General features: G+C 46.6%; 5 protein-coding genes across 6 annotated transcripts; 4 read left to right on the top strand and 1 right to left on the bottom strand.

Annotated features, from left to right (window-relative positions):
- Window positions 1-2,085: 2,085 nt before the first annotated feature.
- On the bottom strand, window positions 2,086-8,867 carry FNDC8 (fibronectin type III domain containing 8). Its single transcript, XM_081869697.1, has 4 exons — window positions 8,784-8,867; window positions 7,109-7,456; window positions 4,342-4,554; window positions 2,086-2,234 (listed from the first exon to the last, which is right to left on the bottom strand). The coding sequence occupies exons 1-4, from the start codon at window positions 8,784-8,786 to the stop codon at window positions 2,121-2,123; spliced, it is 678 nt and encodes a 225-aa protein (XP_081725823.1). The 5' UTR covers window positions 8,787-8,867; the 3' UTR covers window positions 2,086-2,120.
- Window positions 8,868-26,002: 17,135 nt separating this feature from the next.
- Window positions 26,003-50,081, top strand: HPN (hepsin). The gene is made up of 12 exons (XM_081871861.1): window positions 26,003-26,124; window positions 28,588-28,689; window positions 30,589-30,630; window positions 32,448-32,577; window positions 34,418-34,540; window positions 36,801-36,841; window positions 39,262-39,427; window positions 41,443-41,633; window positions 42,474-42,569; window positions 43,589-43,731; window positions 45,446-45,610; window positions 46,928-50,081. The coding sequence occupies exons 1-12, from the start codon at window positions 26,109-26,111 to the stop codon at window positions 46,964-46,966; spliced, it is 1,254 nt and encodes a 417-aa protein (XP_081727987.1). The 5' UTR covers window positions 26,003-26,108; the 3' UTR covers window positions 46,967-50,081.
- A 4,430-nt stretch (window positions 50,082-54,511) lies between these two features.
- On the top strand, window positions 54,512-63,759 carry LOC309345960 (sulfotransferase 2B1-like). The gene is made up of 7 exons (XM_081869483.1): window positions 54,512-54,757; window positions 55,113-55,452; window positions 57,180-57,388; window positions 58,997-59,123; window positions 60,287-60,381; window positions 62,654-62,834; window positions 63,546-63,759. Exons 2-7 carry the CDS (start codon window positions 55,272-55,274, stop codon window positions 63,653-63,655), a joined length of 903 nt encoding a protein of 300 aa, XP_081725609.1. The 5' UTR covers window positions 54,512-54,757; window positions 55,113-55,271; the 3' UTR covers window positions 63,656-63,759.
- A 2,344-nt stretch (window positions 63,760-66,103) lies between these two features.
- Window positions 66,104-71,790, top strand: LOC309345979 (sulfotransferase 2B1-like). Its single transcript, XM_081869521.1, has 6 exons — window positions 66,104-66,267; window positions 67,730-67,938; window positions 68,294-68,420; window positions 69,029-69,123; window positions 70,078-70,258; window positions 71,586-71,790. Exons 1-6 carry the CDS (start codon window positions 66,138-66,140, stop codon window positions 71,693-71,695), a joined length of 852 nt encoding a protein of 283 aa, XP_081725647.1. The 5' UTR covers window positions 66,104-66,137; the 3' UTR covers window positions 71,696-71,790.
- Window positions 71,791-80,712: 8,922 nt separating this feature from the next.
- LOC309345978 (sulfotransferase 2B1-like) lies at window positions 80,713-111,836 on the top strand. 2 transcript variants are annotated; one of them, XM_081869519.1, is made up of 7 exons: window positions 80,713-80,862; window positions 86,936-87,082; window positions 108,789-108,997; window positions 109,349-109,475; window positions 110,101-110,195; window positions 110,657-110,837; window positions 111,618-111,836. In XM_081869519.1, exons 2-7 carry the CDS (start codon window positions 86,953-86,955, stop codon window positions 111,725-111,727), a joined length of 852 nt encoding a protein of 283 aa, XP_081725645.1. In that variant the 5' UTR covers window positions 80,713-80,862; window positions 86,936-86,952; the 3' UTR covers window positions 111,728-111,836. The 2 variants fall into 2 exon arrangements, with proteins under 2 accessions (XP_081725645.1, XP_081725646.1); XM_081869520.1 differs by lacking the exon at window positions 86,936-87,082 and having other exon boundaries at window positions 80,714-80,862.
- Window positions 111,837-113,979: the final 2,143 nt, after the last annotated feature.

The following is a 113,979-nucleotide window of genomic DNA, read 5'->3' as shown; positions in this document are numbered from 1 at the left end:
AATGTAAACAGAAGCCCACAAATACTGCACTTTTCATTATTAAAACTTTAAACAGGATTAGGACAAAATTAAAACAAGTACATCTTATCAATGTAAAAGCTGTAATAAATATACAACCTCTGCCTGAGAGCCAGGAGACTTATTGCTTGACAACATTGGCCAATGGTCTGAGTTGGTATAAGTCTTCTTCACTGACTTGCCAAAAGGTAGTCTTAGTTTATTATTTTTATTATATGTATATATTTAAACCGTCCATTTCTCCCTCATATTTTAACTATAGTCAGTAAATGGTCTAGTTCTCCCTCATATCTAACTATAGTGTATACTTTAGTCTATCTCTTCCTCATATTGGTAACAGAACCTTCATCCAAGTAGCTTAACATGGCTGTGTCTTCCTTCACCCCATTATGAGGTACCTTATTTCATCACATGAGGTAGTTTAGGCTGGAAGATAGTAAATTGCCCCACATCTCTCATGTTGGCTCTCTTGGGCCAACAGGTACTCAAAAGTGGTGCTGAGACCCTTGTACCTTATGTGCAGTTGCAGAATAGTTTTCTGGCACCATCCTGTGGCAACTTCTCAAATTACACTTTAAAGTCATATATGGCAAACTAACGCTGAAGCGCAAGCAGCTGCTGCGTTCCACTACGTACCACTTCATATGCAGGCTAGAATGGTATCAGTACCTTCCTGATGGGATGCGGGTGGTGCTGTAGGTTAAACCACAGAGCCTAGGACTTGCCGATCAGAAGGTCGGCGGTTCAAATCCCCGTGATGGGGTGAGCTCCCGTTGCTCGGTCTCTGCTGCTGCCAGCCTAGCTGTTCGAAAGCACGTCAAAGTGCAAGTAGATAAATAGGTACCACTCTGGTGGGAAGGTAAATGGCGTTTCCGTGCGCTGCTCTGGTTTGCCAGAAGCGGCTTAGTCCTGCTGGCAACATTACCTGGAAGCTGTACACCAGCTCCCTCGGCGAATAAAGCGAGATGAGCGCCACAACCCCAGAGTCGTCTGCGACAGGACCTAATGGTCGGGGTCCCTTTACCTTTACCTTTTTACCTTTCTGATGCTGCTGGATGACAATTCCCACCAGTCCCAGCCTGTGTGGCCAATGGCCAAGGGTGATGGGATTTGTAGTCAAGCAGCATCTGGCGGGCACACAAATGCTGCCCACCCTGCGCTGCCAAGTCCAGCCAACCTCATCATGAATGAATGTCGCAAGCAAATCGCAAGGCACTCGGACCACTTCAAAGGGCAACACAAAGGGCAATGGTATTTCACTGGAAAAAACAACCGACACACCAGTTGTTAACAAACTTATGCACTGCCATGTGGAATTAAATCTCATGGAGCTCAGTGGAAGCAAAGTAAATGTGTAGGATACAGCTGCATGAAACTCACCCCACACAACCCAAAATCTTAAAGCTCAGAGGTTGCGCTTTTCATCAAGGACTTGGGACAGGAATGGTGTGCTCTCTGCTGCCTCCCTTTGGCCAGGTCCTGCAACTGCAGCCTCTTTCCCTGCTATTTGCTGGTCACTGCTGGCCAGGTTGTGTTACTGCAGCCTCTTTCCTTGCTCTCTGCTGCCCCCTCTTGGGCAGGTACTGCAACTGTAACCTGTCCCTTGTTCTCTGCTGTGCTCCCTGTTCGCCAAGTTGTGCAACTGCTGCCTCTTTTCTCTGCTCTCTGCTGCCTACTATTGTCCAGGCTGTGTAACAGCAGGGTTTAATCCCTGTTTCCTTCTGCTGCCTCTTGGCAACCTGGTCAAGAGGGGCAGCAGAGAGCAGGCAAAGAGGCTGCCATTACAGAAACTGGGTAAAAGGGGGCAGTAAAGAGCAGGGTAGGAGGCTGCAGTCACATGATTTCAGCCTCTTCTCTTGCTCTTATGTATCAGATTCCCACCATATGCAGCAAAATAGTTGCAAATGCACCTGTGAACTGTGACATCCGTATATGCCCGGTTCCCGCCACCCCAGCCCCTGACCTTCTTCGCCTGGCTAGAAGTTACTTTTGTGAGCAGAAAATTTGCCAAGGTACCAAACAGCACTTATGAGGAGATGTGGAATAACTGATGCAAGGGCAAGAGGAAGGTGCCATCCTTTACTTCCATGTTGTCAGTCCTCTTAGGGGGCAGGGATAAAGATCGTCTTCTTCTGGGGCTTCCTGCACCGCCGCACGGTGACAGTGACAGGAGCCGGGTCCAGAGGCATTCCTGCCACAGAAGGCATTGTGCCAAACTGGAAGAAGCAAAGGGGAAGAGCTTGTTACAGGGAGGCAGCGAAATGCAAAACAACACGCTAGAAATCTGCTAAAGATTGAGGTTCAATCCTGACAAGACAGAAGTACTGTTTTTGGGGGACAGGAGGCGGGCAGGTGTGGAGGATTCCCTGGCCCTGAATGGGGTAACGGTGCCCCTGAAGGACAAGGTGCGCAGCCTGGGAGTCATTCTGGACTCACAGCTGTCCATGGAGGCACAGGTCAATTCTGTGTCCAGGGCAGCTGTTTATCAGCTCCATCTGGTACGCAGGCTGAGAACCTACCTGCCTGCGGACTGTCTCGCCAAAGTGGTGCATGCTCTGGTTATCTCTTGCTTGGACTACTGCAATGTGCTCTATGTGGGGCTACCTTTGAAGGTGACCCGGAAACTACAACTAATCCAGAATGCAGCAGCTAGACTGGTGACTGGGAGCAGCCGCTAAGACCATATAACACCAGTCTTGAAAGACCTACATTGGCTCCCAATATGTTTCCGGCACAATTTAATGTTGGTGCTGACCTTCAAAGGCCTAAACAGCCTTGGTCCAGTATACATGAAGGAGCATCTCCACCTCCATCGTTCTGCCCAGACACTGATGTAAGTCCCGAGGGCCTTCTGGTGGTTCTCTCACTGCAAGAAGCCAAGTTACAGGGAACCAGGCAGAGGGCCTTCTCGGTAGTGGCGCCCACCCTGTGGAACGCCCTCCCACCAGATGTCAAAGAGAAAAATAACTACCAAACTTTTAGAAGACATCTAAAGGCAGCCCTGTTTAGGGAAGCTTTTAATGTTTAATAGGTTATTGTATTTTAGTGTTTTGTTGGAAGCCACCCAGGGTGGCTGGGGGGACCCAGCCAGATGGGTGGGGTATAAATAAATAAATAAATAAATAAATAAATAAATAAATAAATAATAAAGTTGCAACTGTTAGCATCCCATCTTGCAAGGGTGTTTTCTACGTCAAAAGTGGATTTGCTTGCATCTTGAAACGTGACCATGCACATTATGTCTGGCAAAGCCAATTTCCCTCAGAGGCAGTGAGGTGTACTGGTTAGAGTGTTAGATTAGGACTGGGGATACCCCAGGTCCAGCTGTGGAACTCATGAGAAGACTTAGAGCCATTACCTCTCAGCTTAACCAAACTGGTTGTGAGGGTAAAATATGGAGATGGCGAAGTGGGGAAGAGGACTATGATTTGGGGTCCAGGCTAAGTTACTTAGTTGCACTTAGTTCCAATTGAAACCAATGTGAAAAACTAGCTGCGACTTTAGTTTCAAAAGCAGCAAAGTTCAGCTAAGTTCTCCATGCATTCCACCTTGAACTCCTGGGAAGATAGGCAGGATAAAAACGCAATATTAAAAAAAATCTCCTAGAGATGCATGAATGTTGGTGCTTCATTAGTCTGGGGTTAGAGTAAAAGGGTTGCTGGGGTAGTTAGCGTCAATCCTGCCATTTTATAGGTGACTGCTGAAATAGTCACAACAATAGTCAGCCCACAACTTCTGCAGCGGTTACATTTTGGGGATTGCATCTACTGTAAATACGTTGGAGCAGGGCTGAAGGGCTTCTTGTGCAAATCACTGTAGTTCAGATTTGACTGCAAAGAAGTGAATCCATGTACTTCTAATATTTATGTATTTCTAATATGTACTTCTAATATTTATGTATTTACAGGATTCCCCTAACTACAGTTAAAAACGTGGATTGGCTTAGGGCTTTGCAAAACAGAGTGCCAAAAGTTAAAACTGGCATATAATTCGTTGACAGTGCTTTATTCACCAAAAGCCTGCAGGTTTCTCTGTCTGTCTGTTTGTGTCTTAAAAAGCACTTGTTACCGTACCTCCTGCATATTTAATTTTTTTTAAAATCAAAATGCTACAAATATGAACAATTCTTCAATTTATTCTCTATTTCATTTTAGCTCTGATGTGCCTTTTTGCAGTTATCAATGGTTCTGACATTTCTACTAGGGTCAGCATCCCTGAATTGGGCTTTGGGTGAAAGTGCAATGGGTGTGCCTTCCTACATTCTTTGGATGTCCAACTCTATGGTACGTGCACCCGCATCCCCACCAGGAGGACTGTGCTCACCTTATAGGGTGCACTCCACTTCCCAGCACCTGCCACGTTGAGAGACCTCACGCGCAGCAAGTACGTAGTGCCAGGAGTCAGATTCTCCAGGTGCTCTTCTGTCTGCGAGCAAAACCAATGGATGTTCTTGCCTTGACCATCCAGCCTGGCCTCCTGCAGTTGCAGCTCGTAGAAGGAAATCAACTCCCCATTGCGTGGGCCTGACCAAGAAACCTATGGAGGAGAGAAAATGGGCGTCATGCAGAAAGCTAGGAGACAAGCTCTTTCACTTGATCCTGACATCTTCAGGGAAGTGGGTGCTAAAGGGGTCCTTTCACTGGTGCACGGAGGGACCGTGGTGGGTGGTGCCCATTGGGATTTATGGGACAGAAAACATGGAGACCAGTAGTAAGTGGAGCCAGAGCAAATCCAACTGATTCTAGTTTTGTCCCCCATCCTCTACCCTGTTGAGTTCTGCAGGAAGTAAGGAGGAGGAAGCTGGCATTCAGGGCCACCCCTGGGGCTGGTTGTAAGGAAGATGGTGGACAGGTGGTGGCTGGTTGAAGACAGATGGAGGTTGGCTCGGCAGTGATCTCTTTACCCTAATGTACCAGCCTCCTAACCATATCAAACCTCTCCATTCTTAAGGAAATCAGCCCTGAGTGCTCACTGGAAGGACAGATCGTGAAGCTGAGGCTCCAATACTTTGGCCACCTCATGAGAAGAGAAGACTCCCTGGAAAAAACCCTGATGTTGGGAAAGATTGAGGGCACAAGGAGAAGGGGACGACAGAGGACGAGATGGTTGGACAGTGTTCTCGAAGCTACCAGCATGAGTTTGACTAAACTGCGGGAGGCAGTGGAAGACAGGAGTGCCTGGCGTGCTCTGGTCCATGGGGTCATGAAGAGTCGGACACGACTAACCGACTGAACAACAACAACAACCAGCCTCCACTGCCCTTAAGGGACATATACCAAGAGGTAGCCTTAGTCTTCTCTGAAATAGAAGGAAACACTGGGGGTGCTTCCAGGCAGCCTGTCTATTGAACATTCACCCTGACTTGTTTGTAGGGAGGTTAGTGAGTGCTTCTCCACACTTTCCAGTGCATTTTCCCAACATTTCTCTTAGCACAAGATGTCCAGTCTCTCCGGGAAGCGAGTTGGTTGCACAACACCTCCCAATCAACTATAACTGCGCAACCTGAATTTGGCAGTGTGTGGCTGAATGCTGGACCCTGCAGCCAAGTGTTAGTTCTTAGCTTTTAAAAAAAGGTAAAGGTAAAGGACCCCAGGACAGTTAAGTCCAGTCAAAGGAGATTATGGGGTTGTGGTGCTCATCTCGCTTTCAGGCCAAGGGAGCCAGTGTTTGTCCACAGACAGCTTTCCGGGTCATGTGGCCAGCATGACTAAACCACTTTTGGTAAAACGGAACACAGTGATGGAAATCAGAGTGCCCGGAAACGCCATTTACCTTCCTGCTGCAGTGGTACCTATTTATCTACTTGCACTGGTGTGCTTTCGAACTGCTAGGTTGGCAGAAGTTGGGACAGAGCAACGGGAACTCACCCCATTGCAGGGATTTGAACCACTGACCCGATCAGCAAGCCCAAGAGGCTCGGTGGTTTAGACTACAGCGCCACCCACATGGTAAGTTCTTGGCTTACCACTCATGGTTTGTCTTGGGGGCAGACAAACTACAAGCCTGTTTTTGGATGCCATGTTAGGCCAAAACATAGTTTAGCTCCTGGTAGTGAAGCAGCAACAACAATATCGGGAGAGGAATGAAGCGGCTGTGATTTTTGCTGTGAGTACCAATGGCACACTCATTCCTTCTTGTGCAGTCATGGTTTAGCTCAGCTTAATGTGCAAACCATGCCACTATGTCCAATACAAGCTATATTCCAAACACAATAATTTCCAGGCACTTGAAACTGAAGACTATTGCTGGGTATTTGGAGGGCAGTTGGCCTGGATGACCCACTGGGATTCCTTGTGTGATGTTTTCGCTCTTAAGGTTTCTGTGAGCAGAGCTGTCAAGGGTGGCTTATCCTGAGGCAACACGTCTTAAGGCCTGAAAGAAGACTATTTATAGCCAGTGACAGTCAGGTGATGTGTTTCGATGGGAGTTAAGATGGCTCAGGAAAAGGATGAAGAGCGATGACTAAGCCTTATTGTCCCCAACCCCATTAAGCAGGGAGAGGGTTTAAAAGAGAAGGAAGCGATCAACCTGCAGATGTTTTGTGACTGATGGAGAATCAATGGACAAAAGGATACAGAGGGCTGAATTGCTCTCTGTAAAAGGCACTGTAAAAGGCTCTGGCAGTTCCATTAGAAATCTGATGGGGAGCATTGCACCTGGGACCTCTGTATTTTCCACCTATGCTCAACCTGTGTACGTGCGTAAATCAGGGATGGGGAGTCTTTATCCTTTGATAAAGGGCAGTATATTAATCGAAATAGCAGCAGCAGCAGCAGCAGCAGCAACAACAACAACCACCCATATGATACAAGGCTCCAGTCACTCTCCTCAAACCTTATTCCACAGACACTTAGACAAGTACTGGAGCCCCCCAAACCTCTCACGTCTCATAGGGTTGGGGTGCATGTAACAATATGGGTTCCTCAGAGGTGCACTAAATGTAATCTATCTATGCTCAAATGTTGCACCCCCATTTACCCGGTGGGGTAGTTGAAGAGGAGTTCAGCTTTTGGCTCAAAGAGAGACCCGGCTCTCCAGTCACAGTAACCTAGCAATGCAGAGGAGGCCATTTTGTGTCAGGAGGCCCCACCTGAGCGCTGGTGCTGCTGACGGTGTGCTCGCGGATGAAGGGCTGTGGCGGCAGCTCCACACACACAGGAGACTCCGAGCCGCTGTCGGAGAGGCTGGTCTCCCCGTCGCTCATGTCCAGGTCGACGGGGACGCTGGGGCTGCTGCTGCGTCGAGGGCGGCTTGGCGGGGGCTTGCGAGCGGCTTTCTTCGGAACCGACAGCCCGGCCAGCAAGTCGTCCAAGGTGTGAGGTAAACTGCAGGCTGAGTAGAGGATGTGTTTGGGGGTCTCGATGATGCTGCCCAGGCCAGAGCTGGAGGTGTCGCTGCTTTCACTGGGAAGGCTTGAGTGATTTCTGTAGAGCTGAAACTAAATTAAAAGAGGAACAGCCCACCCAAACAACCCCTGAGTGAAACCTGCTTGCAGAACTTGTTGTTCATGTTCTCCTAAGCCAGAGGTGGGGAACTTGATGCCCTCCAGATGTTCATGCACTACAATTTCTACCATTGGGCATGCTGGCTGTAGATGATAGAACCTGGAATCCATCAACATCTGGAGGGCTGCAGGTTCCCCATTCGTCTCCTCACATTCCAACATTTTTCCATTTATTGAAAGGATGTATATATTCCAGAAGACTGACAATACTTTAAGAAGCATCAATTGAACTAGGAAGGTCTTCATTTTCACTACTACTTGTAGCATCTAAAAGAAGAAAACATGGTCCTAATGTTGGTGGACTCCAGTTCTCACCAGGGGGAACTTTTTTCATTTTCTATTGGCAGTCTCATGCCAGTGTAAGTTGGAGCCAAGGCAATGGGTGTGACTCCTGCCTTTGTACAATAGCCCACAGCCACAGAAAATCCAGATGTTTCCGCATACACTCCCCCTACCCCACACATCCTCTGAGGCATCACCACAGATCAAAGACACACCCCAGCAGTTAAAAGCACTCGAGGGGGGGCATGGGGCAGGTCCAGTTATGGGTGTGACCTGGGGACAGTTCTATGAGCCAAACAGAGGTGCCGGGGTGTGTGTGTCATATTTGCTCCCTGGGCCTAAGGTTCCCTACTCCTCGTTTATATGATCCAAGTATCTCCTTAGGCTGCACCCTTCCCTCTTGAATTAGCTTTTTTGGTGTTCCTTATGAATTAGCTTTGATTATAGGAACGTGGATGGCGCTGTGAGTTAAACCGCAGAGCCTAGGGCTTGCTGATCAGAAGGTCGGCAGTTCGAATCCCTGTGACGGGGTGAGCTCCCGTTGCTTGGTCTCAGCTCCTGCCAACCTAGCAGTTCGAAAGCACATCAAAGTGCAAGTAGATAAACAGGTAGCACTCCAGCGGGAAGGTAAACGGCGTTTCCGTGCGCTGCTCTGGTTCACCAGAAGCGGCTTAGTCATGCTGGCCACATGACCCGGAAGCTGTATGCCGGCTTCCTTGGCCAATAGAGCAAGCGCCGCAACCCCAGAGTCATCCACGACTGGACCTAATGGTCAGGGGTCCCTTTACCTTTACCTTTATAGGAGCTGTAGATTGATTATCCAGGGACGGGGGGGGGGGGTAGGTGGGCCTCAGTCTCCCAGTCTCAGAGGGGGCCTTAGCACCCTCTACTCCCTTTTTCTGGGATGCCTGGTTCCCTGTTGATGGTCCACATTAGCGTTTTTTTTAAAAAAAGCATTTTATTGAAATACCTCACCTACCATTTTCAAGCAGGGGAGAGGTCATGCCCTTGGGAAGGAGAGACTTGACGAGGCTTCTCTGTGGCAGATATGATGAGTGGTGATTTTAAGGCTGCATCTGTTCACAGGAATGGGAGGGGAGGATTTGAGTGCATCAGGATTAAATAGGCCCACACATCTGTTGAGCTGCAAGGTTCGGAAAGCTTCCGGCTGCAAGGAGCAGAACCCTTTCCATATTGAAACACATCTGCCCAGGAACCAACTCGTGCATGCAGCAAAGGGAGGCTTAGCCAGGGGCACACTTTGGGCTTTTGGATTTCAGTGGTGCCCTGCGCAATGCCAAAATTTGGCGCCCTCTGCCCCAGCCTCTTGCCATTGTTGCGGTGCCCTCTGAACTCAATCCCCAGGGTGGGCGAACTACAGTAGTTGTGCTCCCCCAAAATCCATCTCTGTGATGGCTAGCCCTTTACACTTCCTTAGCATGATTTCCAAGCAGTCTCCCTTGTTGTTACTTAGGCAGAGAACTCCCTTTGCTAACTTTCCAGGAAAACAAAACTAAACAAAAAAACAAAACAAAACAAAACAAAACAAAACAAAACAAAACAAAACACAAAACAAAACAAACAAAAAAAAAAACAAAAAAAAAAACAAAAAACAAAACAAAACATAGCTTGGTTGGATAGGGTTTTGTTTTGTTTCTTTGCTTTCAGAAAAACGCAGGAAGAGAAGCCATTTCCCCAGCTTCAGAAGAGGAAGAACAGAGCTGTTTACCTTCACGGAATAGACAGGTTATGCAATTGGCTTCACTCCTGAGCTGGGGGTTCTGCTCCCAGATCCAGCCAAAAACCCCAACCAGGAGCAGGGAAGCCTTTTCAATCCATGGACTTCGTTCCTTTTTAGGTAACTTTCCAGCGACCACATGCTAGAGGTAAAACTGAGCAGAGCAACTAATGTGAATTTCACCTCTGTACACACACTCACATGTACTCCTTTCTAGCCTCTATCCCAGGGATTGTCAACCTGGTCCCTACCACCCACTAGTGGGCATTTCAGGCTTCTAGGTGGGTGGTAGGCGGTTCTACGGCACAAGCTGAATCCTCCTTCCATTGAGCATTGGTGGGCGGTGAGGAAATTTTACCATCAAGAAAGATGCATTAGTGGGCGGTAGGTATAAAAAGGTTGACTACCCCTGCTGTATCCAGACAAGCAAGAGGCATTGTCAGAGGTCAAAGACACATTCCAGCCAGACAAAAACATTCAAGGAGGGTGCGAAGCAGCAGGGTCAGAAAGTGGTGTGGGCTGGGGAGAGTTATGAAGGCCAGAAAGAGAAGTCTGGAGAGACACATCTGCTCCAAGACCCTGAGGCTTCCCATCCCTGCGCTCGACTTTCCCCAAATTGGTGAAGTTTCCTCCCTAGCTCCACACACACTCAGTTTCTGTTTTGCATCCTAAATCCCTTCCCTGAACATGTCTGTGGTGCCGCCGCCACCCCTTCCATCACTTTGCTCCCTAAAAGGACACCTTTCCATGAGGACTCTGGCTCAGTACTCATTCCCAGATGTAATCAAGCTTAAAACACACACACACAAAAATCTAAACTTTTGTGGCTTTGCAGATGTTGCAGGACTCTGATTCTCATCAGCCATAGGCAGAGTGGCCTATGGTCAGGGATGATGGGAATTATAGTCCAACAACTTCCCTCGTCTATAGGATTGGAGTAAATGTGTTTGCTAACATTTCATTTTTATCCTATCTCCCTTGCGCTGTCATTTTCCTCATCGCTGATTTTTCATTGTAAGCTTCTGTCTGTGTTTTGTTTTCGAAAGTCTGTAAAGTGGTACGTACGTGAATGGTATAACTACTACTACTATTACTATTACTATTACTATTACTATTACTATTACTATTACTATTACTACAAGGATGCCTGTATAGAAATTACTGACACTGTCCTGGTCCTTCAAAACAAAGATGGGGGCCGCCCTACATGGAATCATTACAGAGGTTTCTAATTTTTTGGAGCAGATCATGGTTCCTTATGTCATGCCCTGTACTTGGGCATTATATAAAACTCCAAGGTCCAGAGAAAGCCACTGCCAGGCAAACAAGCTAGAATGTTGGGTACCCAGCCTATTGCCACTTTCCCTCGCTCCCCTCACAGCCACCCCTTGTGTTTCAGCCCTGTTGCTGTCCAGACTAGCTCTGCCTCTGCCTCCAGACCCATGGAGCTGACTTACCGCCCACAGGGTGCCCCAGCACTAGCATATTGGAGGCTATGAGTCTGAAGGCCTGTCCCAGAAAGGCCACTGTTTGCCTAGTCCTCATTATGCCACAGTGCTACCCCTTCCATTGTGACCAGCCACAGTCAATGTGGGGCAGGCCTAGGACTAGGCCCCAGGGCACTTTTACATGAACGTAGCTGCTGACTGGCTCTGTGCAGTAATTGTATTAATGAAAAAATGAACAAACATGAACACACATGCATACCAGCTGATATGTTTCTATTGTGATAGGAATTTTGAGGTCTTAGATATATGGTAATGTTCATAACCGCACGTACATAGATCAGCACAGGAAGACTGACCTGAAGCCATTTTGATTCCGAAACTGAGCAAATGTTTTCTCTGCAAGGTCAAAGTGGAAAAGCCTCTCCATTGTCTTTTCCTTCACAAATCCTGTCTTAAGTGTATGTCTGTGTATGAATAGGTTGTGAGCCTGTGACCTGGCTCAGGAACTAAGTATTTATCATTACAAAAGATTGGCCAGGCTCCCCAGGCAATCCAGTCAAGTAACCTGCCAGACAGGAAATAAACAAGGACAGGAGAAAAACAACATTCAAATTTCTGTTTAGACCGCCTTTTATGTAATGTAGGTATGATGTATCTGAGGGGTGGTCTTAGGTTACATCCCTTCTGTGATATATGTATGATGTTTCTGGGGGTGGTCTTGATCTACAGGGTGGCAATTTCAAAAGTCTTTATAAGGCCTTAGATGCCATTTTTCTGGTTTCTCCTCTCTCCTGTGGGTGAGGGGAGCACCCTGTTGCAACAGATCAATAAAGATCAAGCTTACTAGCTGCTTTGCTTCTCAATATTCTCTGGTTGGCCTCTGTTACTCTCTCCTACCAATAGGGAACCTGTGTAAGGACTCTATATGGGCTCTTGGATACCCCATAAGGGAAAAGGGCAATTTTTGTTTACAACACTATCATTACAGACATAGGACCGGAGCTGTTTTTTGTGGCAATGCTCACCACTGGTACAGATTACCAGCATCTTTTTTGTACCAACAGTACTTTTATCAATATATGAGTACTAGCACCTCTTTTATTTTATTTTTAACCAAAAATACCAGTGCTTAGGACAATTGTGTGCTTTGGTGTTGCTTAACACAATTGGAAGCCAATGCCTGTGCAAAATCCCGCTCTTGCCAGAGCCCGGAATAAAACCAATTATATACAAGTTTAGGAAGGCCGAAAGGAAGCAGTACTAACAGCATAAGAGAGAACATTTCCTATTGGCTCTGCTTTATGGAAGGGGTTCTTCTTGTTGGCTGTGAAATAAATAATTAATTTCTCACCCCCCCCCCGGGAGTCTTTGCCTCAGAAGGAGGACTGGGACCTCGGAAGGAGTGCGGTTGTAGAAGGCTTCGTACCGGTCGGGAATTGACACAGACCACACCAGGATTTGAGAAAAAGCAAAGTCTGATCTTTATTGAAAGAACAGAGAAAAAAATGAAACTGTTGCAACAGGGTCCCCGCTCGCGTAATAAAACGAAGTGAGAGCCTGAACAAAAGAGCTGTCTTGACTCTTATACCTTTTGGTTTCCATACAGATCAATAACAGCGGAGATGGCAAGGAGATGGCAGGAAGTGACATGAATGGCATGAAGAGGGGATTAACATAAGGTAAGAAGGATGTTGTAAGACCTTTGGGAGGTGTCAAATATTGCTGGTGGGCTGGGATAATATGTGTTGAGCTTCCTCTCATTTATTCTGGATTTGCTTAATGGCTTTTCCTTTATCTACAGGAAAAATCTCCATAGTTGCTGATAATCAGCATGCAGATCACAGAGGCTGGATGTTCGGGAAATGGCTTCAGTTTTAATGTGAGATCTTGCTCTGCTGTTGCTATCAACTTGGGTGTGATAGTCTTATGTTTGCATACTTATTGGAAAATAAAACTACAGTGGTACCTCGGGTTACAGACGCTTCAGGTTACATATGCTTCAGGTTACAGACTCCGCTAACCCAGAAATAGTGCTTCAGGTTAAGAACTTTGCTTCAGGATGAGATCAGAAATCGTGCAGCGGCAGTGCGGCAGCAGCAGGAGGCCCCATTAGCTAAAGTGGTGCTTCAGGTTAAGAACAGTTTCAGGTTAAGTACAGACCTCTGGAACGAATTAAGTACTTAACCTGAGGTACCACTGTACTTTATTTTGAGGCGGTATTTGTGTGTATTCATGGAATTATTTTTTGGGATGCGGGTGGCGCTGTGGGTAAAACCTCGGCGCCTAGGACTTGCCGATCGTATGGTCGGCGGTTCGAATCCGCGCGGTGGGGTGTGCTCCCGTCGTTCGGTCCCAGCTCCTGCCCAGCTAGCAGTTTGAAAGCACCCCTGGGTGCAACTAGATAAATAGGGACCGCTTACCAGCGGGAAGGTAAACGGCGTTCCGTGTGCTGCGCTGGCTCGCCAGATGCAGCTTGTCACGCTGGCCACGTGACCCAGAAGTGTCTGCAGACAGCGCTGGCTCCCGGCCTATAGAGTGAGATGAGCGCACAACCCTAGAGTCTGGCAAGACTGGCCCGTATGGGCAGGGGTACCTTTACCTTTATGGAATTATTTGCAGACCCAGCAGATGGCAGTGTGGTGGAGAGTGCTTTGGCAGCTACAGTTTGGATACATTCAGAAAAATACAGCTTAGTGCAGCATTACATTTCTGTAAAGGTACATTCATGGAAAAAGAGATACATTTCAGTAAGGATACATTCAGATACATTTCAGCGATAGCAAAAGAAGGTAAAAAGGCACAGCAAAATGATTTATTCTCAAACGATGCATTCTGCAAGGCACAGTTCATTTTCTTGTGGGGTTTTTAAGGTAGAACACTATAATTCTGATATTGGTAGGGTCATTTTCCTTTATTCCCCTCTCTGTCCCTGACTCTCTTATGACAGCTGACACCTGCCTCTTTCTTATTGGCTTCTCCTTGCTATATAAGGCCTACCGTTGAGATGGTTTTGAGGCATTGTTTTATCTAGATGTGTGCTAAGGGTGGCCAGGAGGCCCTCCTTTATCTGACACAAAGTGAAGCTTTGCTGTGGGGTGTGTGTGTGTGTGTAAAAGCAGTGTTTAATTCTTTATCTGCCAGATTCCCCCTTGAACCTGTGCCCCCAACACCGCCCTGCTTTTACCCCTGCCAGTGCTTCAGGTGCATGTTAACATCACCTTCCCAGGTTATAATAAATAGTTAGACTTCATAACGCTAATAATAATAATAATAATAATAATAATAATAATAATAATAATATCCTCCGTGGGTCATACCAGGAGAGGTGGTCCCATAGGTATGAGGGTCCTAGGCTGTATAGTAATAATAATAATAATTCATTTATACCCCGCCCATCTGGCTGAGTTTCCCCAGCCACTCTGGGCGGCTCCCAATCAAGTATTAAAAACAATACAGTGTTAAATATTAAAAACTTCCCTGAACAGGGCTGCCTTCAGATGTCTTTTAAAGATAGGGTAGCTACTTATTTCCTTCACATCTGAAGGGAGGGTGTTCCACAGGGTGGGCGCCACTACCAAGAAGGCCCTCTGTCTGGTTCCCTGTAACCTTAGTTCTCGCAATGAGGGAACCGCCAGAAGGCCCTCGGCACTGGATCTCAGTGTCCAGGCTGAACGATGGGGGTGGAGATGCTCCTTCAGGTATACAGAACCCAGGCCATTTAGGGCTTTAAAGGTCAGCACCAACACTACAACATATAGTTCAGGAGCTTACTTCATTTTTCATTTCCATCTCCAAAGAATGGATTCTCTAAAAATCCCCTCTCTTTTCCTCTTTTGTTTTGTTGATGGCCCATAGTTTCCCCCATAGGGGGAAGGATGGGAGAAATTTCTTCTGCAGCTTTAAGGGCAAGAGGGAATTTTTTTAATCTGCACGGGTGTGTGTTTGTGTGTAACACAATAGGAGGCATACGGAGCTGGAAGAAAATGCCTGTAGAGAGAACACCATTGGCTGCCAAGGGAACAAGGCAAGAAATGAGCTTTGTTTGGAGGATAAAAAAACAGAAACATGATCCAAGGAGGGCAGCGTCAGACAAGAACCATCCTGTATGAGGCATCTGAAAATCCTGACAGGTTCCAAAATGTGTTCCTTCCATCCTAGGCAAAGCTGGAGTTACCTGATGTGTGTTACAAGGAGGGTCATGACAAGGATCAGCAGCTACTACTGGCAGCCCAGGATGCCAATTTGACTTCTGGGGGCTTCCTATCCAGCGCTTGAATGATAAGGTTCAGCATCAGCAGTCGGCTCAGAAGGGCTCCTAGCCAGTCCAGTCTGGCTGTGATGCCGCTCCTCACCAGTTCCCCAGAGGCTACTGCAGTGGTGGGTGGAAGGTTCTCAGTTCAGCTAACATCCTTAGGGGCCACCCGCCATCTTTATTTATCCAAAATGGACAGGCCTCAACCCAAACTTCAAAAATGGCACTGAGGTGAGGGCTCAGTTGCCCCTCTCCTATCTACTCCTTTGAGCCTTGGACTTGCCGATCAGAAGGTTGGCGGTTCGAATCCCTGCGATGGGGTGAGCTCCTGTTGCTCGGTCCCTGCTCCTGTCAACCTAGCAGTTCAAAAGCACGTCAAAATGCAAGTAGATAAATAGGTACCGCTCTGGCGGGAAGGTAAATGGCGTTTCTGTGCGCTGTTCTAGTTCGCCAGAAGTGGCTTAGTCATGCTGGCCACATGACCCGGAAGCTGTATGCCGGCTCCCTCGGGCAATAAAGCGAGATGAGCGCCGCAATCCCAGAGTCGGTCAGGATCCCTTTACCTTTACGATCCTGCAACTCACCACATTTTTGATGTGAACATGATGGACATATGGATGAGGGCCTCATCGAGGGCTGTCCCGAGACATCTTCCTGCTTAGGGTTACTGGAAATTGGAAGGGGGGTGGACCCCACCACAAGCCTTACCTCTCCACACTACGAGGCAAAGACAAAGAGCTTCCACTGAACATTACCAAATGTAGCAAACTGATAAATGCATCTATGTACTGGCTCAATGGGAAAACTTTAGGAAGTCATGTAAAATCACTCCAGTGATGGATTTACACCATTCCAACGTTCTAATCAGAAGGAAAATGGCTACCAGAAGAGGAGCTTGGGAGAGAGCTAGGGGCAGCCATAATCCCTGAAGCGTGAGACCATGTACACAGCAGCCCCACTGCCTGGGTGATAATCCCTGGCATGCCAGACAGTTAGTCATCCCAATCACAATAGCAAACCCAGCCTCAATGGATTGGGGTCTCGGTCAAGAGGAAAGGGTGTGCTTAACTTGTCTGGGAAACAGGAACATGTAAATACTTACCTTTCTTTTACCTAGTGGGTATGAGGTGGAGGTGAAGGAAGGGAGAGGGGGCAAACCTTATACTCAGGTTTCTGCCAGAAGACCCTTCCCAGTTTATGACATAGTTATGACAAAATGTATGATGTTTTTGCTAAGGGTGTTATGGGTAAAATGGGAAACTTATAAAAAGGGGAGTCATTCTTCTTTCTGCTTCTTCCATGTGGTAGTTTGAAGTCCTGTTGCAACAGTTCCTTGAATAAAGTTCAGGCCTACAGGCTGCTGTTTTGCTCCTATATTCTTGGCTGGTGTCTTTGTTTGGTAATCCAAGTGAGCCGGGGGAATTTTTCTTTAACATTTAGTCATCATAGCTCTGTGGTAGAACATCTGCTTTGCATGCAGAAGGGCTCAAATTCAACCCCAAGCATCTCCAGATTGGACTGCCTGGGACAGAACTCTGTCTCCAGCCAGCCACTGTCAGCCAGTGTAGTCAGCACTGAGTTAGATGGCTCAACGGCCTGAGTATAAGGCAGCATCTTATGGTGCCTGAGGACAAGATGGTGCTCTTCCCATTGATTTGAAGGTCATTGTGAAAAGGTTTGAAGAAACGAATAACAAATTATAAGGTAAAAGGTAAAGGTAAACTTACCTTACTTTCTTGTTGTTGTTAGCTACCTTACTTGCATCAAGAGATGGTCTTAAAATATATTGGAATAAATAGAGTTAAACTTTTATTAACTCTATTTATTCCAATATATTTTAAGACCATCTCTTGATTAAAAAATCTACCAGCTACCAGCCAGTAGTTTATGCTGCAAATGTGCAGTATTTTATGCAGCCAGCTGCCTCCCAGCATACTGTGTTCAGCTAGCAAAATGTGGCCTCCCCTGCTGCAGCAAAGAATGGCAGGTCGAGATTTCAAGCAGGGACATAGCTGTCAGCTTTTCCCTTTTATTGCGAGGAATCCTATTCAGAATAAGGGAATTTATTCTGCCTCTGAGAGAGAAGAGCTGCAATGTGTCTTTGAGGATGAACTCGGTTGCCTTTGTGCATTTTCTTATTGGGCGGGGATGGAAAAGGGGCGATGGTGGGAGCGGCTGCTCTCTTGCCCATTCCTGGCCTGATCTCCCCCCGCCTTCCGCCCTGCTGTCCCAATGCAGTTCAGGGTGGTGGTGCAGAGAACCAGGTAATCAGTAATGGGTGTGTGCAAGTGTGTGTGTGTGTGTGTGTGTGTGGCCAAAGACTTCCCCCACCTGCACTTGAACCCCCTCTGAAAAGCAGGCAGCTGGGTGATCCGCTGCCTTCCCCCCTTCCCTTTCCCCCACTCCTGCGCTGGCTGCGTGCAAGAGCTAAGTCACCCATTTGTTTTGGCAGTCTCTCCCTCTGCTCTGTACCCAGCCCCTGATGAAAGTCCTACTTGGTTATTACACACCACAGAATGTCGCATAGACAGTGGGAAAACAAAAAACGCAGGACAGCTAAGAGATTAAGACAGATATATAGTTAAATTTATACGTGACACAGATGATTAATTCCAGAGGAGGAAAGGGAGTTGTATAATTTGCATCTGATTTTATGGTTATGTTCTTTAGATGAGTCAGTGATTTAAAATCTTTGAATCTATAGCTATATCAGCACAGTTAATTGTGCGGAGGTAAGAAACTGAGTTAACCTGGATGAGTGATGTCCGCTACCCTCGGTGAGTTAGGGATTTCTGCTGCAGGCGAAGACAGGCACCAGCAGATTGAGCAGAAAATATCAATAGTGGGTCCAACGGCCACAAAGGTGGTTTCTGGATGAGCTGTACAGTGAAGTGAGGGGTAGATGGGGCTCATCAACCTGGGAAGGTAGCCCATCTAGGAGAAAGAAATCTCTGGTCCTAAACCTCCACTGCCTTGAGGGATATCTACAGAAGAAGGAAAGGCTAGGGAGTAAACTCAACACAAATCTGGAGTGGAGTCCCTGAGACAGTTGGATAGTGTCTTGCACACTTCCTTCCAGCAACTCCTGCAGCCCAGCTGGTGCCAAATGTATTGCTCGTCTTTCCTTTGGACCACATCAGCGAGGCTGCATGGTGGTGTCTTATAATTTGGGCAGCCCAGGACCTCCATACACACAAAGTGACCCCCTCCATTTCCTCTTGAGGCACACTCCATTTCCTCTTGAGACAGATAGATGCCAACAACCATTAATTATAATACTGCATTTTATTGTATTACACTTTGAATACTATGGAAGTAAAAGAAGCAAAGAAAAATACAATTAGGGAATCCTACAGCATATCACAATTGCTACAACTGCAATAAAATTTATTAAGTGGTCCGCCAAGACCCTCAGCGATATTAAGGTGGTCCATTGGCACATCGCCCCAAGGAATCCTGGGAATTGTAATTTGTTAAGGATGCTGGGAAATTGTAGCTCTGCGATGGGTAAACTAGAGCTCCCATGACTTTTTGAGGGGTGGGGTGGGGAGCGTGTTTTGAATCTGATGTAACATCATGTTTCACAATGGGCAAAATGAATGCTTGCTTTTGCGGGGTGTAACATCCATTTCCATTTGGTTTTTTAAAAATGTTTTTAATACTGAAATATTGCACACAGTGATATTTCTGTAACAAAGGTTGCCAAGACCTTTTTCTATAAAAAAAGAATTGGGGTCCGTATTAATTAGCATGACGGGCGTTCCTTTTCCGATTGGATATTTTACATCAGGCTCCGACATGTCTTGGGCCTGACCTGATCTCACTCAGATCAAAGCTCCATCCCATTGACCCACACAGCCTCTTTGCTCTCACTTTCCTCGCTGGGCGACGTTTGCTGGAACTGGGGGAGCGTGGAGGCACGAGGGAAGCGGCTGGAGGAAGAGGAGGTCCTGATGAATCTGCGCCTGGGGGCCGGGATTGTTCCTGCGTCTTTGTGTGTGTGGAGAGAGAGAGAGAGAGAGAGAGAGAGAGTCTCTTCTCCTTTGGAGAGGCTCCTGAGTCGCAGGTGCGACGTGAGCCGCAGACAATGGGCGCTTTGAGAAAGGAGGCCGCGCTATGGGGGCGGGGAAGCGGGCCTGGCGATCTCCAAAAGCTAGAGCGCAGGGCCGAGTTAGAAAAGAGCAGCCTTTCCCCTTTACAAACACCTTTACATCCATTCAAACACCACCGCATTCCGTTGATTCAAACCCTTTGGAGAGATCTTCTTCGCCATCGGATTTTGTTTCAGGCTGAAGCTCGCGCCTCCCTGCAGGATAATAGCAGGCGAGCGTGCTCTCGGGAGGAAAAAGAATGAAAAGGGAGGGTGGCCCGCAGTAAAGCACAAACGCACCGTCCCAATATCGACATTTGGTCACCGAACAAGCCCATTTCTCCCGCCAGGGCTTAATGCTCCAAATGTAGGACGGATACCTGGACTAAAGGGACTCATGAGCGCGTGCAGAGTGCATTCCCCTGACTGCTCCCTAACTCCAGAAAATCCCCAGCGGTTAGGGAGGAAGGACTTACAGCCTTTTTCAACCTGTGGGTCCCCAGATGTTGTTGAACTACAACTCCCATCACCCCTAGCTAGCAAGGCCAGAGCTCAGGGATGATGGGAGTTGTAGTCCAACCACATCTGGGGACCCACAGGTTGAGAACTGCTGGAAGGTGATACAAAGAAGAAGAAGAAGAAGAAATGTTGCTTCCAGGCCGACTTTAGCCTCAGCATATTTTTTTCTACAAAGGAATTAACCTCTGATCACAAACGTTGCATTCAGACGCCAGGAACATCGTTGGTTGGTCGCCGTTGGAGACACAAACTGTGCCGGACTAGGTCAGAGATGGGAAACCTTTGGCCTTCCAGATGTTGTTGGACTACAGTTCCCATCATCCCTGGCCGCTGGCCACCTTTGCTTGAAGCTGAGTTGGACTCCAGCAACATCTGGAGGGCCACAGGTTCCTCATCCTTTGGCCAGTGTTCCCCAAACTTGGGTCTCCAGTTGTTTTTGGACTACAGTTCCCATCATCCCTTATCACTGGTTCTGCTGGCTAGGGACGATGGGAGTTGTAGTCCAAAAGCAGCTGGAGGCCAAAATTTGGGAAACCCTGGACTTAAACGGACCCATGGTTTGATCCAACAGTTCTTTATTTCCGTCAACCCTCACTATCTCGGGCCACTTTTGAAAGGGACCCAGGTGTCCGGTCATGGCTTTTTTTAAAGAACTCACTTTCAAGGCTGGGAATGGATCCCAGGAATCCGGGTCTCCCCCTTCCCCTGAAAACCCCAAACACCGTCTCCCTCTCTGTGTCTGTCAGGCTGTTTCCCTCCCCTCCAGCCCTAAAAAAACCCTCACGCTTTCTTTAGCTGGGGATGGGATCCGGACGCGTCAAGCCCCTCCCACCTGTTAGCCACACCCACCGCGTGTTCTCTTCCCCTCTCCACCCCCCCGGCTCCTTCCCTCCCACCGCCCCTCCGTCTGGCAGGTGTCTGCACAGCTGCAAAGGGGCCGTCTTGCCCGGGTCCCCCCTCCCGGCTCCTCCCGGGTTGCCAGCCCTTCCCCTCCTCCTCCCGCCGCCCCAGGTGGGGAAGCTGCCTTGCGCAAGGAAGCACTTCTGAGCCCGGGAGACCTGCCCTGTCTCTGGCTCTTCAGCCATGAAGATCGCGCCCCCCTTAGCGGGAAGGCAAGTACCCCGGTGAGGGCAGCGAGGTAAGAGGGGCTTCTTTGCCTTCCGCGGTTGCTACTTCGCGAACCCCATTCCACAGGGAAGTGGGGAGCAGAATTTGAACGCTGCCCTGCTTTGTCAACCCGTGTGTTCCTCCACCTCCTTCTGGACACCCCATAATTCCATCCCCACCCCGGGGCTTGTTGGCATATGATCACTTTGATATTCTTTTTTTAAAAAATATTTCCATGGGCTACTTGCCGTTTCACAGTGGGTTCCAGTTTGGGCCAGAATGCAGCACATTTCGATTTGCATACTTTGCTTTCCCGCTATACCCTCCAGTTAAACTTTTTTTGGGTTATCGCATTCGATCTGAACAGTTTCTCTGGCCTGTTCTGAATTTCTGAACGTGACGCTATTTGTTTGGGGTTGACTTGGTCCGACAGGTTTGAAAATGTGTGGTTATCTAGATGTTAAAATCTCTGGCTTGCCTCCAGCTGAAGGAACTTAATCATGCCCGTTAACTTCAATAGGTCTACCCTGAGTAGGGCTAGTATTGAATGCAACCCAAAGTGTGCTCCTCCCCTTTTAAATGAAGGATTGGGGATTAAGGAATGTTCTATCTCCATGGGTGTAGCCAGGATTTTTGTGGGGGGTGGCAGGCCTTTGGGGGGGGCAGAACCTCCGTTAGCTATGTATTTTTATGTGTTCTTACTGATTTAGGGAGAGGGACGCGGGTAGTGCTGTGGGTTAAACCACAGAGCCTAAGACTTGCCGATCAGAAGGTCGGCGGTTCGAATCCCCGCGACGGGGTGAGCTCCCATTGCTCGGTCCCAGCTCCTGCCAACCTAGCAGTTCAAAAGCATGCCAAAGTGCAAGTAGATAAATAGGTACCGCTCTGGCGGGAAGGTAAACGGCGTTTCCGTGAGCTGTTCTGGTCTGGTTCACCAGAAGCGGCTTAGTCATGCTGGCCACATGACCCGGAAGCTGTACGCCGGTTCCCTCGGCCAATAAAGCAAGATGAGCAGCGCAACCCCAGAGTCGGTCACGACTGGACCTAATGGTCAGGGGTCCCTTTACCTTTACCTATTGATTAGGGAAGCAGCTGCCCCCCACCCCCATGTATATCTGATTGTTAATATCCTTTAATTCTTTAGTAGAAAGATTGCTCCAGAATGTTTCTCGATAGCCTCCTATAATAAATTACTCCCTTGCCACATCCCATGTCTTTTGAATTAATAAATTACAATTTTTCTGAATTAATTAATTCACTGCCTTCTCCTTCTCCTAAGATAATACAGGGCAGTTTGGGCAATACCCTTGGGTGAGCTTCCTTCTTTGGTGGTGGGGTCGTGGTGAACTGAGAGCAGGTGGGGGACACAGTTGTCTGAGACGGTTTACCATTTTAATCCCCCACAATGCCCTGGAGCAATGCTACCTTGAGGGCATTGTGGGAAATTAAAATGGTGGCTCGACCCAGACCCCACCGGCATGGTTTGAAACAGTCTCATACCACTTTCAACAGTCACTGCTTCTTCCAAAGCACCCTGGCAAATATAGCTTTTGTTAAGGGTGCTGAGAGTTGTTAGAGACCCATATTCTCTTCACAGATCTGCAACTTTCATAGTGATTTAACTATCAATCCCTCTTTATGGGAAACTCTAGAAATTGTATCTCTCTGAGGGGGAATAGGGGTCTCCTAGCAACCCTCAGCACCTTTAACACACTACAACTCCCAGGGTGTTTGGGCGGAAGAGTTGACTGTTAAAAGTTTGTGTGTGTGTGTGTGTGTGTGTGTGTGTGTGTGAATTTGAGCCTTTTGCTCCTCTGGAACCAACTCTGGTCACACGGCCAGCAACGCTGAGTAGGGAACCTGAATAATAACTACAGTCATACCTCGGAGTCTGTTCCGGAAGTCCATTCGACTTCCGAAACATTCAGAAACCAAAGCATGGCATCTGATTGGCCGCAGGAAGCTCCTGCAGCCAATCAGAAGCTGCAGAAGCCCCGTCGGACATCCGGCTTCCAAAAGAATGTTCGAAAACAGGAATACTCACTTCTGGTTTTCAATCGTTTGGGAGCTGGAACGTTTGGCTCGCAAGGCATTTGGGAGCCGAGGTACGACTGTATTTTTGTTTGGAAAACTGATAGATATACACAGAGAGATCTCATCGTTGCCTATTCAGGGTATTAGGCCAGGGACCTCTGGATCAGGGAAGACAAGCTGACACAGTCACCTCCCTGACTCCCATCAGCCTGGAACACCCCAAACCAAAGGAGGTACTGGGCACTTCTGCATTGATGGGAGGAGGACTTATATGGGATGGTGAACTCATGGTCCTCAGTTAGTTATTGGGACTAAGAACAAAAAGATCTTTGTCTTTCAACCAGTCTTGGACAGGACAGTCCTTCGAACAGGATGCCTTCAGAAGAGAACAGGGATGTGAAACTCAAGCCTGGGGGCTGCATGTCTCCCTCTAGGTCTCTTTGCCTGGTCTTTGGGACTCTCTCCTTGCCACTTCTCCACCGGCTGTGCTTCACACCCTAAAGGGGTTTTGCCTGGCTGGAATGTGTCTTTGAGCTCTGTTATGCTTCTTTGCTAGCCTGGATTGAGGATAGAGAGGGGTGTGTAGAAATTAGCCTGCTGTGCAAAGGTAAAATGAACTTTGGTTGCTCTGGCCCCCAGAAGGTCATACAGATGGGCATGTGGTCCTCATCCAGAAAAAAAGGTTCCTTACACCTGAAACAGAGGACTGTCATCTTGAAAGCCCTTCAAATAGAAGACAGTGTCTTCTGTAAAGTAGGACACATGCCCCCCACACCTGCCTAGCACCTTCTTCTGGGTGTTCCCATGGGTGAACATTGTCTATAGGAACGTGCCTGCAGAAAGTTACTTTGATAACATTGTTCCTGGTAATTCAGATTCCCTTGGGGCATTATAATTCCTGAACTGTATGATGCTCCTTCTTGGGTTCTAGACTGAACTCTCATTTCTAACAAGGGACATTTCTGGAGGGGTTAGAAAGCAGTCTTCTGTGCTCGCGGCTGGGACATCGGTGCGCTGCTGGGAAATTGAACTTATCTTTGATGTCCTTGTTTGGAAAGTGACTCATCAGAGTGAAGTAAAGGTGAACCAAAAAATTGGAACACATTTCTGCAAGGCTGCCAGAAAATGAAATAAAAGTGCAGCACATTACTGCCCAGTCCTTTTAAACCCCACCCCCTGCTCTATAATACGCAACAATCACATGTAATTTTACAGTTAGCTCATACTTCATATAGCCATAATTACAGGTTCATTTGTTTCATATTGATTGCTGTGCAATGAAGATGGTAACCATTTCCCCCCCGCTGATTGGATCTTTCCTTCTCATAGCTGCTAATATCTGTTTATTATATTTTGTATATCTTATTCTTCTTCACAATCCTTAAGTGTGAAACTTCCCTCTTTTTCCACAGCTTTGCTATTAAAATGCAAGCAGTTAGTAGCATTTGAGAGACCAGGGCAAATGAACCTTGGCTAATACCTGGTGTTCTGTATTGCCAATACCATCGTTAAAGGATCTAAAAGTAGATGGGTGTCTGCTAGTTCTCTAATTTCTTGCTTAATTTCCATCCAGAATTCACAGTACTTTTGGCAGCTTTGCATCTCCAACAGCTGTCAGACGTTGTTGTCATGCAAACCAGGTCTATATGTCTTAAGTCAAGAGAGCTTACTGTTGACATCTCTCTTACAAGAGGCTGCGTCCTCCTGTAGGACCAAATCTTCTCTATGTAGCATCAGTCCACAATTATTTCCTCACACCGGCTGAGAGATCCACATGGGTACATGCTCCCCTGCCCCCAAGCAGCTGGGAATGCTGCCTAAGTGTTTAGCATTTTTAGTGTTCAGTGGGTGAAGGCTGGAGAGACCAGGATTCAGATTCTGATTCGGTCCTGATGCTACCTGCGTGACCTTGGGCTAGTCACACTTTCTCAGCTCAACCTACCTGTGGAAATAATATGGGGGAACAATGTGTGCCACCCATTGTTCCTCGGAGGAGAAGTAGTTTTTCTTTTTCAAATTGATATTTTATTGAATTTTTTTTTGTTATAAAGCAACAAAGTGATACAAAATGAAAAAAGAACAAAACACAAAACTGTGTTAAGGGGAAAAAACCATTATACGAATACAGTCTTACCTTGGTTCGCCAATGCCTTGCGACTTGAACGTTTTGGCTCCTGAACGTCACAAACCTGGAAGTAAGTGTTCCGGTTTGTGAACGTTTTTTGGAAGGTGAACATCCAGCGCAGATTCCGACTGAGTGCAGGAAGCTCCTGCAGCCAATCGGAAGCTGGGTATTGGTTTTCGAACATTTTTGGAAGTTGAATGGACTTCCGGAATGGATTCTGTTCGAGAACCAAGGTACGACTGTATATACCAAAATACCCTAACCCATACATTCTTTTATAAACTTGGTATTATTATCCTAATACTCATGTAAATATTAAAAGCATACTACATTTTGCATGAATTCGTTCCAAAAATTGTTGTATTTATCCAAGTGGAGTCTACGTCTGTAAGCAGCCCGTTCGTAGGTTGCAAGTGTTATCATATTATCAAACCACTGATTAAGGGAGATCATGTCTTTATTCTTCCAGTTCACCAACATCATTTTCTTGGCTACCATTAGAGCACGTAAAATCCATTTTTGTTGTCCTGTTGTTAACTTCCATGTAGTGGGTATATGGCTCTGAACTACCACTACTTTCTTTGCATGCTCAATGGAAAGGTGGGCAGTGCTGTGGCTCCAGGATTTCGGGGGCCCTTGGTCTTGGCACCCACAGCACAGCCTTGCAACCTGTAAGAGCTGGAACATGCAAACTTGAGAATCTGCTTAGGGTATATCTGATGTTCTTGACTACTCTGTGCAAACTATAAATGGCAGCCCTGTTAGGTCAGCAGGCTCTCTGTTGATCTCAGGGTCCTGGCAGGTGCCCAGCTTTGCCTTCTTGACTCAGCCCTGGCAGATGGGTTCAAGGTTTCTTGAGGCTTATATTCATCTTTTGTTGCCTGCAGGGCTTCCAGACTCCCCCCAGCCCCCTAAAAAAGGCCTCCTCTCCTGGAGGACCTGGATTTCGGAAAGGAGGATCCGGCAGGTTTGATGATTAACCAGTTCTGAAATGGCTGAAAAAGATGGTGAGTTGCAATTTTTTTTTGAAGGCCCTAGAACCTCCCATGCCTTTTTCCATTTAACTCCAGGCTTTCCTCCCCAGCACCCCCACCCCTCACCCAGCCAGAGCAGGACTTAAACATTAACATTTCAGGCTGATTCCTGCTGCCCTGGGAAAGGCAGTGAGGTCATGTGCCCATTAAGTGACCTCTTGGCACCCTCTCTCTAGGTTTTTGTTCCATTCAGAGGTGGGCAAATTCCACAGGGTGAGTTGTGTTAGGTTTGCTGCAGGTGGCTCTATGCTGCAGCAGAGTGTTTGTTGTTCTTGTTTGTAAGTGACGCCTGTGAGCTTCTATAGAGTCCTTAGAGCAGAGATTAATCCAGCTCTGATTTACTCGCCCCTATCCTTGTCTTGGGTTCCACCAATGACAGTATATGAGACTCATACCTCACTGCTGAACAGTAGCAACCTTTCTCATCCATACTGAAGGCTGCTTGGATTCCCAGAGCCTGATTTTCTGACAAAGGTCTTTTTAGTGGTGACACCTGTTTCAAGAGGGTTGAGCTACCTCAGGTGTGTTTTTACACACTGGCCAGTGAAAATGTCTCTATCAAGGCTTTAGAAAACCAACTCCATATCTGTGTTGTTGCTGTTAGTTTTATGGCTTTGCCACCTTTGCTGTAAATTTTAATTGGTGTTGTGAGTGATCATCATGGTGGGTAGCTGAGTGAAAATGTATTATTATTATTATTATTTAAATTTGTATACTGCCCTATGTAGTCCAGCAATGTCTGGAGAGTCACCTGTTTGCCAGACCCACTGGAAAGAAGCCACTACAGCAGTGGTGAAGAACCTTCAGCCCTTGAGCCTAATAAGGCTGCCCAGGCCACCCCATTTGGCCTGCAAGGACTTTTGGACAATGCTCCACCCAGGGCCGTCTTAAGCATATCTGGCGCCATGGTGCAAAGATCCCTCCGCACGCCCCGTCCCCCATTTCCCAGAGTTGTCAACCTTTTCCCAAGCCTCTGTGGGGATCACTGTCCTCCCACGGAGGCTTGGGAAGGAAGCTGCATGCCCGCCAGCCATATGGTTGATGGGGCACAGCTGGTGGGCGTACAGGGAAAGGGGAGGCTGCCGGCAAAGTTGTGCAGTTCCCCACTCGCTGGAGCACCCCTGAGAGGCTGGCACCCTGGCACAATGCGCCACTAAGCCCAATGGGAACAACGGCTCTGGCTCCACCTACCTCCACTACACCTGACACTACTTACGATGTCAGATGTGATGAAGGTAAAGACATGGCTCAGCCAAAAGGGGATTTGTGGGCACCGCCAATCAGCTCTGAAGAGCATTTTGCAAGGGGCTTCGCAAGAACTGACAATCAGATCATAGTCTGCAATGACTGCCCAGTGGTGTCTGGTGGAGAACTTTGCGATGGCAAGCAATTATCCAGAGCCCTTTGCAAAGCCTCTACAAGACCCAACAACCAGCTGATTGTAAGGTCTTGCAGAGTGCATTTGAAAGCTTTTGCCCCCCTCGTTTGATTTCAAACCAGATGGGCAGAAAAGGATCTCCCGACATCATTGCGATGTCAGGTGATTGATAAATTTGGCCACCCTGCATGTGAGGAGATGCGTCCCGCAAAAACAGATCCAATTCCCAACTCCTAAAACCCCACTACTTTTCTTCTTAGTCTGGGGGCAAAGCAGAGAGACACATGAGTAGTGGTCTCCCATTGAGCCAGGAGATAATGAAAACCTGATTTCTATTTCATTTGAAGCTGAAATGATTACCTGCATGTGAAGCTCATTGATTTCAGTTCTAACAGCTTGCCTAAGCTGAAGTCAAAGTGATTTTGACCACATCCTGCTGCTGCTGTTTTGCAATCCTCCCTAAATTACAGGCAGGTGCCAGTTTGCATAACTTCAGGAGAGGTGTTGAGGTTATAGCTAACTAGCTAGCAGGAATGCATGCACAATAAGGACCTAAGAATGTTTCCCTGGTTGTCCAGCCAATTCCTGCTTCTAGAGCAATTAATAGCAGCTCCAGGGTATGGTACTTGAAAATACCAAAGGGTGTGCCTCCTCTTTCCCTATTTGCTGCTCTGACGCAGCAGGAAACAGAAAAAATATAGCTGCAAGCCATCTCGTACCTTGGCATTGATCATCTAGCTCTTTCCAAGTGGTATGTGGGTCCTGGGCAGTGGTACTGCCAGATAATGGGAGAGGCTCCTGGCTCTGTTTCCTAACCAGTGAAAAAGAGTTGGGGGCAAGGGCCTCCAGTTATTACAGTGCCCCATGTGCTTGTTGAGAATTGCTACTGCAGGTGTGCCTTTAAGGTGCAATCTGTTGCAAAACACATCCGGCCGGGAACAAAACTTCTTTCAAGCACATGGAGTTTCCCCCTTGTTAAGTTTGCCTGCCAGCGAGTGATGCATCTGTGGTTTTGTGGTTGCCTTTCTGCTGTCTAACCATCTCTCTCTGCCTTCCAGGGGGCCTGAAACGACGCAACTGGACTTCGCCTAAGGTGGTGGCTGTAGTAGCCAGCGGCTTCCTTCTCTTGGCTGCGATCGGAGTTGGGAGCTGGGCTATAGGTGAGAGTTTCTGCAGGGCTAGAAGAGGCTGTTCACAAGACACGGTGCAAATTAAAAACCAGTGATCCTAGTTGCAGGGTGTGTGTGCCTTTTATATGTATGTTTCCGTGTGCAAGGAAAGGGCACTCTATCCAACTCTATCCAGCCCAGGAGGCCTTTCAGTAGTTGCCCCAAAACTCTTCCCATAAAAGATTCCATCTCTTTTCAAGCACGGTGTAGGAAACAGCTGTAATTTTAACACCAAATGCAACACCAAACAGGGTAAGAACAAATCCCGGAGTAGGAATCACATACAGCTGAAAACCACTGGTAAAAAAACAGGGCAAATGTATCAGATTCAATGCCAGGCTATTTCTGGAGAAATGGCAAACCCTATAGTGTAAGGGTGGTGCTGGAGGAGACGCTTGAGAGTCCCATGGACGAAGATCAAACATGTCCATTCTTAAGGAAATCAGCCTTGAGTGCTCACTGGAAGGACAGATCCTGAAGCTGAGGCTCCAATACTTTTGGCCATCTCATGACTCCCTGGAAAAGACCCTGATGTTGGGAAAGATGGAGGGCACAAGGAGAAGGGGACGACAGATGACGAGATGGTTGGATAGTGTTCTCAAAGCTACCAGCATGAGTTTGACTAAACTGCGGGAGGCAGTGGAAGACAGGAGTGCCTGGCGTGCTCTGGTCCATGGGGTCATGAAGAGTTGGACATGACTAAACGACTAAACGACAACAACATAGTGTAAGGGAGTTTCTGAGCGGGCAACAGTATCCCAGTGGTATGAATTCCTGTAGAGATGGCTCTGCTGGAGCCCTCCCAAAGCCATTGAGGAGCCAAAGTCAGCTTTGAGTTTGGAATCTGATAGTACTACACCTAAGGAACCCACAGCAGGACCTGCAAGCATGGTGAAGACTATGGCAAACCATATCTGAGCTTCATACAGAAAGCTGATACTTGTTGACTTCTCCACCACATGGTAATGGACTATGTAAAAAGACCAAGCCATTCTTCCACAGTCTTACTGGAAAGTATCCAGATGAACTGAATTTGTTGTGGATGATGTTCAAGACATTGCTGCCTACTGCCATGTGAAATGCAGGCCAACGTCCCAGTGCTACAAGAAAAACCAAAAGGTGCATGGATTCTCTGAAGCAAACAAGCAGAAGCTGGAAGGAGCCCTACAGTAACCACAGATTTCTACGTCATAAAGTGCTGATGGTTAAATGATAGCCTTTTCTGCATAATGAACTGATCAAGTTAGAATAAGTGCCCCGATGAGCTTTCGTCGCTCTGTCCTGTAAATGAGAAGAATAAAAATGTATAAAATGGCAAAAGGGGGTGGGGGGGAGGAAGGAAGAAAGAAGATGAACCTACCGAGTCTAGCATTGCCTCCTATCTAGGGTTGCCATATTTCAAAAAGTGAAAATCTGGACAGAAAATTTGTTTATGGAACATTTATATTTTTAAGGGAAATTACCACAACCAACATTCCTAACATGGGTTGCCATATGTCTGGATTTTCCCGGACATTGAAACAGCTTTTGTCTGGACACTATTTCTGACAACCGATTTCCGGCTATGTCTGGGAAATTTCGGACAAATGTGGCAACCCTACTCCTATCTTAAGATGAATCACCCCTTCAATCTCAGGGGTGGGCAACCTACGACCTTAGGGCCACTTATGGCCCACAGCCTAACTTCATGCGGATACAAGGAGGGGGGTGGGAAAGGGAGTGGCTAAGAGAGAGAAAATGGGGTACCCTTTGCACTTTTGACTCTAGCCCCACCCACTACTGCCACGGGGACCCCAACTGATTACCCCCAAGAGAATGAGACCCTTCACAAAAAAATAAAAATGTTTCCCACCTCTACTCTAACTTCACCCTCCTGTTTCTCCTTTGCAGTGGTTTCTGTGCTCAGAAGTGAAGGTGAAAGCCTGTATGTTGGTGAGTGTTTGCAAGAGAGCTGTGGCCTCTCTTTTTACATACGGCATCATCTCATAGGGCCCAGTTTACCGGTCTTCTCTAAATTCCTGATCATATTAATTACTCACACAATGCTTTCCCCGTGTTCGGTTTGCCTTTTCTCAGCCACCCCCAACAGCAACCCTGTAGGGCAGGCTAGTATTACCGTATTTTTTGCTCTATAAGACTCACTTTTTCCCTCCTAAAAAGTATGGGGAAATGTGTGTGCGTCTTATGGAGCGAATGCAGGCTGCACAGCTATCCCAGAAGCCAGAACAGCAAGAGGGATTGCTGCTTTCACTGCACAGCGATCCCTCTTGCTGTTCTGGCTTCTGGGATTCAGAATATTTTTTTCTTGTTTTCCTCCTCCAAAAACTAGGTGCGTCTTATGGTCTGGTGTGTCTTATAGAGCGAAAAATACGGTATATTTCTTTCCTGCACCTTGAAGGCCTAATTTTTCAGCAGAGGTTTGATGGGAACAGTGCACAGGCCACATTCACATCATGACTTTAAAGCGTTACACTATCTCTTTAAACAGTCATGGCTTCCCCCCAAATTCCCCAAAGAATTCTGGGAACCTAAACATTAGGAAGAACTTCCTGACAGTAAGAGCTGTTCGACAGTGGAATTTGCTGCCAAGGAGTGTGGTGGAGTCTCCTTCTTTGGAGGTCTTTAAGCAAAGGCTTGACAACCATATGTCAGGAGTGCTCTGATGGTGTTTCCTGCTTGGCAGGGGGTTGGACTCGATGGCCCTTGTGGTCTCTTCCAACTCTATAATTCTATGAACTTTAGTTTGTTAAAGGTGCTGCGCATTGTTGGGAGAGACCCCTGTTCCTTTCACAGGGCTGCAGTTTCCAGAGTGGTTTAGCAATAAATTTCTCTTCACGGGAAACTCTGGTATGGAAATAGGGGTCTACTAACAGCTTGCAGCACCCCTAGCAAACTTCCTCCTCCCATAATCCTCTGGGAGAAGCCATGATGGTTTAAAATGGTATCATAGCCCTTTAGGCACGAATGGGGCCAAAGTTAAAATCAGGCAATTCACTCCCACAAGTGATGCCTACCAATTTGGGTGGTTTTGAAAGGGGTTTAGACAAACTCATTGAGGATATGCTATCAATGGCAGCAGGCCTCTGAAAACAGCAGTGGGAGAGAGATGTTGTCTTTCCGCCTGGCTTGCGGACTTCTGGAAGGCACCTGATTGGCCTCAATAGGGAAAAGGATACTGGGCTAGCTAAGACCTTTGGTCTGATCCAACAGGGTTCCTCCTATGTTCAGTCCTGAGGTAAATGTGGGGAATTTTGTGAGAATCCATTCGACTGAATCATCCCCAAATCCTGGTGCCATGGCGCACCAAATTAAACATTCATTCAAGATGGATAATTTAGGCCATCTGCTGTCAGCTGAAGCATGAAATCTAGGCCTGAACTTACTGTAAACATGCCTATATAGTTGCTCATCATGCCAGGTAGACTTCATTGCACAACAGGAGTATTTGGGGGAGCTCTCAGAAGCCGAGCTAGGAAATTTAGGCGTGAAGTCAATACTAGTCCTTGCCCATTGAAACTGATGTGCACAACTAACTTGGAGTCATTTATCTCTGTGGGTCTGCTGTGAGGAGAAACTTGCTGTTAATTAACGTGTCATATTTCTAATTTGGCTGCGCCATAGTGCCTCATGCAAGAGGGAGATGTCACCATGAATTAGGAAAGGATCGGTCAGTGTTGGGCTGTGGCAAAGGTGGGGTGAAGTGTGGGCATATCCTGCTAAGATCTCACACCTTTGTTTGGTCAACACAGTCCAGGTGAGCTCCGGCGACCTGCGCCTCACTGTGTACGATGAGAATGAAGGGAGGTGGAGGCTGCTCTGTTCGTCGTCCTCCGATGCCCAAGTGGCCACCCTCAGTTGTGAGGAGATGGGATTTGTCAGGTACTTCAAGAGAACGGTAATGGCTGAGGTGACTAAGGGTGAGAGAAGCATTGCCAGAGGAGGCCTTTTGGAGCAGAAGTTTAGAAGAGGGAGCCTCATGAGCCTAGCTTGTCACATAAGAGGGAGAAAACCTGCACCAGTTGAGATGCTCTCTTCTACGTAGTACACAGGACCACCCACCACCTCTGCTTTTTAACTTGGCCATCATAATTTTATTCATTTCACAAAAATTTTACACTGCTTTATTGTAATGAAGCCTCACAGCAGCTTGCAAAAAAGAATAAAACCACCAGTAAAAAACAATTATTTTAAACCTTAAAAAAATAAGTACAGCCTTCCCCTCTCTCCCCGGAGCCCTTTTGAACCAAGGGGCGGCAACGGGGAGAAGCGATTCTCCCCGCTGCCCCTTCCCTTGCTTTAAAACAGGTCCGGGGACAGAGGGGCAGGTGCGCGGCGCTTCCCCTCTGTCCCCGGACGGTCTCCATAGGAACGCATTGATTGATTTTCAATGCATTCCTATGGGAAACCGTGCTTTGCAAGATGAAAAACTCGCAAGAAGAAAAAACTTGCGGAACGAATTAATTTCGTCTTGTGAGGCACCACTGTAAATGATAAGTTAAAAACCTGATTAAGATGCATGCCAGCATTCAACATAACCGATGCTTGCATGGGTCTGTAGCCCTTTCCAGGCATTAACTGCATGTAGGGCTTTTCACCTGTGGAAAGGGAAGTAGGGCTGTACCATCGACTACGTCCCAGCATTGCAACCCCTGCTGGCTCTGCGTTTAGCTCAGGAGCCTGAGAGCTTCTCTTTGCGGATGGACACACTGATCACATAGACACTGAGGACAGATCCCCCTGTTTCTGCACATGAGAACTGTAGCTGCATTCAGTGTGTGAGAAGGGCTTTGGAGACATTGGCCACTGGTAGAACTTGTGTGAGAGGTGAGACCAGTTGAGAGATGTAGGTAGGGGTGGTCCGGTCTAAGGAGCCTTGGAAAACGGATGGGATTGGACATGCTTCCTCCCCAAACTGTTGGGCTGAACCAAATGGTCATGTTTGGGTATTGTTTTGTTCACCCCAAAGAGTGGATGGTGTTCAGGGCATGATCAAAGCAGCATGCCCTTCCCCTGAGCACCCTGCTTTTGGTGCAGAAGGTGGCAGGATAAATCCCTGGCATATTTAGCTCGAAAGCAGCCAATATTGAGTAGCTGTATTCTGCTCCAAAGCTTTATCATTGGAGGGGGTTGGACTAGATGACTCCTTAGTCATCTTCCAACTCTACGATTCTATGGAAGCTGGAGGGGGGGGGGAGAGGGTGGTAAGCTGGTGCTTTCTAGATATTGTTGGACACCAGTTCCCATCAGCCCCAGCTAGCATGGCCAGGAGTCAAGGATGATGGGAATTCAACAATACGTGGAGAACCTCAAGAGGTATTGGAGAACAGGGCTGAGAGAGTCTTCTGCCCAGGTGGGTGACTCAATCTAGAGTCAGGGCAATGCTTCCTGTAGTGGTCACATGGTCGATCCTGGCCACTCAGGGGCCCTTCTAAGGCAAGCATAGTCAAACTTGGCCCTCCAGCTGTTTTGGGACTACAACTCCCATCATCCCTCACTAACAGGACCAGTGGTCAGGGATGATGGGAGTTGTAGACACAAAGCATCTGAAGGGCTGAGTTTGCCTTTTCCTGTTGTAAGGCAACCTCTTTCATTGCCCTTTAAGAATGACCCTTGAAAATGAACCAAGAGGGCGGGGGAGATCTCTCTCGGTCCTGGTGCTGGGATGTAGGCATGGCTGTTGCACTGATACCGACCCCCTCTGTGTTTGCCTGTGCTTTAGGTCTCTCTCCCATTCAGTTCTGGCTGCTGACAGAGCAGGGGCCAATGGGACGTCGGGCTATTTCTGCGTGGACGAGTCCCGCCTACCTTTTGCGCGAAGGCTGAGCGAGGCCATTGTGGTGTGGTAAAGTACAAGATGGACTAGGGTGGGAGGTGAAATCCAGAAACGTCTGGAAGGCCACAGAATCAAAGCCGAAAACCCTGATGGTGGCTGAGAAGCACTAGGCTAGGTTTCCACAGTATCCCTGACATTTTGTCAAGCTGGGGGTGGGGGGTGGGGAACTTAAACACGTTGCAGAGTTCCCAAAAAATAGGCAAATGAGCATAATGGTCACAAATCCAATACATTCAGGATTGGCACAGTCCATAAGAAATCCAGTTGCAGCACTTACAACTTATAAACTTATAACAAAACTTAACACTAAGCGTAGTATGTACAGAACATCACACCAGAAGGAAGAGAGATAGAAAGAAAGAGAAAGTAAGTCAGTCCCAGGCTCCTTCTGGCCTATATTTATAGTCAGCATGACTTTAACAGAAAGAGATAAGAGAACCAGTTTAAGCCAGCTGTACTCAGCTTCTCTGAAGGAATAACCCAAAGACCATGAACCTTCATCTTGTTTCTTTCACAAAGAGAAGGTTCTGGAACCCTCTTAAATGAATTAGAACAGGAAAGATCTCTACACATCAGATCAATGCTTTGTGCACTAAGAAATGCAAACTGACACCTTTGACCCTTCTGGGTGGGGCTGATGGGAGTTCAGCAAAATCTGGAGGCCAACAGTTCCCTCTGCCCTGACCTAGGCCTTGTAGGACGACCTAGACTTGGACCTGTTAGGGCAGGCATGGGGACCCTCCCCAGGGCCATTCTTGACTCACCAAGGGTTCCATATTTGCCTGCAAGACCGTTTTTGTGGAGCCATGCCCTGCTGTCAACCAGGTGACATCATCTTGATGGGCGGGTTTGATGGACGCAGGGGATTGCAGCGAAAAGCAGGGTTGAAACCCTCCTGCTCCACCCATCAGCGGATGAGGAGTTGAAGCCTGCTTGGTCACTGTCTCCCCTCGCTCACCAACTTTGACAGGTGAGCGGAACAACCCACATGCCAATCACCTGATGTTAGACAGATGGAGGTCCCCGCCCACCTGTCAAAACTGACCCATGTTGGTGGGGCCAATAAATGTTCCCCATCTGCTGTTCTAAGGCGTTTGGCAGTCCCATATGGTGGATCTCACAGACTTAATCCCAACACTTGGTGACTGGATTATATTCTGTCCCCTTATGCTGCTCTCAGCTGCTAAATACTTGCCCTATTCCCCTAACAATTGGTACTGGGACAGACCCAGGTGTGGGTGACATTGTTGGCAGATCACATGGCACATGGTTAAACTACAGTTCCCAGGATTCTTTAGGGGGAAGTTGTGCTTTAGATGTGTCTTGGATGAGCTGTAACTGTACTCAAGAGTGAGCACAGACATACTAGGAAAAGCACATCCATCACCAGAATGCTCACTCTTTCTCTGAAGCTTCATCACCATATGCGTATAGCAACAAACTGAATGTTGGCTCAGCCTTACCCCATCCTCTGCTGTTTGGGCAGCCTGCCTGTCTCTTTGTTCATTTTTAAAAGCATCTCATGAATGCTCATGGGTGCATGCATTCATCTGTTGCCTACAGCTGGCTTCTGGTGCAAACTTGCAGAAGCGTGAGTTATTGGGGTTTTGCTTAGAGTTTGACCCTGGAGAGAAAGAGGTACCCTTGCAATAAACCCAATAAGGGCTTAAAGCAGGCTTCCTCAACCTCAGCCCTCCAGATGTTTTGAGACTACAATTCCCATCATCCCTGACCACTGGTCCTGCTAGCTAGGGATCATGGGAGTTGTAGGCCAAAAACATCCGCCTGGCTTAAAGTCACTGTAAGTGTGTGACATTGACATGGCCAAGGTCATTTATTTCATAATGATACTGGGGGCTGTGTGTAAGCTAGGCTTTGGGAAAGAACACCTTCCCCACCCCAGCTCTGCACCAGGAAAAGGCGCACCCTGTGTGAATTAAAACAAGTGAAAATATCCTTAATCTGCCTATTTTACATCATTCCCCTGCTAGCCACAGGGAACACAAGGGACTTTTAGGGCCACTATAAATCCTACTCAATGTGAATTCCAGCTTTCGAGTTAGCGAGAAACTGCACCGTTGCCTCCAGACTTGTCATAAGGCCTAGAATCTTGGAAATCAAATGCAGGTGGAGATGTTCAGGAACATGAACTCTGCACCTGGCAGAAAGCTCAACTTGCAAGGAACCTGGAACACACACGTTCCTGATGAAGGTTCGCTCTCCTTCCTTTCTGCAGCTGAGCCCTCTCCTCTTTCTCTTTCTCTCACAGCGAATGCCCGACAGGCCGATTCCTGGCAACGCTATGCCAAGGTATGGAAACCCCGAACCCTCCCAAGGGCACTGTCTTGATCCACCTGCCTGCGTATGGGTCTCTCTCTCTCTCTCTCTCTCTCTCTCTCCCTTCTATCTTGAAGTTCCTCTAACTCTTTCCCAAGTCTCATTCTGTTGTTCAAATGCCATTAACAGCTTTTCGTTTTCTTCTTCTGACCTGTTTACACCTAAACACCCCTTGGGACAGTGGAAGCTGGTTTGTTAGGCCAAATGCCCCACCAACCTCAGTCAGCCAGCCCACACATGCCTGCCTTCTTATTTCCAACCAAACCGGGAAGTCCAGAAGGTGGCCCTGACTGCCAGCTGCCAGCTTCCTCCTCCTTAGTCTCAGTGATGCCCTTGTCGAAATCATCAGGGAGGACAGGGGCAAAACCACAACTGACATTGGCTCTCTGGCTCCACCTACTGTTGGACTCCCTGCCTTCCACCCTACCAGCCCCAACGAGCACCAGCCACCACTGCTTTTTTAGTTTACTGGTCTTGGTGCTAATGCGAATGTGATCTCATGAAAGCAGACAGAAACTTGCATCAGAACGAGGAAAGAAAGGCAAGGTCAGCTCTAGCTTTGAGGAAACCATCCGCAGGGTGCCCTCTGGTGGGTTCCTCTGTTGCCAGCAGGTTTACCCATTAGGAGTGGGTCAATGCCTGGCAGCCGCCATTTAAATTTCCCACTATGCCCCTGACGGCTCTGATGACCTTGTGGGAAATGGAAATTGTGAGTGCTAGTCTGTCTGTGTGTGCATGAAATTAAAGGGTGCTCAAGGCAGGGGGTGACACTCAGCCCAGCCAGGAACCCCAGTAACTGCCCCCCAAAAGCTGTGTGGAGAAGCTGGGACTGGATAAAAGTTATAGAAATCTATGGACTCATTAGTTGTCAGTAAATGTTAGAAACCTACATTGCCTCTTATCAAGGAATGGCTAAGGAAATACTGTGTGAAGCTTAGGGATGGCAGTCAACACCCTGAGATGGCGGAGAAAACATGGCCTCTGTTTATTGGTCCACCCAGTTAACTTGGCCATTTGGCATTTCGTTTTTAAGTTTGCTTGCCTTTTGTGTGGTAACTTTGCCGAGCAGTGCTACAGTTCCCAATGTTCCCTGAGAAGAGGGCTTGATGGTTAAACTATTCTGGGAGCTGTAGTTCTCTGAAGGGGAATACAGATCTCCTAATTACTCTTCGGCACCCTCAACAAACGACAGGGCCTAGAATTCTCTGTGGGAAACCATGACTTAGGACAGCATATGCCGTGGGGCCTCAGCCACCCTACAACTGGGGGGGGGGGAGGCAGCGGGCGGACAGTGCAGAGCCTGCGGGTGCCTGAGATGTGTGGCTTGGGCATGCTGCAGGCCCCGCGGTGAGTGCTGCCCGCCATTTTGCCACCTCCCTCAGGGTGACACCCAGGGTGGCCCGCACCCCCACACTCCCCTTCCTATGCCCCTGTGTGGCCCATGGCACGCTCTTCATGCAGCAGAATGAGGTGGCAGGATTCTGAGGCAGGGGTTTGCATCGTACTATTTCAGGCAGGAGGAGGTGGATACCACTTAAGAATGCTCCCTGAAATAAAAACTTGAGATGGCAAGTTGAAAACAAAAACACAGGCCTATCCCATCAGGGAGAAAACTTCTAACCCAGCTGCTCCCTGTTGCACTAGTTTTCTACTTGTGGGGATGTTGTGGTTTTTTATGTGCTTAGCATTAGAAAAAAAGCCCCCCCCCCAAAAAAAACCCCAACAACACCTGATGTGGTACAGGCCATATCCAGATAACTCTGGTCTCTGTCACTAATATGTTGGCGTGTACTGAGGTAAGGGCAAGGAGGAGCCTGGTCCAAACAGGGTCTACTCCCTTCACATTGGCACATGTGGAGATGGCTGAAACAGTTGAATAATACCAAACCACTGAACATCCACACAACTGCAACACTTGGATAATAAGGAAACGTCTCATTTGTGGGCAGCAGAGGCTGTGACTGGGGCAGGTCTGTGAATTATTTTGATGGCATGCAAGGGTTGTGTGAACCTCCCCTCTGCATTATGTAGTGTACAGGAGGTAGCGATGACCACCAACTAGGATTACTTTAAGAGAGGATTAGACGAACTTGGGGATGTTTACAAGGCTTTCATTAGCTACTAGGCCATTGGAACCAAAGTTGGTGTGCATGTTCATGACAGTATTCTTCAGGTCAGGTGTGAAACTCATCTCAAACCCATAGATCTGATTTTGTTCTTTACTCTGTAGCAATTGTGGGAATGGGATAGACTCTTAAAAAAAAATGTATCTCAAATCCTAGAGGGTAGCCAGGAAATGGCCCCCAGTTTTAAGTGACGTTACCTGATCACCTGAGGTGTTTTTAGACAGATCCTGCCCCTTGAAGAACTCATGCCTGTTGTGTTCTTTGCAGACTGTGGACGTAGAAAGTTGTCCATGGACCGCATTGTGGGAGGACAGGACGCCAGCTTGGGCAAATGGCCATGGCAAGTCAGCCTGCGCTATGATGGGACGCACCTTTGCGGTGGCTCCATCATCTCCAATGAGTGGGTTATCACGGCTGCACACTGCTTCCCAGAGTAAGTCCCTGCCATATCTGTGTTTGCTATTGTGATGGCTCCCAACTTGGTAAGGTTGCTCCTCTCAGGGCTTGCCCTGATGTTTTAGAGTGTTTACTAGGATGTGTGAACCCATCTGAAGGTAGCCCTGTTCAGGGAAGTTTCCAATGGTTGATGTCTTACTGTGTTTTTAATATTTTGTTGGGAGCTGCCCAGAGTGCTTGGGGCAACCCAGTCAGATGGGTGATATATTATTAATATTAATAACAGCAGCAACATGAAAAATTGAACTGAATGGCCTCAGTTGGCTTCAGTTTTAATTTGTTCCAAAACAGATGTGATTAGAAATGAACGAATCATGGAATTGAAGAGTAGGAAGGGACTCCAAGAGTCAATGAGTCCAACCCTCTGCAATGCAGGAATCTCAACTAGATCATACATTACAGATGGCCACCCAACATCTGCATAAAAACCTCCAATGCCCAAGAGGCCACCACCTTCAGAGGGAGTCTATTCCATGGCTGAACAGCTCTTATTGTCAGAACGTTCTTCCCAGTGTTTAGTCAGAATCTTCTTTCTTGTACAGTGGATGCTCGGGTTGCGAACATGATCCGTGCAGGAGGCAAGTTCGCAACCCGCAGTGCCGCGTCTGCGCATGCGCGGGTTGCGATTCAGTGCTTCTGCGCATGTGCAAAGCATGATTTTACACTTCTGTGCATGTGAGACTGCTGAAACCCGGAAGTAACCTGTTCCGGTACTTCCGGGTTTTGGCACGTCCGTAACCCAAAAAAATGCAACTTGAAGTGTCTGTAACCTGAGGTATGACAGTAACTTGAATCCATTGGTCCAGGTCCTAGCCTTCAGAGCAGGACAAAACAAGTTTCCTGCATCTACCATGTGGCAGCACTTGAGATATTTAGCTCTTTACCAGGCTAAACATACCCAACTCCCTCAACCGTTCCTCATAAGGCTTGTGTAATGAGATATGGGGCTGCTTGTGCATGAGCGCTAAGACTCTCAGAGTTTTGTAGTTAGTTTTAAAACTCTCCCTCTCCGCGGAGCCATCGGTGCATGGCTGCCTTAATCGCTGGCAGAATCCGTCAGTGGGCGTTTCCAGAATTTCTTCCAGCATAAAAGTTCTTTGACAGAAAGTCTCCGCCTCGATTCTCTGCGTGACAGCTTTCTGCGCAGAGTAGGCGTCCCAAGGGGAGGTCCTGAGCTCTCCCCGCTGGTCTCACTCTGAGCCGCACCTCCGACTCTGTTTCCACTGAAACTCTCCCTCTCCCCCTGCTTGTTCCCTCCTCAGCATCCGAGGGTCTCCTAGCATCCTGGAGCCTCTCCACCACCTTAAGCTCCGATGGCAGTTCCCTGACAGCTTGGTTGCCAGACCCTTGATCATGTTGGTTGCCCTCCTCTGCACCTGTTCCAGCTTGCCATTATCCTTAAATTGTGGCACCCAGAACTGGATACAGTCTTCCAGATGTGGTCTGAGCAAGGTGGAAGAGAGTGGGACTATTATTTCCCCTGATTGGGATACCAGAATAGCATTGGCTTTTTCTTTTGTTGCTGCTGCTGCTGCTGCACCACGCTGTTGACTCACGTTAAGCTTGTGATCCACTAAGACCCCTAGATCCTTTTCACATGTACTACTGTCAATCCAGGTGTACAAATGTGTTCGTTCTGTTGGAGGTTTTCCCATCGGCATCTGGTAGGCCTCTGTGAGAACAGGATGCTGGACTAGATGGGCCACTGGCCTGATCCAGCAACCTCTTCTCATTCACACCCACCCACAAGCCACTAACAAGCCTGGCAATGTTGTATAGCTGTCCTCCTCCAATCTCTTTCTGTGTCTTAGGCTGATAGCTCAGTTGGTAGAGCATGAGACTCTTAATCTCAGGGCCATGGGTTCGAGGCCCCATGTTGGGCAAAATATTCCAGCATTGCAGGGGATTGGCCTAGATGGCCCTTGCATTCCCTTCCACCTCTATGATTAATTTTGATTTTGATTTCAACAAGTCTCCCCCATCTCTCTGCAGGAGGAATCGAGCACCAAGCAGGTGGCGGGTGTTTGTGGGAGCAGTTTCCCAGCGCTCTGCTAAGGGGCTGCAGGTGGGTGTGACAAGCGTCGTGTACCACGGTGGCTACCAGCCCTTCCTGGATCCCAACAGCGAGGAGAACAGCAACGACATCGCCCTGATGCACTTGGCAACGCCCCTTTCCTTTAACGGTGAGAATGTGGTGTCAGGAAGGTGGTTTGGGGAAAGAGTTATTAAGAGCCTGTGGGGCAGGGGTGGGGAATCTGTGAGCCCTGGTTGTTGGACTCCTCCTCCCCCTGGGCCTCCCCAAAATCCACCCAGGGAGGAGGGGAGAGGGAAGTTGGGCAGGAAGAAATGTGCTGATGGAGCGATCATAATAGCGCAGTGTTGAGATCCATCCATACGATTCCCAAGCCACGCCAGTTATGAGGTTGCTAGCATGATTATATAGCATGTCACCTGCCTTGCAACCTTATGATGAAGGGTAAGGGAGAAATCGGAGGAAGGAAGGAATGGACGCTTGCATGTCCTATGGGGCTGCGATGCACCGCAATGCAGAACTTGCCTTTCAAAGTAAGGTGAAGGTTGCGCCCAAGCTTCAACTTGGGGCAACCACAGCAGAAAAAAGTTAACTCTGCATTCAAAGCCAATGTTGGGGTTCAACATCTAATGGGTGATGGGCCTGGGCACCTGCACACTGGCAGTGCCAAGCAGCCAGCTGAGTTTTTTGGCTTTCAGGAGAGTGGATGGGTGACAGTATGAACAACCACAGCTGTCAGAAGAGGCAACAGCCACCATCACCTACTCTCTCTTCTGCAGTATGTCTGTTTGTGGGAGACTGATTGTGCCTTCCCCAAACTCCCTTTCCCCCTCTGGAAAAAAAGAGGAGTCAGCCCAGTGCATAATATTCATGTTTCTGAGTGTGTATGTGAGAGACAGAAAAGAAAAACCCATGGATGTGAGTGACCCAGAAGCTAGGAGGCAGGATGAAAAAATTCATTTGCCTTTCGACAATACTTTTCTCCCCACAGAATATATCCAGCCCATCTGCCTGCCGGCTTTGGGCCAGCCTTTGGTGGACGGCAAGATCTGTATCGTTACTGGCTGGGGCAACACCCAGTACTATGGTAAGTACCTCTTGCCATTGCTAAGATGGCAGCAGCTCTTGCAAGCTGTGTTGTGTATCCTTCCCGCTTCTTATGCAAGTACAGAAATGGCTGTGGGCTGCATCATTCACCTGATAACCTCAGAATTCTGTCGGTTCATTTTTTTTTTAAAGCTGCGAGGCTTCAAGGCAGGTTTAATTGATGTGGGCCATTCCTTAAAAAAAACAACAACAACAACCCAGAAGCCAAAGGGAGAACTGATGTAAGGGCCAATAAAAGCAGAATACAAAGCAAGTAGATGTGGGCTTGCTTGCTCCCCCCCCCCCAGTGTCTTTTAGGTTGCGGAACATAGCCTGCCATGATACAGAATCCCTGTAATTTTGACTATTTCTCCTGCTTATATGCAGACGACATACAGCTCTGGTTTCAGGCAGGTGAGATGAAAAGTGGTGTTCCCGTTGCAGCCCCTTGCATCACTCTGAGCTGCCCATTTTGGCAGCCGTTGCTGCTTCTACTGGGAGTTAATCCCATAGTGCTAACAATGCCCTGTATTCCAGTACAGAAACTGTCCTTAACCTGAGGTACCACTTTAGCTAATGGGGCCTCCTGCTGCCGCCACGCCGCCACCACGTGATTTCTGTTCTCATCCTGAAGCAAAGTTCTTAACCTGAGGTACTATTTCTGGGTTAGCAGAGTCTGTAACCTGAAGTGTCTGTAACCTGAGGCACCACTGTATTGTGAGGAAGAGAGATAAACTTCTCTCTGCCTACGTTCTCCACATTGACCCCTTTGCTCGTTGCACTTCCTTGTGGAAGCAAGCATCGCTCTGTGGTGGAGCACACTTTCCGTGTGCAGAAGGCCTCGGCTTCAAACCCTGGCATCTCCAAGGATCAAGGGAGCAGGCAATAGGAAAGACCTCTGCCAGAAGTACCGGAGACCTGCTGCCAGCCAGAGCTGACTGCACTGGGTCAATGGACAGATAAGTCCAACCTGTTTACTAAGCCTGCTTTCCTATGGCACTCGGTTCTTCCACTTTGTAGGGCAACAGTCTGACGTGCTGCAAGAAGCCAGCGTGCCCATCATCAGCACCAGTGTCTGCAACAGCCCCGACTACTATGGCAGCCAGATCAGGCCCAGGATGTTCTGCGCTGGCTTTGCTGCCGGCGGAACAGATGCCTGCCAGGTAAGTTGTGCTGGGCAGTGGGCAAGGGCAGGGCCGGGGAGGCAAGGGAATATAAGTTATTGAAGGTGGGCGAGGTGTGGTGGACTGCATTTAGAAAGAGAGAGTAAGGTGTGGGTGTTTGGCAGAGGTGGAGAACATTTGGTCATCTAGATTTGGCTGGTCTGCATCATTCATCATCCTTGACCATAAGCCATTCTGGCTGGAGCTGACGGGAATCCTGGGGGGTTGGGGTGGTACAAATTCCCTCATCTTTAGTGTTTAGTAGACTATTTGCTGAACAGCAAAGCAGAGCAGGATGCATGGTGAATTTGTTCAGACACAAAGTGACCCAGGCAAAAAATATCATGGGGCTTAGGCCAACAACTCACATTTCTTCCCTACAAGGTTTATCCCTTAAATTATCTTAGATGCTTTTTCTAATGTGTGTGTGTGTTTTATGAGCAAGAGGTAAAGGACAACCAGCGTTGGTTCTGCCAGTTGGCTTCTCTGCCCGCTAGAATGGAGGGCAAAGGGCTTTTAAACCCATTCTTCTCCCTGTGAAGAGCGACAGAGGCTCAGTCAGAATTTCTCCCCTTGTGTGCTCTAGCTGTTGAACTTTGGCCTGCACGGGATAACATGTTTGCTATGGGAATGTTTTTCTTCTGTTTGAAAAAAACCCCAAAAACCATAATAGTGGCCATGAGGGTTTCAGATTAGGATCATGGGGTTGTGACAGCGCATTAAAATTAGAGATTAGGTTTAAAAAATGTAGCACATGTACAAGTTGATCAGACCTGCACACATAGGTAGTAGGAGATTATTAAATAGCTTTATTGGTTACAAATTCCTGATTGGAGCTGGAATGAGGCATATAACACCCCTGGGGAACATGAATGATGGGGGGGAAAGGGGCTTACTCTTTCCCTGTGCCATATCCCTGCTGAAAATTGTCCCTCCAGAACTTAATTCTTGCCCTCAAAGGCACCACTGCAGTTCCAACCCACAGCTGTGGGCTTTGATTGGCCTGTGTTTCTGCTTCAGCACCCTGGCCTTACCTGGTCCACATTTCTAGTTAGAGTGCTATACTATAATTATAATAAGAATAAGATTAAGAATAAAAAATTATTTATATCCCACCCATCTGGCTGGGTTTCCCCAGCCACTCTGGGCGGCTCACAACAGAATATTAAGAATACGACAAAACATCAAACATTAATAACTTCCCAATACAAGGCTGCCTTCAGATGTCTTCTAAAAGTCAGATAGTTGTTTATTTCCTTGACATCTGATGGGAGGGTGTTCCACAGGGAGGGCACCACTACCGAGAAGGCCCTCTGCCTGGTTCCCTATAACCTCACTTCTCGCAGTGAGGGAACCACCAGAAGGCCCTTGGAGCCGGATGTTAGTGTCTGGGCTGGATGATGGAGGTGGAGATGCTCCTTCAGGTGTACTGAGCCGAGGCCATTTTGGGCTTTAAAGGTCAACACCAACTCTTTGGACTTGTGCTTGGAAACGTACTGGGAGTCAATGTAGGTCTTTCAGGACCGGTGTTACATGGTCTTGGCAGCCACTCCCAGTCACCAGTCTTGCCGCTGCATTCTGGATTAGTTGCAGTTTCCGGGTCACCTTCAAAGGTAGCCCCACGGAGAGCACGTTGCAGTAGTCTAAGCGGGAGATAACCAGAGCCTGGTGGAATGAGCAAGGGTTGTAACTCCTGCTTTCTTCTGCCTGGCAGGGCGACAGTGGCGGCCCCTTTGTGTGTGAGGATGGCATCTCTCGGACTTCCCGCTGGAGGCTCTGTGGCATTGTGAGCTGGGGCACCGGCTGTGCCCTGGCCAATAAACCAGGGGTCTACACAAAGGTCAACGACTTTCAAGGGTGGATCTATCGTGCCATGAAGGTAAAGGGCACCCGGGGCAGTTGGGTGAATCAGTTGCAGGAAAAGCAACCGGGAGAGGCTTACGGCACCCTAAAAGTTAATGCAGCAGTTGGCAGCCTTTTGGGGCTGGTGCTTGTGCAATGGGAATGGAGGCAATCGGCTGACAGGCAGTGACTCCAAGCCTCCTTTCTGCAGGGATCAGTTGCACTAGTGAGTGGGAAGTCAGGTCATGCAGCCAATTCAACAAGATTGAAGGTGATGACTTTCGCTGTGCCCTGCCTTAGGCAGGTGTCAGCTGTGATATCGAGTTTCTGATAGGTATCTCGGCAGCTTAGCTGATCCCAGAAGGCTGATCTCAATCAGCTGACTGCCTCCCTTGCCATTGCACAATTGGGGATGCGCATTAAGGCTCCTGGTTGTGCCTGGGAAGCCCTGTCTACTTGCCAAACAACCAACATCATCACCATCGTATATTTAAATGCCATCTGTTTGACTGGGTTGCCCGCGCCACTCTGAGCAGGATTGAACAAATTATGAAACCATGGTAAAACATCAAACTCTGAAAACTTCCCTATAGCCTTCAGATATTTTCTAAAAGTCAGACAATTGTTTATCTCCTTGACATCTAATGGGAAGGTGTTCCACAAGGTGCCTGGTTCCCTGTAACTTCAGGGAAGAGCCAGCGTGGTGTAGTGGTTAAGAGTGGTAAACTCATAATCTGGTGAACCGGGTTCACATCTCTGCTTCTCCACATGCAGCTGCTGGGTGACCTGGTCTAGTCACACTTCTCTGAGGAAGGGAAAGGAGAATGTTAGCTGCTTTGAGACTCCTTCGGGTAGTGATAAAGCGGGATATCAAATCCAAACTCTTCTTCTTGCAATGAGGGAACTGTTAGAAGTCCCTTGGAGGTGGCCATCTGTGTCTGGGCTGAACAATGGGGGTGGAGATGCTCCTTCAGGCATACAGGGCTGAAGCCGTTTAGGGCTTTAAAGGTCAGCACCAACACTTTGAACTGTGCTTGGAAACATACTGGGATGTCACATAAAATGTCAAGCGTAGGGCAGGTTGGTGTGGTTTGAGGGGAAATGGCCTTGTGGGCCAAACCGAGACCCGTGCTGGGCCTGATTAGGCCAGTCAGAGGTTCCAAATCCCTGTGTTACAACATCCACTGGTTAACTGGTGTCCAATGTAAAAGATCTCAAGTGAGCACATAACCAGTGCATTGCTGTGGAAGGGCAAGGGAACACCTCTCCTGTCCTCCCAGCACATCTGTCTGTTTGAAGGCCCCAGAAAGATGCACAGCCTGCCCTGCCTCTCCTTTTGTTTCCCCTCCTGCAGACTCACTCCCATGCCAGTGGAATGGTGATCCAGGACTGAAGCCATGGAAGAGCGATGCTGAGCTGCCTCCGCCTCGCCAACCTCCCCCCCTTCCAGTGTGAGACTGCTGCTTTAAAGGAAATGGGGTGGGGCAGAAATGACATTTTACAGAGAACAAACATTGTCCCATCCGACTGTGTGCTCTGGCATAGCCTCGTGGAATAGGGCAGGGGAGCCCTTCTACACTGTGCAGTCACCGCTCCTCGCTGGCCCTTTAAACATCTGCCAATATGATGCCTTTGCTTTGCCAGCCTATGAAAGGGGTGCTTCTGGTTCTTCAATGGCCCATCTAGGAATGAGGGTTGGCCTTGCTTCCCAGGACACCTGCGACTGGCTAATCTGTGGTTGCTTTGGTGTGGCTCTTTACCCAGATCACACATACGTGAGGCCCTTAAAGTATTGAATTCTGGCAGGTCAATAATTTCAAAAGCAAAGGCCCAATCCTTGGAAGTTTTCCCCAGCTGTAAACAAGGGCAGAAGCTGAATTTAAAGGGAAACCCCCACAGCAACTTCTCACACTACTCCAGTATACACTCAGGATGGATGAAACCATCATGATTTCTGACTTGAAACTGGGGTGTCCTGATTGTTCTGATTTCAAGGCTTGGTCTACCCCTCCCAGTTCTGCCCCAGCAGCGAATCCTGCCTCCCTGCCCTTTGCAACATGGCGGCCAGCTACGAGCTTGGCAGCGCGGCTTGATGATGTCATTTCCCAGGATGCTGCTGGAAGCTGAGACACACACAGAGACAGAGAGGCGGAGCATGGTCTTAAAAGGGCTGTGGTGCAGATTGGAGCCAGCAGCAGTGAGGGAGAGTCTTGAGCTGCTAGCAGGGTGGGGAAGAGGTCGGTGGGAAAAGGAAGGAGGGCTTGGTGCCCAGGGCTAGGGTCCCGCCCAGTAACTTGCAAGGTGGCAGCAGTGCCTCTGAGCATGTACAGAATACACACATGCATATTTCTACCCCTCCTCCCACTCCCCCCCAGCCAGAAACACCTTGCATTCCTCAGATGAAAATGCCCTGATTTCCATCTGAGGAATATCGGAGGGTATGCCCCAAGCCTTGTTCTGTGGACCTTTGGCTCTCAGGTGATTTTGTCAGGTGATTTCTCTAGGTCATTGGTCTCCAAATGGTAGGTTGCACCCTAAGATGAGATTGGTTGTGCAAGTGATACCACCACCATTTTCGTATATTTTTTTTAAAAATTGTTCAGGGGTTTTAAAGAGCAAATGTCGTAAGACAGACTTGGAGAGCATATGTGTTGTGTTATACCATGAATAACAGAACTTACCACAGGGGGCTCAGAAATAGAAGGGGAAACAGTTGAATCGACGACAGGAAGTCTTGAGGAGGAGATACTCCCTTACTGCAGTTTGCTAAGGACAAATTTGGAACACAATAGAAGCAGACCCATGCAGAGGGGGTCAGGCGTTGGGTTCCCTTGTCCTGGGTCTCAGAGGGCTAAGCCAGCCAGTGCCACCCCCCTCCCCCTGCCAGGGACCGGCTCCTGTTTTGTTTGAGTTTATGACTCAAGACTTCCACCCCAGGCCTCAGACATGGGCCTGAGTAAAAGAGTTTACTTCCACTTACCTGAAGGTTGCAAGCATTTTTAGGGAAACTTACAGGACCAATAGAAAGTGGGCCCACATTTTATATGAGGACAAAATATCAATATCTGACCCAAAGAGCCTCATTTGGAGTCCAGGGAGGATATTACTGAGGGTTGGATACCCTCTGCCAGTCTCCCGTTTCCCTTCTGGATGGGAAGATGTCAGGAAGGATTGACCAGCTGTTCTGTGCATTTTCCATCTGTCCTTTTAACAAGATTGATTAAATTTTGGGGGAGGGCTTTATTAGGGTACTTTTAGCCCTCCAGTACAGACTTAAGAGTTATGTTTGTATATTCCATTGAGGATCTGTTGCTGCCCCCATTCTAGCATTGTCCACAGGTGAAAATAGCCGTCAATAATGTTGAATCTGATGGTTTTCCTCCATCACACGCACATTGTAGACTTGGAAAAAAAGCCTAGCACAGATATTAATCTTCTGGCATTAACAATCTGTTATTGTCTACATACAGAATGGGTGTACTCTATCTCTGCATCCCCACGATAAAAAAATCCATTGTATCCACTGGGAAATTAAGAACCAGAAACTGCTTCAGTTTCGTATTAGAAGTTCCATTAAGGATTATTTTGGGTCTGCACACAAGTGATACACTGGCCTTCCCAAACGTGATAACCTCCATAAGCTTTGGACTACATTTCCCACCATGCCTGAGCCAATGGCCCTGGTGGCTGATGGGAGTTGTAGTCTAGTCCAATGCATCAGCAGAGCACCAGCTTGAGGAAGACTGTTGGAATCAAAGGGTAACTTCTCACTTTCTTGACATTCTGATAAATGTACAAGCACCCAGCTGTCCGAAAGCAACTGTACAACTTTAGCATAGCCATGCTCACACTTATTGATTTGGTGGTAATTTGTAAGTTACTGGCTGGGCTGATCAGATACATTTGATGCCATGACCAAAAAAGAAGCTGAAATAAAAATATGTGGTTCGCCTATCATAGCAATGCAAAGTTGGAAGGGACCCCAAGTGTCACTTAATTCAACTCCTTGCAATGCAGGAATCCTGCTCACTGCCATCTCTGGGTGGGCTTAAACCACCAACCTTCTGGTTGACAGCCAGATGCACTATGCAGAGCATATGAATAAGCCCTGCTGGCTCAGGTCAAGGGCCAGTCTTATCCAGCCTTTTTCTCTCTCACGGTGGGCACACAGCTGCCTGTGGGAAGCCCATGTGCAAGGCCTGAGGGCAATGGTGCTCTCCACACTTGTGATTCTCAGTAGCTGTTATTCGGAGACATGCTGCTGTCTTCAGCACTGGAGGAGCACAGCCATTGTGGCCTTATCCTCCACAGAGTTGCCTACATACAGTAATAACCCATCTGGGGCCCAGAAGTATCCCAGAACAGTCCTCTATTATGTCTTCTGATACTGTAAATAGATAACTATGTTGGGTCTCCTCTGTCCTTTGGGACCATGGATCAGTTCACTTAGCTTGTATATATTTATGTAACTATGACAATTACAGTAAATAAAACCTGTTTTGATTATAGATGGCTCTTGGATTATCTCGCATACTTTTTAGGATCCCCCTCCAAGGCCCAAACAAGGAGCCTCCTGACTTGCACATAAGTATTGTGCCCCTTGTTGTTGGGAGTGCAGCATGAGGGCCACAGTCCCCTCCCCCAAGAAAATACCTGCAAAATTCAGTGTTGCTCTAGTATCCTGCAAGGAAGGATGGGCAGCAAGGATGGGCTTTTACAGCAGTACCTCAGGTTAAAAACTTAATTCATTCTGGAGGTCTGTTCTTAACCTGAAACTACTCTTAACCTGAGGTACCACTTTACCTAATGGGCCTCCCGCTGCTGCCGTGGCGCAATTTCTGTTTTTATCCCGAAGCAAAGTTCTTAACCTGAGGTACTATTTCTTCGTTACTGGAGTCTGTAACCTGAAGCGTCTGTAACAGGAAGCATCTGTAACCCAAGGTTCCACTGTATAGAGGGAGAGAAGTCCCCATTCCGCACCAGAAAACAAATCACAACTGAACACCATTGCATGGGATCAGGGCCGTAGCTAGGGGGTGGGCGCAAAATCGGCTTAAAAATATGTCCATAAATATGTCTATAAATAAAAATATTGGTTATTGCCTCATAAGAAAAGGTTTTAAATAGAGGGTGAATTGAATGAGTGGGGGGGGGGGTTTGGAGGAGAGATGGAAAGAAGAGCTAATTTTTCCATGGATAAGGGGCGCAATCTGGACGGTTCTGTCAGGGTTGCAAGATCACCTAAAGATAAAGGTAAAGGGTCCAGTCGTGACCGACTCTGGGGTTGCTCGCTCATCTCACTCTATAGGCTGAGGGAGCTGGCGTTTGTCCGCAGACAGCTCCTGAGTCATGTGGCCAGCATGACTAAGCCGCTTCTGGCGAACCAGAGCAGCACACGGAAACGCCGTTTACCTTCCTGCCTATTTATCTACTTGCACTCTGACGTGCTTTCGAACTGCTAGGTGGGCAGGAGCTGGGACCGAGCAACGGGAGCTCACCCCGTCGTGGGGATTCGAACCGCCGACCTTCTGATCAGCAAGTTCTAGGCTCTGTGGTTTAACCCACAGCGCCACCCGCGTCCCTGCAAGATCACCTAGGGATGCCAATAATCTGTTTGCCGATGGCAGGAGCTAGACGGATAGATGATGGAGAAAGGTTTTGTGAGGCCCACAGCTAGCTGAGAAGATGTACAGGCTAACACCAGGCCCCTGCCCTCTTGTAGAAGCAGCTGTCTTTTAATGACTGCTTTGGGAGGTACTTTCCTTAAGGACTAGGCCCCACCAGGGCTATAGATCACCTGCTTTTCACTGGTGCTGGAGAAGGGAGGGTTAAAAGGCCACTCTGCCTGCCTGGGATGGCACAAAAGGGATGGACTGGGTAGCTCTGTGCCAGCACAGCTGTGCCCACCAGAGGACTTGGTGAAGCACCATTCCAGGTCAGAGACTGTTTGTGTTTGTGAGTGTTAAGCCAGAGAGACAGAACAGAGATGTAGCTAGCAGGGCCTGTTCACCCATGAGGTGATGTCATGTGCCCCCCGGATCCATGGGGGACAGCAAATGTGGTCCCCACGGCTGCTGTGGTTGTTGCAGCTGCAGCCACTGCATCTCCAGCTGTTGCCACTTTCCCACACTGGTGAGTATTGAAGTGTATCTCGAATGAGAGAGGCACTACATACATCAGCAGGACAGTTTATGCAGTGGCCTTTGCAAACTACGATTGTCGGCGGCACAATTTTCTAATTCGTTTCAGGCGCCAAAATGTCTTGGGCAAGCCCTGGTTGCTAGTACTCTATCCATCATGCTGTTCCCCAGAGGCTCTTGAAAGCATCAGTGTAGAGATCCCACCAGAACAAAACAAAACAAACCAAACACCAGAAAAACACCTCTTCAAGTGGGTGGAGAAGAACATTCAATAAAATCCGAACACGTCGCCGAGGTGGAAAACGAGGAGGCAGATTAGCTCAACTGGCAAACCATCTCAGAGGTGGAATGCAAACTCTGAAGAATTTATTGCTCAGATAAGCCTTGGCGTCCAGCCCGCTTCGGCTGCGCAGCTACCAGCCAGGCCTCCGGACTTCAAAGGCCACATTCCAAAGGCTCTGAGCAACACGCAGAGTTCAGCAGTGGTAAGAGAAAGCTGCGAACATCAGTGCTTTCTTCAGTGTGCTTAAATAAAGTCCACTCAGGATTTTAGCAGCTAAAAGGAGTTTTATTTAAGCAGAAACTATCCATTATCTATCACAGCGAACAGCATCGTGAAAACACGTCCTCTCTCCTCAAAAGCGAAAGTAGAGAGAAAGAACAAAGGCTGGAGACTCTCGGATATGACGCAATCTCCCCCCTCCCAAATGTAGGCAGGGCGTACATCCTGAGCTGTTTAACCCTGTAAGCTCAGGTTGTCCTCACACCCCCTGACTTCCACCAGATAGTGGAAGACTTCAGAGAACCAGTTGTGGTTCTGTTTGCCACCCCACTGAACACTCAGATAAACAGATTCGTGTCTCGCTTCCACTCACAAGAAGTGCAGGGAATGAACATGGGAACAACCGATTGGCTACCGGGGATGCTATATGGTCCCTGCCTCACATTCAGCCTTCTGGCAAGGACAAAAAATATATAAAATAAATTAAGATAAAATAAATTAAGATAAAATAAAACAAGCCAGAGATGACTTTTCTCTCTCACTGGTCTGCAATGTCACATGACAAAAAAGTCCTTGCTGGGCTTACCTGCAAAGCACAGGGCTGCAGTGGAGCAATTTCAGTAAAAAGGTGACTTTTTTTAGTTAAGGAAGATGTGACAAATCTCTTACTGCTGATGTGCTACCATGCTGTTTTGTTTTGGAGGTTGTAAAAGGTTAAAGTTCCCCAAGAGCCCAGTCCTTTAGGGTAGTGGCCTGATGAAATGGAGGGAGAAAGAAGAAAGGGACACCTAGGGTGGGAGTCTGGGAAACTGCCATCAAGAGGCACTCCAAGATAAAGAAAACATAGAAAAATAAGTTGCAGCCAAATCCAATTCAATCCAAAGTAAAAACAAGGAAACCCAGAAAGGAAAAAAGTAAGAGAGCTTCAGCACACGTGGACCTTTCTTTCCAGCTGGTAGGCAGGCAGTCTTGGATGTGGTGAATCCTTTCATGGGGTAATGTTGTGGGACTTCAATATCAATGCCAAGGCTTCCTCAAATGGACCAGCTGGGGACTTCATGGCCTCCATGACAACCATGGTGTTGTCTCAGTACATCTGTGGTGTAATCAGAACTCCTCCTCATGCAAAAAGCTGGTTCTGGGTCATGATCAGGACCACAGCAGGTGTCTGGGAGGGATGAAACTCCTCTACCCACCCTCTCGGCCTGAAATTTGCAAAAGCAAAATATTGCGTAAAGCAGGTTATTAAAGTAGCATGCTGTTCGGTCCCAACAGATTTATCCAAAGTCTCCTTGATCAGCTACACCATGCATTGATAGCTCCCATTAGCAGCAGGGAGGGGTAAGAAATCAAATCCTTTTCTGATTTAAAGGTGAGCCTACAAAATTCACACTTTTCGCAAACGGGCACTTTCCTGAATTTTGCAACACAGTTCTGAATCCAAGTAATGTAGACAAAAATGCCTTCACTAGGGTAAAGAGTGCATCTTGTGAGTCTTGTAGAACCTGCCTAGCAGTCAGGCCTCTTCCCCCTCACCTAGGAGGGTGGGGCCCTGACTGACCAAAGCTAGAAAAGACGGAGGCTGTTCAGACCTTGAATACCATCTTGTCTGTGGGTCCTGACTGACTGACTGTAGCTTTGGAAGCTGAGCTGGCTGAAAAGACCTTTGGGTTGGGGTATGCTGGTTTCGGTGGTGTTATCATGGCCCCAGCTATCTAAAGTTTTTAACTGCTTTAATTAATTTTAATTGTTTTAACTGGGTTTTAACTTGCATGCATTTAAGTACAGGTAGAATTCTTTGGCACGTGGTGGCGGTGGATCTTTGGGGTCCATAAGGGTGGGAGATTGTGGATGCCCCAAAGAACCAAACGTGTGCCCTCTAGTGTACAAAAGCCCCATTTTTTGAACTTCTTATTTGGAGGTCCTGATGCAGATTCTAAGCCTGCCGTGTTGTATGTAGACAAAAAGTTAATGTATGTTTTTGCTGTCTTCTAAATTCTAATTCCAAAGCCACAGTGTATGAGTAGGTTCACAAGCAGTTATGCATGTGTGTGGATGGGGTGTGTGTGTGTGCCTTGCTTTAGGCAGGTGTGACTATGGTGCTGCATTCTCTTCTTTGTTTAAAGTGATTGCCTTGAGTTGATGCATAGTAATCTAAGTCAGGCACGTCCAATTTCCAAGAGACTGCAATCTACTTCCACTATAAAAAAAACCTGGCAGTGATCTACCTATTAAATTTACGAAAGTTGGAGGAAGACCCAAAGCTGTTGATGAGCTTTTTTGGGGGAGCACAAGTTGTTGAGCTTTTCTGGGGAGCTAATGTTGAACTTTTTGGGGGGAGCCGAACTTGCTGAGCTTCTTTGGGGGAGCCAAAAATTGATTGACCAGTAGATCGCAATTGACTAGTTGGGCATGCCTGATCTAGAGGATGTGAATGGGGCCTATTTCCTAATGGAGGTGATGGAGATTTGAGTTAATTGTGCATCTAATTTGTGCCCATGATCTTATTGAGATTTGAAAGGCTAATATGATATGTACAGTGGTCCCTCGCAAGACGAATGCCTCGGAAGACGAAAACTCGCAAAACGAAAGGGTTTTTCGTTTTTTGAGTTGCTTCGCAAGACGGATTTCCCTATGGGCTTGCTTCGCAAGATGAAAACGTCTTGCAAGTTTGTTTCGTTTGTCTTGCAAGTTTGTTTCCTTTTTCTTAAAACCGTGCATTCACTTCAAGGAGCGACTCATAGCACGCGGTGTGGTAGCCTTTTTTGAGGTTTTTGAAGACTTTGGTGATTTTTGAAGCTTTTCCAAAGTCCGTGCTTCGCAATACGAAAAAATCGCAGGACGAAATAACTCGCGGAACTAATTAATTTCGTCTTGCGAGGCACCACTGTATTCAGAACTGAGTTCCTTGGATTCCCCCCCCCCCCAGCCTGGTGGCACCACTTGAACATCCATTCTTGGCCCATTTCCACCTCCTGAACTCTTCCCTTCCTCCTGCTTCCCAGTTTTCCCCAGAGTTGGGCTCTAAAACGGTCGCTACCTGAAAATTACTAAGGATGTGGCATTATAACTTTCTTTCTCTCATCTTCAGTTTTTCAGTGTCATCGATGGCTTTTTTCAAATACAAGGAAATCCTTTTTACTCCACTGGTCCACTCAGTGGAAACACTCAGCTATGTAGAAAACGAATTCCAACTGCTGGATGATGATACTGTGGTCGTAGCTTACCCCAAGTCAGGTCAGTTGTGCGATTAAGTAAATAGATAGACTCTGGATTTAGTTGGCTTAGTGAGGTACCACTTTAGATGATAATATTTATTACGTCACTAACTTTAAATATGAAGCTCACAAAGAATATCCCCTCCCCACACTCTTTCGATACTTTACAACTATGATGCTCCATGAATGTCAGGACAAAGAAAAGTTATCTCAGATTAAGAAAAGAACAGGGGTGGGGGTGGGGGTGGGGAATAATAAAAATACAGAACTATACATGACACATTTGTGCCTGGAAATTTCACTGCAAAACATAATTGAACTTGAGCTTCAAAGAGAGAAATTTTCTAGCCAGATTTATCACTGCAGTGAGATTCATCCACACATTAAACTCAGAGAGATATGTCGGTAGATCCCTCTCCACTCTAGATTAAAGTTACCAGATTTGAATCCGGGGACACTTTTAAAATTCAGTGGATTTTCTATGGGGACTGATTTGTAAATCCGGGGACTGTCCCCGGGAAACGGGGACATCTGGTAACCTTACTCTAGATGTCAAACTTTCAGTTCTGAGGGTTCCCCCCCACTCTGTGTAGGCATCTACACGCCATGGAATGCAACTCTAAGCAACTAAACAAAACATGAAGGAGTATCTCCACCCCCATCATTCAGCCTGGACATTGAGGTCCAGCTCCAAGGGCCTTCTGATGGTTCCCGCACTGCAAGAAGTGAAGTTACAGGGAACTAGGCAGAGGGCCTTCTTGGCAGTGGCACCCACTCTGTGGAACACCCATCAGATGTCAAGGAGATAAATAACTACACAACTTTTAGAAGACATCTCAAGGTAGCCCTGTATCAGAAGGTTTTTAATGCTTGTTTTCATTATATTTTTAGATAAAGCTGCCCAGAGTGGTTAGGGAAACTCAGCCAGATGGGTGGAGTATAAATAATAAAATGATGATGATGATGTGTGCCCACTTGTGCAAAAAGGACAGGTGTGTTGTAGCAGCTCATGCTTTGTACTCAAAAATCGCAGACAGTTTTCCTTAAAACAGCCCTGATTCCTAGGTAGCTGCCTACGAAAATGGAGGTCACCATGACAAACTTGCATTCTTGGGATACCTTAACAATGAAGGCAGAAGAGATCTATGTCAAAGGGAACTGTTCAAACTTATTTAATAGAAATATACTTGTTTAAATTGTCCAAAATTATTTGTGGGTTTTTCAGAAAACATCACATAGTCCCATTGACAATGGCCAATAGTCTGGAAACGGACCACAGCCTACCTTGTGCCCACCCCTCTTTCTCACAGTTATCTGGGCAACTTAAGTCAGCACCCGCCTTCCAGAACATCACACACCTTCTCTTTGCACAGTCGTTCTTAGGACAAAATTGTTTGGACTCCTGGCTGGAAACCAAAGGAGGGGAGAAGGCTCTTGTGCTCATGTTTTGCTCCCTGGTTTCCCACTTGCATCTGGGAGAAACAGGACGCCAGACTCAATGGGCCACTGGTCTGATCCAGCAGGCTACTCTTCTGTTCTCATTTGCACCACACTCAGCAAAATAATACCATCAACTTCAGCATGTTATACCATTCCTGAATTTTGGGAATCTTGTCGCACAGGAAGGTGCTAAGTAGCTAGTTGTGGACAAAGATCCATTCCATTTCTTGTGATCATCTAATTTATTTCACAAGGGCCAGACATTAATGCACAGAAGAAGATTGTGACTGGTGGACTTCCTCCTAGGTACCCATTGGATGTCGGAGATCTTGAGCTTAATCCAGAGTCATGGGGACCCTTCATGGGTTCAGAATGTACCACTGTGGGAAAGGGCACCCTGGATTGAGATGGATGATCATTTGCAGATTGCCTTGAAAAATCCTTCCCCCAGGATCCTGGCTACTCACCTGCCATTCCAGCTTTTTCCCAAGTCCTTCCTCCACTCCAAAGCCAAGGTAAGAGAGGAACAATGGACACATCAAGCTTGTCTTTGGCTCCTGTCTTTCTGACACATAGATGTGAGGGATTCTGGAACACTTGACACAGCCTGTTTACAGGAGGGTGCCATATTTTGTACTAGAGCACAGAGAGAGCTATTGGAAAGCTCCTTAGCAGTTGCCCGATTGCGGGAGAACTTGAATTGGTCATGGTCCACATGCATGGTCAGCCCAGGTCCTCACTGCAGGCTTCTCCTGTTTCCATGTCAGGCTTTATTATGTGATGCTTTATGGATTATATATTTCACAAATTAAAAGTATTTAAAGGGCAAATCTTGAATGACAATTTTTTTCAAAATGGCATGATTTTATTTATTTCTTTTAAAAAATATTTTTATTAAAGATTTTCTTGGTTTACAAAAGTACATGCATTGTTTCTTTTTTCAGGTTCTATAGTCTTTCTTACAAATCAGTTACAGATATTAGTGTTGAGTACTGTATAAGGTTGGGGAAGAAGAGGGGGAGAGGAGGGGTGGGGTGGTGAGGCTTATATTTTTTGTATAGTGTACGTGTAAGGTTTTGTGTCAGCGTCAACTGGGAAGGTTCTCTTTCTATTCATTTATTGCATTTCCTTGGTAGTGAGAGGTATGGGGGGTCAGGGTGGGGTTGGTTGTCTGTGGGTGGCTGCAGTGCGGTTTGTTTGCATTTGTGAGGGGAGGGGGAGTGCTTGTTGGGTCAGGTAAACCAGAGTGATTCTTATGCTGTTGGTGGATTCTTGTTGTTATTTTTTTGGGCTGTGTATGTGATAAATGGGAGCCACACTGGGGTGAAGGTGTCCTTTTCTATTGGTTCCTGTGTCAGTTTCAGTTTATTGGTTAGCTCTTCTAGTAAGGCAGTTACAGTTTTTAGTGACACAGTGTATTCTAGTTTTGAGGGATTTTGTTCCTGCATCTGTTTGCTAATACTCTGGAGTCCTTCCCTCCATATTCGTAAAATGGTTGTTTTATGATTGATTTCTAGACAGTCAATTCCCCTTCTTTTTTGTTCCATGAATTTAAGATGGGTTGTTGTTTTTTTGGCTCCTGTTTGTTTGTAGTGTGATGAGAGAGTCTTGTTCTAATTTACCAATTTATGCAAGCTCCTCTGGTGACCGCTTTCATTGTGTCCCAAAGGAGGGGGGTTGTTATTTTGCCCACATCATTGTCCTTAAAGAAGTTTTGGAGAGTTTTCAAGAGACTAATCCCCCTTTTTGGAGGAGAAAAGCACTGTTTTTTGGGCTAAAATGTTAAAATGTTGAGCTTTTTTTAGGGGAGCCAAAGTTGTTGAGCTTCTTTGGGGGGGGTGTGCCAGTGATCTAACAGTGATCTACCTACCACAGATGTCCAGTGATCTACCTGTTGGACGTGCCTGGAGCAGACCATTTGAAATTAATGGTCCTATGTTAGTTATGCCCATTATTTTCAGTGGCTCCACTCTGAGTAGATGTCACACTGGATACATTCAGTAACAGTAAATTAAATAACAATTTGTTACCCTTTCATGGGACAGTAGTTAGCTGCCACACTCTGCCTAATGTTAGGGCCGAGATGGCTGCTCTCCCTAAATGTGGTCCTGTATCTGTTACAGATAGTCTGTACACTGCGTAACCCCAGAGATGTGATGGTTTCAACCTACTACTTCAGGAAAGGCCATAAAGATTGCAATGATCTAGAAACTGTGGAAGAGTTGATGGAGAGTTTCCTGAGTGGGGAAGGTATGGAAGGAGGCAAATCAGCCAGTCTCCTTTGTTGTGGTCCAGCACAATGTCCACTACCAGAAAGGCTCTCTTCTTAGCTAATGGAACAGCCTTGACAGAGAAGTATAATTTGCAGTTGGATACATGGAGAAGGCAAGAAATGGGTGAAAGTCCTATTTTAGTCATTTTCTTTTTAAGCAAATTAATAAACGTCCTTAACAAATGGGTAAGACTGGCACCAACATGAGATTAGAGTGAAACCTCACATTCAGTGTTGTGGATGATAACAGACATTCACTGGTGGCAGAGACAAAAACAAACAAACCTTAACAGAGAAAGCTTCATTCAAACCTATTCTTCTCCCTTGTGTGGATAATGTCACTACACAGATCAGTCACTAGGTGGCGCTGGACATACGCCAGAGTCAATGTTTTCTGTTATTTGTTTTGTTTTTGAGGGGCAATGCAGTCGTTCTAAGTCCCTGACAGGCCAACTTGAATAAACCCCACCTAGCTATTCTACGCTGCATCAACAGAAGTATAGTGCCCAGAGCAAGAGGAGTCAAAGTCCCACTCTCTTCCGCCTTGGTCAGACCACACCTGGAATACTGTGTCCAGTTCTAGGCACCACAATTTAAGAAGGATATTGACAAGATGGGATGTGTGTAAAGGAGCTTGACCAACATGATCAAGGGTCTGGAAACTAAACCTTATGAGGAGCAGTTGAGGGAGTTGGGTATGTTTAGCCTTGGAAATGGCCCTCAGCCCCCAGGAGCTCGCACCTATGCTGACTGGTGTTTCTTCTACATCTACAATGGCATTCTCTCCCTTCCCAGTGATGGGAAGGCATTCCACAGGGTGCCTGGTTCCCTGTAACTTCAGGGAAGAGCCAGTGTGGTGTAGTGGTTAAGAGTGGTAGTCTCATAATCTGCTGAACTGGGTTCGCGTCTCCGCTCCTCCACATGCAGCTGCTGGGTGACCTTGGGCCAGTCACACTTCTCTGAAGTCTCTCAGCCCCACTCACCTCACAGAGTGTTTGTTGTGGGGAAGGAAGGGAAAGGAGACTGTTAGCCGCTTTGAGACTCCTTCGAGTAGTGATAAAGTGGGATATCAAATCCAAACTCTTCTTCTTCCCCACACAACTATTTACATTTCACCCTTGCTTCCTCTATGCTCTTCCAGTGGCTTATGGTTCCTGGTTTGACCATGTGAAAGGCTGGGTGGAGATGAAGGAGAGAGCCAACATCTTCTTCATCACCTATGAAGAACTGCAGCAGGTACAGGTCCAAGCTTGCCTGTGTTCATGCACTACCAGGTTACGGGCACAACTCTGACATTATTCATGCATGAAGTTGCCAATTTTTTGTTTGGAAAGATTCTGGTACTATTGGCCAGACGACTCTGAGGAAGTGCAAAATTCCTTGTTAACCCTACAAGAATTATGAAGAAAATAAGAATAGGAATAAGAATAATATTGTACCCATTCAAATGGGTGGCTTACTTCAGCCACTCTGGCCAGCACATATAAAGACATAATAAAACATTAAGCATTAAAAAGCTTCCCTATACAGGGTTGCCTTCAGATGTCTTCTAAAGTTTACATAGTTACTCATCTCCTCAATATCTGATGGGAGGGTGTTCCACAGGGTGAGGCCACTACCAAGAATGTCCTCTGCCTGGTTCCCTGTAGTTTCACTTGCGTGCCAAGGCCCCGTGACTTGCAGTTCCCTAGTGGGTAATAAACACACGGACAAAAGTATTTAGGCTTATGGGTTCAACTAGGTCACAACTTTATTGGTTAGAGATGTGAGCGGTTTGGCTTAGGCACTGGGTGACACTCAACTCTCACCCATCTGCAGGGAGTCCAGCTAAGGGCAAACCACCAATAGGGGGAGACCTACGACTTACATCAAATAGGGGCACCCCAACAGTTCCCTGTTGGGGTCGTGGCATGGCCCTAGCCCATGTCCGGGCATCGGATAGGATCCACACCCCCGGATCCCTTTAACAGGATACCCTTAATGAGGAGGAGCAGCCGGAGGCTACAACTTCCCCTCCATCCAAACAAAGGCTTACCCAATGCCTAACCTCACAAAGTTGTGATGATTGCTACAAGGTAGGCAAAAACCAAATGGCTGGTGCCAATTTGCCAAGTGAAAAAAAAACCCGACCCGACCCCAACAATATGGTAGCTGACATTTGTCCATAGCAAGGTCATGTCATAGCAAAGCATAAAAAAGAAGGCAGGTGGGTTGGGAGATCTGGCAAAGGTGAGGGAGGAGGGCCACCTGGCTGTGCCACAGATTAAATTACCCATGGCCACACCCCCAACTGGCACTGATTAGACAGCGGGGCAACCCTGGGCATGGCCCCACCCAATGCCGGTGACGCAGCCAGGATGACACTAGGGGGTTGTCAATCTCTGCCCCCGCCAGATCACTTCAGTGGTCAGGATGCCTGGTTGCAAATCCGCCCACCGGAAAAGGTGAGTGGACTTCTCACAGTGAGGGAACCTCCAGAAGGCCCTTGGTGTTAGATCTCAGTGTCTGGGCTGAACAATTGGGGTGAAGGTGCTCCTTCAGGATTTAAAAGGATTTAAAGGCAAAGAGCCTCATATCATGCACAGAGTGCCCTTCCTTTCTTCTGCATTGGAGCAGGTATGTCAATAGGTTGTGTCATTTCAGGGATGTGAAAACTAAATTTTTGCAAATTTATTCAGTGAGGTGCCTTAAAAACAGGTTTTTGGGTGTGAAGATTTCAAATCTACTATTTTCGTGATTGGACAACATTTAGTTTGGTAAGACCACATAGGAATGAGGAAACACATAAATTGCTTTCAGAAAACCAAAGAATTTTATCTTCTGAAAATTTTAGGTAATACAGTGATACCTCTGGTTGCAAACGGGATCCGTTCCGGAGGTCTGGCCATATCCTGAAGTTTTTGCAACCGGAGGACTGCTTCTGCACACTCGCGCGGCATGGTTTACAGCTTCTGCGCATGCGCATGAGGCGAAAACCTAGAAATATACTTCCGGGTTTGCTGCTTACATATCCCAATGTTTACGTAACCAGAGGTACAACTGTACTTTATCATAATCATAATAAAAAAATATAATAGCAAGTAATTGGCAATCATTTTTAATGACTCATATGCAATTCTACACACATTTTGTTTACCAAGCAAAACAAAACTATATTAATTTAACCAATATATGTTTGCATTTTCAAGTCATCTTACAACTTTTTAGCAGCCCTCTTTTTTTGGGAAATGGAATGCTGAAAAATTCAACACCCCCTAGTATGACAATAAGCTGCTTTTCTGCCCTGAATGCAATCAATGTCTCTTGCTGACTCGGCTGCCTCCTGGCTGCTGTGATGGCTGAGGAGCAGCTGGAGGCAGGATGGGTTCTGCACAGTGATAGCAGTGAATTCCACACCTTGTGGCATCCATCTTGCCCAAATCACATACACCTCTGTGTGCCTCTTGATCAAGGGCAAGCTCTCTACATCACATGAGGATTCACAGCCATTTGCTTTTGCTTTCTGCAGGACCTTCGAGGCAGCGTGCAGAAGATCTGTCATTTTCTTGGCAAGGAGCTGAACAGCCAGCAAATTGAGTCTGTGGTGGAAAATGCCTCCTTCCACAAGATGAAGGACAACAAGATGTCCAACTTTTCTTTAATACCAGAGAGCTTTTTTGACCACACAAAAGCAAAGTTCATGAGGAAAGGTAAAAACATTGGAAGCCAAGAAATAAGGCCATAATGCTGCACGCCAGGGGTGAAAAACCTTTTTCTTTTTCTGTGAATGTCTATTGCCTCACAGAAAAAGCCAATCCCCAACTAGGCCAGAAAGTGGGGACAGTTTGCCTGATATCATACGGTTCTCTCTGTGCAACATCTCACCTATATCTAGCTTTGTTGCATGGATGCCCCAATCAAAACAAGAGATGTTCTGAGAACAAGGGTATGCATGTAAGATTTTGAGGCTTGGATAATTCTGGGGACTGCCTGAAAATAGGTTGCAGATTCTCCAGGCCATCAAGACACAGTAGTTGCCTCAGGGTTGTTTATTCCAGAGTTGACAGGTTCTGTGCCTTTCACATCGATTGGGAGAGCAAGCAGAAATTCAGCAGGCAGAGCAACAGACACACAGTTCTTGGAGATCTCTATGGTGCGATAAGAAAGTATGGCTGGATCCAGCTGGTCCAGGTACCCAACATGCATGCATTAGTGCTGCTGGAAAGCCAAATCAGGAGGGTGGGAATGGTTGGGGAGGGGCTCAGGGCAAACAGCTAGGGGACATGTGTTTAATTCCATAACATCAGCCATCTGAGCGAGCTGCCACATGTCTGAGCATGAGAAATAATAGTTATAATTTGAGCTGAAGTAATTTCATGCAAACTTCTTTGTGGTTGACATTTGCTCTTGTGTTGTTCTAGGGATCTCTGGGGACTGGAAGAACCACCTGACAGTGGCGCAGAGTGAACGCTTTGATGATGCCTATCAGGAGAACATGCGTGGTGTGAATATGACCTTCCCTTGGGAATGAAGAATCCCTGATTGTTGCTCCTGATTTTCTCCACATTCTTATGTGTCATATGGTTTGGCTATTTTCTGCTACCACTTTGCTAAATAAACATACCTGATCAGGAACAGTTGTTCTTTATTTTTTGACCAAATCACAAAGTGTCTTTAGAGCTTGGAGGTCTCACTGCAGCAGCTCCAGGAGAAATGCTGAGACTGAGATACCCCTTAAAAATCACCTTCATAGACCTGACGAAGGCCTTCAACCTCATCAGCGAAAAAGGACTCTTCACACTGCTCAAAATAGGATGTCCACAGAAGCTTCACGAGATGATTGTGTTCTTCCATGATAACATGCCTGGCACCTTCCAATATGACGGCACATCCTCAGATGCCTTCCCTGTTTGTGTTCTTTTCTTAAATTCACGAACTGCTCTTATAAAAGTTCCTCTTTGAATGATAAAGAGCAGGGTAAAATGAATAAATTTACCCTTAATGGCCTGCACTGGCCTGGAACAAAAGAGAAGTTTTCAACAAGTGTTTAAAAGGTGGCAGAGATATCTCCCACTGAATCCCTATTGTCAGGGTGTTCCACAGGGCAAGGCCAATGATACTGAAAGCTTGGTTTCTTGTTGTCAAATGAGACACACCAACTTGGGGGACATCTGAAGATGTTCCTGCAGATGATTTCACTGATCGTGGTGGACCATAAGGGTTCAGGTGATACCTGGCAAATCTTGGACCAGGTTGTTCAGGGCTTTGTAAATCAATGCAAGAACCTTGAACCTGGCTCAGTAGCAGATGAGCAGCCAGTGCAGCTGTTTTAACAGTGGTGTCATATGTTCTTGACCAGAAGCTCCCGTTAGCAATATGGCTGCAGCATTCTGCAGCAGCTGGAGTTGCCTTTATCCTGCAGTGTGAGAAGGATGGTAAGCTTCCTTCATGTATGAACTGACAGAAACAACGGCTACATGTCATTAGACACATATATGTTATCCACTCCATAGTCCGGTACCCATTTCCTGAACTTCTAAGTTTCTTCAGTGAAAGTGCTGGGGAAGCAGATCTGAGCAGAGTTGAATCTTTGCATAACAGCTGGTGAGCAGCAGATTTGGTCTGGAGGGCTGCAAAATGCTCCTTCGCAAGTGACTCTCCTAGCAGGATCGAACCCCCTCCCCATCTATGAATGTGGGAGGTGTGTGTGTGTGGGGGGGAGGAGAACACGCCTTCCCCCTTGACTGAATGTTTAAGTCTTGCTCTGTGAGCCAGGAAAAGAAGGAAGCTCCAGATTCGAACGGAAGTGAGCATGGCCTGTGTCTTTCAGAGGCATGTCTGGTCTGGAATACAAACTCCCCTCTCTGGTTGGCAGTGGTTTCATCCAAAGTTCATTGGCACTTTCATCCTATCTATGTAGGAAGTGCATGCTATGCTGAGTTGTTGATCTTCTGTTGCCAGACAAATATACCTGCTGACGTTTCCCTCATTCCTCCTGCTTCCTGATATTACTGCAGACTCCTTGCAAGGTTTCCTCACACAGTAAGTATCTTCCTGTATTCAAGGTTTGATTACGTTCTTTCAGATCATCTCAACCTCCTTCTTCTCCCTTTGATGAATTCTTCCTCAGTTGCCTTCTCCCTTTTCCAGATTCCCTCTTTCCTTTTCCAGATTGGAACATGCATGGGTTTTAAACTAATTGCTATATTCTATAAATGTAGCAGTGCAAGAAAGACAGGACAACAGGTCCATCCACTGGCTCTTCTGAGAGACCTGCTCCCCCTGTTCTTCTCCTCCCTGAACTGTCTGCTCTTGGCAGTCCTCCACCTGTTGACAGCTGTGAGAGAGAAGGGAGAGCAATGCCTCTGCTGAGAAACCCACTTCATTTCACTTCTCTTCTTCCCAAAGAGATTCCATGCAATTTAGTAATCAGTTTCAGATCTTTGAAGCTTTACATATGGGTTTTCTTCCCCCTTCCCCTTTGGATTGTCTTTTGAGATTTTAAGGCTCTGAGTGGGGAGTGTTTGCTCTGCTCTTGGTTTACAGCTGTTACGTAAAGCTGTTCTGGACATTTTTGCAGCTACTGAACAAGTCAAATGCTGTAAATAAATAAATGAGCCTCTAGGCTATTTTGCACTTCAGGTAAACAGTGTGGGAGTAGCACCAGAAACAGTTTCGAATGTTTGTGTACGGTGGGGTGTGTGTCCTTTTTTAGGCAGGTGTGGTTGTGATGTAGCACTCCTTTCTTGCGTAAACTGATTTTCCTCCAGTTGATGCATAGTGGCAGTGATCCAGAGGAGGTGAATGGGGCCTATTTCCTCATGGAAGTGAAGGTGATTGGAGTTTATTGTGTGACTATTTTGTTTCCAAGATCTTACTGAGATTTGGAAGTCTGATATGATGTGCACTCAAAACCCAGTTCATTGGATGTGACATAATCTCTCTCTCTCTCTCTCTCTCTCTCTCTCTCTCTCTCTCTCTCTCTCTCTCATCTTCAGTTTTCAGTGTCTTCAATGGCATATTTCAAATACAAGGGGTTCCAATTTGCTCACCTTTTGATGTCCGTGGAAACACTCAGCTACGTGGAAAATGAACTCCAACTGTTGGATGATGATATAGTGAATGCCACTTACCCCAAGTCAGGTCAGTGGTGCAATTAGGTAAACAGACTTTTGCTTTAGACTTAAAGTATCCACTAAGCCTGCCAGGTATGTTTGTTTTTGACATAAGTCATGAACAACCACCATGTAGCTGCATAATAATAATAATAATAATAATAATAATAATAATAATAATAATAATAAAATTATTATTTATACCCCGCCCATCTGGCTGGGCTTCCCCAGCCACTCTGGGTGGCTTCCAACCACATATTAAAATACATCAAACATTTAAAGCTTCCCTAAACAAGTCTGCCTTCAGATGTCTTGTAAAAGTTTGGTAGTTGTTGTTCTCTTTGACGTCTGGTGGGAGGGCGTTCCACAGGGCAGGCACCACTACTGATAAGGCCCTCTGCCTGGTTCCCTGTAATTTGGCTTCTCACAGTGAGGGAACCGCCAGAAGGCCCTTAGCGCTGAACCTCAGTGTCCGGGTAGAACGATGGGGGTGGAGATGCTCCTTCAGACATACTGGACCGAGGCCATTTAGGGCTTTAAAGGTCAGCACCAACACTTTGAATTGTGCTCAGAAATGCACTGGAAGCAATGTAGGTCTTTCAAGACCAATATTATGTGGTCTTGGCGGCCGCTCCCAGTCACCAGTCTAGCTGCCACATTCTGGATTAGTTGTAGTTTCCGGGTCATCTTCAAAGGTAGCCCCACGTAGAGCGCATTGCAGTAGTCCAAGTGGGAGATAACCAGAGCATTCACTACTCCGACGAAGCAGTCCGTACCAGATGGAGCTGGTAAACAGCTGCCCTGGACACAGAATTCACCTGTGCCTCCATGGACAGCTGTGAGTACAAAATGACTCTCAGGCTGCGCACCTGGTCCTTCAGGGGCACAGTTACCCCATTCAGGACCAGGGAGTCCTCCACACCCACCCGCCTCCTGTCCCCCCAAAACAGTACTTTTGTCTTCTAAGGATTCAACTTCAATCTGTTAGCCGCCATCCATCCTCCAACCGCCTCCAGACATTCACACAGGACCTTCACCGCCTTCACTGGTTTTGATTTAAAAGAGAGGTAGAGCTGGGTATCATCTGCATATTGATGGACACCCAGCCCAAACCCCCTAATGATCTCTCCCAGCAGCTGCATATAGATGTTGAAGAGCATGGGGGAGAGGACAGAACCCCGAGGCATGCCTAACAGCACGCTGCTCTCTACTTTCCCGTAGGCTTCTGGGAGAAACAGGATGCCAGACTCAATGGGTCATTGGCGTCATCCAGAAGGCTATTCTTCTGTTCTCATTTGTACCACACTCAACGGCAAAATATAGTGAATTTCATCACGGTAAACCGTTCCAAAATTTGGGGGATCTTGCCCCATATGATGCTGGATAGCAAGCATATGATGAAGATCCATTCAAATTCTTATGTTCCTCTAATTGCTTTTGCAAGGGCCAAAGATTAACGCACAATGACTGACTGGTGGACTTCCTCCTAGGTACTCATTGGATGTCGGAGATCTTGAGCTTAATCCAGAGTCAAGGGGACCCTTCATGGGTTCAGAATGTACCACTGTGGGAAAGGGCACCCTGGATTGAGATTGATGAACATTTGAAGATTGCCTTGAAAAATCCTTCCCCCAGGATCCTGAATACTCACCTGCCATTCCAGCTTTTCCCCAAGTCATTCCTCCACTCCAAGGCCAAGGTAAGGGAGGAACAATGGACACATCAAGACTGCCTTTGACTCCTGTCTTTTTGAGACACAGATGTGGGGGATTCGGGAACACTTGACACAGCCTCTTTACAGGAGGATGTCATTTTCTGTACTAGAGAATGGGGGGGGGGGGGAGATTGGGAATCTCCTTAGAAGTTTCCTGATTGTGGAAGAACTTGAATTAGACATGGTCCACATGCATAGTCAGTCCAGGTCCTCACTGGAGGCTTCCCTTGTTTCCACGTCAGGTTTTATTTATCATGCCTTCAGTTGCTCCCACACTCTGCCTAATGTTAGTGTTGGGCTGCCTGGGCCCTCCCTAAATGTGGCCCTGCCTTTGTTACAGGTCATCTATACTCTGCGTAACCCTAGAGATGTGATGGTTTCAAGCTACCACTTCATCAAAGGCTTTAAAGAATGGAAGGATACTGGGACTTTGGAAGAGTTCATGGAGAGATTCCTGAGTGGGGAAAGTATGGAAGGAGGCAAATCAGCCACTCCTGTTTGGTGTGACCCAGCACCAGTGATACGCAATATCAGAATGTATATATTTTTAGCTAACGCAACAGTCCAATCAGAGAACTATAACTCCCAGCTGGATACTTGGAGAAGGGGAGAAATGGGGGGGGTGTTTCCTAAATTTGTTATTTGCTTTCAAAGAAAATCAATAAATGTCCGTTCAAATGGGCAAGAAAAGCACTAAAATGAGAATAGGGTGAAACTTAATGAAAGTCCTTAACACCAACAAGACAATAGATCAAAATCGATGATAGCAGACATTCTCACTGGTGGCAGAAACAAAAAGAAACCTTAATGGAGAAAGCCCATTAAAGTAAGATTGTTGACTCATTCAAACCTCTACCTCTTCTGTACGTGGATTATGTCAGTAGATAGATCAGTCAGCAGGTGGTATTGGACTCAGGGTAGCGTTGAAGTCTCCTGTTACTGATTTTGTTCTAAAGGGATAATGCAGTTATTTTCCAAGTTCCTGACTGGTGTTTCCTCTACGTCTACAATAGCATTCTCTACTCCCTCCCACAACTCCTTACATTTCATCCTTGCTTCCTCTTTGCTCTTCCAGTAGGTTATGGTTCCTGGTTTGACCATGTGAAAGGCTGGATGGAGATGAAGGACAGAGCCAACGTCTTCTTCATCACCTATGAAGAACTACAGCAGGTAAAGGTCCAGTTTTAACTGTGTTGACCTGCAGCCCCAATTCTGATATTATTCACATATGAAGCTGCCTTCTTTTTAGAAAGATTCTAGTAATATTGGCCAGAACGGGATTCTGAGCATGTGCAAAATTCGGTGCTACCTCTACATACACTGCATATCATGTGCAGAGTACATTTCCTTATTTCTACATTGGAGCAGATGTGCTAATAACTTGCTTTTCTAACTCAGGTGCCCCCTGTGTTTGGTACTTGCTGAGGGGAGGTGGAGACAGAGTGGCTTCTGCAAGGTGATAACAGCAAATTCCACATCCTCAAGACATTCATTTTGCCCAAAGCCAATGCCAACATAAGGAGGAGGTGGAGTTGCAGGCTCACGCCCCCAACAACTGCGCGGGGCTGGCTTTAGCCCCACACGACCTGGGGAATCCTTGGGCCGCATCAGCCCCAGGGCCAGCGATTCGGCTAGCCCTGGGGGGTGTGTGTGTGTGGCCTGGGTCATTTAAGGCCGGTGCGGCCCTGGGATCTCCCCTTTTTGTCCTCGCAGTCCGGTAAAGATTTCTGGGGGGCGTTGCCTAGTCCGAAACCTATGGAGGCCAGGGCCTAAAGCACGCCCCCGAGCGGTGACCCCTCGGGGAGTTCCTAGTGATGTACATCTCAGGGCTCCCCCTGCTGGTGTTAACCCTTTCCAGTTTTCATGCTAACAGGCTGAAGCAGGATAGTCTGATAGGACCAATGCCTAAAGCCAATACCGCTCTTACCTGTAACCAATAAAGTTGCCCATTAACCTAAACTAACGGTGTCCTGTGTCTTCATTTATTACAACTGGTGGGAGGCGGGAATTGCCACACAATGCACATTGCATACTGGTCCTCATGCTCTCTGTGTGCCTCCTGATGAAAGGAAAGCTCTCTACATCACATGAGGATTCACAGCCATTTCTTTTTGCTTTCTGCAGGACCTTCGAGGCAGCGTGCAGAAGATCTGTCATTTTCTTGGCAACGAGCTGAACAGCCAACAAATTGAGTCTGTGGTGGAAAACGCCTCCTTCCACAAGATGAAGGACAACAAGATGTCCAACTTTTCCACAACACCAGACAACATTTTTGACCATACAAAAGCAACGTTCATGAGGAAAGGTAATAACATTGGAGTGCCAAGGAATAAGGCCACAATGCTGCATGCTAGGGGTGAAGAACCTCTTCTTTTTCTGTGGATGTTTGAATGACTCACAGAAAAAGTCTATCAACAACCAGTCAATAGATCATAGAGTCAGAGCTGACTGTGAACACAGTTTGCAGGTCCAGAAGGGGGTACAGTTCACAGGATTGTATACCTTCCTCTCTGTGCAACATCCCATCTACGTCTATCTATTTCATGGGTGTCCAGATCTAAATAAGCAATTATTCTGAAAGAGGCAGTCTGGAGAACAAGGGTGTTTCTGCACGATTTTGAGTCCTGGATAATGCTGGGGACTCCCTGAATATAGGTTGCAGATTCTCCAGGCCATCAAGAAACCGTAGTTGCCTCAGAGTTGTTTATGCTAGATTTGGCAGGTTCTGTGTCTTTCACATTGATTTGGAAAGCAAGCAGAAATTCAGCAGACAGAGCAACAGACACACAGGTCATGGAGATCTCTGTGGTGCAATAAGAAAACATGTCTGGATGAGACACCCGGCTGGTCCTGGTACCCAACATGCATGCATTAGTGCTGCTGGAAAGCCAGATCAGGAGGGTGGGAACGGTTGGGGAGGGGCTCAGGGCAAACAGGCAGGGGCATGTTCTCCCCCCCCCTAATGTCAGCATATTCTGTGCCCTTCACATTTATTTGGAAAGCAAGCAGAAATTCAGCAGTTAAACCATTCCAAATCGCTGCACGTATACTTCCCTGAGTCCAACACTTATAGGGCCACAGAGTCTGAGTTCTCCATCTCTAAAGCTGCAAAGGGAACCTAACTGAATGGCTTTGCACCTCAAAGGGGTTAAAATGGATGTGAGAACAATGCCGCACTGTGCCCCCATTGACTGGTGAGTGTTCATGAGAGAAAGCTTGCTATGGAGTTCCTTGGGGCAAGATTTTTTATCATGTGCAGTCTGAGGTGGTACCGTCCTCTAACAAGAATGGATCATGCCAGAGACGGCATGTTTGCTCATCATCAGAAGTGGTAAATGTGTAGTGAGCAAGCAGGACCCATTGGATTTTCCTGCCAGATGTGCTGAAGAAGGCTACAGTTCTTCATTCCACATACAGATGCTGATGGGATTTGCTGCTGCATCTAAACAGTGAAAGAACAGTGTCCTCCATTTTACCTGAGGGCAATAGGCTTTTAAGGGACAGACATTGTAGCTCTACAGCTCAGCACTGCTTACTAATGCCTGAGCATGAGGAAGAAAAGATCTAATTTGAGCTGAAGTAATTTCAGGTGAACTTGTTTGTGGTTGGCATTTGCTCTTGTGTTGTTCCAGGGATCTCTGGAGACTGGAAGAACCACCTGACAGTGGCGCAGAGTGAACGCTTTGACCATGCTTATCGGGAGAACATGCGTGGTGTGAATATGACCTTCCCATGGGACTGAAGAATGCCAGATTGGTGCTCCTGTTGTTCTCCACATTCTTATGTGTCAGATGGATTGGGTATTTTCTGCTGAATAAACAGATACCTGATCAGTAATGGTACAGTTGCTGTTATTTGTTTTTTGTTTACTAAATCACAATGTGGCTTTAGAGCTCAGAGGTCTCACTGCATCAGCTGAGACTGAGACACCCCTTGTAGATTGCCTTCATAGACCAGATAATGGCCTTCAAACTCTTTACACTGCTCAAGATAGGATGTCCACCTAAGCTTCACAAGATGATTTTCTTTTTTTCCCTTTTCTTTTTTTAAGAAAATTTTTCTTTTACAAATTATATAAACACACTCATATTCAATATGTTACAAATTTTTGACTTCCCCCCGCTCCCCCCGCAATCCTCATACTTTTATATTTATTCCGCATTTCCTTTATAATTATATTGCCAGTTTATAAATCTTTACAGCTCTTTTCCCTTTCACAATACCCTTTCTCATCACAAAGCTTCTTTAAATCCCACTAGCATTGTCTGCTCATCACAAATATTTTCCAGATAAATCGTAAACTTTCTCCAGTCCTGAGTGAACTTGTGGTCTTTCTGGTATCTGATTTTTCCTGTCAATTTATCTAGTTCAGCAAAGTCTATCAGTTTCCGCCTCCATTCTTCCAGTGTCGGTAGTTCTTCTTGTTTCCATTTTTGTGCCATTAAAATTCTTGCTGCAGTCACTGCATATTGAAAAAGTTTGTAATCACTTCTGTTAATTTCTCTTCCTGTAATTCCTAACAAAAAAGCTTCTGGTTTCTTCACAAACGTATGTTTAAACATCTTTTTCAACTCATTATATATCATTTCCCAGAAACCCTTTACTTTCTTGCACTCCCACCACATATGGTAGAACGACCCTTCCCTTTCTTTACATTTCCAACATTTATTACATGTTTTATACATTTTTGCAAGTTTAACGGGAGTGATATACCATCTATATACCATTTTCATAATGTTTTCCTTTATCAAAACAAAACAAATTCCTTCCAGTAGCACCTTAAAGACCAACTAAGTCAGTTCTTGGTATGAGCTTTCGTGTGCATGCACACTTCTTCAGATACTTAGTTGGTCTTTAAGGTGCTACTGGAAGGAATTTGTTTTGTTTTGACTATGGCAGACCAACACGGCTACCTATCTGTAACTTTTCCTTTATCGTCATACATGCAGTGAATTTCATATTTTCCTTCCATACTTTCTCCCAATCTGCTAATTGTATATTGTAACCAAAGTCCCTGGCCCAGTGTATCATAACCGATTTAACTTCTTCATCCTTTGTTTGCCATTCCAATAGCATTTTATACATTTTTGATAGTACCTTATAATCGTTATTTATTATCTCTTTTTGAAATCTAGACTCTCCTTCAATATATCTCCTCTCTTTACAATCCTTTTTAAACATTTCATTTGTTTGAAAATAGTGCAACCAATCATATACATATTTTTTAACTTGTTCATATGGCTTCCGTTTCCATTTCCCCCCTTCTTTAATTACAATATCTCCATAAGTCATCCAGTCCTCTCTCATATTTGTCTTTTTGACACTCATGACCTCCAGTGGGGATAACCAATGAGGTACATTCGGTTCCAAAATATTTTGGTACCTGTCCCATATTTCTATTAGGGCACCTCTAAAAATGTGATTGACGAACCCTTTATGAGCTTTCTTCTTCCCCGACCATAGATAAGCGTGCCAAAACCTTCCAAATCCAATAACTTGTTATTTTTTAATGTTATTCAGTCCTTTAACCAGCAGAGACAGGATACTTCATAGTAAAGTTTCAGGTCTGGCAGGGCGAAGCCACCTCTTTCCTTCCCATCATGTAGGAACTTAAATTGTATTCTTGGCTTTTTGCCCTGCCAGATATATCTTGAGATCATTCTTTGCCACTCTCTGAAGATCTTTGTCCCTTTGATTATTGGAATCATTTGAAATAAGAACAACATCTTTGGAAGTACGCTCATCTTGATTGAAGAAATTCTGCCCCAAAAATATAATTTCATCCTACCCCACACTTTGAGGTCTCTCTTTATACTATTCCAAGTTGTCACATAATTGTTTTGATATAAATCAATATTTTTTTGGGTTAACCATATTCCTAAATATTTTACCTTCTTCGCCACTTCCATCTCTGTTTCTCTTTGCACTTCTTCTGTTAAACTTTGGTCCATATTCTTCACCATTAGTTTGGTTTTCCTTTTGTTTAATACAAACCCGGCCACCCTTCCAAATTGATCAATTTCTTTTATGACTTCATTTAAACTACTTGTTGGATCTTCTACCGTAATTACCAGATCATTGGCAAATGCTTTTACTTTGTATTGATTTCGACCTACTGTAACCCCCTTTATTAGTTCCGGTTGACAGCGATCCGAGCACAAGCGGGGATTTTCCCTCTTGGGGAATCCCGTTTTTTTCGGAGGATTTGGGGGTGTCACAGGGCGCAGTGACCCCTCGAGGTAGTGTCAGGAGGGTGTTCTGACACTCAGGTTCCCGCAGGCAGCCGAAACGCGAACCACCCGGCCGTCAGGTAGCTCCTAAAGGGGTCAAGAGAATGGCGGGGGGGGGGGGAGAGCGGGCTGCAGAGAGGCCATAGCTACCTCCGAGAAACGAAGCCCCGGGCTTGCAAGGAGAGCTCTCAATTCTCGATTTGGAAGAAATTCGGACTTAATTGGATGTAAAGAAGAAATTTAAATTAAGGAAAGAAACCGGATGGAAAAAATTAGAATTTACGAGACCGGCTTTTATCCGCAATCAGCCTAGACGCATGGAAACAGCAAAGCGATCAAAAGTGAAAGTAAGTTACCGCTTGCTGCTATTGTTTCTTCTCCCCTTCAATAGAATAAAAAATAACCTTTTGGGGACGATACAAATTAAGCAAGGGACGCGGGTGGCGCTGTGGGTAAAACCTGAGCACCTAGGACTTGCCGATCGCATGGTCAGCGGTTCGAATCCCCGTGACGGGGTGCGCTCCCGTCACTCGGTCCCAGCGCCTGCCAACCTAGCAGTTCGAAAGCACCCCCGGGTGCAAGTAGATAAATAGGGACCGCTTACCAGCGGGAAGGTAAACAGCGTTTCCGTGTGCTGTGCTGGTGCTGGCTCATCAGAGCAGCTTTGTCACGCTGGCCACGTGACCTGGAAATGTCTGCGGACAGCGCTGGCTCCCGGCCTCTAGAGTGAGATGAGCACACAACCCTAGAGTCTGGCAAGACTGGCCCGTATGGGCAGGGGTACCTTTACCTTTACCTTTAAATTAAGCAAAGAAGATTTAAAGTAGAAGGGGAGACAGAGGAAATAAGACGGAGCTATTTAGGTCGTTTTTGGAGCTTGTGAATTTGAGTTAAAGCAATCAGACCTTGGTGTCACTGTAAAATAAAAACTGCGTAACAGAAAGGGGATTTCCAGACTCCATTGTTAAAGACCTATGAATCTATGAGACTGTCTGATGTTTGCCGATGAAAGAAGATTCTTAAATTGATCTGGACTATCCATACTGGATTGGATATAATTTGGTTTACCTTTTATGGTCTATTTTTTTCTGTTGCATTTTCTTTTTATTGAAATATTTGAGCAATTTAAGACGGTGATTGTTTGGGAACTTTTGCCTCTAGTGGTCAGAAGACATATAACAACTTGTTTTTTTCAGGGCTTTTATTTTATTTTATTTTCTGATTGATAATCTCTTGGCTTTTTGGATTAAAAGAACTATTCGCCTATAATAATATAAGGATTAGCCTAATTGATGGCAGAAGATTGGGTTTTGACATCAACATCCTAGGAATTTTCCCTATAGTTCCTCCTGGACTCAGCGGTTGGCAAGAGTTGTTCACATTCAAAATAAATATTTGCACGCTTGGATTAGCCTAATTGGTGGCAAGAAGATCTTTGCAGACATCTCCAACTGTTGGGATTCAACCTGATTCTGTTCTTTTTAAATTTATAATTTTTTATATTTAAATTTGGACTGAATTTGATGGATTTTGACTGGATGAAAGTGTTATTTATATGTTTGATATAAGAATTGTTTTGGGGAAGAATATAAGTATATATTGGGGTTGAACCCATTTAAAATTGGGAGGTAGTGGGATTGACCCAACGGAAAAGGGATTGGGTTGGAGAAATTAAAAACGGGAGGAAATGTCTCACTTATAGAAGAAAGCTGGGGAGGGAGGAACACCGGGAGAAAGAAGAGGTTCAAAACCTGAGGCAGATTTCAAAGCCGAAATTTTAAAAATGTTTGCAGAAATTAGACAAAGCGAAAAGATTTTAGAGGATAAATTGGAACATGTAGATACTAGAATTGAGCAGGTGGATAATAAAATTGGGAAAATGGACCAAAAAATTGATGATACAGTAAAAGAATTGAAAGGCCAAATAAAAGAAGTTACTAAGAGAACACAATCTGTTGAGGAAGGACTAAAAAGGACAAAGTGGAGATGAAAGAAGTCAAAAAGGAGGAGGAGAAGATGAAGGCAGGAATTTCAGAAATAAATAAAACACAGGAGGAGTTATGGGATGCAATCTCCATGAATGAATTGAGACAACGGGAGGTGAATTTAAGGTTGAGAGCAGTTCCAGAGGTTCAAGGAGAAGATATTAAAGACAAATTAATAACGGAAATTGCTCAATGGTTGGAATTACAAAAAGAAGATGTAGAGAGGAAGGTTCAGAATGCATTCAGAATGAGAGTAAGGACAACCAAGACAAGGAAGGTTACAGGAGATTGCCTGATCACCTTTAAAGACAAAGATATGAGGAACCTAATACTCCAAAAAAATAGAGAGAAGCGATAGAACATCGATGGGAGTTACATAATTATTTTTAAAGACATACCGGTCAGATTGTTGAAACAGAGAGACCTGTATAAACCATTGGTCCAAATTCTGAAGAAAAACAAGATTGAATTCAAATGGGGATTCCCTCAGGGGATCTCTTTCGTATATAAAAGCAAGAGACACAGACTTACAAGTCCCGAAGAAACAAGTAAGTTCCAGAGACGATATAAAGAATTAATGGTAGAGGAGGAGGAAGAAGAAGGAGCGGTAGGAGGAATTGACCTGACGGGAGGAAAAATTTTAAAAGGAAAGTACAAAAAGAACAGAGAGACAGATGAGGAAGAGGAGGAGAAAGAAGAGGAAGAAGAAGAAGATGAGGAGGAGGAAGAAAAAGAAGATGAATTATAAAAACGTAAACCGGAATAAAAATTTTATATTTTTAATCAGCGGAAAATATGGCATTGAAATTATGGAATTGGAACATTAATGGAATAAATGATAAGAAGAAAAGAAATAACATTGAATAATATTTAAAAAGGGAAAATTTGGATATCATCTGTCTTCAAGAAACCCATGTGGCAAGGAAACATAGAAAAGTTCTGATCAATAATAGATTGGGAAACGAATTTATATCCTCAGACAAAGAAAAGAAGAGAGGCGTAGTTCTTTATGTAAGGAAAAATATAGAAGCTCAACAGATTTTCAAAGATGAAGAAGGAAGAATGATTGCAATACAGATCAATTGGCAGGGCGAAAAATTAATAATTGTCGGGATCTACGCACCTAATGGAAACAAGACTTATTTTTATAAGAAATTGGAAGAAAGATTGTTTGAATATAAGGATCAAAAAATGATAATAATGGGAGATATGAATGGAGTTGTATCAATGGAAATGGACAGATTAAGAGAAAAAAGTGACAGTAAAGAAGGTAAACTACCAAAGACCTTTTTCTCATTGGTGCAAAACCTTAACTTAATTGACATTTGGAGACTTAGACACCCATTAGAAAAACAGTTCACATTTTACTCGGAACCGAATCAGTCCATGTCAAGAATAGATCAAATCTGGGTCTCGAATGAATTAACTACCAGAATCCAACAAATAGAAATTCAACCCAGAGTAATTTCGGATCACAATCCGATAAAAATGGAGATAAAAGCTTACGAAGAGAGAACATTCAGATGGAGATTGAAAGATTACCTTTTGGAAGGTGAAAAAATTATTCAAGAAGCACATAAAAAATTGATGGAGTATTTTTCAGACAACATGAATAAAGGCACAAAGATGAGTACAGTTTGGGATGCAAGCAAGGCGGTAATGAGGGGATTCTTTATTCAACAGAATGCGATTAAAAATAAGAACAGAGAGAAAGGGAAGAAGGAAATTTTAAAACAAATAATGGACAATGAACAAAAGTTAATCAAAAAACCAAATAACATCAAAATAAAACAAAATATTAAAGTTTTGCAGACACAGTTTGCTATGATCATAAACAAAGAAGTCGAATGGAACATCAAAAGACTGAGACAAAGGAACTTTGAATTCGCAAATAAACCTGGAAAATGGCTTGCATGGCAAATCCAAAAAAGGAAAGAGCAAAGTACAATTAACAAAATCATTGTGGATGGCGAGGAAATAGAAAACCCAAAAGGTATCAGAAAAGGATTCTTGGACTTTTATAAACATTTGTACGCAAAACGAGAAAAAAATAATATAAAGAAGATAGAGAAATTTCTAAAAGAAAAAAAGGTGCAAAAGATCCCGACAGAAAAGAAAGACAGACTGAACGCCCCAATTGAGAAGGAGGAGATAGTAGAAATTATAAAAGAGATGAAAAAAGGAAAGGCACCAGGACCAGATGGATTTACAGCAACTTACTACAAAGAAATGAGGGACTCCTTGACGGTACCACTTAAAGAAGTTATGAATAATATTTTGAAACAACAGGATATACCAGAAACTTGGAAAGAAGCCTTTATTACTCATACCAAAACAAGACTGTGATCTCACACAAGTTAAGAACTATAGACCGATATCTCTGCTAAACACAGATTATAAGATTTTTTCGGGTATCTTGGCAAAAAGATTAAAGAAGATATTGCAAGAATATATCCATGAAGATCAGGCAGGTTTCCTTCCTGGCAGACATATGAAGGACAATGTGAGAAATATAATAAACATTTTGGAATATTTGACTGCCAGTAATGAGAGACGAGCCGTATTAATGTTTGTGGATGCAGAGAAAGCGTTTGATAATGTTTCATGGGAATTTATGTTGAAAAATTTGGAAATGATGGAAGTGGGAAAGGACTTTTATAATGGTATAAAGGCAATTTATTCAGAACAAAGAGCAAAATTGATCGTAAACAATGTAATTACAGAGGAAGTGAACATAAAGAAAGGTACAAGACAGGGATGCCCTCTCTCACCACTGTTATTCATTATGGTTCTGGAGGTCCTACTTAGTTCAATCAGGCAAAACGAACACAAGATGATTTTCTACTTCCATGAAAACATGCCCAGGTCCATCCAATATGAAGGGTCATCCTCAGATGCCTTCCCCGTTTGTGTTCTTTTTAAAAATGCATGTACTGCTGTTAGAAAAGTTCCTCTTTGAATGCTAAACAGCAGGGTAAACTGAATAAATTTATATAATGGGTTAGAGACTGGGTAAGTGAATATTTATCTGTTCATTCATAAATATATATATATATATCCCACTGTATCATAAAATCAAACAATAAAATCACAAAAAGCTAAGAACAAGTTAAAAAACGAACAAAAATAAATTAAAAACAAACAGCAACAGACCAGAGTGGGAGATGTACTCTTAATGGCCTGCACTGGCCTGGCACAACAGAGAATTTTCAAGCAGGCGTTTAAAAGGTGGTACAGAAGGCTCCTGCTGCATCTCTGTTGGCAAGGGGTTCCACAGGGCAAGGCCAATGATACTGAAAGCTCGGTTTCTTGTTGTCAAATGAGACACACCAACTTGGGGGACAACTGAAGATGCTCTTGCAGATTATCTCAGTGATCGGGCTGGACTAGAAGAGTTCAGGTGATCCCTGACTTATCCTGGACCAGGTTGTTCAGGGCTTTGTAAATCAATACAAGAACCTTGAACCTGGCTCAGTAGCAGATGAGCAGCCAGTGCAGCTGTTTTAACAGTGGGGTCACATGTTCTCAACCAGAAGCTCCCGTTAGCAATATGGCTGCAGCATTCTGCAGCAGCTGGAGTTTCCGAACCAGACCCACAGGCAGCCCCACAAGGAACACATTACAGTAATCTAGCCTCAAGTGTACCAGTGCATGAACTACAGTGGACATGCTATAGACTGGGGCAAAAGCTATTCTCAGCTGGCATGCTGCTTGAAGAAAACTGGGAAGAGTAAAGACCAGAAGAAAAAGAAGAGAAGAGGCAGCCAGTGGTGGAAAGTTCTTCACAAGTTGAATTGCAGGCTGATTCAGGCCTATTCCAGTGATGGGGGGGGGGCAGGGATCTGTGCTTAGGCTGAGTCAGGTTGAGGCAGCCCAGGATTTCAGAGTGATCCAGGCCTGTTACAGGACGTGGCGTTGGGTGGGGAGCCTGAGGGGTCTGCTTTGCTATGATGTTCCAAGATGGGAATCAGTGGTGTAACTAGGGTCCCTTGTTCCCTTGGCAAGGAGCTTAATTGTGCACCCTTCCTCAAATTGCTTTTATCCTGCAGTGTGAGAAGGACGGTAAGCTTCTTTCAAGTATGAACTGACAGAAACAGCAGCTTCATGTCACCAGGCACATATATGTCATCCACTCCATAGTCTGGTACATGATTTTTGCACCACTGGCAGGGACCCATTCTCTTAACCCCTAAGTTTCTTCAGTGAAAGCGCTGGGGAAGCAGATCTGAGCAGAGTTGAATCTTTGCATAATAGCTGGTGAGCAGCGGACTTTGTCTGGAGGGCTGCTAAATGCTCCTTCATAAGTGCCTCTCCCAGCAAGATCGAACCCCCTCCCCATCTATGAATGTGGGAGGTGTGTGGGGGGGGGGGAGGAGAGAACACGCCTTCCCCCCTGACTAAATGTTTAAGTCTTGCTCTGTGAGCCAGGAAGAGAAGGAAGCTCCAGACTCAACTGTAGTGAGCATGGCCTGTGTCTTTAAGAGGCATGCTTGGTCTGGAATACAAACTCCCCTCTCTGGTTGGGAGTGGTTTCATCCAAAGTTCATTGGTACTTTCATCTCATCTATGTAGGAAGTGCATGCTATGCTGAGTTGTCAATCTTCTGCTGACAGAAAAATATACCTGCTGAAGTTTCCCTCATTCCTCCTGCTTCCTGATATAGCTGCAGACTCTTTGCAAGGTTTCCTCACACAGTAAGTATCTTTCCCTGACCCACAGGATGCTCCAGTAGCTGCTGGATAATAAAGACTGCTCCTGTTTCCTTCCTGTATTCAAGGTTGGATTACATTCTTTCAGATCATCTCAACCTCCTTTTTCTCCCCTTGATGAATTCTTCCCCAGTTGCCTTCTCCCCTTTTCCAGATTCCCTCTTTCCTTTTCCAGATTGGAACATGCCTGGGTTTTAAACTAACTGCTATATTCTATAAATGTAGCAGTGCAAGAAAGACAGGACAACAGGTCCATCCACTGGCTCTTCTGAGAGACCTGCTCCTCCTGGCTCCTCTCCTCCCTGAACTGTCTGCTCTTGGCAGTCCTCCACCTGTTTGCAGCTGTGAGAGAGAAGGGAGAGCAGGGTGGCATGCATATTTGTGGTATGACAAGGTCAAAGCACATAAAGCGTTTAAAAACCATATTGTCAGAAAAGCACTGCTTAATGTTTGGATAAGATATAAGGACTTGCTTGAAAATAAAACCCCAAGGTGGCTGTCACCAATGGAAGAAAGGCTCAGAAAAAGCCCAATATATTTAAATACCATTTTCATTTCATTATAAATCATTTCCCAGAAAGCCTTAATCCTTGGGCACGTCCACCAAAGGTGAAAGAATGTACCTTCAGTCTCTTTACATTTCCAGCATTTATTATCGGGCAAATGATATATTTTTGCGAGCTTGACTGGTGTTATGTACCACCTGTATATCATTTTCATAATATTCTCTCTTAAGGCATTACATGCTGTAAACCTCGTACCTGTGGTCCATAACTGTTCCCAGTCAGCCAGCATAATGTTGTGTCCCACATCTTGTGCCCATTTTATCATAGCAGATTTCACCATTTCATCCTGAGAGTTCCATTTCAACAGCAAGTTATACATTCTTGACAGAATCTAAGTTTTGGGATCTAACAGTTCTGTTTCCAATTTTGATTTTTCCACCTGGAAGCCAATTTTCTTGTCCAATTTGTATGCCTCCAATATTTGATAATAGTGAAGCCAATCTTGCACTTTGACTTTTAGTTTTTCAAAGCTCTGCAATTTCAATTTATCTCCCTCTTGTTCCAAGATTTCCCAATATTTCAGCCATTTGGCCTCCATATTGAGCTTTTTCAGAGCCTTCGCTTCCATCGGTGACAACTACCTTGGGGTTTTATTTTCAAGTAGGTCTTTATATCTTGTCCAGACATTAAACAATGCTTTCCTCTATACTTCTTATCTTAGGGCTCCTGACACCATTCCCAGGCAAGGGGGTTGAGAATCCTGTCTTCCAAGGTCTGTGCATCAGCGTGTCCAGGATAGTTGCAACCGACCAAGATAAGACCCAGATCTCTGCTTTGGAACTGACAGGGCCATTAATTAAGCTTTCTTGTACTGATAAAAGAGAACGCTTTGTTTAAGCTGCTGGATCTGTGTTATACAGCTGAAGCTAATGGATTCTTGAAGAAAGGAAGGGGAAATTTGGGGCCTAGTTTGGTTGATTACACAGTCAGGTTTGGATAACCCCTCCCTTCAAGGTGGAGTCAGATAGTTGGGATAATCAGTTTGAAGTTGTTAGGAACGTTGGGTCAGTAAAGAAACTAAGATTAAGAAACTGCCAAGAAAAAATAACTGAAACCATAAGCTTGTTCATGCCTATAAAATAAACGTGATTATTTGTTAATGTTAACAACTGTCTGGACTCCATGAGTATCCAAGTGAAACGGGTTGGTGGCAGCGTAGAAAGCAATAACAGTGGTGGAACAGGGTCAATAGACCGTCAAACGTCCGGGGACCCTGTGTGATCGCCACAGGGTGAAACTTAAGGAAAGTCTTTTGGGTGAAATTGGCACCAACAAGAGAAGAGATCAGAATTGATGATAGCAGACATTCTCACTGGTGACAGAAACAAAAAGAAACCTTAATGGAGAAAGCCCATTAAAGTGTAAGATTGTTGACTCATTCAAACCTTTACTTCTCCTGTACGTGGATAATGTCAGTAGATAGATCAGTCAGCAGGTGGTATTGGACTCAGGGTAGCGTTGAAGTCTCCTGTTACTGATTTTGTTCTAAAGGGATAATGCAGTTATTTTCCAAGTTCCTGACTGGTGTTTCCTCTACATCTACAATAGCATTCTCTACTCCCTCCCATAACTCCTGACATTTCACCATTGCTTCTTCTTTGCTCCTTCAGTGGATTATGGTTCCTGGTTTGACCATGTGAAAGGCTGGGTGGAGATGAAGGACAGAGCCAACATCTTCTTCATCACCTATGAAGAACTACGGCAGGTAAAGGTCCAATTTTAACTGTGTTGACCTACAGCCCCAATTCTGACATTATTCACACATGAAGCTGCCTTCTTTTTTGAAAGATTCTACTAATATTGGCTAGAAAAGGATTCTGAGCATGTGCAAAATTCGGTGCTACCTCTACATACACTGCATATCATGTGCAGAGTACATGTCCTTTCTTCTGCATTAGAGCAGATGTGCCAATAACCTGCTTTTCTGCCTCAAAGGTAATGTCTCTTGCTAACTCAGGTGCCCCCTGTGTTCGGTACTGGCTGAGGGGAGGTGGAGACAGAGTGGATTCTGCAAGGTGACAACAGCAAATTCCACATCCTGAAGACATTCATTTTGCCCAATGCACATTGCATACTGGTCCTCATGCTCTCTGTGTGCCTCCTGATGAAGGGCAAGCTCTCTACATCACATGAGGATTCACAGCCATTTGCTTTTGCTTTCTGCAGGACCTTCGAGGCAGCGTGCAGAAGATCTGTCATTTTCTTGGCAAGGAGCTGAAGAGTCAACAAATTGAGTCTGTGGTGGAAAACACCTCTTTCCACAAGATGAAGGACAACAAGATGTCCAACTTTTCCTTAACACCAGAGAACATTTTTGACCATACAAAAGCAACACTCTTGAGGAAAGGTTAAAACATTGGTTGCCATGGTAAAAACATTGGTTGCCAAGGAATAAAGCCATAATACTTATGCTAGGGGTGAAGAACCTATTCTTTTTCTGTGGATGTTTGATGCCACACAGAAAAAGTCTATCAGCAACCAGTAGCTGCTAGATCAGTGTTTCCCAACCTTGGGCCTCCAGCTGTTTTTGAACTACAATTCCCATCATCCCTGACCACTGGTCTTGCTAGCTAGGGATGATGGGAGTTGTAGTCCAAAAACAGCTGGAGGCCCAAGGTTGGGAAACACTGTGCTAGATAATAAAGGCTGCTCCTGCTTCCTTCCTGTATTCAAGGTTTGCTTACGTTCTTTCAGATCATCTCAACCTCCTTTTTCTCCCCTTGATGAATTCTTCCCCAGTTGCCTTCTCCCTTTTCCAGATTCCTTCTTTCCTTTTCCAGTTTGTAACATGCCTGGTTTTAAATTAACTGCCTTATTCTATAAATGTAGCATTCATAAATGTAGTGGAAATGTATAAATATAGTGGAAGAAAGACAGGGCAACAGGTCCACCCACTGGCTCTTCTGAGAGACCTCCTCCCCCTGCTCCTTTCCTCCCTGAACCGTCTGCTATTGGCAGCTGTGAGAGAGAAGGGAGAGCAAGGCCTCTGCTGAGAGACCCGCTTCATTTCACTTCTCTTCTTCCCAAACTATAAGACTCCCTTTTTCCCTCCTAAAAAGTAAGGGGAAATGTGTGTGTGTCTTATGGAGAGAATGCAGGGTGCATAGCTATCCCAGAAGCCAGAACAGCAAGAGGGATTGCTGCTTTCACTGAGCAGCGATCCCTCTTCCTGTTCTGGCTTCTGAGATTCAGATTTTTCTTCTTCTTGTTTTCCTCCTCCAAAAACTAGGTACGTGTGATGGCCTGGGAATCAGATTCAGAGGATGAACCTGAGGAATCCCAGCCTGCACAGGAGTCCCCACCTTCAGGGCCAGCTGAGCCGGGGCAGGGGCTTGAACCTGAAGGGCCCTCACCTGTGCCAGATCCTCAGGAGCAGACACCAGCTGAATCCACTCTGGCTCCGGAGGTGATCGAGGACCCATTGCCTGCAGGTGCTCCTCTCTCAGCCTTGTCAGGGGAAGATGAGCTTGCCTCTGGGTCCAGTAATCCTCCAGCCTCTCCTGAGCTGCAGAAGCTCAGGGCAGAGAGGCGGAGAGAACTAAGTTCTTGCAGGAGGAGTGCTCACCTCCAGGCCAGGAGAGGTGAGTCACCTGTGGACCGGGGCCGCCCTATGCCTCAGAGGAAATAAATGCCAGCCTGCCCAGTCCCAGGTTTCGGGAGCAACATCGTTGGTTACCTGTTCCTGCCGGCACCCTGTCCTGCTTTCTGCCAGAGTTCCTGACCACACCTGACTCCCTGTCTTGGGCCCCTCTTCAGCCTTGGACCGGACACGGACCACGCCACACGATACCCCCCCCCCCGAACCAGCACAGTGCGTCTTGTGGTCTGGTGCGAAAAATACGGTAATTCCATACAATTTTGGTAATCAGTTTCAGATCTTTGAAGCTTTACATATGGGTTTTCTTCCCCCTTCCCCTTTGGATTGTCTTTTGAGATTTTAAGGCCGTGAGTGGGGACACTTTGCTCTGCTCTTGGTTTACAGTTGTTACCTAAAGCTGTTCTGGAAATCTTTTCAGCTACTGAACAAGTAGAATGTTGTAAATCAATACATGAGTATCAAGTATTTCATATACAGGAAAAAGTTCACCTCACCTGGCCTCCTATTGGCAGAAGCAGGGAAGAGGAAAGACTATTTTGCACTTCAGGTAAACAGTGTGGGAGTAGCACCAGAAGCAGTTTTGCATGTTTGTGTACGCAGGGGTGTGTGTCCTTTTTTAGGCAGGTGTGGTTGTGATGTAGCACTCCCTTTTTGCGTAAACTGATTTTCCTCCAGTTGATGCATAGTGGCAGTGATCCAGAGGAGGTGAATGGGGCCTATTTCCTCATGGAAGTGAAGGTGATTGGAGTTTATTGTGTGACTATTTTGTGTCCAAGATCTTACTGAGATTTGAAAGTCTGATATGATGTGCACTCAAAACCAAGTTCATTGGATTTTCCCACCACCATACCTGGAGGCACCACCCAGACACCTATTAATGGCCCAGCAATCCCTCCTGAACTCTCCCTATTCTCTGCTGAAGCAGAGAAGGGGGGGGGTCAAGAAGCTGCTGAGAAATCATGGGAATGGCCCTCTCTGGCTGCAAGAAGCTCCTCCCGTATCCTGGTCTCAAAGAACACGCAAGATCATGAGGAGGGCAGAGAAGAGAAAAAAGATATGCAGAGACAGTTGGAGACTGCTTGGGCATCATCCAGGAGAGGAGGAGCCTTAGAAAGTGTGGAAGAAAGGGGCATTTAGTCCCGACAACAGCTCTACAGTGGTACCTTGGGTTAAGTACTTAATTCGTTCCGGAGGTCCTTTCTTAACCTGAAGCACCACTTTACCTAATGGGGCCGCTTGCTGCCGCCGCGCCGCAGGAGCAGGATTTCTGTTCTCAACCTGAAGCAAATTCGTAACCCAAGTACTATTTCTGGGTTAGCGGAGTCTGTAACCTGAAGCGTATGTAACCCGAGGTACCATTGTATAGGGGAAAGACTTACCAGGAAGTATTGCGGACACAGAGCAATGGCTCCAAAGTACAAGAAAGAAGATTCCACCTAAACATTAGGAAGAACTTCCTGACAGTAAGAGCTGTTCAACAGTGGAATTTGCTGCCAAGGAGTGTGGTGGAGTCTCCTTCTTTGGAGGTCTTTAAGCAGAGGCTTGACAACCATATGTCAGGAGTGCTCTGATAGTGTTTCCTGCTTGGCAGGGGGTTGGACTCGATGGCCCTTGTGGTCTCTTCCAACTCTATGATTCTATGATTCTATGATTCTTGGGTTTTTTTTCCACCATACCTGGTGGTACCACTTGAGCATCTACTGATGGCCCATCACCACCTCCTAAACTCTCCCCATCCTCCTGCTCCCCAGCTATTTCCAGAGTTTGTTTCTAGAACAGTAGCTACCTGAATGTCCCTAAGGATGTGACATAATCTCCCTCTCCCTCTCCCTCTCCCTCTCCCTCTCCCTCTCCCTCTCCCTCTCCCTCTCCCTCTCCCTCTTTCATTTTCAGTTTTTTTCAGTATCATCCATGGCTTATTTCAAATACAAGGGGATCCCATTTTCTCCAGAGTTTTCATCAGAGGAAACACTCAGCTATGTGGAAAACGACTTCCAACTGTTGGATGATGATATAGTGAATGTCACTTACCCCAAGTCAGGTCAGTGTTCCAATTAAAAAAATTGATTTTGGATTTAGTGGACAAAGTGCCCACTAAACCTGCCAGCCATAAGTTTGCTTTTGACATAAGTCATTAACAACCACCATGTAGCTGCATAGTCCCCGGTAACCCATGAAAAATGAATGAGTTTTTCAGATACAGTCATTGCTTGGATCCTGAACATCTTGGAAGCTGATGTTCTGGCTCCCAAACGATCGAAGACTGGAAGTGAATGTTCCAGTTTTCAAACGTTGGGTTTTTTTGGATGCCAAACATGTAGCACAGCTTCTACTATTCTTTCTGAAATGCCTGAGCAATCGGAAACCAATTGAAAGCTACTCCTTGGTTTCCGAAAATGGACTTCCGGAATGGATTCCTTTAAATTTGTGAGGTACAACTGTATTGCAATATATAGGACCATCTTAAACCAGTTATCCATTCCTGGATAATGATTACTTAAGGAGCAACAAGCAAATAAATTATAAGACAGGAAGACACAAGATTTACCCACCCGGGAAGAATGGCAGATGAAGTTGATAGACTATATGGAACTGGCGGAAATGACTGGCAGAATCCGAGATCAGGGAGAAGAGTCGGTGGAAGAAGATTGGAAAAAAATTAAAGATTATTTACAGAAATATTGTAAAATTAATGAATGTTAGAAAAATGATGGAATGAAGTTATATGGCTTTAGCAGAAATGTTATAAGGAAATAGGTACTGATAGATTGTTAATGTATTAAAGGGGAAAAAAACAAGGTTAGAATATGTTAAGACAAATTACAGGACAGAAGATAGAGAAAGATGGAAAGGAATTGCTGAAACAGGTAATTGAAGTGGAATACAAAAAGGGAGGTGAGAGGAGGTCGCTGAAACAAGTGATTGAAAGACAAGATTTTGAAATTATTGGATGTGTTTTTAATTGTCTTGTTTTGTTTTGTTAATTTAATGTTTTATGTAGTGTTTTTGTTTTTGTAATGTATTGTATTGTTTAATTCTTTTCCTTTTCTATTTTTTCTTTTTGTAACTTTTAAACTGGCAATGAATATTATTAAAAAAATAAATAAATTATAAGACATTTACAAATGAAGGAAGATGGACAGCAAATAAGTTGAATATCTGAACAGAAATGTCTACCACATGTGAAAGTTACATGTTTTTCACTTTCTGAACTACACAAAGTGAGACACAGGCATTTCCTGATTTTTGCAATGCGCTTCTTCAGCTAATTAATGTGTACAAAAACACACATAAGTGTGCATAAAATGCATACTTTAGTCGGGAAAAACATAAAAGTGCATTATATTGGGGGAAAATGCGTTGTAAAAATGTGCAGGAAATTTCACCAACTGATGTGGAAATATGGAGAACTGATCTTAAGATTGCAAACATGAGAATTCAAAATAGAAATATTACACTTTCCATAGCCACTGTTGATGTTCAAAGGAACCCTTGAAATTCCTGGGGAAGTCAGGTAACCTTGAAAAAAAGAGCTTTCCCAATCATTCTGTCTTTCTGGAATATCTTAACAAAGATATTTACAGCGCTCATGAGCTGAACTGAGAATATTCCCAGGAGAATCTTATATGTAATGGCATGCTTCTGTCATGTCACTAGGAATGCTGTCGGTGCTGGATATGGGTGGTGTGGGTGGTTCCCTTGCAAAGGGTCCCAAGTCGAGGGGGTTCATAATCATAATCACAATGAAACCTATACTTATATGGTTACCTATGGAGAATTATTAAAAAAGCAACTGTACCTTAAAATATTATTGTGAAAATATATTGTGGAGGTGAGGGGGAAATTTTGTCGTTGCTCAGGGCACCATATTACCAAAGTCTATCTCTGATGCTGTGTCAGAATAACCATCTCTCTACAGGTTGATTGTATATAGACGAATAAGCCATTTTTCTGGTATAGTCATTTTCCAAAAATCCTCAGACTTAACACCCAGTTAATTTAATGACTGAATTAAAAAAAAACATGGATTGACGACTTCCGGGTTAGCGCCATCGGCGAATGGCGGATTTCCTCCAATCGGAGGAACGGGCTCCGTGGAAACTGGGTCTTCCCACCGCGGCGAAGGTGGTGACCCGCTAGAAATCCCAGGCGGAGAAGCCTGGGAACGTGGGGTTCAGCAGAGCACCAAGAGCGCCTCCCCCACTCACAGGGAACCTCTCTTTGGGGCTCTGGAGCGGAGTGGGGTGAGCAGCGCGGTGTTGCGAACCGATTGCTACTTTCACGGAGGGAAGCCGCACAGCCATCGCCGGAGAGCGCTGACATTTTCCTGATGACAATTGGACTCTAAACAACTACCCGTGAGTAAAAACGGAAGATTTGATTAAGAAACTTATGAAATTTATGAATTAGGCAACGAAGTGGGAAGGTCTAAACAGGAAGTCCGCCTTCCGCTTTTTGTAAATAGACTGAAGTAAAGACATTGCAAGCTAAATAGCCTGGAAAATTGATCCAAAGATTGAAATTTCCTGCATTTATAACCAACAAAACCCCCTTGACAGCAGGGGAAAAGGGGAAAAAAAAACTTTGACCGTCTAATCCTGCGGAGAGAGAGTAAAGGAATATAAGTTTCTATCGTCCCAAACTTGGGGACGGGGTGTCAGGACAGAAATTGTTGGAGATGTCCATTGATTGAATATGGAACACTTTTGACAGATAGTTAAAAAAAAGAGAAACAAATTAACTTCAACGCTGCTTTCTGCATTTTTGTATTTTAAGGAAACAAAGTACTTGAAAATCGAAAGTAAATTTCCCTTTGTTGGACACATTTTAAAGATGGACGTTAATAGAAACTGTGTCCCCTAGAGGGAGCTTGTCAGTTTGTTGTTGCAGTTTCCAGGGAAACTTTACAGCTGTGAGAATTAGACCGTGGGACCAGCTATTTGACCTTGAACAGAAATGTTCAGGGAGGAAGTTCTAACGTCTGCCCTTGGCAAAACAATTGCTATGCTGCAGCAGTTGCATGAGAAAGTTGGACTTCATGACTGCTGTAGCCAGTAAATACGAACTAACAGGAAACAAGGACAAAGAAATTTTACAACATCCAACTCAGGAAAGTGGCTCGATAAGGCAAGTCCAAGGGCAGATGAAGATGGAAGAGGTTGCGATTGCACCTCAAAAGATACAAAGGAAGAGATCCAAAGTCCTGCATGACCAGAAGCCGCAACATTGGAAGATTGAATTTGGAGTGTGTCTGGAAGTGTCCGGAGTTAAGGAAGCTCTTAGCTCTGGTGGGACTGTGAAACAAGTTGACAACTATTTCTGGAATAACTATTTTTTGGATTACAAAATTAAAATAGGGGAGGGGGATTGTGGGGAATGGGCTAACTTGATGAAAGAAAATAGAGACTATTACTGCTTGGAATTCCCCGGAGACCCTCTCCTCAAGGAGAAAGGGAAGAAACTATGAAAGAAACCAACAAGGGACAGGGAAGGGTGCAAGTATAAACAGGAACAAGAAAACCTGCAGAGGGGGCATAGAAGAGACCTGCCCCCAAAATCCCGTATAAAAAAGCTGTATTAACGTCGTGATGGGAAACATGCAGCTTCTCCTCTGCAGCAATCTTGAGCATCAGCCGAATGCTCTCATATTTGATGGTGGGTGAGTAGGTCTCGTGGTAATCCTGTCCTGGTACCTGTGAAAAACCTCTGGCAACCAATCTGGCTTTGTGTCTGACAACCTTGCCATTCTGGTCTGTCTTGGCCTTGAAGACCCATTTGCTGCCAACCAGTCTCATTCCTGGGACTACCGGTACCAGCTCCCAAGTTTGGTTCCTATTCAAGGAATCAACTTCAGCCTTCATGGCATTTAGCCAAGGCTCAGCATCTTTAGAGGTTAACTCCTGAACCTCTTTGAAGCTCGAAGGTTCCCACACCTTCTCTGAGCTACTAAGAACAGCAGTTGCTGTCTTAGCAAACTCATCAGCAAATCTCTTTGGAGGTCTGCCTTTGGTGGCCCTTTCAGACCTGCGAACTAGACGCAAGTCTTCTGGACTCATCTCCTCCTTCTTAGGAGAAAAGTGACCAATGGTGAACAGTGGTTCTTCCAGTTCATTGTCAGACGCATCAGATGGTCTGACTGAGGCCTTTGCGCTCCTGTAGTCTGCTGTGTCATCACTGTCGCTGACACCAGCAGCAGCGCCGCCCACTGAACTGGAATCCGAACTCTGATCATCATCATCATCATCATCCTCAGCTTTCTCAGCTTCCTCAACATCATCTGCTTTTTTCACATCACCTTCATTTTCCTCTGGGTAACTCTGGAAAATTCCCACATTTCCCCCCCACTTAGGATTGTACTCAACACTCTTTGTGAACTTAATGGACTTAGAATCAGTCATCCATACTCTGTATGCACCTTTTTCGTACCCCATGAACAAACCATGTGCCCCACGCTTCCCAAGCTTGTTGCTCTGTGGGGTGTATACCCACATGTCAGAACCAAAGATTCTCATGTGCTTGACATTAGGTTTCTTACCAAACATCTTCTCATAGGGAGTGCAACCAATAGGTGATGACAGTCTGCGATTTAAGGTATAAACTACCGTTGACAGAGCCTCCCCCCAAAACTTCTCAGGGAGATTGGCATCATGCAACAAGGTTTTCAGGCTTTGAAACAAAGTTTGGTTTGCTCGCTCAGCAAGTCCCTTCATCCATGGCGATCTAGGCGTTGACAAGTCATGCTGGATTCCCTTCTCAGTCAGGAAAGCTTTAAACTGCTGAGAAGTGAACTCCCCGCCCTGATCAGTAAAGAGACAGCCGATACGTTTACTGTGAACATTCTCCAACCAAGCACAGAATGCCTTGAACCTAGGAAACGCTTGTGATTTCTGCTCGAGCATAAACACATGAATGTGCGTGGAAAAAAAGAGTCAATTAGAACCATGAAGTACCTTGCTCCACCCAAAGAGGGCGCAAGTGGACCAACCAGGTCTGCGTGGACTAGCTGGTAGGGTTTGGAAGCCTGCCTGCTAGATTCCTTGCCTTTTGGAGCAACCTTCACCTTGTTCTCTGCACAAGATACACATTTCATGTGAAACTTACAGGGTTTGATGTTCAAACCTTCAACCAACCCAGGCATCTTGGCCAGCGCCTGCCAAGACATGTGACAAAATCTTCGATGTGCTTCATGAATACAACCTGCATGAAGAACCTTGTTAGTTTGTGCAACACAACAAGAATCAAGATTAGACACAGCAACAGCATTGTCATCATAAATTATACAGAAAAAGCCATCCATAAACTTTGCATGCAAAATGTCCTCTTTGCCTTTCCTGATGACACAGACGCTCCTCTTGAAGGAAATCTCAAAACCACGCCCAGTCAGCTGTGGGACACTGAGCAAATTGCCTGCAGCACCTGGAACATAAAGTACATCTCTGATGGTTGTATGCAGACTTGCCAGTTTCACAGTCCCAACTCCTGCAATTCGCAACGTCTTTCCATAAGCCAGGTGGATCTCACCATCTTGAGGTGTGAAGGAAATAAACAGGTGCCGGTCTTTTGACAGATGGCGGCTGGCACCAGAGTCCACAATAAATCTGGCCTTGGCCTTTGGAGCAGCTTTTCTGGCAAGCAAAACCTTGTTTTCCACCAGCGTGGGCTTTTGCTGCTTGTCCCCCTGCTCCTGGCCATCAAACGTGCCTTTAGCCTTTGGTGAAGCTGTGCCAGCAAACAAAGCCTTGTTTTTCCCTGGTGTGGGCTTTTCACCCCCCTTCTTCTTCGGGCCATCTGCAGGCATCTGTCTCTGTTTACCTCTGGCCTTCCGGCCTCTGCAAAGTTGACCTTGGCTCCCATGAGAAACAGAGCTCTCAGCTGCCAACTCCTTGGCTCCCCCTGGAGACTGGAATGCTGCCTGGGATGACATCACAGTCAGCTCCCCCTGCAGCTTGCAACCGGTGCCCTCAGCATCCCTGCATTCACTCGCATTCTGAGAAACAGCCAGGACCTCCGATGCAGTCAAACTCTGGGTGGGATGATCGGCAGATGAGCTACTTTCAAAGCATTCCACATCTCACGTGCAGTCGTGTTGCCAGCTAGCGTAGCAATTTCCTCCAGAGTGACGGACAAGACTATTACGTCCATGGCCCTCGAATGCTGGGCGTTCCATCTATCTGTCAGAGGAACTGGAGGGGCTTCACACACAGTATGCCACACTCCAAACTGTCACAGCAAGCTCTCACACCACACAGCCCAGGTCTCATAATTGTGCCTGTTTAACTTTGGGCACTCAGCAGCTTCAGAGGCTTGGGAAAACTCCATTCCAGCTCTTTACTTGAGCTGTGAGTCTTTTTCACTTCAGAGACTCTTTATCTCGGCTCCCATTAATCACGAAGCCTGCTTGGCTCGGCTCCCAGGCCAATTAGGCCAGCCGGACATCAGAGACTCTTGCCACGGCAAAACAGAAAAGCCTTTGCTTTCGCTTTTCACCACACATACCTCAGCAGTCTGTCGCAGTCTTACTCTCCTGTAAGTGCCATGAATCTGGGCCCAAAACCTGGTGTGATGGCCTGGGATTCCGATTCAGAGGATGAACCAGAGGAATCCCAGCCTGCACAGGAGTCCCCGCCTCCAGGGCCGGCTGAACTGGGGCAAGGCCTAGATGCTGAAGAGCCTGCACCTGTGACAGAGCATCAGGAGCTGGCCCCAGGTGAAGCCCTTCTGGCCCCAGAGGGGCTTGACGACTCAGTGGCCACAGGTGAGCCTCCTCCAGGGCCCAGTAACCCTTCGGCCTCTCCTGATCTGCAGAGGCTTAGGGCAGAGAGGCGAAGGGAACTGGTTGCCCCCAGGAGGAGTGCTCGCCTTAAGGCCAGAGGAGGCGGGGCTCCTGGGGGCCGGGACCGCCCCCGGCCTTAGAAGAGGATAAAAGCCCAGTCAGCCTGGCCCCAGGTTGCGGGAGCAACGTCGTTGTTGGCTGTGGACCTTCCTGTGTTCCTGATCCCTGCTTGGCCTCCTGTTCCTGACTATCCGGTGTTCCAGTTCCCAGCTCGGCCTCCTGTTCCAGCGTACCTGTTCCCCGCCCGGCTCCCCGTCTTGGACCTCGCCCCTCTTCGTGTGGACTCTGCTTACACCCACGGTACCTTCCCCCGGGACCAGCACAGTTTGCTCCCGCCACACCCGCACTCCCCCTTCGTTGGGGTGCGTTCGGGAAGAGCCAGAGGCCATGGCTGACCAGGCGGCTGCGCTGGTGGCATTGGCCCAGGAAAACCAGGCCTTGACCCACACCGTTCAGCAGCTAAGCGATGTGGTTGCGGCGCTTCAGCAGCGGTTGGAAGCCTTTCCAGATCCTGGGGCCGACGCCCTAGCTCCAGGCAAGTACCCAGTGGCCTTGCCAGAGAAATTTGATGGGACCCAGGCCAGTTTTCCCATGTTCCTCGCCCAGGCCAAATTGTACATTCAGGGGCGAGCCCGGAACTTCCCTGACGACCGCACCAAGGTGCATTTTTTAATCAGTTTGTTAAAGGACCAGGCGGCCAAGTGGGCTTTGCCACTGCTCCGGCAAGACTCTCCTTTGCTAACGGACTATGTGGGGTTTTGTAACCACTTAGAGACTGCGTTTGGTAACCCACTGAAGGAGAGCCAAGCCAATCGGGCGATTCGTCGGTTGAGACAGGACAAGTCCACAGCCGCCGCCTACGCCACAGAATTTCGACTGTTGGCACAAGACTTGTCTTGGAATAACTCTGCACTACGGGACCAGTATCTTGAGGAACTGTCGGACGAGATACTGGACCAGTTGGCCATGATGGATCGTCCCACCACACTGGATACCCTCATTCAGCGGAGCCTGCAGATAGACGATCGGTTGGAGGACCGTCGCCAGACCCGGGACCGCCAGCACTCCCGACTCCTGGCGCCAGTCCTTCCCAGCAGGTCCACGCCCACAGCCGAGTTGCCAGTCGCGCCAACGCCGCTCAGGGCTGCGCGACCTCAGCTCTCCCCCTCGGAGAAGTCGCGGCGTCGGGAGGGGAACCTGTGCCTTTACTGCGGTGGGGGTGGACATTACGCCCGTTCCTGTCCCGAGAAGCTACCAGTCGCAGGGAAACCGCCAACCTCGGTAGCCGAAGGCCCTAGCAACGTGGGGTCCCAAACCATGCAAGAAGGGCCCTCACCAGTAGGATTGCGACATCTCATGGTACCGGTGCGTCTCTACCCTCCAGGTGGGCCCTGGATTCTTACCCACGCTTTGGTAGATTCGGGGGCAACCCGCTCCTATATGGACGCTGCCTTTGCCGCTCATCATCAGGTGCCACTTCAGAACAAGCCAGAACCGGTACAGGTGGAGGCAATTGACGGACGGCTCCTGCGTTCGGGTGCCGTCACTCGGGAGACCCAGCCCTTGGTCCTGTGTCTCCAGCAGCACCGGGAGGTGCGAACCTTGGACATTGCCTCCATGCCCCGGTTCCCCCTGGTGCTCGGAATGGACTGGCTAGAGGCTCACAACGTTCAGATTGACTGGGTCAAACGGACCGTACACTTCCCAGATCCATGTTCCCATGCTCAGTCGCAGATGCTAGCGGCCGCACCCACGGAGGAGGCAGCACCCACGCTCCCAGCCGTGTACCGGGACTACCAAGACGTGTTCGAGGAACGGGGGGCAGACCAGCTGCCGCCGCATCGGTCTTTTGACTGCGGCATAGACCTCCAGCCCGGAGCGCCCCTACCGGTGAGTCGCTTATACTCTCTAACAGAGCCAGAGCGCGAGGCTTTGCAGGACTTCTTGCGCAAGAACCTGGAGCGTGGGTTCATTAGGCCTTCCACCTCGCCTACTGCGGCACCAGTGCTCTTTGTTAAGAAGAAATGTGGGGAACTCCGTCCTTGCCATGATTACCGAGCCCTGAACAAAATCACCATCCCAGACCGGTACCCCTTGCCCCTTATTTCGGAGTTGCTGGAGCGGGTGCAAGGGGCACAGGTGTTCACCAAGCTGGACCTCCGGGGGGCCTACAACTTGATTCGGATCCGAGCCGGGGATGAGTGGAAGACAGCGTTTGGGACCCGGTACGGGCAGTTCGAATACTTGGTTATGCCTTTTGGTTTATGCAACGCGCCTGCTGTGTTCCAACGCTACATCAACCACGTGTTCCAGGATTTGTTAGACAAGTACGTGGTGGTGTACTTGGATGACATACTGGTTTACTCCCGTGACCCGGCTCGCCATGAGGGACATGTCCGGACCGTGCTGCAGCGCTTGCGTGAGCACCGTTTGTACGCAAAGCTCAGCAAGTGTGAGTTCCATCAGCGGACTGTGGACTTCCTTGGTCACCGGCTCTCTCCAGATGGGGTGCAGATGGACCCTGGGAAGGTGGCAGCGGTTCGAGAATGGGCGGCACCCCGGAACCGCAAGGACCTACAGCGTTTCCTGGGGTTCGCCAACTACTACCGGACCTTCATCGCAGATTATGCTCATCGCACCACCCCGTTGACCCGGCTACTGCGCCCAAAGACGCCGTTTTCCTGGGACGAGGAGGCAGAGGAGGCGTTCCAGGGGTTGAAGGCCTGTTTCCAGAGGGCGCCGATCTTACAACATCCTGACCCCTCTCGACCCTTTGTGGTGGAGACCGACGCCTCCAGTACGGCTCTCGGTGCCGTCTTGTCTCAACAGAATGGACCTGAAGCGCCACTCTTGCCCTGTGCCTTCTATTCCCGCCAGCTCCTACCAGCGGAGCGTAACTATACTGTGTGGGAGCGGGAACTACTGGCCATCAAGGTGGCCTTTGAGGTCTGGCGCCACCATCTTGAGGGGGCACGACATCCGGTGGAGGTGAGAACCGACCACCGGAATCTGGAGTACCTCCAGACCACCCGCAAGCTGAACCAAAGACAGATCCGGTGGGCGTTGTTCTTTTCCCGGTTCCAGTTCCGGATCCGCTATATCCCTAGCTCTCAGAACCAGAAGGCAGATGCCCTGTCCCGGAAACCTGAAGACAACGCAGACACGGTACAGCAAGCAGAACCCACCACGATCCTACCACCAGCTGCGTTCCTGGCCACCCAGGAGGCGGAACCACTGCAGGCTCGGGTGCGGGAACAGCAGCGGGTCGACGCTTGGGCCCAGGAACGACTCCGGGAGCTGGCTGAAGGGTCCAGCCCACAGTATCCGGGGCTGGTCCTGCATCAGGGCCTTCTGCTGCACCACGGCCGTCTGTACATCCCGCCAGGGCCACTGCGGCTGGAGGTTCTCCGGATGGCCCATGATGCCCCAGCAGCGGGGCACTTTGGACGGTATCGGACCACCCATCTGGTCAGTCGTGAGTTTTGGTGGCCCCGCCTGAAGGCCGACGTGGCTCGCTACGTTGCTGGTTGTGATGTCTGCCGGCGCGCCAAGGGTCCTACCGGGCGACCCCCCCGGCCTACTTCAGCCATTGCCAGTTCCACCGCGCCCTTGGCACACGGTTTCGTTGGACTTTGTAGTGGACTTACCCCCGTCTCGTGGCTGTACCTGCCTTCTAGTGTTCTCCGACCATTTCACCAAGATGGTGCACTGCACCCCCTGCCCATCTGTACCCACAGCCAAGGAAACCGCTCAGCTGTACCTTCAGCATGTCTTCCGCCTGCATGGCCTACCAGAGCGCATGGTGTCCGACCGGGGCGTTCAGTTCACATCCCGGTTCTGGCGAGCATTACACCAGACCCTCGGGACAGAGGTCTGCCTCTCGTCAGCCTACCACCCACAGACCGATGGCCAGACGGAACGGGCGAACGCGGTGCTGGAGCAGTACCTCCGGTGTTACTGCAGCTACCAGCAGGATGACTGGGTCGACCACCTGGCATTGGCGGAGTTCGCCTACAACAACGCGGTGAATGCGTCCACCCAGCAGACCCCGTTCCAGGCCAGTTACGGTTATCATCCACGGCTGTTTCCAGATGTGCTGCCGGCATCCGCGGTCCCGGCGGTGACGGAGTGGCTTCAAGAGCTCCAGTCCCAGCAACAGCTTTTGGTGGAGCAACTGCACCAGGCCAAGGAAGCGTACAAAGCCCAGGCCGACCGCCACCGCCAGGTGGGGCCGGAACTTCGCGTCGGTGACCTGGTTTGGCTCTCCACTCGCCACCTCCACCCCTCTCGACCTTCGCGGAAGTTGGACGCCCGCTTCACCGGCCCGTTCCCTATCGTGGACCAAGTCTCTCCTGTAGCATTCCGTCTCCGGTTACCCGCAACCCTGAAGGTTCACCCGGTCTTCCACAGGTCCCTGCTGAGTCCGGTGGCCCCACCCGACGAGTTCCACCCGAACCGTCCCCGTCCGCAGCCAGTGTTGGTTCAGGGAGAGCCTGAGTATGAGGTGGAACGCATTCTGGACTCCCGATACCGCAGGGGAAAGCTGCAGTATCTCATTGACTGGAAGGGGTATGGACCGGAGGACCGTTCCTGGGAACCAGCGGCCAACGTCCACGCACCTGCCTGCCTCCGAGAGTTCCATGCGACGTACCCCGGCAAGCCGGGTCCGGACCCTCGGTTGAGGGGGGGGCCTGGGAGGGGGGATGGTGTGATGGCCTGGGATTCCGATTCAGAGGATGAACCAGAGGAATCCCAGCCTGCACAGGAGTCCCCGCCTCCAGGGCCGGCTGAACTGGGGCAAGGCCTAGATGCTGAAGAGCCTGCACCTGTGACAGAGCATCAGGAGCTGGCCCCAGGTGAAGCCCTTCTGGCCCCAGAGGGGCTTGACGACTCAGTGGCCACAGGTGAGCCTCCTCCAGGGCCCAGTAACCCTTCGGCCTCTCCTGATCTGCAGAGGCTTAGGGCAGAGAGGCGAAGGGAACTGGTTGCCCCCAGGAGGAGTGCTCGCCTTAAGGCCAGAGGAGGCGGGGCTCCTGGGGGCCGGGACCGCCCCCGGCCTTAGAAGAGGATAAAAGCCCAGTCAGCCTGGCCCCAGGTTGCGGGAGCAACGTCGTTGTTGGCTGTGGACCTTCCTGTGTTCCTGATCCCTGCTTGGCCTCCTGTTCCTGACTATCCGGTGTTCCAGTTCCCAGCTCGGCCTCCTGTTCCAGCGTACCTGTTCCCCGCCCGGCTCCCCGTCTTGGACCTCGCCCCTCTTCGTGTGGACTCTGCTTACACCCACGGTACCTTCCCCCGGGACCAGCACACCTGTTGTTGGGATACTGCCAGGGAGACAAAGGCCATCACTGCCTCCACATTGACTCCGGACGTCCATTGATCTCCCGTAGATACAGTATCAGCAATTAGCGCTCCAGAAAATAGCTTTCCAGAAAATAAGCTCCAGAAAATAGCTTTCCACATTCCAGAACTGATGCACGCTCTATCACAGAGTTCGCACAGCGAACGAAGCACTCAGGAGAGTGTTATTTAGAAGTTTATTCAGCGTTGGTCAGAACAAAGAAAAAACATGACTGCCTGCTTCAGTCTGCTCAGGCAGAGAGAGAGAGACAACAGCTCTATCAAAACAGAAACATCCTGTGAACAGGAAATACGCAGGCTGTGACACAAACATCCTGCTCCCTTTTAAGGTGGAACGGAAATATCCTAACAATGTTTATTCAAAACCAGCCAAGGAGTCCAGTTCGCTTTGTTGTGTCTTCAAATACTTTGTAAAGTATTCTTTAAAGTCACAGTTATCCTTGTCCCGTAGCTTGTATGTCAGTTTTGCCAGTTCTGCATAGTCCATCAATTTTTCTTGCCATGATTCTTTAGTTGGGGTTTCTTCAGTCTTCCATCCTTGTGCTATTAAAACTCTCGCGGCTGTTGTCGCATACATGAAGATGTTTTTCAGCTTTTTTGGCAGATCTTTCCCTACAATCCCTAATAAAAATGCTTCAGGTTTTTTTAAACAAATGTTAAATGGAACATTTTCTTCAATTTGTTGTATATCATTTCCCAAATTTTTAAATTACCTTACAATCCCACCACATATGATAAAATGTCCCCTCCTTTTCCTTACACTTCCAACATATATTTGAACTAGTTTTGTACATTTTCCCTAACTGCACTGGTGTTGTGTACCATCTGTACATCATCTTCATGTAATTCTCCTTCAATAGGGAACAATCTGTAAATTTTAAGTCAGTTTTCCATAATTTTTCCCAATCTTCCATGATAATGCTGTGACCTACATCTTGTGCCCATTTAATCATAACTGATTTTACCTCTTCATCTTTCGTCTCCCATTCTAATAATATACTGTATGTGGCCTTCAGTAATTTCACTTTCCTTCGATCACTTCCATTTGAAACCTAGATCTTGTGTAACTGAATCCTTTCTTGCTGTCTTCTTTATGTGTTTCATATAGTTGTCAATAATGCAACCAACTCTGAAAGTGGTCTTTGATCTCATCATAATCTCTTAATTTCCATTTTCCATCATGTTCCTTTAATAAATCAACAAATGTGAGCCATTTTCCTTTCTTTCCAAGTGGTTTGAGCAGTAATGCTTCATGTGGTGAAAGCCAGCACGGGGTCTTTGTTCCAATAAGTCTTTGTATCTCTCCCATACTCTCATTAGTGATTTCCTGATTATATGGTTGTAAAAACTTCTATGAACCTTCCCTTTCCCATACCATAAGTATGTGTGCCAGCCAAATCTGCTGTCATGTCCTTCTAGTTCTGATGCCTCTTGCTTATCCAATCTCATCCAGTCCGTGATCCATACCAATTTATTCATAATACAATTTAAGGTCTGGGAGGGCAAACCTGCCTCTATCTTTTACATCTGTAAGTATTTTAAGTTTTATCCTTGGCCTTTTGCCCCCCAGATAAATCTTAAAATTTCTTTCTGCCATTTTTTAAAGCATTCCTCTTTCAGGATGACTGGTATTGATTGAAAAAGAAAGAGCATTTTTGGCAACACATTCATTTTAATCACCAATATTTTTCCTAACATTGAGAGATTCATTCTGCTCCATATTTCTAAATTTCTTTTTACCTCAAGCCAATTTTTTTCATAGTTATTTTTAAATAGGTTTATATTTCTTGATGTGAACCAAATCCCTAAATCTTTAACCTTTTTATGGACTTCAAACTCAATGTTTTGTATTAATTCAGTTCTTTCTTTTTCCTTCATGTTTTTAACTAATAATTTAGCTTTATTCCTATTTATCTTAAATCCTGCCACTTCCCCAAAATTCTGAATTTTTTCTATTATTTTAGGGAGTGAAGTTTTAGGTTCTTCCACTGTTATCACTAGGTCATCTGCATATGCTTTTAACTTGAATTCACTTTTTCCAGTTTTTACACCTGTAATCTCTTTATTTGCTCTTATGTTTTTGGCAAGTACTTCCAAGACCAGAATAAACAATAATGGTGATAATGGGCATCCTTGTCTTCTTCCTTTTTGGATCTTACAATCATCCATTATCACCTGATTTATAATTAGTTTGGCTTTTTGTTCTGAATAGATTGCTGCTATTGCTTTTAAAAACTTAGGACCGCTTCTGATTTGTTCTAACAGCTTTATCATGAACTTCCAAGAAACATTATCAAAGGCTTTTCCAGCATCTATAAACATCATTGCCACTTTCTTTTCATTTTTAGCCTCCAAATATTCTATTATATTCAAAATATTCCTTATATTCTCCTTCATTTGTCTTCCTGGTAATAACCCGGCTTGATCTTGATGTATATATTCATTTAATTTTTTTTTTAATTTGTTAGCTAGAATATTTGCAAACAATTTGTAATCGTTATTTAACAAAGAGCTAGGCCTATAGTTTTTAATTTGCAGCAAATCTGTGTCTTGTTTTGGAATTACTGTTATATAGGCCTGTTTCCATGTTTCTGGGATTTTGCCTGTGTTCAATATTTCATTCATGACATCTTTCAATGGGTTTGCTAATTGTTCATTTAATTTCTTATAATATTTTGCCGTAAAGCCATCCGGGCCTGGGGACTTGCCATTTTTAGAGCTTTTTATTGCCTCAAGTATTTTTTGTATTGTTATCTGGGAGTTAAGGATGTTCCTTTGTTCTTCTTTTAAATATGGCATATTGCTATTTCTGATGTACTCTTTTATCTTAAATGTTTTCTTTCCCTTGTCTATACAGCTCAGAAAAATATTTAACAAATCCCTCTCGTATTTCCTTCAGCTTGTCTGTAATTCTGCCATTTATGTTAATTTTATTTATGGAGTTCCTTTGTTCACTTTTATTCAACTGCCAGGCTAACAACTTCCCCGGTTTATTTGCATGCTCAAAATATTTTTGTTTTACTCTTTTTATTTTCCAGCTGATTTCCTGGTTTATAATAATTGAATATTGGGTTTGTAATGTTTTGATTGCCTGTTTTACTGCCTATTTGCTTTGTTTGGCAGCTATTTCTCCTTTTTCATAATTTCCTCTATTATTTCTTTTTTCTTTTTCTCTCTCAATTTCCTTTTAAATGAGTTTTGTTGTATAAAGAGTCCTCTCATTACAGCCTTGCTTGCATCCCAGACCGTCTGTAACTTTGTTTGCCCTTGACTATTTATTTCAAAATAATCCATCAAGGTCTTTTTTGCTTTTTCAACAAATTTGTGATCATCTAATAAATCATCATTTAATCTCCATCTAAAAGAGATTTGGCTTTCTTTTTGTAATTCCATAGTCAGGGAATTATGGTCTGAAAAGGTTCTGGGATTTGATTTCAATTCTTTTGACTCTGTTTCCAATTCTTTTGAAATCCATACAGAGTCTATTCTCAAGCTGCTGTCATGTACATGGCTCTAAAAAGTATAAAAAAGGTAAAGGTAAAGGTACCCCTGCCCGTACGGGCCAGTTGTGTCCGACTCTAGGGTTGTGTGCCCATCTCACTTAAGAGGCCCGGGGCCAGCACTGTCCGGAGACACTTCCGGGTCATGTGGCTAGCGTGACGAAGCTGCAGCTGGCAAGCCAGCACCAGTGCAGCACACGGAAACGCCGTTTACCTTCCCGCTATAAAGCGGTAACTATCTACTTGCACTTAAGAGTGCTTTCGAACTGCTAGGTGGGCAGGAGCAGGGACCGAGCAATGGGAGCTTACCCTGCCGCGGGGATTCGAACCGCCAACCATACGATTGGCAAGTCCTAGGCCCTGAGGTTTTACCCACAGCGCCACCCGTGTCCCAGTCTAAAAAGTATACTCTCTATCAAACATGTCTCATTCTCCAGATATCTATCAGCTTTAGATTTTGAGTCATGTCAAAAAAAGTTTATGGCAGTTTACCTTCTTTGGTCCCTTTTTTCCTGGCTGATCTGTCTTTGTCTAAAGTTGGAACTCCATTTAAGTCTCCCATTAAGATAATCTTTTGATCTGCAAATTCAAGTAGTTCTGTTTCTAGTTTTCTGGAAAAAAAATGCTTTTCTATCATTAGGGGCGTAAATACTAACCAATATCACTTTCTCTCCCTGGCTTTTAAGCTGTATTATTAAAATTCTGCCTTTTTCGTCCTTCTGAAACAATTCGAGTTCAAGTGCAGGATTAATATAAAAAACAATTCCTCTCTTTTTTGTTTTATCTGATGAGATGAAATCCATACCTTTTTTTTTGTTAATTAAGACCCTTTTATGCTTTTTTGCAATATGTGTCTCTTGGAGACAGATTATATCTAATTTCTGTTTTGCTATTACATGTTCAATCCGAGGTTGTTTGGCTTCACAATTTAAACCGATAACATTCCAACTCAGTAATTTAAGACTGGCCATTTCCAGAGTCAGTTACAATATCTGTTTTCCCTGATGCCACCTCTTCCACTGCAAGTTGTTCCAAGGATTTCTTTTGCTCAGATAGGGGGTCTCCCCTGTCTTGTTTGGGGTCTAAATCTCTCATATTCCTGCCACTTACCACCTGGCCCAGGGCGGGGCCTGACAGGCCTCACTAGGACAGTGTTACTGCAGGAGGGGCACAGAGTGTTTTTAAAAAATTTCTTTTGGATTTTTTGTATGTGGGGGGTGGGGGTGGGATGGAAGTTTGGTTGGGTTTGGGGAATTATTTTTTTATTTTGATGTTCTTGTAATTTTTACATTTTTTTGTTTGTATTGTTTTATTGGTTTTGTTTGTTTGTATAAGTTGTTATTTTGTTCTTAGGGGGAGGGGTCAGGGCTGCCAGGGAGTGGGCCCCAGCCCACAAAATGGCTGGGGCATGTTCCACAGGGGGGAATGCACTGGGACAACCGATCTCAGTGATCACGGGTAGGAGGAGGAGTTACGCTAAGACCAGACCATGTCATTACAGAGGAGGCAGGTTTAGTCGTTGTCTGAGGACTATTCCTGCCTCCGGGTCTGGTCCTGACCGGATGGATACTAGAATCAGCAAGGGATACCCACATGACCTGAAAGTGTTGCTGTGCAATGCCAGGTCAATGATTCATAAGACCACTGCCATCCATGACTTGATCATGGATGGAGGATTTGATCTGGCATGTGTAACAGAGACTTGGTTGGATGAAGCAGATGGGCCTGTCCTTGCCGCTGCTTGCCCACCAGGTTTCTCCTATGCACAGCAACCCAGGTCATGTGGGCGGGGAGGGGGGGTTGCAGTGATTTTTAGGAAGTCATTAGTCTGCACCAGGCGTCCTATTGGGAAGATCCAGTTTTCTGAGTGCATGTTCTGGAAGTTGGGCAATAGGGGCAGTACAGGATTCCTATTGGTGTACCGACCTCCCCGCTGCACCAAGGATTCCCTGCCCGAGCTGCTTCAGGTTGTGGCGGATATGCTCCTGGAGACACCTAGCTTGGTTGTCCTGGGGGATTTTAACATCCATGCCGACACGACCTTACAAGAGGCCGCTCGGGACTTCGTGGAAAGCATGGCCTCCATGGGGCTGTCCCTGAATAAGTCTGGCCCAACTCATAGCCACGGACATGCCTTAGACTTGGTGTTTACCTCTACGGATGCTGGTGATCTGACATTAACTAAAAGCGAAACAAAAGAAGTGCCATGGTCAGATCACTTCCTGGTGCAACTGGACTTCTCCGCAACCCTTCCCCTCTGCAGGGAGGTGGGACCGATTCGGATGGTCCGCCCCCGCCACTTAATGGATCCAATTGGCTTCCAGAGAGTGGTAGGGGATGCTTTATCCCAAGTTGATGGCCTTTCAGCTGATTCCCTGGTGGCCCGCTGGAATGCGGAGTTAACCAGGGCTATTGACTGTCTGGCTCCGAAGCGCCCTCTCCGATTGCATGGAGCCCGGACAGCCCCATGGTTTTCCCCAGAGCTGAGGGTGATGAAACAATCGTTGAGACGGCTAGAGCGCCGGTGGCGGAAAACTCATTCTGAATCAGACCGGACACGGGTTAGAGCTCAACGTCGAGCCTACCAAGTGGCAATGGCGACGGCGAAGAGGGCCTTCTTCACCGCCTCCATTGCATCTGCAGAAAACAGCAGCAGGAGACTTTTTCAGGTGGTTCGCAATCTATCAGAACCACCTGTACCACCTGGGCCTGGTAGGGACCCCAAGATCTCCTGCAATGCTTTTGCAAAGTTTTTTGCAGATAAAATCGCTCAGATTCAGAAGGAGGTAGACTCCACCGTGGGAGCAGGGCCAGGGCGGGAGAGTGCTAGAGTTCTGTCTGGTCCTGTTACATGGGATCAATTCCAATCTGTTACCTCCGAGGATGTGGACAGGCTGCTTGGACGAGTGAAACCGACCACCTGTCTCTTTGATCCTTGCCCATCCTGGCTGATAAAAGCGAGCCGGGAAGGGCTGGGCGATGGGATCTGCGGGGTGGTGAATGCTTCCCTCTGTGAGGGAGCCTTCCCAGACCCGCTGAAAGAGGCGGTCATTAAACTGCTTCTTAAAAAAACATCTTTAGACCCGGCCAATTTGGCCAACTATCGCCCAGTCTCAAATCTGCCATTCTTGGGCAAGGTGATTGAGCGGGTGGTTGCTGAACAACTCCAAGCACGCCTGGAGGAAACAGACCATTTGGATCCCTTCCAATCGGGATTCAGGCCTCACCATGGGACTGAAACTGCCTTGGTCGCGCTGGTTGATGATCTCCGGCGGGCTAGGGACAAAGGTGAGAGCTGTTTCCTAGTTCTGCTGGATCTCTCAGCGGCCTTTGACACCATCGACCATAACATCCTTCTGGACCGTCTAGAGGGGCTGGGAGCTGGGGGCACTGTTATACAGTGGTTCCGCTCCTTCCTCCTGGGCCGTGTCCAGAAGGTGGTGGTGGGGGGTGAGTGTTCAGACCCCTGGGCTCTCACTTGTGGGGTGCCTCAGGGTTCTGTCCTCTCCCCCATGCTTTTTAATATCTATATGAAGCCGCTGGGAGAGATCATCAGGGGGTTTGGACTGGGTGTTCATCAGTATGCAGATGACACCCAGCTCTACCTCTCCTTTAAATCAGAACCAGTGAAGGCGGTGAAGGTCTTGTGTGAGTGCCTGGAGGCGGTTGGAGGTTGGATGGCGGCTAACAGATTGAGGTTGAATCCTGACAAGACAGAAGTACTGTTTTTGGGGGACAGGAGGCGGGCAGGTGTGGAGGATTCCCTGGTCCTGAATGGGGTAACTGTGCCCCTGAAGGACCAGGTGCGCAGCCTGGGAGTCATTTTGGACTCACAGCTGTCCATGGAGGCGCAGATTAACTCTGTGTCCAGGGCAGCTGTCTACCAGCTCCACCTGGTACGCAGGCTAAGACCCTACCTCCCCGCGGACTGTCTCGCCAGAGTGGTGCATGCTCTAGTTATCTCACGCTTGGACTACTGCAATGCGCTCTACGTGGGGCTACCTTTGAAGGTGACCCGGAAACTGCAATTAATCCAGAATGCGGCAGCTAGACTGGTGACTGGGAGTGGCCGCCGGGACCACATAACACCGGTTCTGAGAGATCTGCATTGGCTCCCAGTACGTTTCCGAGCACGATTCAAAGTGTTGGTGCTGACCTTTAAAGCCCTAAACGGCCTCGGTCCTGTATACCTGAAGGAGCGTCTCCACCCCCATCGTTCAGCCCGGACACTGAGATCCAGCGCCGAGGGCCTTCTGGCGGTTCCCTCATTGCGAGAAGTGAGGCTACAGGGAACCAGACAGAGGGCCTTCTCGGTAGTGGCGCCCGCCCTGTGGAACGCCCTCCCATCAGATGTCAAAGAGATAAAGAATTACCTGACGTTCAGAAGACATCTTAAGGCAGCCCTGTTCAGGGATGTTTTTAATATGTAATGCTGTATTGTTTTTAATACTGATTGGGAGCCGCCCAGAGTGGCTGGGGAAACTCAGCCAGATGGGCGGGGTATAAATAATAAATTATTATTATTATTATATTTTTATCGAGGAATTCTCTCGCCTGAAATTCTGATGTCCGTTTACATCTCCTCTTCATGTATGTAAAGGAGATACCCTCAGGAAATTCCCATTTGTATCTGATGTAAAAGAAGGAAATTAACAAGACCAGCATGTTGGTTTGCAAGCCCCCCTCCATAGAGGCTGGCCCCTCTCAGTGTCCTTGGAGCTTGCTTACCGGTAACCACCTCTGGCTGATATCCAGAGACCAGACCAGGGAGATTTTGATAGGTGACATTTTCCCAAGCACGGGCAAAATGCACAACCCCTTCCTCCTGCTTCAGCAGGGGAAATAAAATAAGCCAGAAATCTATTTGCATGATGTTTATTTCTGACATAACAGCACTAGAGAAAAAACACGTCCTTTTAGTAAAGTTCCTCCAACAAGTCTGACTAACTTCCTGTACATGCACACTCGGAAGGCTTTAAGTTGCACTCCTCACTCAGACTTATCCAGCCTGTGAACATCTTGGTAAATTCTTTCCCAGAGATAAGGGCATCATGTTGTGTCAACAAACTGGCTGTCTGCAGCAGCGATGCTTCCATATACTGACACATCAGGGGTGTGGAGTTTTTGCATTGTTTTGCACCCTCTGCCATTTGTATGAATATCTCCCGATGGTGCAGAAGTCATGTGTATATCAGAAGTGCCATGGGTTTCAGGTACCCAGGGAACAAGTTCCTTCCCTCGAAGCCAAGGTTGCAGAACTAGAAAGTATAGGAGGCAGAGAAAGTGGCCAAGGAGACCTTCAGGGATGTGGTAGCTGGGTGACCTTCCCACAATGACAGCTCTCCTGCCGTCAGGAAGAACAAAGGTCCTGAGAAAGGAGAACATCACTTTGAAGAAGAGGGAGGCATTCCCTTAGAAAGGACCTGTTTCTTGGGAGTTGGTATTGGGACCTGTGCTTTTGTAACTTGTTCATAAGTGATCAAGTAGTGATGTGCCCAGGTTTGCTGACACTAAAAATAGATGGTCAGTAAAATGGTGAATGCAATTTAATGTAAACAAGTGTAAAGTGAAGCATGATGGAGCAAAACATCTCAATTTCCCATACACGCTCATGGGGTGTGAACTGGAGTTGATGGAGTAAGAGCGAGACCTTGGAGTCATCTTTGATAGCTCAAGGAAGACATTGACCCAGTGTGCAGTGGTTGTGAGAAAAGCAGATTCCATGCTGGGGAACACTAGGAACGGAATGAACACAAAACTGCTGCTAACATAATGTTTCCCACAGGCTTCTGGGAGAAACAGGATGCCAGACTCAATGGGTCACTTGCGTCATTCAGAAGGCTATTCTTCTGTTCTCATTTTCGCCACACTCAACGAAAAAATATAGTCAGTTTCTCCACAGGAAACCATTCCAGAATTTTGGGGTCTTGCCCCATAGGAAGGTGCTGAATAGCTAGAAGAGGAAGAAGATTCATTGAAATTATTATATTCCTCTAATTGCTTTTGCAAGGGCCAGGTGTTATTGCACAATGACTGACTGGTGGATTTCCTCCTAGGTACTCATTGGATGTCAGAGATCTTGAGCTTAATCCAGAGCCAAGGGGACCCCTCATGGGTTCAGAATGTACCACTGTGGGAAAGGGCACCCTGGATTGAGATTGATGATCATTTGCAGATTGCCTTGAAAAATTCTTCCCCCAGGATCCTGGCTACTCACCTGCCATTCCAGCTTTTCCCCAAGTCCTTCCTCCACTCCAAAGTCAAGGTAAGAGAGGAACAATGGACACATCAAGACTGCCTTTGACGCTTGTCTTTTTGAGACACAGATGTGGGGGATTCTGGAACACTTGACACAGCCTGTTTACAGGAAGATGCCATTTTCTGTACTAGAGAATGGGGAGGACTATTGGGAATCTCCTTAGCAGTTCCCTGATTGTGGAAGAACTTTAACTGGACATGGTCCACATGCATGGTCAGCCCAGGTCCTCACTGGAGGCTTCTCCTGTTCCCATGTCAGGTTTTATTTATCATGCCTTCAGTTTACTGCCACACTCTACCTGTTGATAGTGTTGGGCTGCCTGGGCCCTCCTTCAATATAACTCTTCCTCTGTTACAGGTAGTCTATACTCTGCGTAATCCCAGAGATGCTATGGTTTCAAGGTACCACTTCACCAAAGGCTTTGAAGTATCGAAGGACCCTGGAACTGTGGAAGAGTTCATGGAGAGATTCCTGAGTGGGGAAAGTATGGAAGGAGGCAAATCAGCCACTCTTGTTTGCTGTGACCCAGCACCAGTGATGTCCACCACCAAAAACCATTTATTATTAGCTAACTCTAGAGTTCTATCAGAAAACTATAATTCCCAGTTGGATACCTGGAGAAGGGCAGAAATGTGGCAAAGTCCTACATTTGTCATTTGCTTTCAAAGAAAAACAATAAATGTCCTTTCAAATGGGCAAGGTTGGCATTAAATGAGAATAGGGTGAAATTTAAGGAAAGTCCTTAACAGCTGGGTGAGATTAGCACCAACAAGACAATAGATCAAAATCGAAGATACTAGACATTCTCACTGCTGGCAGAAAGAAAAAGAAACCTTAATGGAGAAAGCCCATTAAAGTAAGATTGTTGACTCATTCAAACCTCTACCTCTTCTGTACGTGGATTATGTCAGTAGATAGATCAGTCAGCAGGTGGTATTGGACTCAGGGTAGCGTTGAAGTCTCCTGTTACTGATTTTGTTCTAAAGGGATAATGCAGTTATTTTCCAAGTTCCTGACTGGTGTTTCCTCTACGTCTACAATAGCATTCTCTACTCCCCCCCCCCCATAACTCCTTACATTTCATCCTTGCTTCCTCTTTGCTGTTTCAGTGGAGTATGGTTCCTGGTTTGACCATGTGAAAGGCTGGGTGGAGATGAAGGAGAGAGCCAACATCTTCTTCATCACCTATGAAGAACTACAGCAGGTAAAGGTCCAATTTTAACTGTGTTGACCTGCAGCCCCAATTCTGACATTATTCACACATGAAGCTGCCTTCTTTTTTTAAAGATTCTACAAATATTGGCTAGAAAGGGATTCTGAGCATGTGCAAAATTCGGTGCTACCTCTACATACACTGCATATCATGTGCAGAGTACATTTCCTTTCTTCTACATTAGAGCAGATGTGCCAATAACCTGCTTTTCTGCCTTAAAGGTAATGTCTCTTGCTAACTCAGGTGCCCCCTGGGTGTGGTGCTGGCTGAGGGGAGGTGGAGACAGAGTGGCTTCTGCATGGTGATAACAGCAAATTCCACATCCTGAAGACATTCATTTTGCCCAATGCACATTGCATACTGGTTCTCATGCTCTCTGTGTGCCTCCTGATGAAAGGCAAGCTCTCTACATCACATGAGGATTCACAGCCATTTGCTTTTGCTTTCTGCAGGACCTTCGAGGCAGTGTGCAGAAGATCTGTCATTTTCTTGGCAAGGAGCTGAACAGCCAACAAATTGAGTCTGTGGTGGAAAACGCCTCCTTCCACAAGATGAAGGACAACAAAATGTCCAACTTTTCCTTAACACCAGAGAACATTTTTGACCATACAAAAGCAACGTTCATGAGGAAAGGTAATAACATTGGAGTGCCAAGGAATAAGGCCACAATGCTGCATGCCAGGGGTGAAGAACCTCTTCTTTTTCTGTGGATGTTTCAATGACTCACAGAAAAAGTCTATCAACAACCAGTCAATAGATCATAGAGTCAGAGCTGACTGTGAACACAGTTTGCAGGTCCAGAAGGGGGTACAGTTCGCAGGATTGTATACCTTCCTCTCTGTGCAACATCCCATCTACGTCTATCTATTTCATGGGTGTCCAGATCAAAATAAGAAATTATTCTGAAAGAGGCAGTCTAGAGAACAAGGGTGTTTCTGCATGATTTTGAGACCTGGATAATTCTGGGGACTCCCTAAAAACAGGTTGCAGATTCTCCAGGCCATTAAGACACAGCAGTTGCCTCAGAGATGTTTATGCTAGATTTGGCAGGTTCTGTGCCTTTCCCATCAATTTGGAAAGCAAGCAGAAATTCAGCAGACAGAGCAACAGACACACAGGTCATGGAGATCTCTGTGGTGCAATAAGAAAACATGTCTGGATGAGACACCCAGCTGGTCCAGGCACCCAACATGCATGCATTAGTGCTGCTGGAAAGCCAGATCAGGAGGGTGGGAATGGTTGGGGAGGGGCTCAGGGCAAACAGTCAGGGGCATGTTATTTCTCCAATAACATCAGCTATCTGAGGGGTTGCCTGCCTCACAGCTGAGCACGAGGAAGAAACGTCCCAATTTAAGTTTACGTAATTTCAGGTGAACATCTTGGTGGTTGCCACTTGCTCTTGTCTTGTTCTAGGGATCTGCGGGGACTGGAAGAACCTCCTGACAGTGGCACAGAGTGAACGCTTTGACCGTGTTTACTGGGAGAACATGCGTGGTGTGAATATGACCTTCCCTTGGGAATGAAGAATCCCAGATTGTTGCTCCTGATGTTCTCCACATTCTTATGTATCATATGGTTTGGCTAGTTTCTGCTACCACTGTGCTAAATAAACACACTTGATCAGGAATGGAACAGTTGTTCTTTATTTTTTGACCAAATCACAAAGTGTCTTTAGAGCTTGGAAGTCTCATTGCAGCAGCTGCAGGAGAAATGCTGAGACCGAGACGCCCCTTGAAGACCACCTTCATAGACCTGATGAAGGCCTTCAACCTCGTCAGTGAAAAAGGACTCTTGACACTGCTCAAGATAGGATGCCCACCGTAGCTTCACGAAATGATTGTGTTCTTTCATGATAACATGCCCGGCAACTTCCAATATGACGGCACATCCTCAGATGCTTTCCCTGTTCATGTTCTTTTCTCAAATGCATGAATTGCTCTTATGAAAGTTCCTCTTTGAATGCTAAAGAGCAGGGTAAAATTAATAAATTTACCCTTAATGGCCTTGAGGAAAGCTTTTATATCATGTGCAGTCTGAGGTGGTACCATCCTCTAACAAGAATGGACCATGCCAGAGACGGCATGTTTGCCTCATCATCAGAAGTGGTAAGTGCGTAGAGAGCAAGCAGGACCCATTGCATTTTCCTGCCAGATGTAGAAGGCTACAGTTCTTCATTCCACATACAGATGCTGACGGGATTTGCTGCTGCATCTAAACAGTGAAAGAACAGTGTCCTCCATTTCACCTGAGGGCAACAGGCTTTTAAGGGGCAGACATTGTAGCTTTACAGCTCAGCACTGCTTACTAACGGGTCTTTTTGGATTCAAAGTGGCTTCCGCTTTAAACAAATGCTACAGCGCTACATTGGAGACAGAACAATAGACACACAGTTCATGGGCGTACGAGCCTGTCTACTCAGTCAGTGGCCTTTCCCATGAAGCTCTTTGTGATGCAATTGGAAAAGGTGGCTGGATGAGACACCTAGCTGGGCCAAGTCACCAACACGCAAGCATTAGTGCTGCTGGAGTGCCAAGTCAGGAGGGGGGCAAGCAGTCAGGGGGCATGTGCTTTTCCCTCTAACGTCAGCCACCTGAAGGAGCTACTGCATGCCTGAGCATGAGGAGGAAAAGTTCTAATTTGGGCTAAAGTCATTTCAGTCAAATTTCTTTGGGGTTGACATTTGCTCTTGTGTTGTTCTTTTTTAAAATGCATGTACTGCTGTTAGAAAAGTTCCTCTTTGAATGCTAAAGAGCAGGGTAAACTGAATAAATTTATATAATGGGTTAGAGACTGGGTAAATGAATATTTATCTGTTCATTCCTAAAAATATTTATATACCACTGTATCATAAAACTAAACAGTAAAATCACAAAAAGCTAAGAAAAAGTTTTTAAAAAATTAAAAACAAATAGCAACAGACCATAGTGGGAAATGTACTCTTAATGGCCTGCACTGGCCTGGAGCAACAGAGAATTTTCAAGCAGGCCTTTAAAAGGTGGCACAAAAGGCTCCTACTGAATCTCTGTTGGCAAGGGGTTCCACATGACAAGGCCAATGACACCGAAAGCTCGGTTTCTTGTCAAATGAGACACACCAACTCAGGAAACAACTGAAGATATTCCTGGAGATGATCTCAGTGATTGTGCTGGATTATAAGGTTTCAGGTGATCCCTGATGTATCCTGGACCAGGTTGTTCAGGGCTTTGTAAATCAATGCAAGAACCTTGAACCTGGCTCAGTAGCAGATGAGCAGCCAGTGCAGCTGTTTTAACAGTGGGGTCACATGTTCTCAACCAGAAGCTCCCGTTAGCAATATTGTTGCAGCATTCTGCAGCAGCTGGAGTTTCTGAACCAGACCCACACGCAGGTCCACAAGGAACACATTACAGTAATCAAGCCTCAAGAGCAACAGTGCATGAACTACAGTGGACATGCTATAGACTGGGGCAAAAGCTATTCTCAGCTGGCATGCTGCTTGAAGAAAACTGGGAAGAGTAAAGACCAGAAGAAAAAGAAGAGAAGAGGCAGCCAGTGGTGGAAAGTTCTTCACAAGTTGAATTGCAGGCTGATTCAGGCCTATTCCAGTGACGGGGGTGGGGGGGGGAGGGATCTGTGCTTAGGCTGAGTCAGGTTGAGGCAGCCCAGGATTTCAGAGTGATCCAGGCCTGTTACAGGACGTGGCGTTGGGTGGGGAGCCTGAGGGGTCTGCTTTGCTAGGATGTTCTAAGATGGGAATCAGTGGTGTAACTAGGGTCCCTTGTTCCCTTGGCAAGGA

Source organism: Podarcis erhardii, assembly GCF_964252035.2.
Source record: "Podarcis erhardii genome assembly, chromosome: 7".
Taxonomy (NCBI): Eukaryota; Metazoa; Chordata; class Lepidosauria; order Squamata; family Lacertidae; genus Podarcis; species Podarcis erhardii.
This window is presented reverse-complemented; position numbering and strand designations above follow the sequence as displayed.

Bases quoted from the DNA above. Each gene is read 5' to 3' on its own strand.
- FNDC8 (XM_081869697.1), bottom strand. The intron at 4,555-7,108 runs GTGGGGCCTCCT...TCTCCTCCATAG, and splicing joins TCAGCAGCACCAGCGCTCAG to GTTTCTTGGTCAGGCCCACG. The intron at 2,235-4,341 runs GTGAGCACAGTC...TGCTTCTTCCAG, and splicing joins AGTGGAGTGCACCCTATAAG to TTTGGCACAATGCCTTCTGT.
- HPN (XM_081871861.1), top strand. The intron at 30,631-32,447 runs GTGAGTGTTTGC...TGGTCAACACAG, and splicing joins AGGTGAAAGCCTGTATGTTG to TCCAGGTGAGCTCCGGCGAC. The intron at 39,428-41,442 runs GTAAGTCCCTGC...ATCTCTCTGCAG, and splicing joins GCTGCACACTGCTTCCCAGA to GAGGAATCGAGCACCAAGCA.
- LOC309345960 (XM_081869483.1), top strand. From the start codon at position 55,272: ATGTGGCATTATAACTTTCTTTCTCTCATCTTCAGTTTTTCAGTGTCA. The intron at 57,389-58,996 runs GTAAGAGAGGAA...TATCTGTTACAG, and splicing joins TCCTCCACTCCAAAGCCAAG to ATAGTCTGTACACTGCGTAA. The intron at 59,124-60,286 runs GTATGGAAGGAG...ATGCTCTTCCAG, and splicing joins GAGTTTCCTGAGTGGGGAAG to TGGCTTATGGTTCCTGGTTT.
- LOC309345979 (XM_081869521.1), top strand. From the start codon at position 66,138: ATGGCATATTTCAAATACAAGGGGTTCCAATTTGCTCACCTTTTGATG. The intron at 66,268-67,729 runs GTCAGTGGTGCA...ACTTCCTCCTAG, and splicing joins TGCCACTTACCCCAAGTCAG to GTACTCATTGGATGTCGGAG. The intron at 69,124-70,077 runs GTAAAGGTCCAG...TGCTTTCTGCAG, and splicing joins CCTATGAAGAACTACAGCAG to GACCTTCGAGGCAGCGTGCA.
- LOC309345978 (XM_081869519.1), top strand. From the start codon at position 86,953: ATGGCTTATTTCAAATACAAGGGGATCCCATTTTCTCCAGAGTTTTCA. The intron at 108,998-109,348 runs GTAAGAGAGGAA...CCTCTGTTACAG, and splicing joins TCCTCCACTCCAAAGTCAAG to GTAGTCTATACTCTGCGTAA. The intron at 110,196-110,656 runs GTAAAGGTCCAA...TGCTTTCTGCAG, and splicing joins CCTATGAAGAACTACAGCAG to GACCTTCGAGGCAGTGTGCA.